Here is a 121,896-nt window from a genome sequence, read left to right as displayed (position 1 = left end):
CATTTTTTTCACTGGAACAGAGAAGGTTAATGGGGGATCTTAGAAAGCATTACATTATAAAAGGTTTTGAGGAGGCAAATAATGAATGATAGGTTGTCACCCAGTGGAAACAATTAGCAAGGGAGTATAGACTCAGTCAGGACCATCATTAGAAGAACAAAAGTGGAAGTTAGAAGAATATTTTTCTACACAGAGGATTGTTAGAATATGGAATGCTTTACCACAAGTAGCCCTTGAGGCAGAAACTATAACATCATTTAAAAGGAAATTGGATAAATACTTGCAAAGGAGGAATATAAAAGGATATGAAGAAATGGGAGGGAAATTGGATTAGACAGCTCCAGATGCGTAGCTTGGATCAGCCTATGCACAACGGGCCGAATAACCCCCTGCTGTGCTATACTTTCTGCATTATGAACACGTTCAAGAACACTAATAGTACCATAACTTATTGAAATATTACAGTGACAAAATTAATGCATTCTGGTCTAAATTTTGGGTCGGTGCTGCCTCTTTAAACACCAGTCAATGTGCAGATAGAATTTAACAGCCAGTTAAAGCCAAAAAGTCATACACTGGGCTGTCCTGGTGGAATGTTGTGCTTGCTCTGGTAATAGGATTGAGAGGAAGTCCAAGACTGTTTTCAAATACTTATAGACTTTGTGATTGGGCCATTTACACATTTAATTTATTTTTGCATTTTAATGACTAGTTTTAAAATCCATTGAGTAATTTTTATTTTGGAATCAATGGAATTCAAATGGAATGAAAAGTGGGTGGGGTGTATAATGGGTGGCTGATCCCCAACCACCAGATTTCCACTCGCGCCCAAGTGAAAACGACTCTCATTAAACCAATCATGGGCTTTTGCAAAAATCCAATGAGAAAGACAGTTCTTTAAAATCTCAGAGAAACAACCGATGGCAGTTTGAAAAGGACGGCTAGTTTGAAATTACTTGAAGAGAAACATTGTGTTTACTTAAAATGTTTCCATAAATGCTTGGTTTGGCTTAGAATTGTATGTCTGTAATTTCTGCGGGGGCCCTCCTGATCCTCCACCATAACTTCAGCGAAAGATTGGGGAAACCCTAGAGAAACAGCAGAAACATTTTCCACATTGTTGGGTAGACGCCATTATCATAGCTATACTGGAACAGCATGGCTAGGGAAGTGACTAGCTCTGCTGCACAGGTGTTTAACACCACAGCAAGATGTAGTCAGGGCCTATAGTCTTTGCTAGGTTGAGTGCACTTAGTGTCACATAGAATGAACTACATTGGCTGCACATTGGCATCTATAAAGGTAGGGATCTTGGAGGCAAAGTAGAATTGTCTTCTCGGCCCTTTTGGCTAAAGAGGTTTGCAAACACTTGTCTCTTGTACTCAAGTTTTGGGCTCTACCATGGTAGAGGGTGAAGGTGTTCATGGAGTTTCTTCCTCCGGTTAGTCGTCCACCATTCTCAGCGAGACTAAAGCGTGCTGCTCTAATTTATTGATTGTTGTACGACTAAAGAAAAAAAAAATCATACATCGCTCCAGTGCAAAGGGCGAGTGCAGGCTGAAGTAAACAAAGATCAGATGAATTGTTACGCACGCAGAAAAAACTATTCTCAAAGTGGCTTTGTTTCATATGATAGAATTGAACATCTCGGTGGCTATACTAAAATCCAGTCACAATATGTCGCTAATAGGAGGAGGAAGCTCCATGAACATCCCCACCCTCTACCATGGTGGAGCCCAACCTCTGAGTGCAAGAGACAAGGCTGACATGTTTGCAAGCATCGTCAGCCAAAAGGCACTAGTGGACGATCCTACTTGGCCTCCGCTCAAGGTCCCTAGTCGTTCTTATACATAAATTTGTGGCAGCCGTTATACAACTGAAAATTGAATCAGCCTGAGAAGTCAAACATCTAACATGCAATTAAAAGTTGTGGTTAGGTTTCTTCAAGATGGAACATTGTGCTTTTAGTGCTGTGTGTGGTCCGTAAAGCAACTGCCATTAAACTTAACAGTGACGGCACAAGACAATGGTTGAAAACACTCCATGATCCATAAAACAATTTAACCTTTAAAAGCTTAAAAAAGTGAATGATGTTAAAATGATACATACAAAATGAAAGCAGGCACGTGGTATAAAGAGTGCACACCACTGGATGCCTGTGGTACAAATACATTTCTCACACATGGGTCCGACCTCCACATGAGGAAGAGATGATTCATGGAAAAGATTTCACATATCACAAGCAGCCCATATGTGTCCTCACATGTGGTTTCTGGATCAGTGGTTGTATTTGCACTTACTTTTAAATCGGATGTGATTTCTATCACGACAATTTAACTTAGATCACTTGAAGTGATAAGTATATACATTTAATACTTTTTTTCTCTTAAGCCATATAAACCAATGGAATAAGCCAGAGAAAGGACTATGAGTGACTTAAGATAATAAACTCAGTATACTGGACATGGTGAGTTATCCACTTCATCATGTAATTTTGCTCGTTTACTTTTTGAGAATTCACTTTTTATTATTTCTATGTGCAACGTACCCCAAATATTTACTGTAGACTATCCCGCTTTTCAACATTTCGCAGTGACTTTTTTGCTGGTTGGAAGACAAAAAAGTTGTTATTTAATGATATGACACTGTAATGACTTTGGCAGCAATTCGTCATGTGTAGCTTTTTCCATAGTTTCATTTTTATAGTAAAAAAATTGTTTATTTTGTGAGCTGTGCAGTCACATGGTGCAATTATTAGAAAATAAGTTACAGTACAGTTATAATATTTACCATACCACCGATCTTCTTGTATAGTGGAGCCAATTTGGCTAATGCTGAAAAATAAAGTCCAAAATTAACCATCTGTCTCCTGTTGGCTTTTTGACTTGAATCCACTAGCCAACTTGGCTAAATAGTCAAGGAAAATATTAGATGCAAAGAATTCTGCAGAAATAGACAAAGTCAATAGCTACTCGATCCTCCTCCAAAATGCAACACATTAGATCAATAATAGATACAAATATCATGAACCTTTTAAATGGGGTCATGACATTCCAAACAAAAAACTACACAAGGGATGAGAGTTAAGAGGGGGAGAAGTGATTGGGAGAAATAAATATAACAGTGACTACTCTCCTGTGGAATCACACAGCAGTTACTCCAAGCATGTCAGGATCAGGAGTGCCAAGGCTTTTTGTCTTCATGGGTTACTTAGGTGTATATCAAGGAGCACACTGGGACAAATATAAACTTTATATCAATGTTCCCATTCATTTACATATATCCCAAGCTCCAGGTGCTAATAGAACTTGTTCTTATTTGAAATTTATCTACCAATGATACATGAGCACAAAGAAGTCCTTACAACATAACATAACGAGATCGATGCTTTTAACAATATTTTTAAATTATACGTACTTACTAATATTCCATTTATTGCCTAAAAAGATCAATTGAATTCAATGCCTCAGTTATTAAATGTACTGCATAACAGAGAAGTAATGATGTGAGACCAGGAAAATCACAGCATCAACCCTTGGTCCCTGCTGAGTTAGTTGATGTTAGGATGTAAGGCTAGTACAGTTGGCCTCAACACCCACCAACTACGAGAAGGGTGGAAGGGGAGCGAGAGTGGGAGGGAAATAATCAGTCAGGGTTCCCTAGTCTTGATCACTATCTAGAAAAATAAATGTGTGTGGGGACATTGAGCGAGGACAGGATCGAACGAGACTGATTTGTCCCTCATCTTCCCACTGCAGAGCAGGCTGCCAAAACTCATCATCTAGGCTCATCTATCAAGAATGGCACCTTGGGCAGGGTACAGCAGACACTTAGTGCCCATGAATGACATCGCAGCACAAGTCAGTGCCTTCAGCTGGGGAGGTCACTAAAGAATAAAATATATCTTAGATTCTGTTGCATCAGATTTTGCTTTTTCAAAGTGGGCAATTTATAACAAGCCCACAGCTTTCCTATTTACCATCTCCTGTTTGACAAGACTGTTCGCACTATTTATGTGAACACAGCCACAAGCCATGCTGAACTCCTCATGCTTTCATTCCAATCAAGAGAGAAATTAGGCCAATATTGAATTTACAATCCAATACATATCACAAGTATCTTAATGTGCATTTAAGTATTTGGATTTCACTGGCTTTCATTCCATATACCACTTCTATTTTTCAATAATTTTACATTTTGATGACACAGTGGAATTGGTCTTCAAAGTAGGTTTAAATTTTAATTAGTTATTTTCCACTTAGTTTAGGTTCATCTTCATTTCCAACTGAGGGCAGGCAATTTGCTCCTCAGCAAGTAGGAAGTGCAAAAGAGCATTCCAGCATAGATGCCTCAAAATGTCCTTCTCTCTGCACCTCGGCTCCACTCCACATCACCTCCCAATGTCACAGTAAAACCATGAAAGCACAGAAGTCAATCACAGGTTGCATACTCTTACGCATGACGTCCAGAGATATTCCTTAGGAAACTAGGTGGTGAAACCTTTCCCTCCTGGAGCCTAGGATCAAATCCAACCAAGATAAAAGCTTTTTCTCTCTAACACAGGAAATAGCTGGCACAGTATATTAGAACATTTTTTTTCACTGGCAAATCCAATTCAGAGGGGAAGACTACATAATGCAGTGTGGTTATATACATTTCATTTGCTCTGAGAACTGGTTTGAATCCAGTTTGGCTTTGATGGGCATGTTAAAAATTTGCTTTTTATTCCTAAGTGATATGATCTTGGACCACCCAACCAAGGCATGTTTCTCTGGATCCAGTTTTTAAAAAAAAATACATATCATACCAAATATGTTCAACATACATTATATTCAGTAAGTGATAACCAGTGCAGATCCTGAATATACATGTACCTTAAATAATCACTGACCACCTATTTAAGTACACCATGATCACCTCTTCTACAAGACTTTCACATCAAACAGATTTCTAGTAACCCAGTAGCTTTGGTTTAGAATTGATAGATGGTTAGCTGAAGCCAACCAGTTTTCGGATTTCATGGTATATGGGGCTTGCCAATTCTTTTGCCTTTTCAGCTCCACGGTTTAAGACTTGCTCAAGGAAACCTTTCTCAGCTCTAAGTCTTTCAATTTCATTCTTAACTGGTGCAAATTTCTCAATGACTGCCTCAGCCACCACGTATTTGTAGCGTGCAGTGTCCAATCCTTTGCTTTGATGCACAACCTCTTCGACGGTCATTCCAGTCACTGCTGTGTGAACTGCCACCAGATTTGATACTCCTGGCCGTGTCTCTGGGTCATACGTCACTTCAGAGGTGAAGTCAGTTACTGCTTTGCGAAACTTCAATAATATCTCCTCCGGCGAATCAATGATATTCACAGTCGCTAACTTTTGAGGGTCTGACTTTGACATCTTTGCGGCAGGGTTCCTCAGTGATTTAATTTTTTTAGCTTCACCTGCAACGAGAGGAGGGAATAATGGAAAAAGGCTTGTTTGTAAAGTAATATTCAAACATTAAGTTAACATTCAATATTGCAATCTATATCTTGTGCAAAGCCAGTCCAACAGAGGCTGGATCTGAACTAGCTCCACCTCAACACTGACCAGACAGAACCAATTCTGTTTACTTCCCATCAGAAACTTCATGCCCCAGGCTCCGATTCCATCTCCTTTCCTAACTGCTTGCTCAGACTGAATCAAGGGTGTGCAATCTCGGTATCCTGTACCATCCTGAGCTAAGCTACAAACTTCAGAATCTGGTTTGCCTTCAAGGCGGCCTACTGCCCCGTTCGAACATTGTCATGCCTACATCCCTACTTCAATTCCGCTGCTCCTGAAATCTTCATTCACTGCTTCACCACTTCAAAGTTTGCTTTCTCCAGTGGTCTCCTTGCTGACCATATCCTATCCTACACCAAGTCCAGCATTACCCGCCACCTCACTCGTGTTCACATCAACGGCTTCCCATCTTCTAGCTCATCGACTCCAAAAGCTTGGTTCGCATTTTGAAATGCCACCTCTTCAAATCTTCTGTGTCCCCCTCCCTCTATTCCACAGTCAGTGCCAGAGCCTCCAGCTGTCACGTGCCGGTACTCAAACTCTCTTCCTGAACCCCACCGCCTTGCAACCTTTCACCTCAGCTTCTAATGCCTTCTCAAAATCTTCCTCTTTGACCACCTCCTGCAGCTGATCTTCCCACTTCCTGCTTGATTTTCTCCAATCTCCTGTGAAACACTTGGGACATGTGTTACATGAAAGGCACTACAAAAGTTTAGTAGTTGTTATTGTACTCACTTAGAATAGCTTTTGGTACAGGAAATGAGCTGCCATATTGGTTGTTGAAGATCCGGGCTATATCCTGCGCCAGCTCCAGGTGTTGTATCTGATCCTCTCCAACGGGTACATGGGTTGACCTTACAGGACATAAGAAAAATCAATTACCTAGAAATCCTGCTGAAAGGTTAAAGTAGGTAGCAGTTTAAAAAGAGAATTGATAGCTAGCCACAATATCAGTCATCAATATATGGATTGTGCTTAAAAAAACATATACAGCACCTTTCACGATCTTAGGTCGCCCAAAGTGCTTTATAGCCATTCAAATGAGGCCTGAACCCCAAGATGGTTTGAACCTCTACACCAACTTTGGGCTTGTGGTGGAGCAGCTCTGCCGATGTTGTGCCTATTTTGGGCAAAAGTCTAAAATCACCCCTGTGATGAGCCAGGGACTGAATGAATACTCACACCACGGTGATGCAAAAGATTGAGAGGCTGCGAAGCACTTTGGTTAAAGTTGCAGTATAAATCCAGATTATGGGTCGGCCCTGACTCTGGTGGAAAGTGGTGTGTTATTGCCTGGAATGGGTAGTCTCACACCACAACAATGTGACACCAACTGCATTGCAATTCCAGCATGGAGGAAAACCTGGTTTACAAAGTGCCCAGGGGATCCCTTGGGCCTCCTTGACTATTTTTAAACCTATCTACAATTCATTTAAATATTTACAGGGTGCAGACACAGCTGCCTGGACTCTCTAAACATTTAAATATCTGTCAGAGAGGGAGATCCTCTCACTAGGCAGATGCACAGAGCTCTTTCCTGGGCAGGATAATTGGAGTTCCAGCTAGGCAGTATAAATGAGGTACTGTCTGGTTGGAACCAACACTGCAACTACTAGTCTGAGATAGGCAGCTGCAGTATAATGCAACATGATGCTTATCCTGGGGAAATTGACAGAGACAATACTATTTAAGTCAGCCAGACAGATAGCCATAGCTAATGACCAGGTACGGATTGATGCTTAAAAGTAAAAGGCAGAACCAAATGGCTCTCCAATGCTGGAAAACAGGCAGTCCCAGTCTAGAACAGTAGGCAAATCAGTTCTGGTAAAAGGTCTACTTACTGTGGGCACCCAAGGGTGGTTGAATATAAAGAAACTCGGCAGCCAATTTGCGCACAGCAAGCTCCCACAACAGCAATGTGATAATGACCAGAATATCTGATTTTAGTGATGTTGATAGTGTCAGCCAGTGGCTCAGTGGGGAGCACCCTCGCCTTGGAGTCAGAAGGTTGTGGGTTCAAGTCCCACTCCAGAGACTTGAGCACAAAAATCTAGGCTGACGTTCCAGTACAGTGACGCTCCAGTGCACTGTCAGAGGTGCAATCTTTCGGATGAGACGTTAAACCGAGACCCCATCTGCCCTCTCAGGTGGGTGTAAAAGATCCCATGGCACAATTTTGAAGAAGAGCAGGGGAGTTCTCCCCGGTGTCCTAGCCAATATTTATCCCTCAATCAACATCACTAAAAAAGATTATCTGGTCATTATCACATTGCTGTTTGTGGGAGCTTGCTGTGCGCAAATTGGCTGCCGCTTTTCCTATATTACGACAGTGACTCCACTTCAAAAAGTTCTTCATTGGCTGTAAAGCGCTTTGCGACGTCCAGTGGTCGTGAAAGGCACTACAGAAACACAAGTCTTTCTTTCTTTCATTGAGGAATAAATATTGGCAAGAACACCGGGGATAACTCCCCTGCTCTTCTTCGAAATAGTGCCATGGGATTTTTTACGTCCACCCGAAAGGGCAGACGGGGCCTCGATTGAACGTCTCATCCGAATGACGGCACCTCCGACGAACTCAGTACTGCCCTGGAGTGTCAGCCTAGAATTTTGTTCCTTGAACCCACAACCTTCTGACTCACAGAATCACAGAAACCCCACAGTGCAGATAGAGGCCATTTCGGCCCATTGAGCCTGCACCGACACATATCCCACCCGATCCCCGTAACCCCTACACCAACACATATCCCACCCTATCCCCGTAACCCCACGTATTTAATCCCCCTAACACTAAGGGTCAATTTATCATAGCCAATCAACCTAACCCGCACATCTTTGGACTGTGGGAGGAAACCGGAGCACCCGGAGGAAACCCACGCAAACACGGGGAGAATGTGCAAACTCCACACAGACAGTCACCCGAGGCCAGATTCGAACCCGGGTCCCTGGCGCTGTGAGGCAACAGTGCTAACCACTATGCCACCGTGCTGCCCAGAGGAGAGAGTGCTATCAACTGAGCCCAAGGCTGACCAGGTCTAAATGCCCACATGCGAATGATACAAGGAAGGGACTGGGTGGAAAGCAGAGTGCCTCAATGAATTACAGTAGGGCAAGACAAGGGGTAGGGAGAATGTCCAAGAATATGCAGATGCTGAACAGATTAATAAAGCTTGTTGAATGTTGATTTCTATACATATTTACTTCATAGATTAAAGAGAAGGCTCGAGGTATACAAATATACACAAAAGCAAAATACTGCAGATGCTGGAAATCTGAAATAAAAATGTGTGTACACAAATATACACACATGTATTCATCAAGAGATTGACTTGCAAATCTACAGATCTGATTAGAACGACTGGTATGCTGCTTAACATCTCTTACTTGTATAAGAGAATGTCTGCGGTCTGTAGGACTGGATAAGTAAACAGACCCAAACTGCCTTCCTCCTTCTGACCAGAGCTTTTCATCTGCAAAAAATATAGTTAAAATATTAATCATTACAAGGATTCAGCAATTTGTTTTTAATTTGAAGCGGTTTGCCACTAGCAGTTATTTTACTATGATTGGACTCCTAAAGCAGACTTCGTTTAGAAAGCAAGCGTCTTGCATACAGGGATGTTCTGAAGCTACTCTTTGCTTTCCCCCTCAAAAAAAGTGTAAGCATTTTACTTGTTTATCAAAAAGCTAAAGGATATATGATGGTTCACCCTTTGGGTGAGAGGAAAGAAAGAAGAACGCGTTTCCATTTATATAGTACCTTTCACATCCTCAGTGTTGAATCCGTGATTCTTAAAGTATGATGTTTTCCAATAACTAGACGGAGGCTGTAACTTAACAATCAACAGGTGTTTACTGGGGGGTAGACTAAAGACTAACAGTAGAGGCATGCTCAAGGCTTATATACAGGTGTGGTCACTGCCGGTACTACAGTATACAGGAGCTGTAAAAGTAGTTCTCTCAAAAAGGTACATACACTACAATTCCTCCCCTTTTAGATTAGCAGTACCCATAACATTCAAATAACAGTTAACACTTTAACATGCACATTAAACTGAAATAGTCCATTTATAGATTCAGTCTTTGGGGCGGCTTCCTGATCCTCTCTGGATAGCGCCTTTCCTGAGGTTCTTGTTCTTGGTGCGGAGGCGATTCTGGCCCCTTTTCGTCGGTTAGTTCATCAGTTTCCGCTGCTACTGTTTGAGGTAGATGCTATCGGTATGTCGGGTTCATCCCCAGGTACGCGAGACATGGGGTTGACTCGTTCCTGTGACGCTAGGATCTGGTCGACGTGGCATCTCACAATGTTCTCCCCGACATCCACTGTGTACATTAATGGCCCCTGCCGTGTACATATCGTTCCGGGTTGCCATTTCTCTGTTCGGTAGTCACGGGCCAAGACTGGTTGTCCTACATTGAAGCTCCTTGTCGGCTTCTCATTGATGTGCTGGAATTGTTTATCGTCAACATTTCTTCGCACATTTGGTCTGAGCAAATCCGGACGAGATCTCAACCTTCGGTTAAAGAACATCATGGCCGGGGTCTGGTTGGTAACTGCATGTGTCGCATTTCTGTAGGCTAACAGGAAATTGTCCACCTTATGCTGTAGTGGAATTTCATCGTCGCACATGGCCTTTATCGCCTTTTTAAAGGTTTGTACGAACCTCTCAGCCAATCCATTTGTGGCTGGATGATACGTGGCGGATGTGTAATGCCTTACCCCATTCCTTCTCATAAATTTCCGAAACTCTTCGGACACAAACTGTGGTCCATTATCAGAGCAAATCTGCTCTGGCAAGCCGTTCCTGGCAAATATGGTCCGTAGGACTGCAATCGTTTTCTCTGTAGTGGTTGAGGACATTTTTATCACCTCAGGCCATTTCGAGTGCGCACATCCACTGCTATTAAGAACATTGAGTCCATGAATGGACCAGCAAAATCAATATGCACCCATTGCCATGGAGAGGAGGGCCACTCCCATGGGTGTAGAGGGGCATGTGGTGGTGCATTTTGGACCTTCTGGCATCCTGAGCAGCTCTTGGTTAGGTCCTCGATTTGTTGATCGATCCCCGGCCACCACACATAAGCCCTAGCAAGGCTTTTCATTTTCACCCCTCCCAGATGACCTTCGTGAAGCTCATTGAGCACTCTCTCCCTTAACTTGGGTGGAATTACCACTCGGGATCCACACATCACTGTCCCCTGGCATACTGACAGCTGTTCTCTTCTGGATGAGAATGCTGGCAACAGGGAGTCGCCATGTGTTGGCCATCCCCTCACCGTCAAATCAGAGACAGTGTCGGATCATTGCGGGTCTCCTTCTCTATATCCGCATTAGTTACTGGCAATCGTTCAATTATCGATGAATAAAATATTTCGATAGGGTCCACTGCTGGTGCTTCCTCCACAGTAGGCAGTGGCAGGCGTGATAGCCCATCAGCGTTTCCATGCTGTTTCGTGCCTTTATACTCTATTTCATATTGGTTCGCCCCTAGAAAAAGGGACCATCTTTGTAGCCGTTGTGCAGTCATCACCGAACGCCCTTCTTTGGATTAAAGATGGAGACAAGTGGTTGGTGGTCAGTCAGCAAGGTGAACTTCTGCCCATGCAGATAGTGGTTGAATTTTTTTACTCCCCATACTAGGCTGAGGGCCTCCCTGTCAATCTGGGCGTAGTTGCGCTCGGCTGAGGTTAGTGACCGAGACGCAAAGGCTACTGGCCTCTCCAACCAGTCTGGGAATTTGTGCGACAGCACCGCTCCAATACCATAGGGTGATGCATCATATGCCAACCGAATTGGTAGTGCTGGGTTGAAATGGGCCAACACCTCTTTTGATGTGATTAATTCTTTGCACTTCTGGAAAGCTCGTTTACATCGTCATTCCACTTCCATGGTACCCCCGTTTGCAGTAGGGTGTTCAGTGGGTGTAATACTGTAGACAAATTTGGTAAGAACTTGTGGTAGTAGTTTACCAGCCCGAGGAACGACCTCAGTTGTGGCACATTTTCCGGTGCTGGAGCCTTGACTACTGCCTCAATCTTGTCAGGGGACTTATGTAACCCCTCTTCATCAATAACGTGGCCACAATACGAGATCTGCTTCTGGAAAAACTCGAATTTGTGGCAATTAGTTCGTAGCCCATATTCTTTTAATCTAGTGAGCACCTTCTCCAGGTTGGCGAGGTGATCACTGTCATTTTCGCCCGTGACCAGGATGTCGTCCAAATAACACTGGGTCCCTGGAATCCCTTGCAGGACTTGATCCATTGCTCTTTGCCAAATAGCCGGAGCCGATGCTACCCCGAACACCAGCCGGTTGTATTGGTAGAGACCTTTATGAGTGTTGATCGTGAGGTATTGTTTCGAGGCTTCTTCAACCTCCATTTGCAAGTACGCCTGGGCCAGATCAATTTTGGTGAAGCGTTTACCGCCAGATAGCGAGGCGAAAATATCCTCAATCCGTGGAAGCGGATATTGTACCGTGTGAAGGACTGGGTTCACTGTCACCTTAAAATCCCCACAGATGCGGACCTTCTTTGGTTCCCCAGGCGTATTACTCAACGACCTCTTCATTACAGGAACGATGGGTGTAGCCCACTCGCTCCAGTCTACTTTGGATAGTACTCCTGAACGTTCCAACCCTTCCAGCTCTGCTTTGACGGCTGGTCGGATCGCATAAGGCACCGGTCTGGCCTTAAAAAACTTTGGGCTTGCATTTTCCTCTATTTTAATCGTTGCTGTTATGCCTTTTAGTGTTCCGAGTCCCTGCTGGAACACTTCTTGTGCGTCAGTTAGCATTTTTGACAGTCATCCAGGTGTGACGTCGTCATCCTTTTTGGCCTCAACCTTCAGTGCCTGTATGGAATGCCAATCTAATTGTATCTTCCGGATCCATTCACGTCCTAGTAGTGGTGGTCCTCCATCTGGCAATACATATAGGTCCATTTTAGGTATTTCCTGGCCTTTGTATATCACTTTCACCCTTATTTTTCCTTTGGGGTAGACTTTTTGCCCCGTGTACGTCTTCAAGTCAATCTCTGTAGCTTTCAAGGGTATATGTGAAAATAGCCGCTTGTAGTCCCTTTGGTTTATGACTGTTAGGGCTGATCCTGTGTCCAATTCCATTTTCACTTGGACGCCGTCTATCTTAAGTGTGACCCAGATAGTCTGGTGATCCTCCATTTTGGTTACCTTATGTAGTTTCAGACAACCCAGCTCCTTGCTTCCGGAGTCTGTATCACTTTTCTGTTCGTCTGAACTACTGTCCATCACCTTATGTACCTTTTTGTACTTCTCCTGTGGAGATTTCTTGCTGCTGGTTTTCTTCCCTGACCTGCAGACTCTTGCTATGTGTCCTGCTTTTCCACACTGTCTGCACACTTGGTCCTTGAACCAACAATCCTTCTGGTTGTGTGTTGTTCTGCCGCAGCGATAACACTTCCTTGCTCCATATGACATTTCATTGGTGCCATATTCTTGCGGTCTCCGTTGTATCTCTGCAGCGCCCCTTGCGGCTGCTTCGTGTGATACTGCCATGCTGAAAGCCTTGTCCAGCGTAAGATCCTTTTCTGATAGAAGCCGTTTCTGGGTTCCTTCACTTTGAAGCCCACACACAAACTTGTCCCTTAACGTATCTGTTAGTCCCATTCCGAACTGGCAGTGTTTCGATAGCTTGCACAGTTCCGTTAAGTACTCAGCATTACTTTCGTCTTTATGCTGGTTCCTTTTGTGGAACTTAAATCTTTCTGCTATCAGCAGCGGTGTGGGGTTTAAGTGGTCCTGTAGGATTTCCACTATGCTTTCGAAATTCTTATCCACTGGCTTCTCTGGGGTTATTAGGTTTCGCAGTAAGCCATAAGTTTTTGCACCCATGGAATTTAACAAAACCAGTGCTTTCCTAGCATCTGGCACTTCATTCGCCCTGCAGTACACCTCAATGCGTTCCACATATGTCGCCCAATCTTCGACTTCATTGTCGAACGCAGTGATACTACCACTCTTCGGCATCCCTGGGTGTGATTTAACTGTCTAAAATGGCGTCTCCCGCGCTCTCCCTTCTTCTCCGCTGGCACAAAATGGCATCTCCCGCGCTTTCCTTTCTTCCCGCGCTCGCTCTTCTTCTCCGCTGCGGCTTCTAAAATGGTGTCTCCCGCACTCTCCCTTCTTCTCCGCGGCTCAATGGCGTCTCCCGCGCTTCCTTTCTTTCCCCTGCGGACGCTGTTCAGCCCATGAGCCCTGGCTGTGCTCTGCGCGTTCTCCTGTGCGTCTCTCCCATTGCCGCCGCTCGGTCCTGAACCCGGCTGCTGCTTTACCCTCTCTCTCTCTCTTTTTTGTTTTTTTTTTCCTCGACGCCGCTCGGTTTTCAACCCCCGGCTGCGCCCTGTGCGCTTCACCCTCTCTCTTACCCCGTCGACGCTGCTCGGCTTTTTCTGTGCCGTCGGTCGGCTCCAGCCGCCGCTGTCCGGGAAGGGTCTGCGCTGTACCTGTTGCCAGTCTGTTGCTGGATCGTCGTGGCTGGGGAACCAAGCCCGGCTCTCAACAGCTTCCCCTGCAATGTTCACTCTCTGCCGGATGACTGGGCGGTTGGTCATGGTCGACGCCCGTGCTTCTGGCCTCGACTTTCTTCCACCACCCTCCCAGAGCAAATCCTTGAAGGGAAATGCAGAGTTGCAGGTAGATTCGAATCGACCTCATCGCCACTGTTGAATCCGTGATTCTTAAAGTATGATGTTTTCCAATAACTAGACGGAGGCTGTAACTTAACAATCAACAGGTGTTTACTGGAGGAGGGTAGACTAAAGACTGACAGTACAGAGGCATGCTCAAGGCTTATATACAGGTGTGGTCACTGCCGGTACTACAGTATACAGGAGCTGTAAAAATAGTTCTCTTTTAAAGGTACATACACTACACTCAGGATATCCGAAAGTGCTTCTCAACCAATAAATTACTTTTGAAGATTAGTTCCTATTGTTGTGTAGGGAAATGCAGCAGCCAAGTTATGCACAGCAGGATTCCACAAACGGCAACAAAATCTGCTTTTGCTGGTTTTGGTTGAGGGAAAATTGTTGGGCAGGACACTGGTCTTTTTTCAAATAGTGCCACGGGATTTTTTACACTCACCTGAACAGGCAGGCAAATGTTTAACATTTTATCCAAAAGGACGCACCTCCAACAACATGGTGCTCTCAGTACTGCACTGAAGCGTCAACTTAGATGCTCAAGTCTTAGAGTAGAGATTGAACCCATGACTTTCTGACTCAGTGGTGAGAGTTCTATCACATAGCCAAGCTGACACATTAAGGGTTAAATGCACACTTCACACTGCCGTGCTCAAGTTTAGTCTTTGTAGAGCTACAATCAGTGAAATGGGTTTCACCAGCTCTGTTTGGTCACTGTGTAAGGTTTTTGTACTACAGCAAGAAAACAATCTTGAAACATGGTCCATGTGCTCTTAAAATGATAATACAAATGCTGTTACATTACTAATCCCCCTCTTTAAACATTCTATGTCTGTTAGGTGCCTGATTACCATTCATTAAGTCTGAAATACCAACATTTAACTTGTTTGAAGAAAACTTTAAATTTAATACACGCGGGCGAGATATTTACAACTGCAATCTGTATTTTCAGATATTCTCACCCATCTCTTAGGCAGTCCCTCTGAACTGAGGATGACTTGCTTCCACGTTAAAAATGAGTTCGCAGGTGACTGATGAGTCCAATGCGGGACCTACAGTCTCTCTCACAGGGAGGGCAGACGGTGGTTGAAGGGGCGGGTGGGTGGGGTGTTTGGGTTGACGTGCGGTCCTTGCGCTGGGTTTCCGCTTGCTCCTGGCGAAGAGACTCGAGGTGTTCGTTGCCTTCCCGGATGCTTCTCCTCCACTTTGTGTGGACTTGGGCCAGGGATTCCCAGGTGTCAGTGGGGATGTTGTACTTTTTCCAAGGAGGCTTTGAGGGTGTCCTTGAAACGTTTCCTCTGTCCACTTGCTCTCTTGCTGTGTTGGAGCTCCGAGTAGAGTGCTTGTTTTGGGAGTCTCATATCAGGCATGCGGACGATGTGACCCGTCCATCGGAGCTGATCGAGCGTGGTCAAAGCTTCGATGCTGGGGATGTTGGCCTGAGCGAGAACACTGATGTTGGTGCGCCTATCCTACCAATGGATTTGCAGGATCTTGCGGAGGCAGCGTTGGTGGTACCTCTCCAGTGTCTTGAGGTGCCTGCTGTACATGGTCCATGTCTCTGAGGCATACAGGAGGGTGGGTATCACTGCTGCTCTGTAGACCATGAGCTTAGTGCCGGGTTTGAGGTCCTGGTCTTCAAACACTCTCTTCCTCAGGCGACCGAAGGCTGCACTGGCACACTGAAGGCGGTGTTGGACTTTGTCACTGACGTCTGCCCTTGTTGACAGTAGGCTCCCGAGATATGGAAAGTGGTCCACATTGTCCAAGGCCTTGTCATGGATTTTGCTCATTCAGAGGTCGAACTCCAAACCATTGTCAACACCTTCACCGAAGCGTACAAGAGCATGGGCCTTACACTAAACATCCTTAAGACAAAGGTCCTCTACCAACCTGCTCCCACCACACAGTACTGCCCCCAGATAATCAAAATCTTCACCTATAATCACCAGACAGGCAGCTGTTGTAGTAATGAGTTCCTACAGACTTTACAATAAATTCAACAAGAAGTTACCTTCCACTGAGGTAAGTGACGTAATCGTGGTATACTCGTCAGACATCCCAGAATCCAAGCTAATTCTGTGTGTTCAGAGATCTTAAAGACAAATCATACATGTAAACAGTGTGGTGGATTAGGAAATGTATAGTAAATTTTTGGAAGCTGCCAGACATTAGAACATCTGAAGCTTCTACTAAGAGCCATCCTTACTATGCAGTGGTAACTGAGACAGTGAAAGTCTGCCTAATAGCATTTCACTTACAATGACAAACACCACTCCACAAACTCCGCCAGGGAAGGCTTTCCATCCTATCAGATACTTTATTTGTCAGAGTTCGTTGGTGGTTTTAGGAAGAAAATGAGATTATCCTGAATTTGACAAATGGCAGTAGAAGCACCTGTTTTCTAGCTATTGCTCTTTGTTTTAACAATTCAGCATCAACAATGTCAAAACCGGTCAAGTTTCTCTTTCCTTATAAAATCCGTTTATATTAACATGACTCAGACCAATATGGTGATATTTTCATTAGACAATATGGTTTGCTATAAGAACATAGAAACAAGAGTAGGCCATTCAGCCCCTCAACTCTATTCCACCATTCAATGAGATCATCGCTGATCTGTATCCCAACTGTATTCACCCATCTTTGCTCCATATCTCTCAGTGCCCATGGCTTGCAAAAAATTTATCGATTTCAGAATAAAAATTCATAATTGAGCTAGCATCTACTGCTTTCTGTGGTAGAGAGTTACACACTTCTATCACCCTTTGCTTGAAGAAGTGTTCCTAACTTCTCTCCTGAATGGCCTGGCTCTGGTTTTAAGGTTATGTCCCCTTGTCCTAAACTCCCCCACCACTGCACTCTTCAAAGGAATTAACTGGGAGGAGTTGTTACAAGAGAAGTAACAATGTTTCGATCAAGACAAGTCATAGTGTCCGAGAGGAAAGCTAATTGAGAAACAAAATGCTAACAAATTAGAAAGATAATTCCTTTAAATCAATTATGCAAAATTAAGTGCTGGCCTGATGTTAAGTGCAATATGGGTATTGCAACTTTGGTTTCACAGCCCTTTCATGCAGTATTCACCTTACTTTGGTAGAAAGGCTATATTTTTGTATGGAGTGATTAATCTGCTCCACTTTTTTTTTAACTTTCTGTGTCTTTCATATAAACTACAGATCAACCAGTGGTCTTTGTAACCTGACATGTAACAGGTGAAAATCACCATTACTTCTAATTACTCTGAATAGTTGCTCAACTTAGATTTATTCATTGAGTAATAACCAAGCTCATGACTTAAGCTTTTTATATAGTTGTCTAACCATTCCATCATGAATAAAGGAGAAACTAAAGTTGGAAAATCTTTCCTCTGCACACTTTCCCCTCAAAGCCTACTTTGAAAATTCCTACCTATCTATCTTCCAGGTACTTGCCACTACCTAAATCATTGAATGAAATCCTGGGGTCCTGCTCACTTTGGCTGATGACACCAAGCTTGGTAACGGGTTGGGTATCTGGCCCTCATGCCAAGCAAGCATGTCGTGAGTGGGAGGCAGGGTTGTTCCAGGTAGACAGCAGGAAGCAGGGTTAACAGAACCTTTTGAGGCATAACATAAAAACAAAACTTGCTGGGGGAAAACCTATATCTTATGACATACATTTCAGAGGATCTTGAAGCCAATATTTTTAGAATAAGGGAACTATGGTCCTTTATTAAAATAACATATGCACTGTGTTAGACTTTTTGGAATAATGACAATGAATAGAAACTCATAACATGAACCACATTGAAAAAAGTACAATGTACCATTACAATAAAGCTCCCAAGCTTTATAATTTAATAAATACTACTTCACTGCTTTGAAACGATCCCATACTAGAAAGTTGAGGCTTCAAGTGCCACAGCATAAGGCCTCAATCAAGACCAGAGTGAGCATGATCAGGAGCCGGAGAAAGCAGATTTAAGTAATAAAATGTTCTGAAGTAGAAAGGGGAAAAAAAGAGAAAAATCAGCCACAAAACTTTGCGGCAATCCCTATAAAAACATCCAATTAATGGCATGAAGTTATTTTCACAATTCAAGACACATTGTAACAACCACCTGTGTGTCCAACTGCAAAAAGCTGGTTCAGTGCTGCGGAGTCTGCTTGGATCTTACAGCCCAGTTAAGTCGAGTATTTTCTTTGGATGAATGTGTTATTTGTACATGTGGAATGCAAAATGTTCAATAATCTTCAGGAGGTCTACAGCTCTGCCAAAAGTAAGGAGGAGCGGGAAATAAAAAGATTTAGAAAGTTAGCTGGAACTGACCTTGGATTGTTGAAACAGGACTGATTGCTCAGGGTTAATACCACATGCCAAGAGACTGGCTGTCATGTCGAGAATGTTTTGCCTGAGCGTGCCAGCGTCCTGAGGAATAGTGATGGAGTGCAGGTCCACAATACTGTACAGAATGGAGCTGTATTCATTCTGCAGCCTTACCCAGCTCTCAATGGCTCCAAGGTAGTTTCCCAGGTGAGGGACTCCAGTTGGCTGGATTCCAGAGAAGACTCGGCCAGCAATCTGTATTTAAAAGTAAATATTGTTTTCCTTATAATGTACAGCTTACTAAAAAATAAAATCAGTTTTAAGAGCATACAGTAGACTAGTCCCGGACCGGATGAATTATATCAGCAAATTCAATGTACCTGGCTGTATAGTCTGATAATCCAGATATAGGTTATTTTTACATTGTACATTTTTTCCTCAATTTACTCTCATCCCCTTTCAAAAGCACTGACTCACACTGGTATATGGTTCCAGAGATACTGACTGCTCCTCAGAGCATCACCCAAGTGACCATTTTCATGATTGAGTCTAGACATGGAGTATTTTCAAGCTAGTTAACTCCAGGGTACATCCATCACAGCCAAGTCCTCTGTGGTCCTCACTCAACATCTATTTTCCAGGTAGAGTCACCGAGTAGCAATAAGGAACTGGAACCCTGGCTCAGGGGCCCAAGTTCAATTATACTATCACTCCGGCGGAGGTCAGCTAATTGAAATCTGGGATCTTCCTGGTCTGTATACCTCAGTACCATACTGGGCAGTGCACACATCAACTGAACCATCTGTGGGCTCTGAATTTTAGTTTTAAACCCAGCACATTTCATTAAAATAGAAATAGTTACATGCACTGCCCTGTTGTAAAAGTTAGATCTGTTGGATAGCAGAGTGTCAATAGTTGCTCATTCTTAAGGTCTGTAGGTGATGATAAAAAGTTGCCTGAAAGTGCAACTTATTTACGGCATTTCATGGTTTAATATTTAAAAAAATTGAATAGGCATCAGGAATCGATTATGAAAAATCCCATTTCAGATCAAACTACGTGCCTTAAATGCGGGAGACGATGGACTGATCCTCACAAGAGCCTTTCGAGGAATCACTGGTACGGTGGAGGGAGAAATTGATGTGAGTGGCTCAGTCCAACAATAGGAAGTATTTGCTGCAGGGAGAAAACCAAGGCTTTAATTTGAAACTTGGCTGCTGGGATTTCTCGGTGCACTGCTTGTTGTGAATATTTGAAAACTGGAGGTGGAGGAGGGGGCAATGGGAAGATGATTTCTATGGTAATTTAACTGTACCATTTAAAATCTTAAGACTTTTCCTCACCTCATCAAAATCAGACTGTTTATAAATATGATTCAGTTCAGCACTGACAAACAAATACTGGAGTGAGTGTGTCCGGCGTTCCAGTTATCCTCAGAGATTGAATTTTACAAAACTTTCAAGCTGGTTTCGTTGGTGAAATCCCAGTGTCAGGCCAATCAAAAGAGTGAAATACTAAATCACATGTTCCAAACAGAACTCGGGCTTCCCTTTCTATATTTTAAACATTAACATTTGGGTCAGCAAGTCACAAGACTGAAGAGGTAGAAAATCAGTTTGCATTCCTTTGGATTGAATACTTCCCGAGAGCATTACTGTATGTGGCAGCACGGGCTAAATGCTGAACGATGGGCTGATGTCTCAGGCAAATGAAATAGGTCCAGAAGCATTAAGATATACTCCTGCTGCAGAGACTAGCTTCTTTTTTGGTTTGGTGCCTTTTTATATTTTAATCAAATTATGCATTCCAGTGTGCCGATGCAATAAAGTTCTTATTAGGCCTGGAATGACGCTGCTTCAGACAGCGTATGCTATCAGAAGCCTTCAGAATGGCCCCACAGGTTCCAGGTTTATGCATGCGCAAAAACTTGGAACTTGCGATCTGCCGAGTTTCACCTGGACAGATCCTTCGCATCCGCTACAAAATGACTTTTGTTGGTGCAGAGTTTGGCAATTTGCCCAACTAATGCCCAGTGAATGCCCACGAAACCCTTACAGCCGGTAAAAGCAGGCGCAAGGGTTCTTTTATCAGCCTTCTTTTACCAGCGCAAGGGTTAAAATAAATGTTAAAATTCATTTTTTTTTAAAAAAATGATTTAAACATACACTTAAAATTAGTTTAGGTAAATTTTGGCCCATTTTAAAATGTTTAAATTTATTTTTCAAAAAAATGTAAATTTTTTATTTGAAATACTTAAAGGGTCTTTTAATTAATTTTGAACATGTGATCATTTATTTTTATTTAAGTGGTGTGAATTCTTATTTATTTGGGGATTTCTAATATGCTTATGGGGAGTCCGTGCGTAAATGGACTCCCCATAAGCATCATAGGAATCCTCCTTAATAACAGAAAATGCTGGAAAAATTCAGGCGGCCAGGTATCATCCGTGGAGAGAGAAACAGAGTCAAAGACCTTTCGTCAGAACTGGAAAAAAGCAGGAAATGGAAAGCAAGTTTAGGGGCTGGGAAAAGGGGGAGGGGATGAAAAAACAAAAGGGAAGGTCAGTGATAGGATAGAAAGCAGGAGAGATTAAGAGACATTGAGAGACATTAAGGAATATTCAAGGCAAGAGGAGGTGGTAATGGGACAGGTTAAGGAACAAAGGATGGCTCTAAATGGGGTGTGAATTGCGCTGGCAGAATGAAGTACAGCTGCCATGTGGGAGGGAAGAAAAAAAGGCCAAACAAAAAGTGTGGATAAAAAAAGAAAATATATATATGTGATAGGGGCCGAGGTTCTGATCTGAAATTGTTGAACTCTATGTTGAGTCCAGAGGGCTGTAGAGTGCCTAATCGAAAGATGAGGTGCTGTTCCTCGAGCTTACGCTGAGCTTCCGTGGAACAATGCAAGAGGCCGAGGACGGTGAGGTCTGAGTGGGAATGGAGCGATGAATTAAAGTGACAGGCCACCGGGAGCTCGGGGTCCCACTTATGGACTGAACAGAGGTGTTCCGCAAAGCGGTTACCCAATCTGCATTTGGTCTCCCCAATGTAGAGGAGACCACATTGTGAGCAGCGAATACAGTATACTAATTTGCAAGAAGTACAAGTAAATCGCTGTTTCACCTGGAAGGGGTGTTTGGGGCCCTGGACAGTGGGAAGGGGGGGGGGGGGGGGGGGGGGGGGGGGGGGAGGTATGAGGGCATGTGTCGCATCTCCTGCACTTGCACGGGAAGGTGCCGGGCGAAGGGGAAGGGGTGCTGGGTGTGGTAGAGGAGTGGACTAGGGTGTCGCGGTGGGAGCGGTCCCTACGGAATGCTGAAAGGGGAGGCGAGGGGACAATGCGTTTGGTGGTGGGATCACGCTGGAGGTGGTGGAAATGGCGGAGGATGATCCGTTGAATGTGGAGGCTGGTGGGGTGAAAGGTGAGGACAAGGGGAACTCTATCGTGGTTCCGGGAGGGAGGGGCAGGGGTGAGGGCAGAAGTGCGGGAGATAGAATGGACACGGTCGAGGGCCGTGTCAACCACAGTAGAGGGGAATCCTCGGTTGAGGAAAAAGGAAGACATGTCGGAAGCACTGGTATGGAAGGTAGCATCGTCAGAGCAGATGCGGCGGAGACAGAGAAACTAGGATAATGGAATAGAGTCCTTACAGGAGGCGGGGTGGGAGGAAGTGTAGTCCAGGTAGCTGTGGGAGTCAGTGGGCTTGTAGTGAATGTTTGTCAATAACCTATCCCCAGAGATGGAGACGGAGAAGTCGAGGAAGGGAAGGGAAGAGTCAGAGATGGACCATGTGAAGGTGAGGGAAGGGCGGAAATTGGAGGCAAAGTGAATGAAATTTTCTAGTTCAGGGCGAGAGCAGGAGACCCCTTTTTGATTGGTTGACTGGGCCCAGGTGATCTCTGGGACGCTTGCGAACCACATCCGCCCCTGGGATCCGTGGGCCTTTACGCAGGCAGGCCCAGGACCTGAAGAGTCCGAAGCTTCGGAGTTTTTCTTCTGGTACGCATCAGAGCGCAAATTCAGGGCCATTGTATTAAATACAGTAACATTGTACAGTCTTTCCATTTCACACAACCAAATAAATACTAATGGGGTACTAATGTGTTTCTGGAATTCCAAAATTTCAGCAGGATAAAAATGGGCTGACACAGCTTTTTCCAGCTTGCATGGAGAAGCAGCAGTGAGGCTTTTTTTTCTCCCAAGTGTACTAGCACAAATAAATAAAGTTAGTTTAAAAAATGAAGTACCAGCAGTTTTACGGCTATATGCCATTTGTAGGCCACTCAAAGCTGGAGAATTTTACTCTGCTGGCTGTGCCACCTAAAAATAGTCAAGAGTTTCAGTGACACTATTTTCAAACACGGCATTAGGATCATCTCCTTAGCAGCACACCTCTGTTTACCATGGTCTGAGATGATGGAAGATGTTTATGCTGAAAGATGTTTATGTTGCAGACTAGGGTTGCAAAATTCCAGGAATTTTTAAAAGAGGAAACTTTCCATGGGAATTTAGGGAATTTGAGAATTTTGAGTTTTTTTGCACACTGATGGTTTTTGTCTCTGACCCTTATATTATCTTTGTCATCCAAATAGACATACTGTTCCATACAAATAAAAACAGGCTTTCAAAACTTTATTTAGGTTATAATTTTGAACTTTATTGAACCCCCACAAAAAAGACCCATCTAAAATAAAATAAAAAGAGCGTCAGCTTATTTAGCCTGTAATTTGTCCTTATTTTGTCCCTTTGAGTCTTCTGCTCATCATTGCTCCTCCTGATTCTCTGGCTCCGACGTGTCCATTTCCTCCTCTGTGTCACTGTCTAGCTGTGTGGTGGACACTTCTGTATCTGGCTCAATAAGTTGTAGGTTCGCCCGGATAGCCACCAGTTTCTCCACTCTCTTGCGCACCTTTGTATACGTATTCCCAAAAAGTGACCAGTTTCGTTCAGAGGCCGCTGATGAAGGTAGGATTTGGAGTATCACCAATGCAATGGGTGACAGGGCCTCAGATGCACAAAGTCCCTTCCACCAGGTATGTGCACTGATATGCTTGCATGATTCCCATATCCCATCCCAAAGACCTTGCTTGGTAGAAAACTTTGCCAGACTTCCCAGAACTTTGCCCACGTCCAGATTGAGGTGGCGTGAGAGGGTAGAAATCACACTAAGCGCTGTTGATCTGTTCTCCAGAAAGTATTGGTCTCCTAACATGCTTTAGGTCCAGCATGTATGCTGCAGCATGAATCGGCTTGACACAAAATTCTTGACGCGTCTGTATGAATTGAACAATTGCCTTCTCCTCTGCTTTGAGCAGCAGGGATGTGGGTAGGGCAATGCTGATTTGTTCTTTTAAATCAGCAAAAAGCCAGAGAAAATCTGACAAGACAGCGTCATCTCCTTCAATCTGAACAATTGCAGATGCTACTGGTGAGAGTAGTTTAAGGCTGCTAACCACTCTCTCCCAAAACACATCATCCAGCAGTATTTTCTTGATGGTGGTTTCCATATCCCCAGACTGGGATATTGCCATTTCTTGCAGCGACTCCTTACCCTCCAGAAAGCTGTTGTACATTATGACAACACCACCCCATCTAGTGTTGCTGGGCAGCTTCAGTGTAGTGTTCTTGTTCTTTGTCGTTTGCTTGGAGTTGTAGGTTGCTGCAACTACCTGTTTTCCCCTGACATATTTAATTTGCTTGGCTCTCTTGTACAGTGTTTCCATGGTTCTCAAACCCATGATGTCCTTGAGGAGCAGGTTGAGCCCATGAGCTGCGCATCCAATAGACGTAATATGAGGGTAGGCCTCCTCCACTTGAGCCCAAGCAGCCTTCATATTTGTAGCATTGTCAGTAACTACTGCAAAGACATTTTGTGATCCAAGATCGTTGATGACCGCTTTCAGCTCGTCAGCAATGTATGTGCCCGTGCTCTTGAAGAACACTGGGAGAGGAGTGGAGACAATGTGGTTTATGATGCCCTCCCCTTGTACATTTGACCACACATCTGAGATAACTGCAACACAGTCTGCCATCTCTATCATTTCTTTGAGCTTTCCTTGGACCCTGTTATACTCAGCCTCCAGCAAATAAGTAGACAAAGCATGTCTGGTGAGAGGACAGTATGCAGGGCGAATAACATTGAAAAATCTCTTCCAGTACACATTGGCTGTGAGCATCAGGAGTGAGCCTGTCGCATATACAGCTCGAGCAAGGCACTCATCTGCATTCTTCTGGCTATGGTTATCCATTGTATCAAAGAACCTTCCAAGTGGGCCAGGAGTTGCTGATAAGGAGCCTGATGCTGAATGTGAACCATCATCTTCTTGAATGGAAGCTGTGGAACTCTGGGCTGACTGCTGTGAGCTTTGAGTGAAGTTGTTGCATTTGGATAAATGCTGCTGCATCTTTGTGGCATTCTTTACATATGGCTTTGTACAGTGTTTGCACATGTACACAGTCTTTCCATCTTTAATGCCTGGGATAAAATGCTTCCACACATCAGACGGTAAACGTGGCATTGTTCTATGCAGAGAAATAAAGGGCATTTGTCTGTGTCGAACTGCGGTCGATCAGCACGATTGCAACAGGGTGAGTAAATTTTTCCTGATGCTCCATGTGATGGAAGCATGACCTGTGCACGCACGACGCTACATCACCAATAGAGGGAGCTAATCGCTCATAAGAACTTAAGAACATAAGTAGGAGCAGGAGTAGGCCATATGGCCCCTTGGGCCTCCTCCGCCATTCAATAGGATCATGGGTGATCCGAACCTAGACTCACGTCCACTTCCCTGCCTGCTCCCCGTAACCCCTAATTCCCTTATCAGCTAGGAAACTGTCTATCTCTGTTTTAAATTTATTTAATATTGCAGCTTCCACAGCTCTCAGAGGTAGCAATTTCCATAGATTTACTACCCTCTGAGTGAAGAAGTTTCTCCTCATCTCAGTTTTGAAAGGGCAGCCCCTTATTCTAAAATTATGCCCCCTAGTTCTAGTCTCACCCATCAGTGGAAACATCCTCCCCGCATCCACCCGATCAAGCCCCCTCACAATCTTATATGTTTCGATAAGATCGCCTCTCATTCTTCTGAATTCCAATGAGTAGAGGCCCAACCTACTCAACCTTTCCTCATAAGTCAACCCCCTCATCTCCGGAATCAACCGAGTGAACCTTCTCTGAACAGCCTCGAGAGCAAGTATATCTTTTCTTAAATATGGAAACCAAAACTGTACGCATTATTCCAGCTGTGGCCTCACCAGTACCCTGTATAACTGAAGCAAGACTTCCCTGCTTTTATACTCCATCCCCCTTGCAATAAAAGCCAAGATTCCATTGGCCTTCCTGATCACCTGCTGTACCTGCATGCTAACCTCCTGTGTTTCATGCACCAGGACCCCCAGATCCCTTTGTACTGTAGCACTTTGCAGTTTCTCTCCATTTAGATAATAACTTGCTCTTTGATTTTTTTCTGCCAAAGTGCATAACCTCACACTTTCCAACATTATATTCCATCTGCCAAATTTCTGCCCACTCACTTATCCTTTTGCAGGTTTTTTATGCCCTCCTCACTCACTTCTTTCCCTCCCATCTTTGTATCGTCGGCAAACTTGGATATGTTGCACTTGGTCCCCTCCTCCAAATCGTTAATATAGATTGTAAAGAGTTGGGGTCCCAGCACTGACCCCTGCGGAACACCACTAGTTACTGATTGCCAACCCGAGAATGAGCCATTTATCCCAACTCTGTTTTCTGTTAGATAGCCAATCTTCCACCCATGCCAGTATATTACCCCCAATCCCGTGATTTTTTATCTTGTGCAGTAATCTTTTGTGTGGCAGCTTGTCAAATGCCTTTTGGAAGTCCAAATACACCACATCCACTGGTTCCCCTTTATCCACCCTGTTTGTTACGTCCTCAAAGAATTCGAGCAAATTTGTCAAACATGACTTCCCCTTCATAAAACCATGCTGACTCTGTCCGATTAAATTATGCTTATCCAAATGTCCTGTTACTGCTTCCTTAATAAAGGATTCCAACATTTTACCAACCACAGATGTTAAGCTAACTGGTCTATAGTTTCCAGTCTTTTGTCTACCTCCCTTTTTAAATAAGGGCTTTTTAAATAGCAGTTTTCCAATCTGCTGGGACCTTTCCTGAATCCAGGGAGTTTTGGAAAATGACCACCAATGCATCCGCAATCCCTACCGCTACTTCTCTCAAGACCCTAGGATGTAAGCCATCAGGTCCAGGGAATTTATCCGCCTTAAGTCCCATTATCTTACCGAGTACCATCTCCTTAGTGATTTTAATCGTGTTTAGCTCCTCCCCCCCATAGCCCCCTGTTTGTCCAATGTTGGGATATTTTTAGTGTCCTCTACTGTAAAGACTGATACAAAATATTTGTTCAGCGTTTTGCCATCTCCATGTTCCCCACTACTAATTTCCCGGTCTCGTCCTCTAAGGGACCAACATTCACTTTAGCTACCCTTTTTCTTTTTATATAACTGTAGAAACTCTTGCTATCTGTTTTTATATTTTTTGCTAGCTTACTTTCATAATCTATCTTCCCTTTCTTAATGAATATTTTAGTTATTCTTTGCTGGCTTTTAAATGCTTCCCAATCTTCTATCCTCCCACTAGATTTGGCTACTTTATATGTCCTTTTTTTCCAGTCGGATACTATCCTTTATTACTTTACTTAGCCACTGATGGCTGTCTTTTCTTTTACGCCCCTTTTCCTCAGTGAAATATATTTTTCTTGAAAGTTGTGAAATATCTCCTTGAATGTACATCACTGCTCATGTACCGTCTTACACAATCTATTTTCCCAGTCCACTTTAGTCAACTCTGCTCTCATACCTTCATAGTCTCCTTTATTTAAGCTTAGTATGCTGGTTTGAGATCCAACTCTCACCCTCCAACTGAATTTGGAATTCAACCATGTTATGGTCAATAGGACATTTTTTATTAATCCGGTCTCATTACACAGGACCAGATCTAAGATTGCCTGCCCCCTGGTTGGTTCAGTAACATACTGCTCAAGGAACCCATCCCTAATGCACTCTATGAACTCTTCCTCAAGGCTGCCATGCCCAATTTGATTTGTCCAGTCAATATGAAAGCTAAAATCTCCCATGATTATAGCTGTTCCCTTATTACAAGCCCCAACTATTTCCTGATTTATACTCCGACCAATAGAGTTGCAACTGTTAGGATGCCTATAGACTACACCCACCAGTGACTTTTTCCCCTTATTATTCCTCATCTCCACCCAAACTGTTTCACTATCCTGATCCTTTGACCCAATATCATTTCTCACTATTGCAGTGATTCCATCCTTTATTAACATAGCCAGCCCACCTCCCTTTCCTTCCTGTCTGTCCTTCCTAATAGTCAAATACCCCTGGATGTTTAGTTCCCAGTCATGGTCACCTTGCAGCCATGTTTCTGTAATGGCCACCAGAACATACCCATGTGTAGTTATTTGTACCGTCAACTCGTCTATTTTGTTACAAATGCTGCGTGCATTCAGATAAAGAACTTTTAAATATGTTTTGTGACAATTTATTCCTGCTTTTACCCCCTTTACTACTTTACCTTTATATATTCGGTCCCTTCCTGACACTCAGCCACCCAATCAGGACACATTTGTTCACAGTCACACACAAAACTTGTAATTATTAAAACAAGCCAAGTAAGAATATAAACATATATTATTAAGAAATTCCTTAATAATTAAGATTCCATCTCTGTTAGTAATTTTGAGAGGACCTGTGAAAAAAAATAAAAGAAATACAAAAAAAACACAATATTATGCTAGCATGTGCTTTTTTGGGCAAAATTCCCAAAATAAACTTCCCGTGGAAAATTTCCAGAAGTTTACCGGAAACTTTCCACCCCTTCGTAATCCTACTGCAGGCACATTCACATCAAATTCCAGAGCAAATATATGTGAACTAGAATTCAGCTCTATGCAACACCTTCAAATTGCAGTAATGTCCTCTACTGTAAGTGTCCAAGTACTAAAGTCATTTACCCATCTCTAAGAGCATGTTTGCAACAGGGGATTATTCAGCTTCTTAGGAAGGGTCTACTGTACAACAGCAGCAGCAAATCATCTACTCAATCGTGCAAGCTACACTTCATTGATGTATTTGCCCAGTTTTTGCTGTGCTAATAAGGGTGAGGTTGTTAGGGCAAAACGGATACATGCGCAGTTAAACACGGAAATCCGAAAGTTGCTATCAGTGATAACCTCCTCCATAGGGTGCGCTGTTGCAGTCTTCACCGATGGAATTTGCAGAGAGATCACTGCAATGGCGTAAACTTAGGGTAATTATTCACTAGTCTTGCACTATAAACAGATGAAAAAGTTGGGGTTGGACAATCAGGAGTAACTGAGTTTTTAAACAGTGTAATAAGTGATAATTACTGCTGAACAACCTCTCTGGCCCTGAAAAATTAATCTTACAAGTGTGGAGTCTCATTCCCTAAGAAAATTAATATTGCAGATTTTAGAAAATGTAGAAATTAAAATAATTTAAGTTTTTGTGTCTTTCTCTTTTATGTCTCTCCCTTTCCATGTGTTTGTACCAATCTTTATTCTGCTTCCTGTACAATGATTGAAATGTAATTTATATCTCCTGTTTTTTTAGTTCCGGTTCTGCAGGCTGCATGTTTCAGTGAAGATTCTTCAATCTGATTGGGTGAACAGCCTCCCTACTGCTTGACCTGCTCAGACGCCACAGAACCCCTGTAGAGGGTGCCTTACTGGATCAGATGCCCGAAAACTAGAAATCTCTGCTGACAAGCCGTGAAAAGTCTCTGGGCAATTGTATGTGAGGCGTTTCTTCGCCGCTCACGGCAAAATCTGGGCCATTAAAATATCAAAATCACCACTTACAAAAGGGCAAGAGTATTTTACTACAACAACAACTTGCAGTTACACGTCTTTATTGCAACAAAATGTACGTACACAAATCTTTGAAGTTGGCAGGACAAGTTGAGAAGGCTGTTAAAAAAGCATATGGGATCCTTGGCTTTATTAATTGAGGCAGAGAGTACAAAAGCAAGGAAGTTATGCTAAACCTTTATAAAACACTGGTTAGGCCCCAACTGGAGTATTGTGTTCAATTCTGGGCACCACACTTTAGGAAGGATGCCAAGGCCATAGATAGAGATTCATAGGAATCCCCCATTTTGATTGGTTGACTGGGCCCAAGTGATCCCTGGGACGCTTGCGAACTGCACGCGCCCCTGGGATCCATGGGCCTTTACGCAGGCAGGCCCAGGACATGAAGTCCGAAACTTCAGAGTTTATTAAGTTTGGATTTTTTTCCCCCGGATATTGTTTTGTATTCTTCTGGTACGCCTCCGACCACACGATGGGCTGAATGGCTCCTGTGCTGTATCATTCTACGAAAATGTCCTAAAGTGGTTCACTGAGGCAAAAATAATCAGACATTGAGCAGTTTGGGAGAAGGGTTAGGGATGGTGAGCAAAAGCAAAATGAAATAGGTAGGTTTTGAGGAGGGGAGTTAGATATCAAGATGGAGTATTTTAGGGAGAGCGTTTCATAGCATGGGGATGAGATGGCTGAAGCTTCTTAGAACATAAGAAATAGGAGCAGGAGAAGGCCATTTGGTCCCTCGAGCCTGCTCCACCATTCAATAAGATCATGGCTGATCTTCTACCTCAACTCCACTATCCCCATATCCCTTGATTCCCTTAATATTCAAAAATCTATCGTTCTCTGCCTTGAATATACTTAAACGAGTGAGCCTCCACAGCCCTCTGGGGTAAGGAATTCCAAAGATTCACCACCCTTTGAGTGAAGAAATTTCTCCTCATCTCAGTCCTAAATGGCCAACCCCTTATTCTGAGACTGTGACCCCTGGTTCTAGACTCCCCAGCCATGCGAAACATCCTCACTGCATCTACCCTGTCAAGCCCTGTAAGAATTTTGCATGTTTCAATGAGATCACCTCTCATTCTTCTAAACTCTAGAGAATATAAGCCTAGTCTACTCAATCTGTCCTCAGGACAATCCCCCCATTCCAAGAATCAGTCTGGTGAACCTTCATTGCACTCCTTCTAAGGCAAGTATATCCTTCCTTAGGTAAGGAGACCAAAACTGTACACAATACTCCAAGTGTGCTCTCACCAGGGTCCTATATAATTGCAACAAGATGTCTTTACTCAAATCCTCTTGTAATAAAGACCAATATACCATTTGCTTTCCTAATTGCTTGCTGTACCTCCTCCATGTTAACTTTCAATGATTCATGTACAAGGACAGCCAGGTCTCTCTGAAGACCAACATTTCCCACTCTCTCGCCATTGAAAAAATACTCCGCTTTTCTATTTTTCCTACCAAAGTGGATAACTTCACATTTCTCCACATTATATTCCATTTGCTATGTTCTTTCCCACTGACTTAGCCTGTCTATATCACCTTAAAGCCTCTTTGCATCCTCCCCACAACTTACATTCCCACCCAGCTTTGTATCGTCAGCAAACTTGGATAAATTACATTTGGTCCCCTCATCCAGCTCATTGATGTAGATTGTGAATAGCTGAGGCCCAAGCACTGATCCTTGCAGTACCCCATTAGTTACAGCCTGCCAACCCAAAAATGACCCGTTTATTCCTACTCTCTGTTTTCTGTCCATTAACCAATCCTCAATCCATGCTAGTACATTACCCCCAATCCCATGAGCCCTAATTTTGTTTAATAACCTCTTGTGTGGCACCTTATGGAATACCTTCTGAAAATCCAAACATACCACATCCACTGGTTCCCTCTTATCTATTCTGCTAATTACAACCTCAAAAAACTCGAACATATTCGTCAAACATGATTTCCCTTTCACATAAATCCTTGCTGACTCTACTCAATCCTATTATTATTTTCTAAGTGCCTTGTTACCACATCCTTAATAATATTAGTAGTAGGCAAAATGCTAGAATATCAGGCTAACTGGTCTGTAGTTCCCCGTTTTCTCCCCCCCCCTCTTTCTTAAACAGTGGGGTGATATTTGCTACCTTCCAATCCGCGGGAACCGTTCTAGAATTTATGGTATTTTGGAAAATGACAACCAATGCATCCACTTTCTCTATAGCCACCTCTTTCAAAACCATAGGATGTAGGTCATCAGGTCCAGTGGATTTATCGGCTTTCAGTCGCATTAATTTCTCCAGTACTGTTTTTTTACTAATACTAATTTCTTTCAGTTCCTCATTCTTGCTGGACCCTTGGTTCTCCACTATTTCCAGGAAGTTTTTTGCATCTTCTTCTGTGAAGACAGACACAAAGTATTTGTTTAATTTCTCTGCCATTTCCTTATTCCCCGTTATAATTTCTCCTGTCTCAGTCTGTAAGGGACTCACATTTACTTTCGCTAATCTTTTCCTTTTTACATACCTATAGAAGCTTTTACAGTCTGTTTTTATGTCTCTTGCTAGTTTACACTCATTCTATTTTCCCTTTCTTTATCAATTTCTTGGTCCTCCTTTGCTGAATTCTAAAGTCCTCCCAATCCTCAGGCTTACTACTTTTTTTTGGCAACATTGTAAGCCTCTTCCTTTGATCTAATACTATCTTTAACTTCTCTTGTTAGCCACGGTTGGACCACTTTTCCTGTGGGGCTTTTGTGCCTTAAAAGGAATGTATATTTGTTGTAAATTATGTATTAATTCATTAAATGCTAGCCATTGCTTGTCTAGCGTCAAACCTTTTAATGTAGTTTCCCAATCTACCTTAGCCAACTCGCCCCTCATACCTACATAATTTGTTTTGTTTAGATTCAAGACCCTAGTTTTGGATTTAACTAAATTGCTTTCAAACTCAATATAAAATTCTATCATATTATGGTCACTCTTCCCTAAAGGCCCCTTTACTACAAGGTTATTAATTAACCCTTTCTCGTTGCACAATACTAGACCTAAAATAGCCTGTTCCTGAGTTGGTTCCTCAACATACTGATCTAGAAAACTATCTTGCATACATTCCATGAATTCGTCCTCCATACTATTACTGCAAATATGTAGATTAAAGTCCCCCATGATTACTGTATTACCCTCGTTACATGCGCCTCTAATTTCCTGATTTATACTCTGCTTTACACATTAAAACTACTGTTTGGGGGCCTATAAACAACTCCCACCAAGGTTTTCTGCCCCGCGCTGTTTCGTAGCTCCACTCAAACTGATTCTACTTCTTGATTTTCAGAGCTAAGATCCTTCCTCTCTACTGTCTGTATCCCATCCTTTATTATCAGGGCTATCCCTCCTCCTTTTCCATTTTGCCTATCGCTTCTAAAAGTTAAGTATCCTGGAATATTTAGTTCCCAACCTTGGTCACATTGCAACCACGTCTCCGTAGTAGCTATTAGATCAAACCTATTAATCGCTAACTGCGCTATTAATTCATCTAGTTTGTTGCGAATGCTTCACGCATTCAGATATAGTGCCTTTAGCTTGGACTTATTTCTATTTTTCCCCGGTCACCTTAGTAACTGATGCCTTATTACCTTTGTTACTCTCTCTGTCCCTTCCTGACCCACTCCTCTGCTTATTTTTTCCCAAAACTCTACTCTGCTCCAGAGCCTTGACATTTCTCTCGCTGCTTTTAAATTTACTCTTTCCTGAATCCTCCCACCCCGCATTAATTAGTTTAAAGCCCTGTCTACTGTCCTAGTTATTAGGTTCGCCAGGACACTGGTCCCAGCCCGGTTTAAGTGGAGCCCGTCCCAATGGAACAGCTCCCTCTTTCCCCAGTACTGATGCCAGTTCCCCATGAACTAAAACCCCTTCTTCCCACACCACTCTTTGAACGACGCATTTAAACCTCGAATCTCTTTGTCCCTATGCCAATTTGCACGTGGCTCAGGTAATAATCCAGAGATTATTACCTTTGAGGTTCTGCTTTTTAATTTGGATCAGAGCTCCTCAAACTCCCTCAGCAGAACCTCAGTCCTAGTTCTACCTATGTCGTTGGTACCTACGTGGACCACGACAATTGGATCCTCCCCCTCCCACTCCAAGTTCTCCTCCAGCCGTGAGGAGATGTCTTTAACCCTGGTAGGCAACACAACCTTTGGAACTCTCGGTCGTGGCTGCAGAGAACAGTATCTGTCCCCCTGACTATACTGTCCCCTACCACAACTACATTCCCTTTCACTTCCCACACTTGAATGGCCTCCTGCGCCATGGTGCTATGGTCAGCTTGCTCATCCATCCTTCAGGCTTTTCCCTCATTCACACAGGCAGCAAGAACCTCATACCTGTTGGACAAGGGCAAAGGCTGAGGCTCCTCCAGCACTGCACCTGGGGTCCCCTTACCTGCCTGAGTTGCAGTCATACCCTCCTGTCCCTGACCACTAACCAGACCTGTACTACTACCTAAGAGGTGTAACTGCCTCCAGGATCAAAGTGTCCAGGTAACTCTCCCCATTCCTGATGCCCGCAATGTCTGCACCTCAGACTCCCGCTCAAAAACTCTTGAGCTGAAGTTCCTCAAGATGCAGGCACTTACTGCAAACGTGGTTGTCTGGGATCACAATGCTCTCCACAAACTCCCACAAGCTGCAGTTGTGGCACACCACTTGCACTGCCATCCCTATATGACCTTGTTTTATTTAATTAAATTTGTAATTAGGTAACTTAGTTTACAGTGTAATTTATTGACTACCTACTTGATCTAGATTAAGTTATGGATACTGAAATTAAATATCTACCTGTAACACAAAGCACTACAAGTAGTGTAGGCAAAAAGCAGCAACTCCTTCCCTCTCTTCTCCGAATTCCCACTCTTTCCAAATTCCCAAATAAAACACTCTGTTTAGGTACACTCTGTTTCAATCCCGCTCTGTAGACCGGTTTACTCTTATACTCTAGGAGCCTCACCCAATTTACAAGTGTTGACTCGGCACCCCTGCTGCTGGTGATTAGCACCTATTCAAGACAAACACTTACAGCTGACTGACAGTTAACTGCCACTATCTGGCAGTTTCTGTTAACTACTGTTTTTAAAGTTTGAGGTTAAAATCAAAATGTTAAACTAAATTTCACTTTTTACATCAACTACTTACCCAATACTTACCAGAAATTCCCACTCTTTCCAAATTCCCAAATAAAACACATGGTTAAGTACACTCCCTTTAAATCCTGCTCTGTGCTCTACCATTGAATGTGAAGCAGAGGGAGGAGGCGTGCAAAAGGGGCTAGAGTTGGAAGAGTGAAGGGCAAATGCTGAAACATGGCTGAAGGAAGTTTAATGGTATATAACTGAAACACAGTTTCTTTTGTTTCAGATACAGTCAAATGTAATTATAACAAACTCTATTACAATCCTCTTCTTACAACAAGCCATTTGCTGGTCCCAGAGGTGGTTTCCTGTAGTCAGTAAAGTTCAAACTTTCAGAATACACCCCCACAAAAGCCACTTTGCCAACTCACTGAATTAATGATGAAATGTGACTGTACACCACAGTTTCAATGCCAGCCTTCAATAAAAAATTTCCAGCATTCCAACTACTTCCCTAATATAACAGAGTGTGTCCGCCACTGGATTTATAAAAACATTTAAACTCACTGTGACAAATGCACCGACTCTCATGTAATATTTGAATGTGCCTTTTTAGCAGTAATTTTGCTTAAGAAAATGTAAACCACATTGCAGTTTAAAAAAAACTCTTGCTGTTATGTCTGGCGCAATAAAATACTGATCATCTAATGCCCTGTACTCTGCAGTAGTGAGACAAATGTTGTGGTCCCAGTTCCCTACATGGGGAGACGCTTGTCTTCAATGAGTTATTGGGGAGATGTCAAGTTGAGACAAGGTGCTTCTTCACACAGGGACGAAAAGGAAAAACAACCACACGGCAAATTAACACAAGTTGCTCTCATGCAGACTGACATCAGTTATAGAATATTAGCAGAGGTTGCTTGCTTATTTTCATAGCAGGAGAGTTTCCCATGGAGTGGTGGGGTGGGGGGGGGGTACAGAAATTTAAAGGAGAGAAATGATTTTTTCATTGATAAAGGTTGAATATCAATTATGCCACTCACTACTCATTGTGTACATTTATTTTTAATATTCACTTTTACAAATGCACTGTATATTGTCATAAAATGCAAGTGGATGATGAAAGTTAAGGCTACATTTCTGCTAAATTACAAAGATATGGAAAGTACAACGCACTAAATTACAAGGTATTTTGAAACAATGCCCAGCTCCTGGGAATAAAGCTTAAGCATTTTTCACCCCAAAAGTCATGACTGCAAACTCATGCAACACAACAACAACAAGCATTCATATAAAACCTTTAATGTAGTAATATACCAAGGCGCTTCACAGGAGTGTTATCAAACTAAATGTGACACTCAGCCCCACAAGGGGATATTAGGGCATATGACCAAAAGCTTGGTTAAAGATGTAGGTTTTAAGGAGCGACTTATAGGAGGAGAGGTAGAGATGCAGAGGGGTTCAGGGAAGGAATTCCAGAGCTTAGGGCCTTGGCAGCGGAAGTCATGGCTGCCAATGGTGGAGTGACTAAAATCAGGGATGTGCAAGAGGCTAGAATTGGAGGAGCGCAGATATCTGGGAGGGATGTAGGGCTGGAGGAAGTTACAAAGATAAAGAGGGAGGGCAAGGAGATGGTGGGATTTGAAAACAAGGATGAAAATTTTAAAATGGAGGCGCTGTCAGACCAGAAGCCAATATAGGTCAGCATGCACAGGGTTGATGGATGAACGGGACTTGGTGTGAGTTAAGATCCAGGCAGCAGAGTTTTGGATGAGCTCAAGTTTACAAAGGGTGCAAGATGGGAGGTCGGCCAGAAGAGCATTGGAATAGTTGAGTCTAGAGGTAAAAAAGGGATGGATGAGGGCTCCAGCAGCAGATGAACTGAGGCGGGGCGGAGACAAACAATGTTACGGAGGTGGAAGTGGGTGGTCTTGGTGATGGAGACGATATGGGGTTTAAAGCATAGCTCAGGGTCAAATAGGATACCAAGGTTGCAAATGGTCTGGTTCAGCCTCAGACAGTGGCCAAGGAGAGAGATGGAGCTGGTGGCTAGAAAACAGAGTTTGTGGCAGGGATATGCTATGGCCTCATCACCTCTGGTCAGGTCGAGCATTGTCAGATGCTTACAATCCCCTAACTTCACAAGAATCTGCTCCATATGAAGCATAGGATATATATTAGCTACCGTCAGGTCATTAGGTCTGATAATCCACTCAAAAATAGGTTTATTATCCTGCTTTGGAATGAGGACTCGATGCAAGGCCGAGAAGCTCGGTGAAAGATAAATAAGCCCTAATCTGCCGCACTCGCTTCTTTATGCACTCTCGTATGCAGAATAGGACTGGATATGCATGTTGGCAGATTGGTACCCATTTCCTGCCTGGGCTGAAAACTAACAACTCCTCAGTCTGCTCTCTCTAGGCAGGTAATAACTGGACAGCTATAGCGATCTTCCCCACTGAGGAATCACCTTTATTCTTGGTTACCAAAATCAATTGTGTCATCAACTTCACCTGCCTCTAGGCAAAAAAGGCTACACAAGCCCAACTTATCGTGATCAAGGTAAGGTTTCAACTTATTCACATGGTACACCTGCTGCTTATATTGTCAGGATGGTAACTTGACTACCTAATTTGCATCACTGCACTTTTCCACTAGGGTGTCTGGAACTCAGTTCACCTCACTGGCAGCAACACTAGCAATCTCGAGCCTACTCATACGGTTAGCTTCTTGCACTGCAGTTGTGCCAGACTTTCTGGTAGTTCTGCTCCAGATTCTTCAAACTGTGTTCTGTGAAAGTCATTAAGTTCTCCATCAACTTGAGCTCATACTCAACTACATAGGGCAATTAGGGATGGGCAATAAATGCTGGCCTTGACAGTGCCGCACACATCCGATAAAAACAAATAAAAAAATATCTACCTCCATGGAGTTGAGCCCTATGGCATGTGGATACCTGGATGCATAGTTCACCATTGTCAAGATGTATTTATTCAATCAGTTAATCGTGATTGGTAGGGTGCCTATCAGACCTGCACCCAACTTTTTAAATGGTTCATTAATTATAGATTCGGATTGCAATGTACCTTGGAGTGATTCCCCTGATTTACCCTCTCTCTGGCACAGGTCACATGTCCTACTACCACCTAGACCGAGATCTGCAAACACAGAGCATTAGGGATCAAACTTGGGACCCTTGTAGGTCTGTATGGCTCAGCTATTCACTGGTTAAACTTGCTAGGGAAAGGATTTTCTCTGTACACTTTATGTAGTTTGCAAATTTAGAACTGTCTCCAACACAAAATCATCATGCAGAGGTGTTGGATCCCTTCATTTATTTCTTAAATTCTTCGAGGCTTACTTATTCAGCAATTCCAAAAAATGTAAAATCTCTACATTGGGAGATCAGAATGAACAAAGTTTTTTTCTTGGTTCTTCTCCCCGCCCCTTTTTTCTTTCATAGAACAGATACCTCCATTCAGGAGGTCTGCAGGCACCATGTTGGAGTCAATCCAAGCTTGACATCGGTGTGGTATGATTAGTTATTAAGGCTGGAAAGTGACTGTTTCAGGAGGGTTACAGTGCTAGACAGCCAGGATGAGAGCCAGAAAACAACCAACACTAGTCAGTCAATCATGGGCACGGTTAAGCCCTTCAGCATGAGTAATTAGTATGCATACTGGGGCTACAGTAGGATATGAAGTTTAATCCATCACTGAGCAAACATTAATAATTCATAGGCAACAAAGTAACAGTGAACATTGATAAAGGATTTATTTAACATATAAATAAAACTTATAAACCTTCAAGGGGACAGCTTTGTTGGATCCTAGACATGTTGTAAGGAGCAAATAATGGTGGAAATTGCGTTCCACTAGGTGCCCCCTCTCAAGAACAATGTCATCATTTAAAAACCAAGATGTGGACTTCCAACCACATCAGACAATTGTGCCCTTTTGGAATTCTAATGGCCAATTAACATAAATATTAAGACATCCAAGAACCAGGGGTTCCTTGGCCGGTAAGTGGCTATGTGAATTATTGTCTCTTCGTTCTAAACTTTGTGAAGGATTCATGTTATGAAAGGAACTTCCCCTCACAGGTATCAATGGGCTGTCAAGGGCCTCTGATGCCCTGGAATGCTGCTCCTTGCTGTGGAGCACTGCCGTCTCCATGCATCCCCATTTGCAGACTATCTGCCAAATCATTGCTACAGGCATTGTCAATGAATGAGGCCAGACACACTGCTTCTGTTGAAGGACACTATGACAAGCTGCACCTCCTAAGGTGTCAAGCAAAAGACTCTGAGGTTTCCTCAACACCAGGATCAGATCTGCATGGTATCAAAGCAGAACAAGTGGGACCACATTTCCCTCGGTCATGAAAACAGAAATTGTTGGAAATACAACAATTGTATTGCCTGCTCATTTGTGCAGCTGACTGCTGCCATTTGGTTGATTCACACCCTCACTGAATTGTTGTGACCACTGTGTTACCTACTTGCCTTAAGGTTTAAAATGTCAGAAATTAACACCGATTGTGGATAGTTTTTCCTCACCCATTCTTTCCCCCGCATGGTTTCCACACCATGCATCATTTCCAGCACCACAGGTTCTGCAAGTGCTGCTTTATAAAAAAGGTAGTGCTAGAGAGACGTTTGAACTTCAACTGAAAGCGGGATTCACTATGTGAGGAATCTGGGTGGAAACTGTAGTCTGAGCACTCTGTTGTGGAGCTTGTTGGATACAGTCCAATGCTAGAACACTACAAACTGGTTCACAGAAAAAGCCCTCGACTTCCCACAAGTTGCATTTATTTAGCACCTCTAATGTTGGAAACATCCCAAAACACTTCATAGAGGCATAAGGGATAAAATAGATGCCAAACCAAAAGGTGGAGAGATTGGAAAGGGTGACCAAAAGCTTGGTCAAAGTGGTTCAATCCTAGCCTTGATTGGCATTCCACTTCAGGGGGACGGAGGAGTTGGGTGTGCGAGTGAGAAGGAAACCCAAGGTGCAATCCAAGGTTATTGCAATCCTGTCACATAATGTCACCAACTTTATTTCCAAATCACCTCCCCTTTCTGTTTCATTTCTACCAATCATCAGTTATCAGTAGAAAACTGGGACAATGGCAAAGCAAGAGCGAGAGCGAGAGGCGGGGGGGGCGAGCGAGAGGGCGAGCAAGAGGGCGAGAGAGAGGAGAGAGAAAGAAAGCGAGAGAGGAGAGAGAAAGAAAGCGAGAGAGAGAAAGAAAGCAAGCAAGCGAGGAGAAAGAGAGCAAGCAAGAGAGAGAGGAGAAAGAAAGGAGAGAGACGTCCCAAAACGCTTTACAGCCAATGACTTCACTGTTGTAATGTAGGAAACGCGGCAGCCAATTTGCACACAGCAAGCTCCCAGAAACAGCAATGCGCTAATGATCAGATAATCCGTTTTTGATTGAGGGATAAATACTGGCTAGGACAGCGGGGATAACTCCCCTGCTCGTCTTCAAAATAGTGCTATGGGATCTTTTACATCCACCCGCGAGGGCAGGTGGGCCCTCTGTTTAACATCTGATCTGAAAGGTGGCACCTCCGACGGAGCGCTGCACTATCAGTACTGTACTGGAATGAATGTCAGCCTAGATTTTGTGCTCAAGTCTCTGGAGTGGGATTTGAACTCAACCTTCTGACTCAGAGGCAAGGGTGCTTCCCACTGAGCCACAGCGAAGCAATGTAGTACATCAGGTGTATTGGTATGCCACTACTACTTAAATCGGGACCAATCCTGTTCCATAAATCACAATATTTGGTTAGTCTGGTCAGTCAATCATGGATCTATCATCAGCACTGGCTGCCATAGAAAAGCCTATAATCTACACCAGGGGTACATAATGAAATTACAGTGGGTCTATCCGACTATAGCAGCAGCATGGCACACAATCAGCCCTCATTTGAGAAGGGGCAGCAGGAATGGGTTAGATGGGCAAACTAAAACAGTAGCTAAGGGAAGCTGATAGTACAGTTGGCTGGTTGTTGAAAGTGACAGCCTTAGGAGAACGGAATCAACAGTTCGTGATGGTACTCATCAGCTCCCATTTTTGTACTAAGAGCTGGTTGTGGACAAACTACTAATTGCAACATGGCTTGGAAAGCAGAGGTCAATGATGAGAGCACTAATGAGAAAGGAGTCCTCCTCTTTACTCTAACTTTAGTGCCGTCACAGGGCAGAATAATGGGTGGGAACCCATTACACTGGACCTTAATCCATTTGTGTGGCGCCTTACATTTCTACCAAGTGATAGAAACCCCAGGAGTGCCCACCCAAGTTAAGCAATAATGACAGTAAAGTCTGACGTCGTTTTTTCCATCATTACCACTGCAGCTGGGCATAAAGAGCACCTGTATTCAACAGGTGTCCAGCATTGCTAAGGGATGACAAACAGCTCCAAAAGGTTATATTGTAGGAATTAACAAATTCTTACGAATAACTGAGATCGACACCAGAGAACAATTAAACAGGTCTTTACTCAACGGAGAGGCCACGAGGACTGCCTGGGCGGTCCCGTGGTTTGCGACGTGACGTCATCGCATTTGCCCGCGTTTTCCCGCGCTCTCTTAAAGGGGCCACGCCCCGTACATGCAAACTCTATATACAAAACACAGTAATGCCTAACACAATAGTACAGGTTAAGGCTGGTGTTAGAACATCGTTAAAGAGAATTATATACAGTTAGCCAGAGTCAGTGGTTCTGCCACAATATACACAAGGAGGCAGGATGACTGATGGATTGTAGCACAATGAAATGGCAAATTTACACTGCATCAGGACAGTTGTTATTTTCTTTTAAATAAGGCTGCCTGACAGACACCTGCAGAGGCAAACACTTCCTGTATCTCTTCTCCCCCTACCCCAATAGTGCAGAAAGAAATCCTGTTGGAAGCTTGCCCAAAATTTGACTGATTCTGGGAAATTTGCTGGGGTCAGCTGTGGGTCAAACAGGCCCCACCAACTTAATGTCAGTGATCACAGCTAAAGGAAAATATAGGCTTCTGTGTCTTGGGATACTCCCAACATTCATTCCACACTTTGGTCCCCTGTAGATAATGACAAAAAACCAATATGTATTAGCAATCTAATTAAGGAGCAGAATAATATGGCATATGGTCAAAAGTGATGCAGGGTTGAAGTTGAGGATTACCAATCAGTGCAATGTTCAAACAATCAGTAGACTCACTTGCCTAGCCTGCTGCACTCCTAAGATAACAGATAATACTGAAATCAGCCCAGGGAGGGCGAAAAAAGAGGAACCCCAGCTCTCGCAAAAAGGACTGATAGTCCAATTCTAGATTAAGGTCTGCCATTTGTGCACTACTCGCCTGCATTGTTCCATCTTCTTAGCTGAAAGGGAAGTGCGATGGCAAGTGATCTAAAAGCAGAAAACAGAAAATTTATAAACAGCAAACCTTCCTTGGCACTGTTCACAAATAAAGTTTTTAAAAAAAAATAAAATGAGTACACCTCAGCAGCTGACACTTGAGCCATTTATGAGATTGCCTCTCAGACAGCTCAAAGTTCAGACATGATCCTATACCCTGAACACAAATTTTATTTTAAAATATCACTGACTTCAGAAGACTTCCACAACTTGCACCTAAACCATTGTTATCATAAAGAAACATTCAAAGGTACTTTACTGCACGAGGGCAGGAGGAATAGGGACGGAACAAAAAGAGGTACTGAGCAGGAGTTGAGAGTGACTAAAGTTACAATTAAAGAGATGGGTGTTGAGGAAGAGAATGGTGCAGTTAAAAAAGGTGGGACACACAATAGGTTAGAATTGTTGGAACAGAGGGCATGAAATGGGAAATCGGACAGGAGGAGGTTGCACTGGTAGGCTGAAGCAAGGCCATGGAGGGATTTAGAAATGATAAGGACTTTGGAATCAATTTGCTGGGAGACAGAGAACCAATGGAGGTTGGCGAAAACAGGTACACATGACCTAGTACGGGAAAATATGCAGGCGTACAAGTGGAACTCAGGAGGCTGGTGATGTGAGCATCGGAAAAGTAGAGCCCGAGGTGAGATGTGTTGATAAGAGCCACAATGGTGACGACAGTGAGGCAAGAGTGGAGGCAGGCGTCGTTATGGAATCAGAAATAGATGGCATGGTGATGGGTGGGATATGGAGTTTAATGCTCAGCATCAAGTAGGACACTGAGATTGGGCATAATTGGGCTCAGGTTCAACAAGCAGCTGAGAACAGGATGGAATTGGGAAGTTTATGGTAGGAACAGAACAGTTGCCATTGGTGTTACCAATGTTCAGTTGGAGTAACTTTACTTTAAAAATATAACTGACATCAACAAGGAAATTTGAGTCTTCAGGGTTAAGTAAGAAATGTAATGTCGTCTGAATTGTTTTTGGTACCAGTCCCATCCAGATCCATTTGTTGGGCCTCATCTCCCATCTGATTGATCTGACAACTCATTGGGTTGACGATTGTCACATCTGAAACCTCATTGGTTGCCAGTGTTGTAAATGAAACTCGTCAGACCAATCAGGAACTGTCACTACAGACACAAAGAATATTTTTTTTTATTCATTGATGGGATGTGGGCGTCACTGGCTAGGCCTGCATTTAGTGCCCATCCCTAATTGCCCTTGAGAAGATGGTGGTGAGCCGCCTTCTTGAACCGCTGCAGTCCATATGGTGTAGGTACACTCACAATGCCGTTAGGAAGGGAGTTCCAGGATTTTGGCCCAGCGACAGTGAAGGAACGGCGATACAGGTCCAAGTCAGGATGGTGTGTGGCTTGGAGGGGAACTTGTAGGTGGTGATGTTCCCATGCGTCTGCTGCCCTTGTCCTTCTAAGTGGTAGAGGTCGCGGGTTTGGAAGGTGCTGTTGAAGAAGCTTTGGCGAGTTGCTGCAGTGCATCTTGTAGATGGTACACACTGCAGCCACAGTGCGCCAGTGGTGGAGAGAGTGAATGTTGAAGGTGGTGGATGGAGTGCCAATCAAGCGGGCTGCTTTATCCTGAATGGTGTCGAGCTTCTTGAGTGTTGTTGGAGCTGCACTCATCCAGGCAAGTGGAGAGTATTCCATCACACTCCTGACTTGTGCCTTGTAGATGGTGGAAAGGCTTTGGGGAGTCAGGAGGTGAGACACTTGCCGCAGAATTCCCAGCCTCTGGCCTGCTCTTGTAGCCACAGTATTTATATGGCTGGTCCAGTTCAGTTTCTGATCAATGGTAACCCCCAGGATGTTGATAGTGGGGGATTCAGCAATGGTAATGCCATTGAATGTCAAGGGGAGATGGTTAGAGTCTCGCTTGTTGGAGATGGTCATTGCCTGGCACTTGTGTGGTGCGAATGTTACTTGCCACTTGTCAGCCCAAGTCTGAATGTTGTCCAGGTCTTGCTGCATATGGACACGGACTGCGTCAGTATCTGACGAGTCTCGAATGGTGCTGAACAGTGTGCAATCATCAGCGAACATCCCCACTTCTGACCTTATGATGGAGTGAAGGTCATTGATGAAACAGCTGAAGATGGTTGGGCCGAAGACACTGCCCTGAGGAACTCCTGCAGTGATGTCATGTGATTGAGATGAATGGCCTCCAACAACCACAGCCAACTTCCTTTGTGCTAGGTATGATTCCAACCAATGGAGAGTTTTCCCCTCGATTCCCATTGACTTCAGTTTTGCTAGGGCTCCTTGATGTCACACTCGATCAAATGCTGCCTTGATGTGAAGGGCAGTCACTCTCACCTCACCTCTTGAGTTTAGCTTTTTTGTCCATGTTTGGACCAAGGCTGTAATGAGGTCAGGAGCTGAGTGGCCCTGGCGGAACCCAAACTGGGCGTCAGTTAGCAGGTTATTGCTGAGTAAGTGCCGCTTGATAGCACTGTCGACGACACCTTCCATCACTTTGCTGATGATTGAGAGTAGACTGATGGGACGGTAATTGGCCGGGTCGGATTTGTCCTGCTTTTTGTAGACAGGATATTCTTGGGCAATTTTCCACATTGCCAGGTAGATGCCAGTGTTGTAGCTGTACTGGAACAGCTTGGCTAGGGGTGCAGCTAGTTCTGGAGCACAAGTCTTCAGTACTATTGCCAGAATGTTGTCAGGGCCCATAGCCTTTGCAGTATCCAGTATCTTCAGCCGTTTCTTGACATCACGTGGAGTGAATTGAATGGGCTGAAGACTGGCATCTGTGATGCTGGGGACCTCAGGAGGAGGCCGAGATGGATCATCCACTCGGCACTTCTGGCTGAAGATAGTTGCAAATGCTTCAGCCTTGTCTTTTGCACTCACGTGCTGGGCTCCACCATCATTGAGGATGGGGATATTTTTGGAGCCTCCTCCTCCTGTTAACTGTTTAATTGTCCACCACCACTCACGACTGGATGTGGCAGGACTGCAGAGCTTTGATTTGATCCGATGGTTGCGAGATCGCTTAGCTCTGTCTATCGCATGTTGCTTACGTTGTTTGGCATGCAAGTAGTCCTGTGTTGTAGCCTCACCAGGTTGACACCTCATTTTTCGGTATGCCTGGTGCTGTTCCCGGCATGCTCTCCTGCACTCTTCATTAAACCAGGGTTGATCTCCTGGCTTGATGGTAATGGTAGAGTGAGGGATATGCCGGGCCATGAGGTTACAGATTGTGGTTGAATACAATTCTGCTGCTGCTGATGGCCCACAGTGCCTCATGGATGCCCAGTTTTGAGTTGCCAGATCTGTTCGAAATTTGTGTATAAAAGATATAGACATACAATTTAGCAACTCCATTTTGTTCTCGGTATAGAGTATTGTTACACTTACCACTTATTATTTTAAGAAATATTTCCACTTGGCTAAAAACCTGGACTATAAATAATACTCGTATTTCACAAGCAGAGCTCTAAAATCATCAGTTTGAATTGCTAAATTTTTAGCTAGCTTCCAGTAAAGGTTTTGTGCAGCAGGGCACGTTGCTCCTGCTAAGAAATTAATCTTTGGACAGATCTTGTATTAATGGGGCCTTTGCATGGTGCTGAAATGGTTAAAAGCCACGAGAGGAGAACTGCTTGAAGAAGGTTTTGCAGCTAGGATAAGTACTATATGAACCTTTGGCAAGGATTTTAATTGCTAAATGATATATACACACATACACACTTTTTAAAGTCTTGCATCTGCATGTACTTGTCAATTTTTCCATTATAAATTCCTATGTCCACATTTACAATGGAAACTGCCTATACCAACTTGTCACGTGCCTCCAAGTGGAGATGCTGTACTGCCAACACTAGCAAATGTGTGACAAGTTTACATAAACCATTTATATCATAAATGTGGACATAGAAATTTATAATCTATTATATATTAAAAACAGCAAGTGGTCTCAAGTTTTCAAAAGGTGCTACACCTGTAGGTGGCACTATGAATGTAACAAAGATCATCCAAGCTACTGTTACCTAGTTAAGAAATCCTGTTAAGGGAAAAAGTGTCATTTGTCAAATTAAACTGCTGGAAAAAAAAAATCTTGCTCGTCAAACAAATCTCAGTCTCCAAAAGAACGACGGAAGAGGAAATCACGGCCTGAAAAATTGTTCCAGAAAGCCGCCGATACTCATGCCACTCGAGTGCTAAGCAAATGAAGTGCAAATAGGAACATTTGGAATGGAAAGCTCAGTCATCAATCATGGCTTTGTGCTTCTCAAAATATAACAGCCACCTGAACAACTGTAAATGTAGTAAAATCTCCCAAGGCGCTTCACAGGAGTGTTATCAAACAGAACTTGACATAGGACAGATGACCAAAAGCTTGGTCAAAGGTGTAGATCTTAAGGAGCGTCTTAAAGGAGGAGGGGGAGGTAGTCAGGCGGAGAGGTTTAGGGAGGGAATTCCAGAGTTTAGGGCCAAGGCAGCTGAAAGCACTGCCACCAATGGTGGAGTGATTAAAATAGGGGATGCACAAGGGATCAGATTTAGAGGAGCGCAGAGATCTCAGACAGTTGTAGGGCTGGAGGAGGTCACAGCGATAAGGAGGGGCAAGGCCATGGATGGATTTGAAAACAGAATTTTAAAATGGAGGCATTGCCAGACTGGGAGCCAATATAGGTCAGTGAGCACAGGGGTGATGGGTAACCAGGACTTGGTGCAAGTTAGGAGATGGGCAGAGTTTTGGATGAGCTTAAGTTTATGGAGGGTGGAAGATGGGAGGCCGGCCAGGAGTGCGTTGGAATAGTCAAGTCTAGAGGCAAAGGGATGGATGAGGGTTTCAGCAGCAGATGAGCTGAGGCAGGGGCGGAGTCGGGCAATGTTACAGAGGTGGAAGTAGGTAGTCTTGGTAACGGCATGGATGTGTGGTCGGAAGCTCATCGAGGTCAAATAAAACACCAAGGTTGCGGATGGTCTGGTTCAGCCTCAGACAGTTGCCGGGAAGAGGGATGAAGTCGGTGGCTAGGGAACGGAGTTTGTGGCGGGGACCTCGGTCTTCCCAATATTTAGTTGGAGGAAACCTCTGCTCATCTAGTACTGGATGTCGGACAAAAGTCTGACAATTTAGGGACAGTGGAGGGGCCAAGAGGTGGTGGTGAGATCGAGATGGGTGTCATCAGCATACGTGTGGAACCTGACGTCGTGTTTTCGGATGATGTCGCCGAGGCACAGCACACTTTCCCTTATCCCCCCATTCCCCATCCCCGGTCCAGTCATCCCTTCCTAACTTTCTTGGTCTGAATACTAGACTTGCTCTTTATTTCACGTGTGAAACACCAGGGAACTATTAAAAGGGCAGGAAGTATGACTTGAAATAGCGACTGAATTAAATCTGCATGCCCTGGTCCAATTATTCCCTACCTTTGAATACCGCTTCATCTGAAGACTACACTTGATCTTCACCCCGTGTGCAACACTACAAGAGATCAACTAGTATATTTTTAATATACAAAAAAAATTCACCGGGGATAAACGATAGCTGCTTCATTCTGGAATATTCTATGTATTGCGGGGTAGCTCACCATGTATTCCATTTATGCCCTTACAACCTACTGACAGCAGAACAATTGGGACATTTGTTAACTTTTCCACCCCTCAGACAGGTACTCACTTGTCTGAAAGCTGAGCAGCCCCCGACAGAGCTGGATGTTGGAAACATGCACATGCTATTGTAACTCACACATGCGCCATTTCTGGGCTTCAGAAAACTCCTCACATTCAATAAATGTTATTCAACAGATTGCAAGGAGGCACTTACATGACTTTTAAAAATGTACTACATGGCAGAACCACATTTTAGTAAATTTATGGGAGGAAAATCCTAGTAAATGAATGATTTTCAAACAGGCTTAGTGAGCAGTGGCATTGTCACGAACCACATTAAGTTACATGCCATAATTATTTTGCCCTTTACAAACAAGCTGTTGGTTTGAGTAATGCACATGTGGCAAAAGAAAGGATCTGTTCATTAAATTTGCAGTTCGTGGTCAAGACAGGTAAGATTGATGCTTTCCTCCAAAGTTCCCACTGTGAGGGGCGGAACAAGCACAGAGACCTCTTGTAAGAGCTGGAGTGTTTGGGGGAGCTACACACCATGGGGTTCTATCACAGCGAGCATTAACACTTACACTGCCTGCTTGGGCTTGACCCAAGGAGCACAGGATGATCTTTTTAGATTTCAACTGATATAAAATTTCCTTCATATAACACCTGTACAGTGTAATGCTCTCTAAATTATGAGGTATACTGAAGAAATGTACAATTCAAGAAATGCACCAATCCAAATGGCAATTATGGATTGACTGAGATAAATTGATTTTGCATAAAAGCTTTTGTGTGGCCCAAGCCTAATCCAAATATATATTTCATCATATATGACAATAAGATCATTTAACTTTTAAATACACATTTTCTCCTAATTTCTCCATATTCAGTAGTGTGAAAATTAAAAAGGTAGAAAAAGCTATTGGGCACAAAAATAACCATTAACTACTTAACAGTTCCATTGAAAATAATGGGAATCAATGTGAACGTTTGACTAAATAACAACAGAAAATGCTGGAAAAACTCAGCAGGCCAGGCAACATCCGTGGAGAGAAAATAGAGTTAACGTTTCAGGTCAAAACCCTTTGTCAAGACTGAAAAAGCACAGGAAATTAAATAGATTAAAAGGCCAGGCTGGGAGCAGGACTCACCAGGGGAAGGCAGCAGCAGCCAACTTCCTGGCACTGGCGGTGCTCCTGCTGCCCAGGAAGGGGGGAAAAAGAGTGGGAGAGCAATAGTGGTAGGGGATTCTATAGTAAGGGGAACAGATAGGCGTTTCTGTGGCCGTAGACGTGAATCCAGGATGGTTTGTTGCCTCCCTGGTGCCAGGGTCAAGGATGTCACTGAGCGGCTGCAGGGCATTCTGGAGGGGGAGGGTGAACAGCCAGTGGTCGTGGTCCACATTGGTACCAACGACATAGGTAAAAAGAGGGATGAGGTCCTGCAGCAAGAATTTAGGGAGCTAGGTGAAGGATTAAAGAGCAGGACCTCAAGGGTTGTAATCTCTGGATTACTCCCGGTGCCACGTGCTAGTAAGTATAGAAATAGGAAGATAGAACAGATGAATGCGTGGCTAAAGGGATGGTGCAGGGGGGAGGGCTTTAGTTTCCTGGATCACTGGGTCTGCTTCTGGGAAAGGTGGGACTTGTACAAGTCGGACGGTTTACACCTGAACCAGAGGGGAACCAATATCCTTGCGGGGAGGTTTGCTAGCACTGCTGGGGGGGGTTTAAACTAACTTGGCAGGGGGATGGGGTACAGAGTGGAGCTATAGTAGGGGGTGATTTACAGCCAAATACAGAGGGAAAAATAAGTCAGCTGGGAAGGCAAAGCAAATATGTGAAGGCAAAAGAGAATATGGCAGGGCTGGAAGGCATTTATTTTAATGCAAGGAGTCTTGCAAATAAGGTGGATGAACTGAAGTTGTTGTTGAACACATGGGAGTACGATATTGTTGCTATCACGGAGACATGGTTGAGGGAGGGTCAGGACTGGCAGCTCAATATTCCGGGGTATAGAATCTTCAGGCGAGACAGAGGGGGGTGTAAAAGGGGAGGGGGTGTTGCAATATTAATTAAGGAGTCAATTACTGCTGTAAGGAGGGATGATATATTAGCGGGTTCCTCTAATGAGGCCATATGGGTAGAACTTAAAAACAAAAAGGGGGCAAGCACTTTGCTGGGAGTGTACTATAGGCCCCCAAACAGTCAGGGGGAGATAGAGGAACAGATATGTAGGCAAATCTCAGAAAAGTGCGAAAATAATAGGGTAATAATAGTGGGGGATTTCAACTTCCCCAATATAAATTGGGATAGTCAGAGTGTGAAAGGCTTAGAGGGTGCAGAATTCTTAAAGTGCATCCAGGAGAGCTTTTTGAGCCAACATGTAGAAAGTCCTACAAGAGAGGGGGCGGTACTGGACCTAATTCTGGGGAATGTAGCCGGGCAAGTGGTGGAAGTGTCAGTAGGAGAGCATTTTGGCGACAGTGACCACAATTCGGTGAGATTTAAGGTGGTCATGGAAAAAGACAAAGACGGCCCGGAAATAAGGGTTCTAAATTGGGGGAAGGCCGATTTTAATATGATAAGGCAGGATCTGGCCAAATTGGACTGGGAGCAGCTACTTATAGGAAAATCCGCATCAAAACAGTGGGAGACTTTCAGAAGGGAAATAGAGAGAGTACAATGCCAACATGTTCCTGTAAAGGTCAAGGGTGGGACCAACAAGCAAAGGGAACCTTGGATGACAAGGGATATACAAAAATGCATTAGAAATAAAAGGGGGGCTTTTGGCAGTTACAAAAGACTAAAGACGGAAGAAGCCCTAGAGGAGTATAAAAAATGCAGGGGCATACTTAAAAAAGAAATTAGGAGGGCGAGGAGGGGCCATGAAATAACACTGGCGAGCAAAATAAAGGAAAATCCTAAGATGTTTTATAAGTATATTAAGGGCAAGAGGATAACCAGGGAAAGGGTAGGGCCCATTAGGGACCAAAGTGGCAATCTGTGTGTAGAGCCAGATGATGTAGGCGGGGTTTTAAATGAATTTTTTGCATCTGTGTTCACTATGGAGAAAGACGATGCAGACATAGAAATCGGGCAAGGGGGCTGTGACATACTTGAACATATTAGCATCGAGAGGGAGGAGGTGCTAGCGGTTTTAGCAGGCCAAAAAGTGGATAAATCCCCAGGCCCAGACGAGATGTATCCCAGGCTGCTGTGGGAGGCAAAGGAGGAGATTGCAGGGGCTCTGACACAAATTTTCAGAACCTCTCTGGCCACAGGGGATGTACCAGAGGACTGGAGAACAGCTAACGTAGTACCATTATTCAAGAAGGGTAGCAGGGATAAACCAGGGAATTACAGGCCAGTGAGCCTAACATCTGTGGTAGGGAAATTATTGGAAAAAATTCTGAGGGACAAAATTAGTCTCCACTTGGAGAGGCAAGGATTAATCGGGGATAGTCAGCATGGCTTTGTCAAGGGTAAATCATGTCTGACAAATCTGATTGAATTTTTCGAGGGGGTGACTAGGGGGGTGGATGAGGGAAATGCTGTGGATGTGGTTTACATGGACTTCAGTAAAGCTTTTGACAAAGTCCCGCATAGGAGACTGGTCAAGAAGGTAAGAGCCCATGGGATCCAGGGTGCCTTGGCGCGTTGGATCCTAAACTGGCTGAGTGGCAGGAGGCAGAGGGTGATGGTCGAAGGTTGCTTTTGTGACTGGAAGCCTGTGTCCAGTGGGGTACCTCAGGGATCGGTGCTGGGTCCCTTGTTGTTTGTGATCTACATAAATGATTTGGATGAGAATGTAAAAGGTATGATCAGTAAGTTCGCAGATGACACGAAAATTGGTGGGGTGGTAAATTGTGAGGAGGAAAGCCTCAGGCTACAGGACGATATAAACGGGTTGGTCAGATGGGCGGAAAAGTGGCAAATGGAATTTAACCCTGAAAAGTGCGAGGTGATGCATTTTGGACGGACAAATAAGGCAAGGGAATACACAATGAGTGGTAGGACCCTAGGAAGTACAGAGGGTCAGAGGGACCTTGGTGTACATGTACATAGATCCCTGAAGGCAGCGGAACAGGTAGATAAGGTGGTTAAAAAGGCATATGGGATACTTGCCTTCATTAGCCGAGGCATAGAATATAAGAGCAGGGAGGTTATGATGGAACTGTACAAAACGCTGGTGAGGCCACAGCTGGAGTACTGTGTGCAGTTCTGGTCGCCTCACTATAGGAAGGATGTGATTGCTTTGGAGAGGGTGCAGAGAAGATTCACCAGGATGTTACCTGGGATGGAGTGCCTCAGCTATGAAGAGAGGCTGGACAGGCTGGGGTTGTTTTCCTTGGAGCAAAGAAGGCTGAGGGGGAACCTGATTGAGGTGTACAAAATGATGAGGGGCATAGATAGGGTAGACAAAGAGGAACTTTTCCCCTTAGTAGGGGGGTCAATAACAAGGGGGCATAGATTCAGGGTAAGGGGCAGGAGATTTAGAGGGGATTTGAGGAGGAACTTTTTCACCCAGAGGGTGGTTGGAATGTGGAACTCAATGCCTGAAAGGGTGGTAGAGGCAGGAACCCTCACAACATTCAAGAAGCATTTGGATGAGCACTTGAAATGCCATTGCATACAAGGCTATGGACCAAATGCTGGAAAATGGGATTAGACTGGACAGGGATGGATGGGCGGCGCAGACACGATGGGCCGAAGGGCCTCTTTCTGTGCTGTAAAACTCTATGACTCTATAAGAACATAAGAAATATGAGCAGGAGTAGGCCAATCAGCTCCTCGAGCCTGCTCCACCATTCAATAAGATCATGGCTGATCTGATCCTAACCTCAAATCTACTATCACTCTACATCCCACCCGAACCCATGTGATCTCCTGGGAGAGGCGAAAAACCAGATAAAAAACCCAATGGCCAATTTGGGAGAAAAAATCTGGGAAATTCCTCTCCGACCCATCTAGGCGATCGAAACTCGTCCAGGAGATCACTCTGTCCCTATATTTTCTACAGTACTTACCTTCTGTAAAAGGTGATCTGCACCCCAGCCAGGAACAGGAATAGAACCATCTCCTGAAATCTAACACATAATTAGAACACAAGAAGTAGGAGCAAAACCAGGCTACACGGCCCCTGGGCCCGCTCCGCTACCCACAGGGCCATGACCGTTCCGAACCTAGACTCATGTCCAATTTCCTGCCCGCTCCCCGTAACCCCTAATTCCCTTTACTTCTAAGAAACTGTCTATTTCTGTTTTAAATTTATTTAATGATGTAGCTGCCACAGCTTTCTGGGGCAGCAAATTCCACAGACCTACTACCCTCTGAGTGAAGAAGTTTCTCCTCATCTCAGTTTTGAAAGAGCAGCCCCTTATTCTAAGATTATGCCCCCTAGTTCTAGTTTCACCCATCATTGGGAACATCCTCACCGCATCCACCCGATCAAGCCCCTTCACAACCTTATATGTTTCAATAAGATCACCTCTCATTCTTCTGAACTCCAATGAGTAGAGTCCCAGTCTACTCAACCTCTCCTCATATGTCCACCCCCTCATACCCAGGATTAACCGAGTGAACCTTCTTTGTACTGACTCGAGAGTAAGTATGTCTTTTCTTAAGTATGGACACCAAAACTGTATGCAGTATTCCAGGTGCGGGTCTCACCAATACCTTGTATAACTGCAGCAATACCTCCCTGTTTTTATATTCTATCCCCCTAGCAATAAAAGCCAACATTCCATTGGCCTTCTTGATCACTTGCTGCACCTGCATACTAACTTTTTGAGTTTCATGCACCAGGACCCCCAGATCCCTTTGTACTAAAAGAGAAGTGAAGAGACATTAAGAGATATTCAAAACGAGATGAGATGGTGATAGGACTAGTGGAGACAGTCCTGGCCTTTTAATCCATTTCATTTCCTGTGCTTTTTCAGTCTTGACAAAGGGTTTTGACCCGAAACGTTGACTTTATTTTCTCTCCACGGATGTTGCCTAGCCTGCTGAGTTTTTCCAGCATTTTCTGTTGTTATTTCGGATTTCCAGCATCTGCAGTATTTTGCTATCGTGAATGTTTTACTATTTATTTTTCTTTAGTGATCCAGGGCGATATCAAATTATGTAAATTATTTCATGAAGATAAAATTATTCAAGAAAAATGGATTTCACAGTGGCATGAGCAAGTTGTCTCATTAAATTATTATTGACCAACTCTCTAGCAGCTCTTACTAACAAAGTTTTAATAAGCTTTAAATTGGCCCATTCTATATTTTTACATGGGAGACACAAAAACAAGCGAACGGAGATGGGAATGGAATATTACATGGTGGGTCTACACAAATTTACTACAGACAAAACTTCAGGATCTCTACAGACACCTTTTCAATGCCAAACCAGATTTATTCATTTTGTAAAATACCTTCAGAGAAATGCTGGATATTTCTATTGATGACAGCATTCTTTTTTGGCAAGATGACCTTCTGGTTAATCTTGTGCCTACACACAACTAGCCAGGAGGTTTGGCCCAATGGAATGTCATAACTCCTATCCAAACCAATGACAACTATTTAAAAAAATATATATTTCTCAATTTTTCCTCTTCAGCTCTTTGCTGCGGTCCTCTTAGATAGCTAGGGTGTTGCGACTGTCTGAGTCGTGTGGATTCTGCAGCTGTCAGTGCCATGATTCCAGGATGAGCTAAATTAAGGATTGTTTTATTAGGATGGGGTTTGCTGAGGCAATTTTCACTGAGATGGAGTACTTCTGTGACAAGGAATACTCTAGCAGTGCAACTGGGCACTACGCAAGCCAGTCCAATGAAAGCAAGTTGGAATGCTAGTTGAGGGCATTATTCCAGATTCGTATCCTCAGGGAATGGAAATCAAATGCTCAGAGCTAGATTACTAGGACACTTCCCTAATGGGGCTTCTATAGTGCTTATATAGCATCGGTCATGCAAAAGTTTCTACAAAGAAAAGTCTACACAGGATAGTTTTGGCTGATTACACACATCAACTTCAGTGAGCACGCAGATTTTGTTTTAATCTTTTACTCTTCTTCCCAAATGACACACCATCCCAAGCCTCTCTAACTGCCCACGGAAAGCCGACAGAACTGGCAAGGGCAACTCTCCCTCTAATTCTCATTCCCTCCCTGCAGGAAATATCCAGTCACCTGAATTCAGCACTCTGGTCATCAGGTGGCTCTTCAAGTTACAGACTTTCAACCAACGATTTTAAGGTTACAATCATCGACAAAGTTGTATTTCAAAGCCAAAAGAAGCCTTTCAGTGGTGCCCACAGTAAGACCACTTGCACAGTGTTAGATAGACTATGTTGGCATTCCACTTTGTGGCTAAGCTTGGAACAAATCCATTGTGGTGTTTTTAAGTACAAGCAACTCAAAGTTTTAAACTCTCACTCGAGAGCATCAAAGCAGTCAACGTTACCCTTTTTTTTTTTTTTTTAAGGTTAACAACCTGCATCAACACAGAAAATTGGAGTCTGAAGTAACTGTGAAAGAGATTTAGACAATTAATTTTGCACTCATTAAGGTGAAGGATGTCAGTGTTACAGAATAGGACATCGTTCCACTTTTGGCACCAATTACATACTTCTAGGTCAGTATAGGATTCATAGAAACATAGAAACATAGAGATAGGAACAGGAGTAGGCCATTCGGCCCTTCGAGCCTGCTCCGCCATTCAATGAGATCATGGCTGATCTTCGTCTGAGATCATAGCTGATCTTACCAGTTCAGTACCCCGTCCCCGCCTTTTCTCCGTAACCCTTAATCCCCTTAGCCTTCAGAAATATATCCAATTCTCTCTTGAAAATATTTATTGAATTAGCCTTCACAGCCCTCTGTGGCAGGGAATTCCACAGGCTCACCACTCTTTGAGTGAAGAAATTCTTCCTCATCTCTGTTTTAAATGATTTGCCCGCTATTTTTAGACTGTGGCCCCTGGTTCTGTGCTCCCCGGCCATTGGAAACATTCTCTCTGAATTCAGCCTGTCCAGGCCTGCCATAATTTTATATGTTTCGATGAGATCCCCTCTCAATCTTCTAAACTCCAGTGAGTACAAGCCCAAACTATTTAATCTCTCTTCGTAGGTCATTCCCGCCATTCCAGGTATCAGCCTGGTGAATCGCCGTTGCACTCTTTCCATGGCAAGAACATCCTTCCGCAGATGGGGCGACCAAAACTGTACACAATACTCCAGATGCGGTCTCACCAGCACCTTGTACAGCTGTAGTAAGGTATCCCTATTCCTATACTCGAACCCCCTTGATATGAAGGCCAACATACCATTTGCCTTCTTAATCGCCTGTTGCACCTGCATGCTCTCCTTCAGTGACTGGTGCACAAGAACACCCAGGTCCCTCTGCACTTCCCCATCTCCCAATCTATTGCCATTTAGATGATAATCTACCCTCCTGTTTTTACCCCCAAAGTGGATAACCTCGCATTTATCCACATTATAGTGCATCTGCCACGTATCCGCCCATTCCCCCAACCTGTCCAAATCGCACTGTAGCCTCCTGACATCCTCATCAGAGCCCACCCCTCCTCCTAGTTTAGTGTCGTCAGCGAATTTGGAAATATTGCATCCAATTCCCTGATCCAGATCATTTATATATATTGTGAACAGCTGGGGTCCCAGGACAGATCCTTGCGGCACCCCGCTGGTCACTGCCTGCCACTCCGAAAACGAGCCGTTTATTCCAACTCTCTGTTTTCTATCCGCCAGCCAGTTCTCTATCCACGTTAATACTTTGCCCCCAATTCCATGAGCCTTAATTTTGCATGATAATCTTTTGTGTGGAACCTTATCGAAGGCTTTCTGGAAGTCAAGGTACACCACATCCACTGGCTCTCCCCCATCTATTTTACCAGTTACTTCCTCAAAAAATTCCAGCAGATTAGTCAAACACGATTTACCCTTTGTAAATCCATGTTGACTCTGTCCGATCCTTTCCCCATTTGTCAAGTGCTCCGCTATTTTATCCTTAATAATGGACTCTAGCATTTTGCCCACAACCGATGTAAGGCTTACTGGTCTATAATTCCCTGCTTTCTCTCTACCCCCCTTTTTAAATATTGGGGTAACATTAGCTACCCTCCAATCCACGGGTACTGTTCCCGAGTCAATGGAGTTCCGGAAGATGATCCTTAGAGCATCTGCTATCTCCAGGGCCACCTCCTTAAGTACCCTAGGATGTAGTTTATCAGGCCCCGGGGATTTGTCGGCCTTCAGTCCCCTCAACTTACCCAACACCATATCCCTAGAGATACTAATTTCTGTCAGCTCCTCCCTCTCATTAGTCCCTATGTTTGCCGATATTCCTGGGAGGTTATTTGTGTCCTCCTTTGTGAATACAGAACCAAAGTATGAGTTTAATTGGTCTGCCATTTCCTTATTCTCCATTATATATTCTCCCGAATCGGACTGCAAGGGACCGACTTGGGATTTTACCAGTCTTTTCCTCCTGATATACCGATAAAAGCTTTTGCAGTCTGTCTTTATGTTTGCTGCAAGTTTACTTTCGTATTCTATTTTCCCCTTCCTGATTAATCCCTTTGTCCTCTTTTGCTGTGTCCTGTACTGCCCCCAATCTTCCGGTCTGGTGCTTTTTTTTGCCAGTTGATATGCCCTTTTTTTTGATTTTATGCTGTCCCTAATTTCCCTCGTTATCCACGGTTGAGTCACCTTTTTAGGTTTATTTTTATGCCAAACCGGTATAAACATGTTCTGGAATTCTTCCATTCTATCTTTGAATGCTTGCCATTGTCTATCCACTGTCAATCCCCCCAGAAACACCACCCAATCAATCTTACCCAATTCCCATCTCATACCCTCGTAATTCCCTTTATTTAAGTTCTGGACCTTAGTCTCTGATTCAATTTCCTCACTCTCCATCTCGACTGAGAGCTCGATCATATTATGATCGCTCTGACCCAAGGGGCCTCGTACAAGAAGATTGCTGATAAGTCCCTTCTCATTGCACAATACCCAGTCTAAAACGGCCTGATCTCGAGTCGGCTCCTCGACATATTGGTCCAGATAACCGTCCCGAAAACATTCCAGGAATTCCTCCTCCTCAGAATTTTTACTAATTTGGGTAGTCCAATCAATATGTAAATTAAAGTCACCCATGATGACAGCTGTGCTCTTATCGCACGCTTCTCCAATTTCCCTTTTTATGCCTTCCCTCACCTCCATATTACTATTTAGAGGCCTATATATCACACCCACTAACGTTTTCCTCCCCTTGCTATTTCTCATTTCTACCCATACAGATTCCGTTTCATCCGAGTTAATATCCTTCCTTTCCATTGCATTAATCCCCTCCTTTACCAGCAATGCTACCCCACCTCCCCTACCTTTTTGCCGATCCTTCCTAAATATTGTATATCCCTGGATGTTAAGTTCCCAGCCTTGCCCACCCTGCAGCCACGTTTCTGTAATCCCAATCAAATCATACTTGTTTACCTCTATTTCCACAACTAATTCATCCACCTTGTTCCTAATGCTTCTAGCATTAAGATACAAAGCCTTCAGGCTTGCTTTTTTCACACTCTCATTATGAATTAGTTTGGCCCTTTGTATTTCTCTCCTTTGCTTATTGCTTCTCACCTTTCTACCATCTATTTCTGACTTCATATGACTTCCCTCTTTTCCACTACCTAGGTTCCCATCCCCCTGCCAAATTAGTTTAAATCCTCCCGAACCGCCCTAGAAAATATTACCCCGAGGACATCGGCTCCCTCACAGTTCAGGTGTAGACCGTCCCCTTGGTACAGGTCACTCCTCCCCAAGAACTGGTTCCAATGCCTCAAGAATTTAAATCCCTCTCCCTTGCACCACTGCTCAAGCCACGTATTTAGCTTATCTATCTTACTCTCTCTAAACTTATTAGCTCGTGGCACTGGTAGCAATCCAGAGATTACTACCTTTGAGGTCCTACTTTTCAATTTAGCTCCTAACTCCCTAAATTCAGCTTGTAGGACCTCCTCCCTCTTTTTACCTACATCGTTGGTACCTACATGTACCACGACAACTGGCTGATCCCCCTCCCCCTTCAGAATGCTCTGCACCCGCTCCGAGACATCCTTGACCCTTGCACCAGGGAGGCGACATACCATCTTGGAGTCTCGGTCACAGAAACTCCTATCTATCCCCCTTACAATTGAATCCCCTATCTCTCTACACTGCCCCAACAAAGGGCCTTAATCTTCGAAGAGCATTCCCTACTGCAGCAATATACTTCCATAGCCCACATCAACTTCTTTTGTCCATACAATTTTATGGCGCCTTGGAAATGTTTCTATGTTAAAGGTGCTACATAAAAAACAACGGTTGTTGTTACGTTTACCTCGGAGTGAAACTACCACTGACTTCTGCTTTTTCCTCCCATGTTCCAGAATTCTGTGATCATCAGGAGTCCAACTGTGAAGAACCGAGATGAGTAGCATTCATACACAAATGATCCTACATTACAACAGTGACTGCTCTTCAAAAGTACTTCATTGGCTGTAAAGTGTTTTGGGATGTCTTGAAGTCATGAAAGGCGCTATAAAAATGCAAGTTCTTTCTCACACGTTTGATGCCAATTGAAAAATATTTCCATGAATCAGTGAAAGTATTTTTTATAATATATGCTGCAGGAATCCTCAGTGGTACACTGGTACAGATGCCCTCCAACAACTCTGGTGTCAACTCCTAGCCCTAAAATCCATCAAGTGACAATTCCAATGTCCACGCTAGCCATTCTATGGCGTAAAGATGAAAATTACTCAATTAGTTAAGATGTGCATTTGTGTCCACTCGGACCTAACCAAATTCACTTAAAATTCATTAAATCTGGAATTAAAAAGCTAGTAGTGTATCAGTAATGGTGACCATAAAACTACCGGATTGTCGTAAAAACCCATCTGGTTCACTAATGTCCTTTAGGAAAGGAAATCTGCTGTCCTTACTTGGTCTGGCCTATGTGACTCCAAACCCACAGAAATGTGGTTGACTCTTAGCTGCCCTCTGAAATGGCCTAGCAAACCACTCACCACCACCTTCTCAAGGGCAATTAGGGATGGCCAATAAATGCTGGCCTTGCCAACGATGCCCACATCCCGTGAATGAATAAATAAAAAATTATATCTACCAAGGCTGGAACTGAATCCAGGTTTCAGAGGGGGAAGGACAGTGAACAATAGCTCCCAATTAATAAAAGACTTTTGCTTCTTCTATTTGTTCCAAATTTAAACCCAGTTCCTAGTGATAAAAAGATGAGCTTCTTTTTCAGTATGTTATCAGCTCATGTTGCTGTAAGGGACATTTATACTGTAAGTGAGGTGGCAGTGCAAAATAGTTCTGCTTTGCATTGATGCTACAGTTACAGTGTAAATGAAACCTAAACTTGGATTCAGGGCATCTTTTAACACTGGAGAGAAGCTCCTTCTTTCAAGGACAGTCATTCCAATTCACTCCGGAGACAGGCTGGCCTTTAACTCTGTACTTAACTTTGTTGCAAAGTGAAAACTGCTTTGCAACTAAACCAACCCGATCATGTAAATGCACCCTTAATACAGTAAATCAAGTCATCTGCTTGAAATTTATTTCTTAAATAAAACTAGAAATCTTTACAAACTTTACCAGTGTAAGAAATTGTGGAATCCTTAAGTGATGCTATTGGCGGAGGTTCTCAATAACCCCACAAGTGCTAATCTTCGCTCCCCTCCCCCCACCACCTGCAAGAAAAGCAAAACTTTTCCAGAACATGTGTTAATTTTTCCTACGGTATGAGCTTTAATTAGACTTTATGAGGTAGAGTTTCCATTTTGGGCGCAATTGGTGATTCTGGGTGCAAATGTGCGTCTTTTTTTACCCCGAGTTTCCGCTCAGGCTCATTTGCATAGCATCAAAGGCAAAGTCTGTCACAAACCAGTGCAATTAGGCAGTGTTTTAAAAGGTCATTAAAAAAATAAAATGCTGCTTTAAAAAGTATTCCTTGATATATTTCAAAGTGGTAACTTGGTAAGTTTGATTAATACCACTGAAAAATGGGTTTATCACAAAAAATAAGCATTTTAAATCAGTGTCAATCGACCACCTGTGAGTAACCCAATTTTAAATGACTGAAAATGACTTTTAAAAAAAAATATACAAAACTATTTTCTAATTATATTGGGGTACAGTCATCAGTTCCTTCGTAAATTTAAAAAAGAATTTAATTCAGAACCTTTGAAAACGTATCTATTAGTGTCCTTGCCCGCAAAAGATCCGGCTTAATTTTTTGGAGCCTCCTCGATGGCCTGCAAACGAGCGCAATTAGCAGAAACTCCCAATGGTGATTAATTCACCCTGGGGGCGCGGCCAGTGTTGTGGGCTTCTAACACGATGTTTTTTAAACTAGCACAAAAGATAGCAGAATAGTTGCACTGAATGCAATTTGTGCTTAAAATTCCACAATCTTTTGCCCCGGTTACACTGATATCGGGGGAATTGCGGCGAAAAAAATCCAGCATAATCGAGCGGAAACTCCAGGTCTATATATTTAACATAGAAAATATCCCAAAGCGCTTAGCAGAAAGGGGGAAAAGGGAATACCCGCTGAGAGAGTTAGAATGGGTTGTGAAAAGGCTTTTAAAAGGTGGCGAGAGAAGAAGCACGACAGGGGGACTTAAAAAGGGAGCTCTATAGAAGACTGTGCTCCCAGTGAAGGGTCAAATGAAGAGGGCAATACACAGAAGGCCAAAGTTGAAGGGTAGAAGGAAGCAGGCGTGGACAAAGTTGCGGAGGTAGGTTGGGACGAGGCCGAGAAGGGATTTGAAGGTGGGGACAAGGAGTTTAAATTCAATGTGTTGGGGGACAACATGGCAGCCAATCTGCATAAGGTCCCAGATAGCAATAAGATGAGCAACCAAGTAATCTCTTTGGTGCACATTTCCAGCATATTATGTTTTATTTTTATTTCAGATTTTCAACATTCAGGGGTTCTCTTTTTATCTCTTTAAAGTCAGGAATACTGTGATTTGCTATGGGGAATTTTAGAACTGAACTTGACTTTTACAGTTCATTGAAACCATTTGACCCGCCCATAAAAAGGAACAACACCTGGTGGTTTGATACTAACCGTACATCTGCACAGAGAAAATAGAACACTGACATCAATAGATGACTATCAACCAAAAAAGCCTGAGTGATCCAAATTGCATCGAAAGAGATTTTACTATGTGTAAAGTTTTCAATTAATTGGCACCCTGACCCAGAAATTGGAAGGAGAGTCACAAATTGGAGGTTGTCATTCTTGTTGATAATGAAGTGCTGCTGTGTGTATGCTTGGCAATAATCCAGGAACCCTGCTGCCAACAAGAACAACTTTCCCAAAAATCTTCACAAGCCAGCTCCTAATGAGGTTTAAGAGTCCCATGGTTAGATTTCTGTAATAAATCCTGAATAACACCACCATTACTTGCAAATTCTCTCATTTCTAATGGAATTTCTGACAATGGCTTTAAACTCTGCATTGTACACTGAAGAAACCCCCAATTACATTACGACAAGCAGATTGATTCACAATTAGCAATGTTGCTTTTTTAAATGAAATCATTCATTTTTATAAATACCTAGGGAACTGTGATTTGAGTTAGCACTCCATAAATTTCTGGAGTCACGTGCCTCATCTGGCAGAGTCACTGGAATGCATTAACCTTGAGAGAAATACAGGACATTTGTAAACCCAGAACAAAAGCAAAACAAGCTTTGAAACTTCCAATTTGTTGTGAGGAAGAATACGAAAAGACAAGGTTGGCGGATCAATAACTTGTACACTACTCAAAAAATGTTGGAATTGTAGATTCATCAGCAGCTGAAAGCAAAAAAAGATGGGCAGTGTGGGGGGAGATCCTTTATCGGATGAAGACTCCCACCCAAAACATTCACCTACCTTTCTGTTTCGGATGCCGACACATTGCTAGCACTTTCTGCCAACTGGGATTTTTCTTATCTCTATTCTTCATATAGGCTTACTTTAGAATGCCCGTTTAGAACAGCACTTCTGTTCATCTGCATTTTCCAAGAGTGGAAAAATGCTACAGGAAAAATGTGTGGGGCCGTCCCACAAGACCACAGACCAAACACTTCAGTGTCACAGCAGCACAGGTTACTGTCATAGAGGGGAGCAAAGGAAAGCAGGAGTATTATGCACACATTACAAACATCAAAGGGTGATAAAGGTACACTGGAATGTTGCATACAATAAATCATAAACCATCTGGAGCTGGCTCATATTTTTTCTACCAAGGCTGCCTTTGAGCCGAGATCAACAGTTTAACTATTTTGTAAATAGTGCCAGGAGTAAACTTCCTGCTTTAGTAGGAATGGTTACTTCCATCTGTTCAAGGTACTCAGAAGATGAACTACTGTTGTCACTCGGTTTATTTAGTGCATTGCTACCAATAAGTTATAGGGGAAAACAAAATCACACGTGACTACATACTTCAATGATGTGCGATATACTTCTTGTGAAATATTCTAAACTCATCATCTTAAATTGGGCCCACCATTAGTAGTAGTCATATTCCCATCTCATCATTTCCTGACACGCAGGTCTTGTGCACCTCCAAATGGAAGCTCACCGGCCTCTGCACACCTGATGGTAGTACGGACCCATGTTTTTGTGGGCCCGATATGCTGCCAGAATGATGACCTCTCCTTGGGCTGCTACATGTGTTGCACTGGTTCAAATAATCAGCATGCTTGCGTTGCAGTCTTAACTTGCATTACTATGTAAGCAACCTAGACATGTTGGGATGGCTCAGCATATGTTCACAAGCATGTTTTTGTTTCAAATAGAAGAATTATCGGCCCGGAATTTGCGGTGTCAGTTTCAATGGGATAATAACAGCGAAAGCGGTTTGTTCACTGTTATTACCCCTTTGAAACTGACTGCAACTTCAGGATTTAGCACATGCGCATCCTAACATGGAAATCCTGAAGTTGCAGTCAGTCATTCACTGCTCTGGCACTGGCTGCGCTGTGGACAACCCCTCCCCACCACCATAGCTGGCAATCAGTGTCATCAGGGAAATCAGTGAAACTGACGAAAATGTCGGCTTTTCCACGGTGACACTGAAAGTTAGACCTTGTTGGATTAGGTGTAACTGGGGTTTTAACAGCGTATTGACTGCTAAACAAACGTTACGGCCTTGAAAAACTCATTTTAAATTTTGTGGGGTGTCAAATTTCTCCATTATAATAAAAATCACAATTTAAGAAACTTAAAAAAAAATTATATGTTTTACAAGTTTGTTCATCTTTATTTCAGGTTTACCTTTTCCTCATGCGAGAGCCCCAATATTTGTTTCGCTCTCTAACATTTTTAAAAAGTTAGAATAAAAGCAACTTGTTTACTTCCTGGTTCGCTGTCCGAGAATTCTGCATTGCGATTGGTTGCTTAGACAGCTTGTTGCCGTCACAGCAGCTCGTGCTATGGAATTCCCACTGCACTGCACTGGTCTCAATTGCAGGTTGAAAAAGCCAAACTTCTCGGCACAGAGATTGCGAGATCTTTGTGGGCAGCTTTCTTCGGGGTCAGCGGCAAACGCCTTTGTTTCGCCGCTGACCGAAAATTATAGGCCCCCATCTATATTATCTGCACATATACAGAAGACCAGTTCTCCACTTTCTGAACCTGCCTCCCAATGGGTCTACATTATTGAATGTATCATCCTTTGTATGCGACGTTAGAAAGAGAAGGATTCCTCTTTCTTTTCTTGTGGCAGTGGAGGGATTTTTCCTGTTTTATTGGCCAACATTCCTCTTTTAGTTAATACCACTTAAAAAAACAGATTAACTGGCGATTCATCAAATGGCAGCTTGTGGGGCATTGCTTGCACACTCAACTTCATAATAACTATCACTGCACTTTGCACGTCAAAAGAAATCATTACAAACACACTTTCAAACATTCCAACATAAAAACCATTATAGAAATTGAAATAGTATTTGAAAGTCTTTATAAAGAAGAAAGACTTGCATTTATATAGCACCTTTCACACCTCAGGATGTCCCAAGGCACTTTGCAGCAAATGAAGTACTTTTAAAGTGTAGTCACTGTTGTAATGTACCAGTATGCTATCAGTGTGGCAGCCATTTGCACACAGCAAGCTCCCACAAACAGCAATGTGATCATTATCAGATAATTTTCTTTTGTAATGTCGGTTGAGGGATAAATATTGCCCAGGACACCGAGGAGACCTCCCCTGCTCATCTTCGAGCTATGGGATCTTTTATGTCCACCTGAGGGGGCAGACATCTCAGCCGAAAGACGGCAACCCTCGAGTGCTTTTACACCGTAACAGGCTTCACTAGTGTACCACTTCAGTGTCTGAACCAGTCTATTTTATTGTTCTTCCATACTGGTACAATATTAAATGAGGATTTTGCACCACTCTAACCCCATATGCGCCAATAATTGAACTATATGCAGAATTTTAAGTACGGCAGAATTAATACCAACCTTGCAGAGGATGTCAAAGTTGACTGGTCTCCTCGAATGGAAGCTGCTGGAATGAGGCTAATTAAGGCAGCAAGTATCCAGGTTGTAATATGGACTGGTTGTAGAAGTACTGAAACTATTTACTGTACAGTCCTGTCACAGCTTGACACCAATCTCGTCTCCTCTGTACTTTGACACAATTTAAATAATAAAATGCCTGAGCATCGAGAAATAAAACAAGTTTATTTTTTCCCCAATTCTGGCTAATGCTACAGGTATTACTGACAAATTATCAATCGCATGCCAAGGGGGGGGGGGGGGGGGGGCGGGGAGGGGAAAAGAAAATCACATGCTAAACAACATCTCACCACCGAGCATGCTGCCAAACGTGCACAAGACCAGGACTGACTCATTTAAAGCATCTTCAGTGCAAATCAGATAAATTTACCACCCAAGGAGCTGAATGTCTGCAGCTGGAGAGCGTGAAAGCCTGTTCAGTTCTGGCACTATCTGCTTTTCAGATAGGCTGCTAAACACGTGAGAGGCTGGAGTTATCAGCAAATGGAATACCATCACTTTAGATCAGATTCACCGGGGCCCAGCGACCAGCTTTTTAATGAGGCTTGAGTTGGTGCACTCTATCAACAGCTCTGGAAATGTCAAACTACTGTTCTAACTTCACAGTGGACATCAAGAGTGGGAATCTTCAGAAAAGTCTGGAATTAATGCAACTGAAAGTCATGCAGACAGGTGGACTTGAAGATGATGGCCGATTTCAGCATTGTCCAATGCTTTAGCAATGAGCCACATGTGGCTAATTCAGAATCCAGATGTGACCAGTTGCATCACTGATTAGTAAATTAAAAAATGAGTAATAGATACCGTTGTTGGGCATGTGATCTCAATACTCATACTTGCATGATGTATGCATGTGTATTTTAACCTTCTTATGCATGTTTTGAAATAATGGTAAGAAGAAAAGTAAAGTAGAGTTTGCAAGTGCTTTTTTGATCATTGAGTGCTTTACCTCCTTGGTTACTTAATGGTGGTAGATGTTTGTTAAGTAAATCCACAGGTGAAGTATAATTACCTGTATTGTGCGAGTGTATGCAAGGTGTTTTTTACTAAATTTAGTGCATGTGGCTAAAATGGTGTTGCCATAGCCACACCTGTGGCTAGTCAGCAATTTATTTGGACAGCACTGGCCTATTTCATACCATGGTGCTCGCTCGCTCTCTCTCTCTCGCTCCAATATTGAAGCGATAAGGCTGGGCTATCACTCCTCCAAAAAGATGATGATGAAAGCAGCCTTTGTTACCAGTGCAAGATCTCCATGCTTATGCCAGGAACACGAGTTGTTCCTGAACATTTCATATCAATCTAAAAATTACACACACAGATTAACAGACTGGAGAACCAATGTCCAGAAGAGTGTACTTGCCTGGAACACCATCCTTTATACGCAGAATTTTAAACTAAGCTCTTTCATTATTTCTAGAATTTTTTTTATATGGGGCCACAATTTGCTGTAGCAGGGCAATGACCGGTGTCCGCAGTTAGTTAGACTTGCCCTCGCCTGTTTAATTGCGATGATATTTTGTGCCGCAAGTTGCTGGAAGTGCGAGCTGATAACGTCGCAGTGAGGGGAACTGGGCATCTGGGACCTCAGTGAACAGGGCAAGCAACTGCGCAATCTCCTTAACCAATCAGATTGAAGGACTGTGAAATTAACAGCACAAGGACTGCGAACGAAGTGTAAATTGGAGTGGGTAAATTCAATGTCAAATCAGTTACAGAAAGAGAATTAAAGAGACGGAAAGAAAGATTGGATTAAAAGAGAGAAAGAAGACAGAATTTTTTTAAATTTAAAATGACATTTTTTAAATCTCCAACAATTAAAACTTGAAGAAATGATTTCTACACTTGGCAGTAATTAACACTTATCACGTTGTTAAAAGGGTACTTAGACTGAAATGGACAAGACTTACTTTCTGTGAGGAGTTTAGTTCATATCTACCATTCAATGTATTTCAATGCTGAGATAGACAGCAAGATGTCACTTTCGCAAAGCTAAAGGCGGAATGCTGCATCTCGGACAGCAACTTCTGGATTCCCGCATATCTACCCTCACCTGAAGTTTCTATCATTATTGTATAAATAAGGGCAAGCGCTGTTGGCCTCGCTGTTATTTTGACAGCAAATTATGGCACATTGTCTCCTCTCCTCAGTGGTCCAAGCTTGTTGTTCAAGGCTTTGTGCGACATTGAATCAACTGCAGATGCCCAAAAATAAGCCTTTCTAAAATGAAGCTATTGCTTTTTGGTGCGTGCTATAAGCTATGTAATCCATCAATCAGTAGCAGTGTCCTGCACACTATGCTTCTTTGAGCAACAGGGCAATATATGACAGAACCTTAAATGTAGAGTCAACCATCGGTTGCTGCTGCAGCATGTATTAAGCTATGGGAAACCTGTTGCTCGTTAGTGCCCCAGTAAACTTACCAATGTCCCCAGCTACCATGCTAAAACTTCAACCTCCTATTTTTCCCAATCCTTTTTGCGGGTGGGGGTGAGGAGAAAAAGAAAAATATAAAATGATGGTAGACACAGAAACTGCTCCCAAAATGGCGATTACTGGTAAGCTTCTTCCAGAATCAGAGATCCTCAATTGAGATCTAGGTTCACTGCTAATGATATGTCCTCCAAGGAACATGGCGCACAGGAACGAGGTTGCTACTGAGCTGTTGGATTGCATAGCTTGTAGCACGCACCAAACAGCAATAGCTTTTGGAAGGGTTTATTTTTGGGTATCTGCAGCTGATTCACTGTGGACTGGGTGGCACAAAGCCTTGAACAAGAAGCTGCAAACACCAAGGATAGAAGACAATATAAAACTTATCTGGAAAACATAAGAGAGAGTTTAGTAATGAAGTGGCCATAAAAAAGGAGCACTTAAAAATTCACAACCAGTCCGTGAGTACTAAAAGGAGAATGGTGTAGAGAAAGAAATTTAATGAGTACTATTGTCTTCTGCTCCTACCCCCCTCCAACAATGTCACAACAGTGATAACCAGACAATACTAACTTGTAATAAAAAACAAGAAATGCTGGAAATGTACAGCGGGTCTGTCTGGAAAAGCAGGTTAACATTTCGGCCCAGAATTTGTGACAAAGGTTCACACCCAGAACGGTTACCCTTTTCTTTCCTGGTGCTGACCGACCTGCTATGTATTTCCAGCAATTCCTGTTTTTTATATTTCAGCACGGACATCTCTCCAGATCAGATTTCTGACCTGCCCAGTTTCTGGATTACTCTTTGGAGCTAATCCTGGATGCATCCATTGTATGACGTACATCAGTGAAGAGAGCTCACTGGTGCAAGATGAGACTTGAAATGGCAGGTCAATTCAGAGGAAGGGTAAATGAATAACAAATGTAGCTTCTGAAAGGCAAGAGATCTTTACCTCATTTTATATATCATATTGATGGAGTGGTGGTGGGAACTACTTTACACTGAACGTCCTCCCCACACAGGACCTTTCTTCTTTGAGGAAACCAAGGTAGATGTACAAGAGGTGTGGCTGAAGTACTTCTGGAGCTGATTAGATACTGGGGTCATATTAGGAGATTTGAAAACTGTAAATGTTGCTCCAGTCTTTAAGAGGTCCCAGTGCGGACTCGATGGGCTGAATGGCCTCCTTCTGTACTGTACCATTCTATTATTCTAAGTGTGACCCTGGGAATGACAGGCCTGCAACCTTCATTTCTATAATAGAAAAAAATACTGGAGTATATTATAAAAGGGAGCAATCTAAATTTAACAAGTGAAGAGGAAAGAAGTTCAACCCAACATGAGTTTACAAAACCAAGGTCATGCCTAAAATATGCCTGCAATCACCTCAGTCTAAACCGAGGCCCCGTCTGCACCCTCAGGTGGATGTAAAGGATCCCAAGGCACTATTTCGAAGAAGGGCAGGGGAGTTATCCCCGGTGTCCAGGCCAATATTTATCCCTCAACTAACATAACAAAAACAGATTATCTGGTCATGATCACATTGCTGTTTGTGGGCGCTTGCTGTGCGCAAATTGGCTGCTGTGTTTCCCACATTACAACAGTGACTACACTCCAAAAGTACTTCATTGGCTGTAAAGTGCTTTGAGACATCCATTGGTCGTGAAAGGCGCTATATAAATGCAAGTCTCTTTCTTTCTTTCTTTCTCGGTACCACAGGGATTAGTCCTATTCACAATATGACAGAGGTAGATGTACATGGACATGTATTTATGAATAAGCCTACCGATTTTATGGTTAATAACAACAGAAAATGCTGGAAATACTCAGCAGGCCAGGCAGCATCCGTGGAGCGAGAAACAAAACTCTTTCTCTCTCCACGGATGCTGCCTGGCCTGCTGAGTATTTCCAGCATTTTCTGTTGTTATTTCAGATTTCCAGCATCCGCAGTATTTTGCTATCGATTTTATGGTTAAACCTGATAATTAAGCTCCCAAAGCTGAATTAGGGCAAAACTGGCAAGACTCGGAAATATCAACATCAGCATAGTGCAGTTCTGGTGTAAAGAGTACAGCCAGTTCCCGGCTTGTTGTAGGAACCACTCCACCTTTCCCTCCATGCACCCGGTAGTGTGGCAGCATTGACGTAGAGCACACCTTCAGTCAGGCGAGTGAAGATGAGGATGTCGCTATTAATACACGTAAACTCCTTTTAGCATTATACTTCATGAACGGTTATAAGCATTTAATGGCCCAGAAATTGCTGGGAAATAACGGCGAGTTTAATGTGCATGCCATTATCACTGTGTAAATCATCCAGCAATTTGTGGCAAGGAAAAGATACCCAGTGAGTTGCGAATTGCCACAAATTGTTGGACGATTTGCGCCGCTCCGCCGTTAGCCGCGTGAAAACGGGTGCTCGCCGTCAACGTTCCCGTGAGTTTCAAGAAATTGCTGCATTTGCGTGTAAATATGCAGAAAGTTAGAGCTGGTACTTAACAGCGTAAGGACTCTTAATGAAGAGATTTATGTTCCTGCAGTGCCAATCAACCACTCAAGGAACAATTGAAACTGTGGAGTCTCATTTCTGCAGGTAGTAAATTGTTCTTATAGATTTTAAAAATTTTGAACGTTTAAATATTTTTAAAAACTTTTCCTTTGACTTTTTTCTTTCTTAATCCAATATTTCTTTCACTCTCTTTCTGTACCTAATTTGACACTAATTCACTGTATTTCCTTCTCCGTTGTTCCTTTGTTTCTTTCTCTATCCTGAAATTTAATTGGTTAAGGAGGTAGACTGTTGGTCCAGTCGTTCACCAAAGTCCCAGATGCCCCGCGCTGTGCCATTATCAACTCGCACTGCCAGCAATTTGTGGCACAAAAAACTGGAGCTGAAGGGTCAGGGGGAGGGGAAAAGTCTAACTAATGGGGCACACCGCAAGGTGCCCCGCTCCAGCGGATTCTGGGCCATTATTTACTTACGGTATTTTATTTTCTCTTTCCAAAATGAATTCGCTAATTAATTTTCCGATCATGAACATCCTGTTTTATGTTTGACTTGATAAAGCACTTACTTGTTTGCAGGTGATTTTACCTGAACTCAAGTAAAAAAAAAAAAATTAGCAAGCTAAATTATAAGTAATCCTTATTTTCATTAATTTTGTGGTTGTTGGTTCAATTGAATTAACAAGGTATTCAATTCATTCCAAAACCAGTTCAGCAACGCTCTGCAAGTGTAGTAAACAGTTTGCTACTGAAGTAACCAGTCCAATGGACCCTAGGCTCCACATAAACGCCTCCATCCACAAGCACTATCACCTCCTCAAACTTGGACAAGGCCTTACTACCTCCCAGCTTTCTGTACCTGACAAAAGCCAATCTTTGACTACTTCACTTCTTTCCACAAAAACTTGGCTCCAAATGCTACACCCATCTTGTTCCGCCCTGGGCCAAAAAAAAACAACCCTCTCCAATTCCCTCTTACATAGGAACAAAAAAAGAATTCAATGGGCATTACTGTAATAGGATTCGAGGCACTTATCAAGGTACGGGCCACTTATTTCGCCTGAAACATACGCCCAACTTCTAAGTACAGCAAGAGACAACCATTCGGCCCACTACAATTGTAGAATGGAACAGAACTTCCTCACTCCAGTGCCAGAGAACAGATTACATTTAATTGACTCAATTAACTCAGTAGTCTGCTAATCCCAAACTCAGGTTCTGAGCAGTCAAAAACATCTTTTAAATTATCTATCAAGAGGTTTATAGTAGGAATCAATAGCTAGTGTTAAAAGCTAACTTAAGCTGCAGCATCAGTTCCATTCTCATTAATGAATGGCCATTCTTCAGCAGCAGTTTCTCATTTATTAGAAATATTTTTTTCTAAATCTTAGACGAGAGCACATTTTTCCCCTTTCAAACTGAATTTCATGTGATTTGTGAAGGATAAAGTGGTGCAATTATTCCACTTACAATCTTAAAGTATGCCTCTAAATAATACCATATTGTTCATTTTATACATATTACAAGACTTTCCTCCCATTATTATGCCAGGACACTTGGGACAGCCCTCCTGGTGTTTCTAATATTACATGGAGCTACAGTTCATGGTTTGATCCTGTGTTGCTTCATGATTCAACCTTCTAGAATTTTCTTCTATGGGAGAAGGGAAATAGGTGCTTTGAAATAAAATGTAGGGTACAGAAAACTGGACGTAACATTCCAGTCAGCAGAGAAAAATATAGGAGGGAAAACAGACGTGTTTGAGGTTATGAATTTCCAAGCACTGGTGGTAATGGGCTAATGTAAGGGATGGGGTTTTGTAAAATCTGTACTATGGCAGTAAAGCATGTCTTTTGCACATGAAGAGTGCTTTAACAATGTTAGTTGTTGTTGTAGTGAAGATTGTGTAGTATGTGCAAGGTCAAAATATTAAAAAGTACTTACCGTGGTGCATCATACCTCTTCAGCTATTACATGTATAATACTTAAGTAACACAGAGTAATTCAATCTCGAGGCTGCAGTGGACCTTCCATTTACAGTCCCCTTCACCATCGTCTCATTGTCTGTATTTGTTCAGATGTACTCAATATGGCACAAGAGCCCAGATATGATGAAACCCTAACATTAACTGAAGTCAGAATTATCTGAAAACATAATTTTGGTACTAAAAGACTTTACGAGATGTCATCCACATCAATTAGACCATCTCACCTCTCTTTTAAGAGCCACTGCTAAATCTTTTTGCGCTTTCCTTACCAAAATCCCCTCCCATCTAGCTTCACTCACACTCTGCACTGTCTTTTTATCCTCGAGACTTCAACTTCAACACAGAGTCACCCTGCTCTGTTAACTGGTCCTCCCTCGACCCTAGCCTCCATATAAACGCCTCCATCCACAAGCACTGGCACCTCCTCAACCTTGAGGCCTCACTACCTCCCAGCTTTCTGCATTGACAAAAGCCAATCTTCACTTCATTCCACAAAAACCTGGCTGCAAATGTTGCAACCATCTTGTTCCGCCCTGGAACAGAAAAATAAATCCTCTCCAATTCCCTCTTACATAGGAACAAAAAAAAATGGACAGGACATTGTGATCTATCTGGCCTGGCTCACCAGCACTATTGCTACTGCCATTGATCTACTTCAGAATAGCCTCGAGTTTCCTTTAATGCCCTTCTTCCCAGCAGGTCCCAGGCAGTTCCCAACCTCTCTGTCCCCATGGTAAACCACCAGGCATGGCTCAACCGTCAGTTTGCTGCTGCTCCCTCTCCTGAAAAATTCCTACAATTTCAAGATCTTTCTGGAAGGCAAAAATGATCTCGAGCTTCTTTTCATTATCACAAGCCATCTCCTAGATCTCCTTTCTCTGCACCTTCAATACACACCTCTGACACCAAATGTGAGCAGTTTATGGACTTTTTTTGCCTCAAAGACATACGTTTGACAGCTTTTACATCCTCCACCCACCCACCACAAATCCATCTTCCCTCTGTCCTTTCCCTATGCAGTTTCTCACATTTCTAACTCTGACTTTGGAAAATGCATCTCTTTCATGTAGCTCACTACGCGTTTCCTCAATCCCATTTTGTCTCACTTATGACTATCCAGTTTCTCTTTCTAGGCTCATGCTCAAAAACTAAATGCTCCCTATCCACTGGTACTGACTGTACCACTTTGAAGACGACTATCATTACCTCTTCCCTCAAAAGCTCACACTCAACTCCTTTACTTTTTCCGACCCAATCTTTCTTGCCAAGGTAACCAACCAACTCTGCACTTAGTTCTTAGTTCATCGATCACTCCCTGCTGAAATCCCTCCAATCCAGTTTCCAACCCACCCATAGCACCGAGATCGCCCTGAAAAACATTACCAATAATGTCTTGGGTGACTGCAGCTGTGGCATACGGTCACTCTTTATCTTGTTTGATCTATCTGCCATTTTGGATATTTGGAAGTATTCAATCATGTCTTCTCCATGGCCTCTCCTCTGTGGTCCATTTAATGGTACTATACTGCCTTGTTTCTATTTCTCTCATTCCCAATATAACCACCTCATCTCCTTGAATGATTTCTCCTCCTGTGGCATTGCTCCATCTTCAGTCCCCCTCCTATTCAACATCTGGGACACAAATTATTTCTGCTAACCCATGTTCGGATTTATCCTGCAGATCCTCACTGTACAATTGCCACACAGAGTTTACGAAGTCTCAGCTTGTTTTTACTACCTTCAAATCTGCTCCATTACTCCACACTAGCCCCAAACTAAGCACAGTGGTTTACTAAAAATAAAAAGTCAAAAAATGAGGAAAAAAATATTTTTAAATGATACCAATTATTTTCTCAAGACTTAAATAGTTTTAGGCTGTCCATTTATTACACTCTGAACTGGGAGAGGGAGCAGCTTTATAGAGATCACTGGTACTAAAGCATTCTCAGAGTTTAGTGCTTTTCATGGACAAAATAATTTAACAGAAGGAAAACAAAATGGTAGATGCAAGTACTTTGAATGTTACATACTTTCACCTCTCTTTGGGGGGGGGGGGGGGGGGGGGGAAATCGCATTAAGAACTTTGCTTCACTCTACATTGCTGTGTGAAATAATGCAGCAGAATTGCAGTGACACGTCTATGTTATACCACTGGCACATGTGCTCAGTCAGTTTACAGACAATCTTTTTTTTTTTAATTGCCTGCTACAAATAAAAGGATAGCCTGCAATCTACCTGAACAAAGTCCACACTCCTGGATGTACAATTTCTGCAATTCATGAGGAAAATCCCCACAGCTTTATGGCTGGTGAGTTGTTAGGGATTCCTTATTTGTGGGATGTTCTATATAGTCAGTGGTTCCCCTATTGTGTCCTCAAAAAAGAATCTGTTCCACATATGGTCTCCAAAAACTAAAAAGTGAAGCAATTATCGCCAGCCTAGCACATTTGCATGTTACAAGTAAACACACATTCTTTCAATCTTAAGTCAAATTTACCCGTAAATTACTACAAGCTCTAGTAAAGCATGGTAATTTTATGGTTATATTTTATTCGGTGTGTGGTTATGGTGTTGGGGAGACCCAACTGCATTTCTTCTTTTATCTTGAGCTCCAGTTGCAATTAAAATGTTCACATAAATATTTCTGGGAAAGCAGGGCAGGAGGGAAGAGAGCTTCTTTGGAATTATGTTGGCAACCAAGAGAGCAGGAAGTCAATAGTGAGAGGAGAAAGAATAAAACACAAAAGGAAAGTGACAGAATAAGAAAATAAAAAGACATTACAGAGTCAAAAGGAACAAAAGGCCCAGAGAGAAGACATACGCAGACTATGACTGGAAATATGAAAGGCACAAAGCTTGTGCTGGTCTGGTGTAATTAGTGTACAGAGTACAGTCCAATACTCAAAGCGTATATATAGTTGAATAAGAAAATGATTGTCAATAGTGGCTAGTTAACAGCAGTGTCCTGCTGTGAATGAAAACCGACATTGTGTACATTTTCCAATACTTAAAAAGTGTAAATGTTTAAAAATAACATGCTATCCAGATTCAAACCCAATTATTAGTATGAACAACTATATGTCCCATTAAGATGTCTAGTCAATTTTTGAAAGCAATAAATATTTGAATATTCTTTTACTATGGAAAGCAATTCATTCCAATCACAGGTTGTAGGAAACAGAAAGCTTTTTTTCCCTCTTAATACAAGACAGATGAGAAGGTTTATTCAATGTGGCTCTAGTATTTATTCAACCTGTTATTGCAGGGTTTTTACCAGTCTTGCGAAGACAAGAGCTGGGACCATATCTGTCTACTTTGTACAGATTTAAATAGTGGAGTTTAACTCTGTTCAAGGACAGCCAATTACATCATTTAGATTTAAGGAAAGATGACTAATTAGAAACATTTCATTAAAAATGTTGGTAATGCGCCTGTAAAGTTTTCCGATCGAAGGTCAAGCTGACTGACTTTGTTCTACACAGAGACAAAATATATAAAATATGGCTTTACATAAAACTTAAATGAGTAGAGCCAGGACAACGTGGCAGGTTCCATGTAGGGCTACAAGAGTGAAGCTCAAGTATTTTGGGTCACAAACAGCGTTTGAGCCGGAGATTAAGGAATATGCCAGTATATGGCCATATGATGGCTTTGCCTCAATTACTTGTGGAAAAGTACAGGCATTGCATTTAGTAATTTTCACAACAATTGTGCATTTCTCAGTGTTGCTTACAGAACAATTTTTTTAAACATGCAAGTTGAGGACATCAATAAAAGGGAAGATGAATGCGCATAAGAATATGGAGAGCTGTGGTTGAGGTGATCACAAGGACATAAGAAATAGGAGCAGGAGTAGGCCTTTTGGCCCCTCGAGCCTGCTCCGCCATTCAATAAGATCATGGCTGGTCTGATCTTGGCCTCCACTTTCCCGCCCACTCCCCATAACCCTCGATTCCCCTGTAGTTCAAAAATCTGTCCATCTCCACCTTGACTATATTCAATGACTCCGCCTCCACAGCTCTCTGGGGTAGAGAATTCCAAAGATTCACGGCCCTCAGAGAAGAAATTCCTCCTCATCTCCATTTCAAATGGGCGAGCCCTTATTCTGAAATTATGCCCCTTAGGAGGGCCTAATCGAACATTAAAAAGGTAAAGACAGAGCTGCTATTGCCTCACACTTACTGCAGTACAAATAGCTTTTTAAAAAAGGTTGGCTAGATTCTCTTCTTTTTTTCCTTAACCCTGTTTCTTTCCCCTGCCACCAACATCCCACCCCACCCCACCCATGCTTTCTTTTGGCTCCATTTTGTAGGTTTTTGTCTTTGGTTTCCTTTTTTCCTCCCTCCTTTCACTTTTTGCTTATTCACCCTTTAAATGTTGGCCTATCTAGAATGCACAGGGCTGGGAAAACATTGTAACAAAGTACCACTGAGGGAAAGAAAAGCAACTGATAGCTCATTCTCACCTGTAAGGATGAAAACATTGGCCCGGAACTATTGTAGGGGGTGGCGGGTACGCCCAGTCAGTTATGCCCCTGACTGTTGGTGAGCAGTTCGAACCGCTCCCACGCCCCTGGGTTCTAGACACCGGACTTAGGTGCAGGCAGCGATACAGAAAACTCGAGTAGACAAGCGGTTCGGTGTAAGAAAACCAAGATTTTATTAAAACACAGTCTTATGAGAAATTTACTGGTAAACAATTACAGGCATAAACAAAATAACTATACTTATACAGGGAATGGGGAACACGCGGCACAGCAAGGGAAAACAAACTACATTAACAATCCCCTTATCCTTATCCCACCCCTATACCTAACTAGATTAAGCGAAGAGGGGCCAGGAATTCATGCTCAATGAATCAAAATCTGCTGGGTTCAAACGGGTGTGGGGTTTGGGGTTCGCTCTTTGTGCTCTCTGGGACCTGCCGTCGTCATGTGGTCTCAGGGCGCTGCAAGGGCGTCATCCAGGTAAAGTACCCCGAGGTTAAAGTCTTTGCTTGGGTACTTTACCTCGCAGGGATGATGGTTCTTCTTCCCCGGGCGGCAGCAGCTGAAGCTTGCATGAAGATAGTCGTCGGTCGGCTGGATTGAAGGCCCGATTATTCGACGCGTTCTTCAATCTTCTCCCAATTCGTCTCGTCTCATCTCGTCCCGCCTCGTCTGGCCTGGTTTGCCAGTGTTCGCCTGGTGCGATGCCGGCCGTCCCTGATGGGTTTGGGAAGACACAGGCAGTGGCCAGGCAGCAAGCGCGGGAGAGCAAGAGCCAAGAGGGCAAGAGAGCGTTGGTTACTGGGCAAGAGAGCGTTGGTTACAGACGGGCCTACAATTACACTCCTTCGGATGGCCCTTATGTGCGCGCCAAATCAGGTCAGTCCATTGTTTCACTTTTGGCGGGCTGTTTTGAATGATTACACCAATCTAAACTAACTCTTTTTAGCTGGCCGTTTATCGCACCTAATGGCCTGATGTCCGAGCTGTATTGTCATTAATGCATTTTAATCGGCCTGTGCAGCCTTGGTCGCTTCCCTAAGCTGTTTCCGATTACGTATGCGTACAAACTAATGGCCTTGCGCTTAGGCCTAACTGGGGTAATCTGTTCCAATCTGACGAAATTCATATTCAGTGTTTGCTTAACTGTCTAGGTTTTCCAAACACAAAAGTCCTTTTTTCACAGAAATGTATTTTAAGTTTCGATGTCCCAAAACAGCTTGTTCTGTGCTGGAGAGTCCAAGCTTTTAAAATCTTACAGGCTTTTGGTCACGAGGTGCGGACGCCATCTTTTGGGTACCCTTTTTAAATTGTCCATAGGGTCCCTTTATTAATAACCTTGGGGGAAATGTGGGAATTTTGCGAATCTTACACTATCAGGCCTGATGACGGTGAACTGGCAGTGTTTGCTGTCATTTTGCCTTTGAAACTGACCACAATGTCGGGATTTAGTGCACGCAGCCCAACGCGGAAATCCTGAAGTTGCGGACTGTCATTCACTGCTCCGCCACAGGCTGCGCTGTGGCCCCCACTGAGCCAACAATCATCAAAATAAATCACTGCTCTGATGAAAACTGCCTTTTCCGAACAAATATCACTGTTGGAAACCCCATAAAAAGTTAGACCCATACAAATGAGGTGTAACTGGGTTTTTAACAGCGATCTGAGTAATAACTACTGATAAACAAACGTTATGGCCCTGGAAAAGTAATTTTGTGGAGTGTCAAATTTATCCATTTTAATAACAATTACAATTAAGAAACTTTACATTTAAAAAAAAAAAAGTTTGTTCATCTTTATTTCATGGTGTGGAGATGCCGGTGTTGGACTGGGGTGGACAAATGCAAGAAGTCACACAACACCAGGTTATAGTCCAACAGTTTTATTTGAAATCACAAGCTTTCGGAGCGCTTGACGAAGGAGCAGCGCTCCGAAAGCTTGTGATTTCAAATAAAACTGTTGGACTATAACCTGGTGTTGTGTGACTTCTTGCATCTTTATTGCAGGTTTACCTTTTCCCCATACAAGAGCCCCAATTTTGTTTTGCTCTCTAACATTTTTTTAAAAAGTTAGAATCAAAGGCGCTTACTCACTTCCTGGTTCTCGGTCTGTGAGAATTCTGCCTTGTGATTGGCTGCTTGACGTCACAGCAGCTCGCGCTATGGGATTCCCCATTAACTTATGCTGATTTCAACTGCACCTCGGAAAAGCCAAGCTCCTCGCCACAGAGATCTCGAGATCTTTGTGGGAAGCTTACTTCGGGGCCAGTGGCGAACGCCTTTGCTTCGCCGCTGACCGCAAATTACGGGCCATTGTGACCTAAAGTTGAGCTCAAGAATAGAGCAGGAGACAAGCCTGACCAGGGGCGGGTGGGGAGAGTTGTTGGACATGTTGGATGACGGAATAGGTTTACAGGCAAGATTTGTGATTATTCCCCCCTCTCCCCAAAATTACAATTTTTACACATTTATGTTATAGGTTTAGTTTTACTGGTATACAGTGTAATATGTGGGGATCCATCATGGCCTCTCAAAGGACTTTCAGGGATACAACTGGTTCCTTATTTTAAATGCAATTATTTTTGTTTGGTTGCTTTAACACTAAAAATAAATTTGAGCCAATCAGCACTCTTCACATTTTATGGATGCCACGGACTTGTGCCAAATGCGAATTTTGAGTTATATTCTCCGTTGACTTGTGCTGGCTGTCCTGCTGACTGGCACAGTCGTCCTTAAAAGTATTTTCGAATGTAACCACCAAAATCTCACTCTTTTGCTTCTCCTTCACTCCCATCACATGTTGGTCTTCTCCACAGAGAAAAAGAGTAAGAAAACAACCAGCATATTTCGGCAATCCAGCCTCAGAAATACAACAAAGCCAATGGTTTCAGTGGAGATGACAGCCAAATATTGCATTACTTTAAGAATTTTCACTTAAAAATCAGTAATTAAGAAAATGTTGGCTTGCAGGGAGTACTAGTATATTTGACAGTAAGGCAATAATGTAGCCTTGCTCAGCAGTATTTCTTTAAATTATAGCTGTATACTCTAATATAAAAGGACAAACTTACATTTATATAGCACCTTTCACACCTTCAGGACATTTCAAAATGCTTCACGGTTAATTAATTACTTTTGAAGTGTAATCATTGCTGTTATGTAGATAAACACAGCTGTCAATATGCACACAAGTTCCACAAACAGTAATTAGATCAATTTAATTAATCTCGTGTCGGTTGAGGGGTAAATGTTGCTTTTCTTTGAAATAATGCCACGGGAGTTTTGATGTCCACCTAAACAGGCATACAGGGCCATGGTTTGGTATCGAATCGGAAGGACTGCACCTCCGACAATGCAGTACTCTCTCAGTACTGCTCTGGTGCCAGTCTTATCTGGTGGTGGGGTAGTGGTTATGCTACTGGACGAGTAATCCAGAGGCCTGGACTAATGATCTGGAGACGCGAGTTCAAATCCTACCACGGCAAATGGTGACCAAACTACCGGATGGTCATAAAAACCCATCCGATCCACTAATGTCCTTTAGAGAAGGGAATCTGCCATCCTTACTTGGTCTGGCCTATGTGACTGCAGACCCACAGCAATGCGGTTGACTCTTAACTGCCCTCTGAAATGAACTAGCAAGCCACTCAGTGATACCAAACCACTACAAAGAAGCATGGACTGCAGCAGTTCAAAAAGGTGATTCGCCACCACCTTCTCAAGGGCAATTAGGGATGGGCAATAAATGCTAGCCTTGCCAGCAATGCCCACATCCTGTGAACGAATAAAAATAAAGCCTAGCTTATGTACTGAAGGCCTTACGATGGGTCTTGAACGCAAGACCTTCTGACTCAGACGCGAGTGTGCTGCCGCTGAGCGAAGCTGGTACATGAGTATAATGTTAAAATTTTCCATGACAGTTAAATTAATATAGTTTTAGCAGCACTATTAATGCTGAAAGGCTATTACCTTATTACTGCAGAATACTGTCAGAAAAATGTAAAGAATAACCAATTCCCTAGTCTGACTAAGACAGTGATCTTAATGAGATGGTTCTGGTAATAGATACAATGGAAACGGAAGCTTAGGTGATTTGCAACTGCCTCAAATGATATTATCTTGTCACCATTTATAGTCTCCATGATCTCCAATTTATTTTTCCTTAAAAAAAATCCATTTTGTGTGAAACACAGACATTTTCACTTGATAACGAGTGACACAAATGCACATATAAAAAAATATTATTGATAGTGTTTACCTTCCGTAAACTTCAGTTCATCTAGAGCTCTGCTGCCCATATCCTGAATAGCACAAGTCGCATTCACCCATAACCCCTGTGCTCGCTGACCTGCATTGGCTCCCGGTTCCAGCAACACCCTGAATTTAAAATTCTGATCCTTGTGTTCAAATCGCTCCATGGCCTTGCCCCTCACCATCTCTGTAACCTCCTCCAGCCCTACAAACCTCCAAGATCTCTGCACCCCTTCCAACGCTGGCCTCTTGCACATCTCTGATTTCCATCGCACCACCATTAGCTGACATGCCTTCAGCTACCAAGGCCCCCCAAGTTCTGGAATTCCCTCCCTAAACCTCTCTACCGCTCTCCCAAGACGCTCCTTAAAACCGAGTATCTCCTTATGTGGCTCGGTGTCAAATTTTGTTTGATATTGCTCCTGTGAGTGCTTTGGGGTGTTTTACTATGTTAAAGGTGCTATATAAATGCAAGTTGTTTTTGTTATGACTCAAAGACTAGACTGTTGAAATTTGCAGTTGTGGCTCCTCCCATCCCTAGAACCCAGGAGGGGAGGGGGAGTGCAAAGCCGAGATTGGTATACAAGCCAAGACACAGAAGGTTCTGGGAGGGAAGGAAGAGGGACTATGCACTGCCTAGGCTAACCATGAGTGCTATGGTATTGATGTCATAATAGGCCAAGCCCTGCATCAAACCAAACAAGAACAAAATAGCTCCATGATGATGTGGCATGGTGTAATTGTGGCCTTAGAAGTATTACCCCCAACTTTGCACTGCAGCAATTAACCAAGGTTACTTAATAACACCTCCTTTCATCCACTGTCAGCAGAACCACCAGCTGCCTCTTCCCTACTTTCTGCAACTCCCTGCCTAAACTTATCCACCTCAATTTATTTCTCCATCTTTAAAAATCTTCTCACAACCTGTCTTTTCACTTAAGCTTTCCATCACCTCTTCTAATGCTCACACCATGGCGCGACATCCAGCCCTATATACCTTTTTTTTTGTTTTTCTCCCTTCTCCACCCCCCCTACATATGGTGCCTTGGCTACAATATAAATGCAAGTTGCTGTTGTGGGATCTACAATTCAAAGCAACTGTTTATATCTGAGCACTTTAAGACATATCTCAGAGAAACAATAAGATGCTACATAAATGGCAATTCTTTCTTTTCCTCCGTGATTGACAAGAATATCAGCCAGACATAATTGGCTGAGAGGGCTTGCCAAGCTAGAAAGTTGAATTAACCAATACAGTTCAAATGACAGTCAGAGTAAAGCACCCTGAATTAACAACTGATATTAATTCAGCGGTCACACTGGTTGTAATACTTCCTCTCAAAAAAAGTGTTCAGAAACTGCTTATACAGAATATTTTACAGAATAGCAGAAAAGGCACAAGAGTTAATGATAGCTCATTTAAAAAAGGTACTGTTGGGCTGGCACTTTCTAAAAGCACTTTATCATATTACCATTATCATTTAATAAGGACGAAACTCAAATGTTTTTTATTTATACACATCCAACAGGTCATCAGTTTAATAGTGCAGGCCTCTTACATTGTATCAGTTACATCTAGTAATATCGGATGCAGATGCAATGACCTTAAAATTATGCACTCACAACGCCAAATCACACCACATTGATTCAGGAGACCACAAAGGAAAAAGATGCATCTTCCTCCATGCACGGAGTATCTGCATCCACTAAACTACTACTGGGTGATAGATTACAGACCAGACGAGATGTATTTATTCCCTTTTTTTAACACTTATCTTGGGTCCGAGGTTGCAGCTAGACACTGGCTACCACAAAGAAACTATCTGCAGAATACAGACTTTGCACACTTAACACAGGCAGGATAATCGTGCCCCAGCAAAAAGATCTAACCAACCGCGACTTTTACATAAAAATAATCAGTTGGTGAATCCAAAGCAGCGCATCAACTACCGAAACAACCCATTAAACTCTGCTCGCGGTGAACACAGGCCGCGCCTCTGGTTTCTGGCCGCAGCCCCTCCGGGCGGGCAGTGACCCGAGGCTCCGCCGGGGAACCGCGGCCGGCCCGGGGACAGGGCAGGCGCGCTTGGTATTTGACAACGGGCGGCTTACGGTGGAAATACCTTTGGTTTCAGGCTCGTTTCGCCGCTGAAGGATTTAATCCCGAGTTTAAACCTTGGAAATCTTAAAATCCGCCTTAGAACGGGCGCTGCCATCTTGGAGTTAAAGGTGAAAAGTCGCGGCGCGGGCACGTGACGTCATTACGGCGGCTCTGCTGTGTTCCAAACTGTTTTGAACACAATTTTCCAAAGTTTACAAATGCCCCAAAATATGTTCGCTGGATCAAGTTACAATTGAAGCAGGGCCAGTGGTAAACTAAAACCAGTGGGCCAGTGTCCAGATAAAACCCACAGGCTGGATGATTCCCAGATACTGTTACTGATAATTAGCACTGGGTTAAATTTCATTCTCTGCTGCACTCACTTCACTGGACATTCATTTTAAATTCTGTCCAACCCAAAGCCATAGAGATAAACGGGCAAGGAAAGCCAATCTAACTGTGGTGTATGTAACTTGTTCCACCTTAAGAGAACTTAAACCTGTTCCACCTTAAGAGATGTACTACTTTCTCTGGCTGCTGTATACGGTAATACCGGTGGTGACCACACCGGTATATAAATGCTGTGTAGTAATTTGCTGGGTAGTGCAGCCCTGACCTTCGACTAGTAAAGACCTGTTAAAGTTATTCTTGTGGTCTGTGTGCAGTGATTCATATTAACCATAACTGGAACACACAGACTTAACACTAACCAAAAGGAATTCTGATTAAAGGTCATCGACCTGAAACGTTAACTCTGTTTCTCCCTCCACAGATGCTGCCTGACCTGCTGAGTATTTCCAGCATTTCCTGTTTTTATGTCAGATTTCCAGCATGCGCTGTATTTTGCTTTCGTCCTTCAGCACCCATTTGGCTAGTCTTTACTTCTTTATATGGATGCACGTGCCAAGTATTGATTATTCTATGTGAAAGAATTCTTCCTGACCTTAGAACTAAATTTATCTTTCATCAGTTTGAACCTATTGCCCCATGCCTTTTCTAAAATAACCTATTGTAGGAATTGCTAAATTCCTAACGAAAATACTGAGAGCGAGTCAATCAGATAACCAAACGATGTTTAATGCAAACTGGTGGAAGTAACGTTCAAAAACGCAGGAGAACTAATCAACAGGTGTTTGCTTAAGGCTGGCTCCACGAGGACTGAGAGGGGAGGCTCCTCAGTCCGACGTCATGACGTCATCACGTTTCCCACCGTTGGGCACGTCACGTGACCCACGTGGTGACGTCATCGCGTTTGGTCTTAACCCTTTAGAGACCGCGCTATTTACATGCAGCAAACGAATACAGATACCGATTCACTCTGTTAAAGGCAATTATGTACATCCATATAAGAGTCCCTTGGTGGCTCTGCCACATGCGCCCCCCCAGAATTGTCTTTAACAACGAAAGTCAATCGAAGAGGAGGTCGGACAAACCTGTTCAAACGACTCCTATATTCTCGGAGAGGAATTTGCTGGGCAGTTGATGAACTGGCAGGTGGAACGATCTGGTCAGGCGTGGTAGCAGCGGGCGGTCGACCACGACACGGTGGCTGTGCAGTTTCGACTGGCTGTTCGAGGTCCAGGTGCGCGGGCTTGAGGCGGTCAAATGAAATGTGGTTGGGTTTGCCACCGATGTCGACCAAAAAACTCTTGGCGCCTGCCTGCAATACTCGGGAAGGGCCCATATAAGGAGGCTTGAACGGACTGCGATGGGCATCGTGACAAACAAAAACGAACTTGGCCCGCATTAGCTCCATTGGAATGTGGGAGGCCGGAAAACCGTGATGTGACATTGGAATTGGCTGAAAAGCTTGGGCTGCTTCCCGGTGGGCATCTAGTTGGTCGGCTGCGGACCACGGCTTCGTTGGTGATGGCAGGAACTCACCTGGCACCCGGAGTGGCTGACCGTACACCAGTTCCGCGGCAGATGACTGCAGGTCTTCTTTTGGTGCCATACGCAAACCAAGCATAACCCAAGGCAGCCTGTCTACCCATGCGGTGCCCTGGAGGCTGGCTCTTAGCGACGCCTTCAATGACCGATGAAAGCGCTCACATAACCCGTTGGCCTGCGGGTGGTAGGCCGTGGTGCGATGGAGCTTGGTGCCCAAACCTAAGGCTACAGCGTTCCAAAGTTTGGATGAAAATTGTGGGCTGCGGTCGGACGAAATATCCGATGGGACGCCGAACCATGCCACCCATGAGGAAATAAAAGCCCTGGCGACATCCGCGGAGGTAGTGGACATCAGAAGAACCGCCTCTGGCCATCTTGTAGTGCGGTCGACCATGGTCAGGAGGTGAATGAAACCTTGTGACGGCGGAAGTGGCCCAACAAGGTCGACGTTGACGTGGTCGAAACGGCGTTCCGGCACTTCGAAGGTGGCCAAGGGGGCTTTAACATGACGTTGCACTTTGGCTCTTTGGCAAACGACGCAGGTGTTAGCCCAGTCGCGGACATCCTTGCGCATCCCTCTCCAGACGAATTTGGATGCTAGTAACTTTTGAGACGCCTTCACGCCAGGATGTGAAAGTCCGTGTATGGCGTCAAAGACTTTCCAACGCCAGGAAACCGGAACGATCGGGCGGGGATCCCCCAAGGAGACGTCGCAAAGCAAGGAGGTGCCCGCCGAGTGGAAATGCACATCCGTTAGCTGGAGGCAGGAGGAGTCGGTACGAAATGCCTGAGTTTCCGGGTCGGCTGCTTGGTCGGCAGCCATGTGTGAATAATCTATTCCCAGCTGGACGGCTTGGACGGTCGCACGCGAGTGACAATCGGCCATCACGTTGTCCTTGCCGGCCACGTGCCGGATGTCGGTGGTGAACTCTGAAATAAAGGTGAGTTGTCGCTGCTGTCGAGCCGACCACGGTTTGGTAGTCTTGGCCATAACAAACGTCAGCGGTTTGTGGTCCACAAACGCGGTGAAGTGGTGCCCTTCCAATAGAAAATGAAAATGGCGGATAGCCAGAAACAGCGCCAACAACTCCCTGTCGAACGTGCTGTACTTGCGCTCATTACGGCGCAGTTGGCGACTAAAAAATGCCAGTGGCTGCCATGCGCCGTTGACCCACTGCCCTTGCATGGCTCCTATGGCGTAATCAGAAACGTCGGTCGTAAGAGCGATGGTGGCTCCAGGCAGTGGGTGTGCCAACATCGTTGCATTTGCGAGAGCGGCCTTTGTGTCTCCGAAAGCGCAATCCATCTCAGGCGTCCAAACCACGGGTTCCTTTCCCGGCTTTCCTCTGAGGGCCTCGTAGAGTGGTTGCATAAGTTGCGTGACCCTGGGAACAAAACGATGGTAAAAATTTACCATACCCAGGAACTCCTGGAGGGCCTTGATGGACTGCGGCCGCGGAAATGCTGCAATCGTCTCCACCTTTGACTGAAGTGGCAGTGCCCCCTCCGAAGTGATGCGGTGGCCCAAAAAGTCCATCTGCTGTAGCCCGAACTGGCATTTGGCCGGGTGGATTATCAGGCCATGCTGATGGAGGCGGCGAAAGAGGATACGCAGATGACTGATGTGTTCCTCTTTAGTGGCGCTGGCGATCAGGATATCATCGAGATACACAAATAAAAACTTAAGGTCCCGCAGCACCGAATCCATAAGGCGCTGAAACGCCTGTGCCACATTTTTGAGCCCAAATGGCATTCAGAGGAACTCAAATAGGCCGAAGGGTGTAATAACCGCCATCTTTGGGATGTCCTGGGGGTGCACAGGCACTTGATGGTACCTACGGACGAGGTCGACCTTGGAAAAGATCGAATTCCCCGCCAAGTGCGCGGAGAAATCCTGAATGTGTGGTATGGGGTACCGATCAGGAGTTGTGACTTCATTAAGTCGTCGGTAGTCACCGCAGGGCCGCCATCCGCCGCTGGGTTTAGGGACGATATGGAGAGGCGAGGACCAGGGACTATTCGACCGGCGAATAATCCCCAACCGCTCCATTGCAGCGAACTCCGCCTTTGCGGCCGCGAGTTTGCTGGGTTCTAGTCGCCGAGCCCGTGCGTAGACTGGGGAGCCGGTCGTTGTAATGTGGTGCTCCACCCCATGCTTGGCGGTCGTTGCAGAGACGGTGGGCCTGGTTAACTCTGGGAATTCCCCAAGAAGGCGGGTGAATTCATTGGGCGCTGGCAAAGCGCAGGAGACCGTGTGCAACGCGACTGAACCTCTAAAGCATGGGATGGAGTTGAACGTGGCGGCGTTGATCAGTCAACGATTTCTTAAATCTACCAACAAGCTGTTGGTGCATAAAAAATCGGCGCCGAGGATCGCTTGCGAGATTTTGGCGGTGATAAACTCCCATTGGAAGCGTTGACCGCCGAAACACACCTGGGCCCGCCATTTCCCAAATGTACGAATAGCACCGCCGTTGGCAGCTTGGAGAGGAAAAACGCGCCTCCCATTCTGGATGTCGAGGACCAATGCGGGAAGGATGCTACACTGCGCTCCTGTGTCGCATAAAAACCGTTGGCCCGAGATGGAATCGGTGATATAGAGTAGCTTCCCGGAATCGCCAATCGCCATCGCGGCCATGGGGCATCCCTCAGGTTCGGTCTTCCCGTCGCGCAGTTGGTGCTGGTGTTTTTTCGTTGCTTTAGGCTTGAAACCGCAGGGAGGACGGCAGCATCTGGCCTTCGAGCCGAAATGGGCGTGATAATAACACCAGCCAGATGGTGGAGGCGTCAGGGCGGGGCCCTTCTGGAAGGGACACCTCGAGGCGGCGCAGTCTTGTTGCATGACGGCGTAAATTGTGTCAGCCTCGGCAGCAAGCGCCACACAATCCGCAGCTTCCGACCTTGCGAGGGCTGCCTGCACCTGCTCGGGCAATTGGCTCAGGAACAACTCCCGAAAGAGGAAACATTGCGGTTCTGAACCAAGGAGTGTGAGCATCTGGCTCATTAACTCCGAAGGCTTGGAGTCGCCTAACCCGGGCAGCGTGAGTAACCGCCGTGCGCGCTCTGACTTCGTGAGGCCGAATACCTGGATAAGCCGCGCCTTAAGGGTGTCGTACTTGCTGTCGGCCAGGGGGTTTTCCAGCAGGCTGATGATCCTCAAAGCCGTGGAGCTGTCGAGTGCGGAGACCACGTAGAGATAACGGGTCTGGTCCTGCACGATGTTCCGAAGCTCGAACTGAGCCTCCGCTTGCACAAACCAGGAGGCCGCCTGTTGTTCCCAAAACTGAGGGAGCTTCAAAGCCACTGCGTTCGCTTCCATCGTGTCTCTGCGTCTCGCTTCCTCCGCGAAGATCGTCCGCGAAGATTCGGGGTCACCAATGTAGGAATTGAATTCCTAACGAAAATACTGAGAACGAGTCAATCAGATAACCAAACGATGTTTAATGCAAACTGGTGGAAGTAACATTCAAAAACGCAGGAGAACTAATCAACAGGTGTTTGCTTAAGGCTGGCTCCACGAGGACTGAGAGGGGAGGCTCCTCAGTCCGACGTCATGACGTCATCACGTTTCCTGCCGTTGGGCACGTCACGTGACCCACGTGGTGACGTCATTGCGTTTGGTCTTAACCCTTTAGAGACCGCGCTATTTACATGCAGCAAACGAATACAGATACCGATTCACTCTGTTAAAGGCAATTATGTACATCCATATAAGAGTCCCTTGGTGGCTCTGCCACACTATAAGGATACACTGCTTGCCCCAGTGACATCAACTGAAAACAACTAATTCTGCCCCACTTTTTAAAGGGGCACAACTTAACCATAAAGGGAAACTTATCAAACTAAATAATATTACACCAAGGGTCCACTACACACTCCAGTCCTTGCAGTGCCCACCGGTCGTTGAAGGCCTCAAGCATGCTCCCTCTCCAGGGCCAGCTGGGCATGGAAAAACTGCAGAAGAGAAGCAGGCAGCCAGGGTGTCCAACTTGGACCTGTAGATGGCTACTTTGGCCAAACCCAGGAGCAGACCCATGAGGTGGTCCTCCGACTTGCTCGTCCTCCTTCACCAAAGATCAGGAGCATGAGACTGAAGTGCAGCCAGAAGTTGAGGGACAGCCCCTTCAAATAATGGAAGTTGGGCACAACCTCTCCCAGTGAACAAAAATGTGGGATATGGACTCATCCAGGTGGCAAAACTTACAGGCAGCTTGGGAGTCCATGAAGTGACTTAAAAACCTATTGGCTGGTATAAGTCTACTGCGCTGTGTATTCCCAGGTGGTCTCCCATCCAAGTACTGACCAATTGCTAAATTTTCTTAGCTTCCAAGACCAAACCGAATCAAGCATTTTAGAGAACCATGGAAGTCGACTCTATGGCCCCATGTGGCACAGGGTTGATCAAGCTCTTTGATTTTGTAGTAGAGATCCAGATGGTTATCACAGAATCACAGAAACCTCACAGTACAGATAGAGGCCATTTTGGCCCATCGAGCCTGCACCGACACATATCCCACCCGATCCCCGTAACCCCTACACCAACACATACCCCACCCTATCCCCGTAACCCCACGTATTTAATCCCCCTAACACTAAGGGTCAATTTTTATCATAGCCAATCAACCTAACCCGCACATCTTTGGATATTATGTTGTGTTGCTTGCCTTCTTTCCTCTACCGTTTCACTCTACCTACCTACCGATGCCTGTATGCCCACCCCATCTACTCATACCACTCCTCATCTAAAAGGTTGATGGCAACCACTATAAGTTGCAAAATCTATGGTTCCTATGTTTGCCACCAACTTGGTTCATTTAGTGCCAGCTCTGAGTTGTTAGAAATAGGCCACAGATCTACAGGGCTCTTAAGTACATGGCAACTGCACAAACTTGCTTTAATTGGATTTCCTCCCCAATTAATTAGATTAGGATTTTTGAATGCGATTCTTTAATTTCTTTCTAACATTGGAAACTGCAATTACAAAATAGTCACCCTAATTCTTAGTGAATGACTGTGTTGAACTGCACAGCAATAACACTTTTGGGTGTCTTTAGACTGTCAGCAAAATTCCAGACATCTGGAAACTTGCCTACAGAATGGGACTGACAAAGGCCTGTGAATAGGTCACCTACCCACCCTATGTGGCAGGGAATGATATATGGTGCCGGGGAATCTAAAGAGGAAGTGAATAAATAAAATTTCTCCTCTGCTGAATGTAATTTATGTTATGGTCTTCTATACTACCTGGCTCTTTTTAAAATGCGGACTTTCTTAAATCATTAACAACTATTAATTCATATTTACAAACTCACGACGCCTGCTCACATTATACAAGTTCAGCTATTTCCACATTCACAAGGACTTGTCTGTTAACTGTGGGGATATGGAACTAGCTAATTTTCCATTGAAAAAAGGAAAACAAAGTTTTATATATACCTTGGTAACAACTCTTGGGAGTTAATTTTAACCCAACACAATCGATCGATTCAACTTGCCAGCGCATTCCTGCTGCAATCGCGCTGGCCGCCATTTTTACTGCTCACTTCATTTAGGTAGCTGAGGTGCACACTGGAAGCAGGCAGTTGCCTCTTGAGCCTAAGTCGGTATCATGGAGAAAACCTGGCCAACAGTGACCACAATATTATAAGGTTTCAATTGGCCGGTAGAACCAAAAGTACTAAAAATCTACAACTCGTAACAGATTTCAGAAGCGCGAACTTTACTAAAATGGCAGAAGGTTTAGAATAGGTTAATTAGTTAAACCTACCGGGTGGTGATGAGACCAATGTAGAATATAAATGGAAAGTTTTTAAGAGCAAAATTAAACATATGGAAGACATCTACGTGCCCAAAGTCAAAAGAAGGGAGTGTGGTAAGGAAAAGGCAGCGATGTTGTGCAGTATGAACCTTTACAACAGACACACAATTATTTGTTCATACAATTAAATTAGTTGTGCAATTCTGCAGACATTTGAGAAGATCCATGTTTACTTTGCCAATAGTACGGAGTGCCGGGGCAGTGGTATCTTGAAAAACAACACATTGTATTGTAGTTTATAGGAAACCGGTTCAGGGCTTCTATCCTCCACATGGTTGAGTTTCTAAATAGGGAGAGATGGAATATAGAAAGGTGAGTCACTACAGTTCACTCTCACAGATTTTTTATAAACCAATTACAGAAATCTGGGAGCAGCTTACCTAACCAGGTTTTCAGAATTGCCGTACTAACTAAGCCATATAGAATCAAGATTATCCAGGTTAAATGGATTGTGCTGAGTCAGTTGATTTTAGTCATCATGAAATTTGGAGTGCTGTACTAAACTAGGCTGCAATGTCCCTGGTCTAAAGAGGGGTAAAGTCTGGCAAGGTTCCTGATCACTATCAGGTGATCCCTGCTGGAAAGTGTATGTGTGTGGAAATTTGATGAGGGCAGGATCGGATTCAACACTGATGACATCACAGTTAACTAGTCTACAGTGTTTATTATCTACACCCATACTTGACGAATGACTACTTGAATGAGGTTCTCGAGATGCTAGCACCCCTGGATCTCCACTCATTACGAATCGCTGTCTTCAGGAGAAGAAAGGAGAAACTTGGAAAAAAAGCAACAAAAAAAATTGCAAAGATATTATTGTGTACAACAAAATTACAGCATAAATACAGGTTAGTGCTTGCCTTGTGTATCTTTACAAATATTCTCCAACTGAATCCATTGTCATTGTTCCTCAACGGAAACACAACTTGTATTTATAGAGCACCCTTAACGTAGTAAAACATCCCAAGGTGCTTCACAGGAGTATCATAAAATTTAATTTGACACCGAGCCATATAAGGAGATATTAGGGCAGATGACCAAAAGCTTGATCAAAGAAGTAGGTTTTAAGGAGCGTCTTAAAGGAGGAAAGAGAGGTAGTGAGGCGGAAAGGTTTAGGGAGGGAATTCCAGAGATTAGGGCCTTGGCAGCTGAAGGCACGGCCACCAATGGTTGAGCAATTAAAATTGGGGATGCTCAAGAGGCCAAAATTAGAGGCGCGCAGATATCTTGGGGGGTTGTGGGGCTGGAGGCGGTTACAAGAGATAGGGAGAGGTGAGGTCATGGAGGGATTTGAAAACAAGGATGAGAATTTTTTGATTGAGGCGTTGCTTAACCAGGAGCCAATGTAGGTCAGTGAGCACAGGGGTGATGGGTGAATGGGACTTGGTGTGAGTTAGGACACTTGCAGCAGAGTTTTGGATGGCCTCAAGTTTACGTAGGGTAGAAAGTGGGAAGCTGGCCAGGAGTGCGTTTGAATAGTCAAGTCTAGAGGTAGCAAAGGCATGGTTGAGGGTTTCAGCAGCTGATGAGCTGAGACAGGGGCAGATGTTACAGAGGTGGAATTAGGTGGTCTTAGTGATGGTGCATATATGTGGTCGGAAGCTCACCTCAGGGTCAAATATGACGGCAAGGTTGGTTCAGCCTCAGACAGTTGCCAGGGAAAGGGATGGAGTCGGTGGCTAGGGAATGGAGTTTGTGATGGGGACAGAAGACAATGGCTTCGGTTTTCCCAATTTTTAGTTGGAGGAAATTTCTGCTTGTGCCGTATTGGATGTTGGACAAGCAGCCTGACAATTTCGAGATAGCGGAGGGGTCGAGAGAGGTGCTGGTGAGGTAGACCTGGGTGTCGTCAGCGTACATGTGGAAACTGACGCTGTGTTTTCGGATGATGTCGCTGAAGGGCAACATGTAGATGAGAAATAGGAGGAGGCCAAGGATAGATCCTTAGAGAGCACCAGAGGTAACGATGTGGGAGCGGGAAGAGAAACCATTGCAGGTGATTCTCTGGCTACGATTAGGTAGATAAGAATGGAACCAGGCGAGTGCAGTCCCACCCAGCTGCATGACGGTGGAGAGGCATTGGAGGAGGATGGAGTGGTCAACCATGTCAAAGGCAGCAGACAGGTCGAGAAGGACATGGATGGATAGTTTACCTTTGTCACAGTCACATAGGATGTCATTTGTGACTTTGATAAGAGCCGTTTTGGTACTGTGACGGGGCGGAAACCTGATTGGAGGGATTCAAACGTAGAGTTCCAGGAAAGATGGGCATGGATTTGGGAGGTGACAACATGCTCAAGGGCTTTGAAGGGAAAGGGAGGTTGGAGATGTCTCTTACAATGTCTGAAGGGGAGGCATATAAAGGAGAGAAAGAAAAAACAGAATGTTTCCCTTTATTTGTACCTTTATGTATATCTCTTCGTTGGGAGGTGCACTGCCCTCCATCTGTGTCTCTGCTTGAGGCTGACATAAAAGCTATTACTAAGACAGATGATCTTGTATGGCACTGTACAATGCACATCTTGTTTGAATCAGCTAGTAATAAGACAAAAGATGTAATACCCACCTTGTTTGAATCAGCTGTGCAGACCTCAAACATACAAAGCCCACAAAATACAAAACTGATCATTTTATTCTACTCCCCCCCCCACCCCAATTCTATTCAATTTTATTTGTCATATATGCAGCAGACGTGTGTACTGCACAATGAAATGTTGATTTTTACGAGTCCTCCCAACATTGGAATAAATACGGCATAACAATGATAAAATACTAATAGAAATACAGTAATAATAAATAAAACAACAGTAATAAATTCTGGTGGGTTACAGCAAATATATATATATTTTACAATCTCATGAACATGCGTTTGTTCAATTTTATTGGTAAAAATTCCTAATTCCATTTTTTTATATGTTATTTGGTAAAGGTTTTGACAGATAGTTTTGTGAAAGTTATTATGTTCTCAAAGGGTTAATTCTGGAGAAGAGGATTAGTATCTAAACAAACATGTCACTCACCAATCTGACCTTCTTTGGTGCACAGTTTTTGAACTTTGCTTTCTTCGCCATCTGAATTATTCAGAATCTGGTGGGGAACGACCACCTGCACAAACATAACCATTTGACAGAGTCAGACGCTCCAATAGAGGCATCTGATACCCTTGTGCATGTGCTTAATGCACAACAGACCTGACACCATCTTGTGCCAGACAATGTCAAAAGCTTGAGCTTCACTGTTGGGTTGACAGGGTGGGCCTGATTGACAGACATCTGGCTGGGACTGGGAGGCTGAAGCCACCCTGGGAGATCACCAGTGGTTTGAAATACTCTGTGAGACTTTGTTATAGATCTGATACAGTAGAAACCCAGTTAAACCCTCGAGGCAGTTCTGCGTAAGGCTCAATGTTCAATAAACCTAAAATATACTGAAAGAAAAGCGTTGGCATACTCATACCATACATTTAATGTTGTTATAAATAATAATATTACTGGCATTTATATAACACCTTATTCTATTGAAACATCTTAAAGTGTTTTATACAATGAATTATTTTTGGAATTTAGTGACTGTTGTTATTCAGCCACATTGATGCATGCAAGAAAGTACGAGTACCAGGAAAAGGTAAATGCACGGGATTCTAGGTTAGTCAGGCACTTAGATTTTCAAACTGACACAAACATTTGTACCTAACATCACTAAGTTCCAATTTAATCCACTCCATAATGTCTTCCCTACCCCTGCTCACCATTATATCAATATCTGTCTCTAATATCCCATCTGTGGTGTCAGCAGTTGTTCTTCACATCACATTCTGAGTAGGTCGTATAGAAGAAAGACTGGCATTTATATAGCGCCCTTCACGACCTCAGGATGTCCCAAAGTGCTTTACAGCCAATGAAGTACTTTTGATGTGTAGTCACTGTTGTAGTGTAAGAAATGCAGCAGCCAATTTGCGCACAGTAAGGTCCCACAGACAGCAATTATATTCTGTTTTAGTGATGTTGGTTGAGGGAAAATTATTAGCCAGGACAACGGGGAGAACGCCCCTGCTTTTCTTCGAAATAGTGTCATGGGATCTTTAACATCTGTTTGAGAGGGCAGACGGGTCCTCAGTTTAATGGCTCATCTGAAGGATGCCACCTTCGACAGTGCAGCACTCCCTCAGTACTGCAGCTGAAGTGTCAGCCTAGATTTTGCGCTCAAGTCTCTGGAGTTGGGCTTGAACCAAACCCATTCGTTTTTCTCAATGCCAGGATTTTCAGTCACACAAACTCACCTACCGCCGCTTTGGAGTAAGTTTTACTAATTCTTGGCCTAACCATTGAGCAGGAGGAGTAAAGACATTTTTAAAAACTGGTTTCATCGACTCAACCTTTACAACATTGCATTACATTGCCTAATTGTGGAGTGGTATCAATAAGGGAACACAAAGGAAAGAAAACCCTTGTGTGTATTTTACTACTAGTGCATCTCATGTTGTATTGCTCACGGGGAAGTAAAAGCTATTGGGTAGATTTTTGTCTTTATTGCCTGGATGTTAAGCATTGGTAGAAATTCAACTTCTACGAGGCGCAAAGTGAGCCTGAAAGGCGCTATAGAAAAACAAGTTGTTAATTTGAATGATTGGAAAATGATACACAGCGTGAACCAACATTTCCAATATGTTCTGCCAGCGGGCACTGCTTCCCGTCAGAAGTGCCAAGTCAGAAAGTTATTAGTTCTGAAATTACTCAAATCATGTAAATCACTGAGGTGCACTGGAGCTGAAGAAATTAAATTAAATTAAATAAAAGCAATAAACACTGAATCAAGAGGAATATATAGAACAAGTTTAAACTAGTGGAAAAACATACAGTAGAATCTCATTACAAATAGCAACAGGCCAGGAGTGTGATGCAATACTTGAACATGATAAGTGGCTTTCAATTGTGTCACAGACAGCCACAGCAAAGATTAAGTAGTTAATAGAAAGAAAGACTTGCATTTATACAGTGCCTTTCATGACCTCAGGACATCCCAAAGCGCTTCACAGCCAATGAAGTACTTTTGACGTGTAGTTACTGTTGTAATGTAGGAAACATTATAATATTCTAACAGGACAAGACAGACTAGATGCAGGAAGGATGTTCCCGATGGCGGGGGAGTCGAGAACCAGGGGTTACAGTCTAAAGATAAGGGGGTAAGCCATCAGAGATGAGGAGGAATTTCTTCACCCAGAGTGTGGTGAACCTGTGGAATTCTCTACCACAGAAGGCAGTTGAGGCCAATTCATTAAATATATTCAAGAAGGAGTTAGATATATTTCTTAAGGCTAAAGGGACCAAGGGATATGGGGAGAAGGCAGGGACAGGATACTGAGTTTGGATGATCAGCCATGATCTCATTGAATGGCGGAGCAGGCTCGAGGGGCCGAATGGCCTACTCCTGCTCCTATCTTCTATGTTTCTATATTTCTATGGCAGCCAATTTGAGCACAGCAAGGTCCCACAAACAGCAATGCGATAATGACCAGATAATCTGCTTTAGTGATGTTGGTCGAGGGATAAATATTGGCCAGGACACTGGGGAAATTTTCCAATTCTTCTTCGAATGGTGTCATGGGATCTTTTACATCCACATGAAAGGGCAGGCGGGGCCTTGGTTTAACGTCTCATCTGAAAGACGGCACCTCCGACATTGCAGCACTCTCTCAGTACTACACTGGAGTGTCAGCCTAGCTTTATGTGCTCATGTCTCTGGAGTGGGACTTCAACACGCAACTTTCTGACTCACAATCACAAGTGCTACCACTGAGCCACAACTGACACCTCAATGTGTTAAATCAATATATAAAACTTTGAAAACTATGGGCTAGAAATTCAGTGGGCTTTGCGCCCAGTTACCGCCCAAATAGGGTTTCTGCGCCAGTGTAAGAGGGTGCGCTGATATTCAGCGCTGCGGTAATGGCGGCGGTAGCCGGTAGTGCTGCGCCGACACCGATGACGTCATCGGTGTGCGCAGTGCCCCGGTTCCGCCCCGCTTCCGGCCCAAACCCCATATTTAGTTGCGGCCGCCTCTTCTGCAGCGGCCGCAAACAGCGATTGAAAAACGGGGCCGTACTGCTGCGCTACTGGGGCGCTTTAAGGTGGAGGTGCGGCCGGCCACTTTTTCGGCGGCTGCCTGCCCGCACCTCCTTCCCCGGCCTCCTCCACCGCCCCCCCCCCGCGGCATTGCCGGCTGCTTTCCGCGAGCCCGGCACTTCTCCGTGGTGCCGGGCTCATTTGCCGGCACAATCCAGCGGCGATCTCGCTGTTGCAGGCACCTCCCCCTTAAGAGAAGGAGGAGGCCTGCAGTACCGCAGCCTGCCGCTCCGCAGCGGGTGGCGCAGCGGGGCCTACAGCGCAGAAATTCAGTTTCAGCGCCTCAAGCGGGGGCGGGCACACCCTGGAATAGCGCCCGGTTCCGACTTGGGGCGCAAAAGCCGAATATCTGACGGGCGCACCTGGCTCCGCGCACAGCGCTAACTTTTGGGCGTTAGCCTGCTGGCGGGCCTTAACTGAATTTCTAGGCCTATATTTCATGGCCAGGCATGGATTAAAAAGAAAATTGTAGCTTTTATTTAGTTTTAATACAGGTGTCATTAAAAAAAGAATTCTTGTATTTGAGCCAGCAAACTAATTGCTATATGCCTGTAAATATATATTTACCTAATAAAGCAACTATATAAAATTAGTACTGTATTGCACAATATCTTTGCTATAGTAGGGTGATTATAAAAGTTAAATAATGGTTGTCATAGTTTCTGTAAGAGTTTCAGATTAAATCTCAGAAAGTATGTAATTTTCTCCATTGCTGTGGTTTTCCATAATAGATTCAGCCATGGTGACATTTCCAGAGGTTCTCTGCAGCAGCAATTTTGTACAAAATATAACAATATATCAAGGTTGCAGTTTTTTAAAAAATTCAAAGAATATAGTGAATTGAGAAGTGGATCCACATGGTTCTCAAGTGTCCCATAATAATATAGAGCATACAGCAGTGTTTGTATAAAGGGCCGCAATACCAAGCAGTGTCTTGCTCAAGGGTCTATCTCAGGAATGTTTCAACACACTACATGACAAAGTGATGGAGCGTGGGTCAGTGCCCATGATTTCCCACAGAGTGAGCTCCTGAATTTAAATGTACCACCCCAAGCAATTGCTGGGTGGAGGCCAGTCACTTCCCCATAGGAAGTGGGAGAAAACCTATAGGACTGACACTTTTATTAAAACAACCTCTTGTATAGAATTAATAGTCTCTTTGCTTGTTTTATGCATGCAAAAGTAGTCTGCCTCCTGTGAATATTCACTTATTTCCTGTCACTGGCCAGCAAGGGGAGAAGACTCCCACTCATCTCCATGGTGTGTTTCTGTTCTCATCATTGCTGACTGTTAATTTTATTTTGTGTCTTCAATGCACTTTATACGGTAAATGTTATGAATTTGCACTCTTTGTGTCGCAAGTCAGCTTCATGTGTCGCAAGTGAGTTTTGGGAATTCAGTTGTGGAGTTCAGACCATCCACAGGATTTTCCATCCATTCATTTAAATGGAGGGAAAAGCCTGCACAATGCTGTGTCTCAATTCACAATGTAAATGTCATGTTAGGAGTGTGAGTTCATCAAATCTAAGGGCCTGATGTTTCAGTGGCACAACAGCACTGTGTGAAGTGAGGCAGTGTGGGGCATCTGCCCACCATGTGGCTGCAGCATTTACCCCACTCTACGTAGTGGGGTCAGCTAATTTAAAAATAGAAAGACGTGCAAGCTGTTAAAATTCAGATTAAATCCAGTCAGGAACGGTAGCATAGTGATGTTGGGAATGCTAGCACAGTGGTCATATTACTGGACTAATAATGGGGAATTTAAATTCAGTTAATTAAATAAATCTGGAATAAAAAGCTAGTATCAGTAATGGTAACCATGAAAGTATCGGATTGTCGTAAAAACCCATCTGGTTCACTAATGTCTGCCGTCTGCCGTCCTTACCTGGTCTGGCCTATATGTGACTCCAGATGCACAGCATTGTGGTTGACTCTTAACTGCCCTCTGAAATGGCCTAGCAAGCCACTCAGTTGTAAAAAAAAGTTACAAAAAACAATAAGAATGAAACCGGACGGACCACCCGGCATCGACCTCAGCATTGGCTACGGATATGATAACGGCACACCCAGCCCAGTCGACCCTGCAAAGTCCTCCTCACAAACATCTTGTGCCAAAATTGGGAGAGCTGTCCCAAAGACTAGTCGAGCAACAGCCTGACATAGTCATACTCACAGAATCATACCTTTCAGCCAATGGCCCAGAAATTTGGGTCGAGGGCTTCCTGCGGGTGTAAGCCCCCGACCTGCACTTACCTTGCGCGCCGGCCATTGTGCTGTGGGCCCCCGTGGAATTGCGATCCTGGGCCTCCTCCAACTGCCGGCGCGCAGTGCTTGCGTATCTCAGGGGCACAGTTAGTTCGATGCGTCCTCTGAGATCACGTGGGCCATGGGGAGCCAATCGGAGCAGGGAATGCTTCATTCATAAGTTTGACAGAATAAGCCCCAAAACATCACTAAATCTTCAAATAAATTTTTTTTAAATCACGTTTTTAAAATAAACTATAAATTACATGAAATAACTATTTTAAACAATAATTTAAATTTTTGAAAAAAATAATTTTATTTTCTAATGGGGCTAAAAATAAACTTACCTTTCTTTAAAGTATTTAAAAATAATAAACCTGTGGAAAAAATGTTTTAATTTTAATTAATTCACCACTTACCTTGTAAAAAGCAGGCCTTGCGACTGCTTTTTAAATGTCTAACTTCTGGAGACTTACCCTCCCAGGAAAACCTGCAGAAAAAACATAAGTTCAATGCGCACGCGCAGCCTCTCCCGCGCACGCGTTCGACCTTTGAACCCCTTCTTTCAGGGGAACGGAAGTGCCGGTTTCCCGTGCATGCGCAGTGCATGCAGGAAACCGGCATTTCCATTGGGCCTACAGGTGAGTACCCCGTGCGTACTCACCCGTGGAGACCCGAATTTCTGGGCTTAATAAACTCCTCCATCACCATCCCTGGGTATGTCCTGTCCCACCGGCAGGACAGGCCCACCAGGGGTGGCGGCACAGTGGTATACAGTCAGGAAGGAGTGGCCCTGGGAGTCCTTAACATTGACTCCGGACCCCATGAAGTCTCGTGGCTTCAGGTCAAGCATGGGCAAGGAAACCTCCTGCTGATTACCACCTACCGCCCTCCCTCAGCTGATGAATCAGTACTCCTCCATGTTGAACACCACTTGGAAGAAGCACTGAGAGTAGCAAGCGCACAGAATGTACACTGGGTGGGGGACTTCAATGTCCATCACCAAGAGTGGCTCGGTAGTACCATTACCGACCGAGCTGGCCAAGTACTGAAGGACATAGCTGCCAGTCTGGGCCTGCGACAGGCGGTGAGAGAACCAAAAAGAGGGAAAAACCGACTTGACCTTGTCCTCACCAATCTATCTGTCGCAGATGCATCTGTCCATGACAGCATTGCTAGGAGTGACCACCGCACAGACCTTGTGGAGACAAAGTCCCGTCTTTACACTGAGAGCACCCTCCATCGAGTTACATAAGAACATAAGAAATAGGAGCAGGAGTAGGCCAATCGGCCCCTCGAGCCTGCTCCGCCATTCAATAAGATCATGGCTGATCTGATCCTAACCGCCAATCCACTATCACAGAACCATCTCCTGAATCTAACAGAATTAGACACACGAAATAGGAGCAGGATCAGGCTACACGGCCCCTGGGCCTGCTCCGCTACCCACAGGGCCATGACCGATCCGAACCTAGACTCATGTCCAAATTCCTGCCTGCTCCCCGTAACCCTTAATTCCCTTTACTTCTAGGAAACTGTCTATTTCTGTTTTAAATTTATGTAATGATGTAGCTTCTACAGCTTTTTGGGGCAGCATATTCCATGGACCTACCACCCTCTGAGTGAAGTAGTTCCTCCTCATCTCAGTTTTGAAAGAGCAGCCCCTTATTCTAAGACTATGCCCCCTAGTTCTAGTTTCACCCATCATCGGGAACATCTTCCCCGCATCCACCCGATCCAACCCCTTCACAATCTTATATGTTTCAATAAGATCGCCTCTCATTCTTCTGAACTCCAATGAGTAGAGTCCCAATCTACTCAATCTCTCCTCATATGTCCATCCCCTCATCCCCGGGATTAACCGAGTGAACCTTCTTTGTACTGACTCGAGAGCAAGTATGTCCTTTCTTAAGTATGGACACCAAAACTGTACGCAGTATTCTAGGTGCGGTCTCACCAATACCTTGTACAACTGAAGCAATACCTCCCTATTTTTATATTCTATCCCCCTAGCAATGAAAGCCAACATTCCATTGGCCTTCTTAATCACTTGCTGCACCTGCATACTAACCTTTTGAGTTTTGTGCACCAGGACCCCCAGATCCCTTTGTACTTCAGTACTTTCCAGTTTCTTGCCATTAAGATAATAACTTGCTCTACAATTTTTCCTGCCAAAGTGCATAACCTCACACTTTCCAGTATTGTATTCCATCTGCCAAATCTCTGCCCACTTACTTAGCCTGTCGATGTCCCCTTGCAGGTTTTTTATGTCCTCCTCACTCACTACTTTCCCTCCCATCTTAGTGTCATCTGCAAACATTGATATGTTACACTCAGTCCCCTCCTCCAAATCGTTAATATAGATTGTAAAGAGTTGGGGACCCAGCACTAACCCCTGCGGAGCACCACTAGTTACTGATTGCCAGTCTGAGAATGAACCATTTATCCCAACTCTCTGCCTTCTGTTAGCCAATCCTCTATCCATGCCAGAATATTACCCCCAATCCCGTGATTTTTTATCTTAAGCAATAATCTTTTGTGTGGCACCTTGTCAAATGCCTTTTGGAAGTCTAAATACACTACGTCCACTGGTTGCCCTTTATCCACCCTATATGTTACTTCCTCAAAGAACTCCAGCAAATTTGTCAAACATGACTTCCCCTTCATAAAACCATGTTGACTTTGTCCTATTAAATTATGATTATCCAAATGTCCTGTTACTGTCTCCTTAATAATGGACTCCAAAATTTTACCTACCACAGATGTTAGGCTAACCGGTCTATAGTTTCCAGCCTTCTGTCTACTGCCCTTTTTAAATAAGGGTGTTACATTAGCAGTTTTCCAGTCTGCCGGGACCTTTGCCGAGTGCAGGGAGTTTTGGAAAATTATTACCAATGCATCCACAATTCCTACCGCCACTTCCCTCAAGACCCTAGGATGTAAGCCATCAGGTCCAGGTGATTTATCCGCCTTGAGTCCCATTATTTTACCGAGTACCACTTCCTTAGTGATTTTGATCGTGTTTAGCTCCTCCCCCCCCCTATAGCCCCCTGTTTGTCCAGTGTTGGGATATTCTTAGTGTCTTCTACTGTAAAGACTGATGTAAAATATTCATTCAGTGTTTTTGCCATCTCCATATTTCCCACCATTAATTTCCCGGTCTCATCCTCTAAGGGACCAACATTTACTTTAGCCACCCTTTTTCTTTTTATATAACTATAAAAACTCTTACTATCTGTTTTTATATTTTTTGCTAATTTACTTTCATAATCTATCTTCCCTTTCTTAATCAATCTTTTTGTTATTTTTTGCTGTCTTTTAAAGTTTTCCCAATCCTCTATCCTCCCACTAGATTTGGCTACCTTATATGTCCTTGTTTTTAGTCGAATACTATCCTTAATTTCTTTACTTAGCCACGGATGGCTGTCTTTTCTTTTACACCCTTTTCTTCTCAGTGGAATATATTTGTTTTGGAAGTTGTAAAATAACTCCTTAAATGTACACCACTGATCATGTATCGTCTTACCCTTTAATCTATTTTCCCAATCCACTCTACTCAATTCCGCTCTCATACCTTCATAGTCTCTTTTATTCAAGCTTAGCACGCTTGTTTGAGATCCAACCTTCTCACCCTCTAATTGAATATGGAATTCAACCATGTTATGGTCACTCATTCCAAGGGGATCCTTTACTGGGACATTTTTAATTAATCCTGTCTCGTTACACAGGACCAGATCTAAGGTTGCTTGCCCCCTGGTTGGTTCAGTTACATACTGCTCAAGAAACCCATCCCTAATACACTCAATGAACTCATCCTCAAGGCAGCCCTGCCCAATTTGATTTGTCCAATTAATATGATAGTTAAAATCCCCCATAATTATAGATGTTCCCTTATTACAAGCCTCAACTATTTCCTGATTGATACTCCGTCCAACAGAGTTGCAACTGTTCGGAGGCCTATAGACTACGCCCACTAGTGTTTTTTTCCCCTTATTATTCCTTACCTCCACCCAAACTGTTTCATTATCCTGATCTTTTGACCCAATATCATTTCTCTGTATTACAGTGATTCCTTCCTTTATTAACATAGCCACCCCACCTCCCCTTCCTTCCTGCCTGTCCTTCCTGATCGTTAAATAACCTGGTATGTTTAATTCCCAGGCATTGTCACCCTGCAGCCATGTTTCTGTAATGGCCACAAGATCATACCCATATGTACTTATTTGTGCCATTAACTCTTCTATTTTGTTACGAATGCTACGTGCATTCAGATAGAGAACTTTCAAATATGTTTTGTGACACTTAGTTCCTGCTTTTGCCCTTTTTATTACTTTGCCTTTTACTCCATACCTTCTGCCCCTTCCTGACACGCTCTGGTTTTTAATTTCCCCACTGCTACCTAAGTCTATGACCTTCTCTGTTGTCATTTTTATTATTTGCTCTCTAGGAACCTCCCCCCCACTAGTTAGTTTAAAGCCCTCTCTACAGCCCTAGTTATATGATCTGCCAGGACTCTAGTCCCAGCACTGGCCAAGTGAAGCCCGTCCCAACGGAACAGCTCCCTCCTGCCCCAGTACTGGTGCCAGTGTCCCAGGAAGCAAAACCCACTTCTCCCACACCAGTCTTTGAGCCACGCATTTAACTCTCTAATTTTATTTGTCCTAGCCAAATTCGCTCGTGGCTCAGGTAATAATCCAGAGATTATTCCCCTTATGATTCTGCTTTTTAATTTGGCCCCTAGCTGCTCAAACTCCCTCAGCAGAACCTCATTCCTTGTCCTATCTATGTCGTTTGTACCAACATGGACCACGACAACTGGATCCTCCCCCTCCCACTCCAAATTTCTCTCCAGTCCAGAGGAGATGTCCTTAACCCTGGCACTGGGCAGGCAACACAGCCTTCGGGACTCTCGCTCTCAGCTGCAAAGAACTCTATCTATCCCCCTAACGATACTATCCCCTACCACTACAACATTTCTTTTAACTCCCCCCCACTTGAATGGCCCCCTGCTCCACGGTGCTGTGGTCAGGTTGCTCATCCTCCCCGCAGTCCCTGTTCCCATCCTCACAGGGAGTAAGAGCCTCGAACCTGTTGGACAAGTGCAAGGGCTGCGGCTCCTCCAACACTACCTCCTGGATCCCCGTACCTGCCTCACTTCTAGTCACACCATCCTGACCCTGGCCACGGTCTACATCTGAATTAATTAATCTAATTGGTGTGAATACCTCGTGATACACAGAGTCCAGGTAACTCTCCCCCTCCCTGATGTGTCTCAGTGTTTGAAGCTCGGACTCCAGCTCTTCAACACGGAGCCGGAGTTCCTCGAGCAGCCAACACTACCACCGTGCTGAATGGAATAGATTCAGAACAGATCTAGCAGCTCAAAACTGGGCATCCATGAGGCGCTGTGGGCTATCAGCAGCAGCAGAATTGTATTCCAGCACAATCTGTAACCTCATGGCCGGGCATAATGTCATAGAGTCATAACGGCACAGAAAGAGGCCATTCGGCCCATCGAGTCTGCAATCCAGTCAGTCCCACTCCCCCCTCTATCCCCGTAGCCCTGCAAGTTTATTTCCCTCAAGTGCCTATCCAGTCACCCCTTGAAAACATTGATTGTCTCCACTTCCACCACTTCCGTCGGCAGCAAGTTCCAGGTCATCACCACTCACTGCATAAAAAAGTTTTTCCTCACATTGCCCCTGTATCTCTTGCCCAAAAGCTTAAAAGTGTGCCCCTAGTCCTTGTACCATCAACTAGTGGGAACAACCTTTCTCTGTCTACCCTATCCAAACCCGTCATAATCTTGTACACCTCTATCAAATCAACCCTCAACCTCCTTTGCTCTAATGAAAACAAATCCAGCTTCTCCAACCTGTCATGGCGCTAAGATCCCCCATCCCTAGAACCATTCTGGTAAATGTCCTCTGCACCCTCTCAAGGGCCTTCACATCCTTCCTAAAGTGTGGTGACCAGAACTGGACGCAATACTCCAGTTGTGGCTTAACCAGCGCTCTATAAAGGTTCAGCATAACTGCTCTACTTTTGTACTCAATACCTCCATTTATGAAGCCCAAGATCCCATATGCTTTGCTAACCACTCTCTCAATATGTCCCGCCACCTTCAGGGACCGATGCACATTAACTCCCAGCTCCCTCTGTCCCTGCACACTTTTTAAAACTGTGCCATTATGTGTACATTGCCTCTCTCTGTTCCTTCTGCCAGAAAGCATCACCTCACACTTCTCCGTAATAAATTCCATCTGCCACTTGTCTGCCCATTCTGCTTGCCTTTCTATGTCCTGTTGCAGTCGATCGATATCACCATCTTCACTGTTTGCCATGGCCCCAAGTTTGGTGTCATTGGAAAATTTAGAAATTCTACTCTGTATTCTAATATCCAAGTCATTTATATATATCAAAAAAAGCAGTGGCCCCAGCACTGACCCTTGGGGAACACCACCGTCTACCATCCTCCACACTGAGAAACAGCCATTTACCACAACTCACTGTTTTCTGTCCTTAAGCCAATTCCTTATCCAAGCTGTCACTGACCCACCTATTCCATGAGCCTCAATTTTGTTAAACAGCCTTCTATGTGGTACTTTGTCAAACACCTTCCTAAAATCCATGTAGATGTTAGATCCGTGTATCTTAATGTTTGTCCTTCAATAATCAGACAAAAGACTGCAGGGAACGATTCAACAGGTGTTTACTGAATGAGGGTTACTCCAGAACTAACTGTACAGATCACTACTCAGGGTTTATATACAGGTGTGGTCACTGCCGGTACTACAGTATACAGGAGCTGTAAAAAGTAGTTCTCTCCTTAAAGGTACATACATTACAATTCCTCCCCTTTTAGATTAACAGTACCATAACGCTCATTTAACAATTAAATATCAAACTAATTACAATTAACACTTTTAACATGCAACATTAGCTGAAAATAGTCTATTTATAAATTCAGTCTTTGGGGAGGCTTCCTGATCCTTTCTGGATAGCGCCTTTCCCGAGTGTCTTGCTCTTGGTGCGGAGGCGATTCTGGCCCCCTGTCGTCGGTTGGTTCATCAGCTTCCGATGCTACTGTTTCTGGGGTAGATGCTACCTGTACGTCGGGTTCATCACCAGGTACGTATGGGCGAGGCATGGGGTTGACTTGTTCCTGTGACTCTAGGATCTGGTCAGCATGGCGTCTCACGATGCTCTCCCCAACGTCCACTGTGTACATTAGTGGGCCCTACCGTGTGCATATCGTTCCTGGCTGCCATTTTTCTGTTCGGTAGTCGCGGGCCAAGACTGGTTGCCCTACATTGAAGCTCCTTGTTGGCTTCTCATGGATGTGCTGGAATTGCTTACTCTCAACATCTCTTCATACGTTTGGTCTGAGCAAATCCAGACGAGATCTTTACCTTCGGTTAAAGAACATCATGGCTGGGGCCTGGTTGGTGACTGCATGTGTCGCATTCCGGTAGGCGAACAGGAAATTGTCCACCTTGTGCTGCAGCGGAATGTTGTCATTGTACATAGCCTTTATTGCCTTCTTAAAGGTTTGTACGAACCTCTCAGCCAATCCATTTGTGGCTGGATGATACGGGGCGGATGTGTAATGCCTTACCCCATTCCTTTTCATAAATCTTCGAAACTCTTCGGACACAAACTGTGGTCCGTTATCAGAGCAAATCTGCTCTGGCAAGCCGTTCCTGGCAAAAATGGTCCGTAGGACTGCAATAGTTTTCTCCGTGGTGGTGGAGGACATTTTGATCACCTCAGGCCATTTCGAGTGCGCATCCACGGCTATTAAAAACATTGAGTCCATGAATGGACCAGCAAAATCAATATGCACCCGTTGCCATGGAGATGAGGGCCACTCCCATGGGTGTAGAGGGGCATTTGGTGGTGCATTTTGGACCTTCTGGCATCCTGAGCAGCTCTTTGTCAGGTCCTCGATTTGCTGATCGATCCCTGGCCACCACACATAAGCCCTGGCAAGGCTTTTCATTTTCACCCCTCCCAGATGACCTTCGTGAAGCTCATTGAGCACTCTCTCCCTTAACTTGGGTGGAATTACCACTCGGGATCGACACATCAAGGTCCCCTGGCATACTGACAGCTGTTCTCTTCTGGATGAGAATGCTGGCAACAGTGAGTCGCCATGTGCTGGCCATCCTTTCACCGTCAAATCATACACCCGAGACGGTGTCGGGTCATTTCGGGTCTCCTTCTCTATACCAGCGTTAGTTACTGGCAAGCATTCAATTATAGTCGAATGAAATATTTTGACAGGATCCACTGCTGGTGCTTCCTCCGCAGTAGGCAGTGGCAGGCGTGATAGCCCATCAGCGTTTCCATGCTGTTTCGTGCCCTTATACTCGATTTCATATTGGTGCGCCCCTAGAAAAAGGGACCATCTTTGAAGCCGTTGCGCAGTCATCACCGGAACGCCCTTCTTTGGATTAAAGATGGAGACAAGTGGTTGGTGGTCAGTCAGCAAGGTGAACTTCTGCCCGTGCAGATAGTGATTGAACTTTTTCACTCCCCACACTAGGCTGAGGGCCTCCCTGTCAATCTGGGCGTAGTTACGCTCGGCTGAGGTTAGTGATCGTGACGCAAAGGCTATTGGCCTCTCTGAGCTGTCTGAGAATTTGTGCGACAGCACCGCTCCAATGCTGTAGGGTGACGCATCACATGCCAACCGAATTGGTAATGCCGGGTTGTAATGGGCCAATACCTCTTTCGATGTGATTAGTGTTTTGCTCTTCTGGAAAGCTCGTCTACATTCGCCACTCCACTTCCATGGCACCCCAGTTTGCAGTAGGGTGTTCAGTGGGTGTAGTATTGTAGACAAATTTGGCAAGAACTTATGGTAGTAGTTTACCAGCCCGAGGAACTACCTCAGTTGTGACACATTTTCCGGTGCTGGAGCCTTGACTACTGCCTCAATCTTCTCTGGGGACTTATGTAACCCCTCTTTATCGATAACGTGACCACAATACGAGATCTGTTTTCTAAAAAACTCGCATTTGGGGCGGTTAGCTCGGAGCCCATATTCCTGCAATCTAGTGAGCACCTGCTCCAGGTTGGCAAGGTGATCACTGTCATTTTCGCCCATGACCAGGATGTCGTCCAAATAACACTGGGTCCCTGGGATCCCTTGCAGGACTTGTTCCATTGCCCTCTGCCAAATAGCCGGAGCTGATGCTACCCTGAATACCAGCCGGTTGTATTGGTAGAGACCTTTATGGGTGTTGATTGTGAGGTATTTTTTTGATGCTTCTTCTACCTCCATTTGCAGATACGCCTGGGCCAGATCAATCTTAGTGAAGCGTTTCCCTCCAGATAGCGAGGCGAAAATATCTTCAATCCGCGGAAGTGGATATTGTACGGTGTGAAGGACCGGGTTCACTGTTACCTTAAAGTCCCCACAGATGCGAACCTTCCTTGGTTCCCCAGGCATGCTGCTCAACGACTTTTTCATCACAGGGATGATGGGTGTAGCCCACTCGCTCCAGTCTATCTTGGACAGTACACCTGAACGTTCCAGACTCTCCAGCTCTGCTTTGATGGCTGGGCGGATTGCATAAGGTGCCGGTGTGGCCTTAAAAAATTTTGGGCTTGCGTTTTCTTCAATTTTAATCATCGCTGTCATGCCTTTTAGTGTTCCGAGTCCTTGCTGGAACACTTCTTTCGCGTCAGTTAGGATCTTTGACAGTTGCCCAGGTGTGACGTCGACATCCTTTTTGTCAGCCACAGTCAGTGCCTGTATGGAATGCCAATCTAGCTGTATCTTCCGGATCCATTCACGTCCTAGTAGTGGTGGTCCTCCATCTGGCAATAAATATAGGTCCATTTTTGGTGTTTCCTTGCCGTTATATATAACGTTCACCCTTATTTTTCCTTTGGGGTAGACTTTTTGCCCCATGTACGTCTTCAAGACAATCTTTATATCTCTCAAGGGTATATGTGAGAATAGCCGCTTGTAGTCCCTTCGGTTTATGACTGTTAGGGCCGATCCTGTGCCCAATTCCATTTTCACTTGGACTCCTGCTATCTTGAGCGTGACCCAGATAGTTTGGTGATCCTCCATTTTGATCACATTATGTAGTTTCAGACAACCCAGCTCCTTGCTTCCGGAGTCTGCATCACTCTTCTGTTCGTCTGAACTACTCTCCGTCACCTTATGTACCTTCTTGTACTTCTCCTGTGGAGATTTCTTGCTGCTGGTTTTCTTTCCCGACCTGCAGACTCTTGCTATGTGTCCTACTTTTCCACACTGTCTGCACACTTTGTCCTTGAACCAGCAATCATTATGGTCATGTGTTGTTCTGCCGCAGCGATAGCACTTCACTGTTCCGTATGACATTTCATTTGTGCCATTTTCTTGCGGTCTCCATTGTATCTTTGCAGCGCCCCGTGCTGCTGCCTTGTGTGATACTGCAACGCTGAAAGCCTTGTCCAGCGTAAGATCCTTTTCTGATAGAAGCCGTTTCTGGGTTCACACACAAACTTGTCCCTTAAAGTATCTGCTAGTCCCGTTCCAAACTGGCAGTGTTTCGATAGCTTGCGCAGTTCCGTTAAATACTCAGCATTACTTTCATCTTTATGCTGGTTCCTTTTGTGAAACTTAAATCTTTCTGCTATCAGCAGCGGTGTGGGGTTTAAGTGGTCCTGTAGGATTGACACTATGTTTTCAAAATCCTTTTCTACTGGCTTCTCTGGGGTTACTAGGTTTCGTAGTAAGCTGTACGTTTTTGCACCCATTGAATTCAACAATACCAGCGGTTTCTTGTCATCTGGCACTTCATTCGCCTTGCAGTATACTTCTATGCGTTCGACATATGTTGTCCAATCTTCGACTTCATTGTCGAATGCTGTGATACTGCCACTCTTTGGCATTTTTGGGTGTGGTTAGACTGGCTTAAAATGGCGTCTCCCGCACTTTCCTTTCTTCCCCGCTGCGGCTTAAAATGGCGTCTCCCGCGCTGCTGCCAACGCCGCTCTCGGCGGTCCTCGTGGCAAATGGCGATGCCCTGTGGGTTTCGTGCGCTGCTCCTGCACTGCTGCCAACGCCGCTCTCTGCGGTCCTTGTGGCAATGGCAGCGCTTCGCGTTTTCCTGCGCGCCTCTCTCCCCCGTCGACGCTGCTCGGCCCTTGAACACCGGCTGCGCTCTGCACGTTTTCCTGCGCGCCTCTCTCCCCCGTTGACGCTGCTTGGCCCTTGAACACCGGCTGCGCTCTGCTCTCTCTCGACTCTCTCCCCCGTTGACGCCGCTCGGTCCTGAACACCGGCTGCACCCTGTGCGCTCTGCCCTCTCTCTCTCCCCCGTCGATGCTGCTCGGCCTTTTTCTGTGCCGCTCGGTCGGGCTCCAGCCCGTCGCTGTCCGGGAAGGGTCTGCACAGTACCTGTTGCCAGCCCGTGCCGCTGGACCACCATGACTGGAAAGCCAAGCCTGGCTCTCGACAGCCTCCCCTACGATGCTCAAATCTCCGCTGGATGACTATGCGGTTGCCCGTGGTCGATGCCCGTGCTTCTGGACTCGGCCTTCTCCCACTGTTCTCCAGGAGCGAATCCCTGGGAGGTGATGCAGAGTTGCAGGTAGGTTCGAATCTGCTCGTCGCCAATGTTAGATCCGTGTATCTTAATGTTTGTCCTTCAATAATCAGACAAAAGACTGCAGGGAACGATTCAACAGGTGTTTACTGAATGAGGGTTACTCTAGAACTAATTGTACAGATCACTACTCAGGGTTTATATACAGGTGTGGTCACTGCCGGTACTACAGTATGCAGGAGCTGTAAAAAGTAGTTTTCCCCTTAAAGGTACATATCACAGAAATCACAGAAACCCCACAGTGCAGATAGAGGCCATTTCAGCCCATCGAGCCTGCACCGACACATATCCCACCCGATCCCCGTAACCCCACGTATTTAATCCCCCTAACACTAAGGGTCAATTTATCATAGCCAATCAACCTAACCCGCACATTACAGTAGACAACATCCATTGCATTCCCTTCATCAAACCTCCCTGTTACTTCATCAAAAAATTCAATTAGATTAGTCAAACATGATCTGCCTTTTACCAGTCTGCGTTGGCTCTCCTTAATTAGCTTAAACCTCTCCAAATGCCCATTAGTAGTTACTAGGATTGTCCTTACACCCTTTCTTGAACAACGGTGTCACATTTGCCACTTTCCAATCCTCAGGCATCTCTCCCGCATCTAGGGAAGATTGGAAAATTATGGCAAGCCCTTCCGCTTTCTCCTCCCTCCTTCCCTTAGCAACCTGGGATGCAAGCCATCTGGACCAGGTGACTTGTCCACCCTAAGCATATCCAGCCTTTCTAGTACATCCTGTCTATCAATTTTCACCCCTTCCATTGCTTCTTCCTTTTCCGCTTCTACCTCTATTTTATCAGCATCCACCTCCTTAGTAAACACTGATACAAAGTTCTCATTGAGTATTTCTAGCCTTGCCCTGCGCCTCTAAGCATATATCATTGTCTTTGTCCCTAATAGTTCCCACCCCGCCTCTTACTACCTGCTTACTGTTTACATGCCGGTAGAAGATTTTTGGGTTCCCTTTTATGTTAACCGCCATTCTACTCTGATATTCTCTCTTTGCCAATCTTATTTTCATCTTCACTTCCCCTCTCAACTTATTGTATTTGGTTTGGTTCTCCCTTGATCATACACCTTCTTTTTCATCATCTTTTCTATCTCCCTCGTCATCCAAGGAGCCCTTGCTTTAGTTCCCTTAGCCTTACCTCTTGTTGGAATGTACCTAGCCTGTACTTCAAACATCTCCTCCTTAAAGATCACCCATTGTTCCATCACAGTTTTTCCTGTCAGTCTTTGGATCCATTTTAGCCTGGCTAGATCCTTTCGCATTCCATTGAAGTTAGCCCTATTCCAGTTTAGAAGTTCCACTCTAGATTGTTCCTTGCTCCTCTCCATTTCTAATCTAAATCTTATGATACAATGATCACTGGTACCCAAGTGTTCTCCCACAGACACTTGGTCGACCTGGCCCACCTCATTCCCCAGCACCAGATCCAGCAGTGCCTCCTTCCTGGTTGGGCCAAGAACAAACTGGTCAAGGAAATTCTCCTGAACACATTTCAGAAATTCCTCCCCTTCATTTCCCTTTACTGGAGCATTATCCCAATCAATATTTGGGCATATCCCTCACTCTACCATTACCATCAAGCCAGGGGATCAACCCAGGTTCAATAAAGAGTGTAGAAGAGCATGCCAAGTGCAGCACCAGTTGTACCTAAAAATGCGGTGCCAACCTGGGGAAGCTGCAACACAGGACTACATGCATGCTAAAAAGTAGAAGCAGCATGCTATAGACAGGGCTATGCGATCCCACAATCAACGGATCAAATCAAAGCTCTGCAGTCTTGCCACATCCAGTCGTGAATGGTGGTGGACCATTAAACAACTAACGGGAGGAGGAAGCTCCATGAATATCCACATCCTCAATGATGGTGGAGCCCAGCACACGAGTGCAAAAGACAAAGTTGAAGCTTTTGCAACCATCTTCAGCCAGAAGTGCCGAGTGGATGATCCATATTGGCCTCCTCCTGAGGTCCCAACCATCACTGAAGCCAGTCTTCAGCCAATTCGATTCACTCCATGTGACATCAAGAAACGGCTGAGCACACTGGATACAGCAAAGGCTGTGGGCCGTGACAACATCCCGGCTGTTGTGCTGAAGACTTGTGTTCCAGAACTAGCCGTGCCTCTAGCCAAGCTGTTCCAGTACAGCTACAACACTGGCATCTATCCAACAATGTGGAAAACAGCCCAGGTATTTCCTGTCCACAAAAAGCAGGACAAATCCAATCCGGTCAATTACTGCCCCATCAGTCTACTCTCAATCATCAGCAAAGTGATGGAAGGTGTCGTCGACAGTGCTATCAAGCAGCATTTAATCACCAATAACCTGCTCACTGATGCCCAGTTTTGGTTCTGCCAGGGCCACTTGGCTCCAGACCTCATTACAGCCTTGGTCCAAACATGGACAAAAGAGCTGAATTCCAGAGGTGAGGTGAGAGTGACTGCTCTTGACATCAAGGCAGCATTTGACCGAGTGTGGCATCAAGGAGCCCTGGTAAAACTGAAGTCAATGGGAATCGGGGTGAAAACGCTCCACTGGCTGGAGTCATACCAAGCACAAAGTAAGATGGTTGTGGTGGTTGAAGGTCAATCATCACAGCCCCAGGACATCGCTGCAGGAGTTCTTCAGGGCAGTGTCCTGGCCCAACCATCTTCAGCTGCTTCATCAATGACCTTCCCTCCAACAAAATGTCAGAAATGGGGATGTTCGCTGATGACTGCAGTGTTCAGTTCCATTCGCAACTCCTCAGATAATGAAGCAGTCCATCCATGCCGGCATGCAGCAAGACCTGGATGACATTCAGGCTTGGGCTGATAAGTGGCAGGTAATATTCGCGCCACACAAGTGCCAGGCAATGACTATCTCCAACAAGCGAGAGTCTAACCACCGCCCCTTGACATTCAACGGCATTACCATCGCCAAATTCCCCACCATCAATATCCTGGAGGTCACCATTGACCAGAAATTTAACTGGACCAGCCACATAAATACTGTGGCAACAAGAGCAGGTCAGAGGTTGGGTATTCTGCAGCAAGTGTCTCACCTCCTGACTCCCCAAAGCCTTTCCAGCATCTAAAAGGCACAAGTCAGGAGTGTGATGGAATACTCTCCACTTGCCTGGATGAGTGCAGCTCCAACAACACTCAAGAAGCTCGACACCTTCCAGGACAAAGCAGACCGTTTGATTGGCACCCCATCCACCACCTTAAACATTCACTCCCTCCACCATCGGCGTACCGTGGCTGCAGTGTGTACCATCTACAAGATGCACTGCAGCCACTCACCAAGGCTTCTTCAGCAGCACCTCCCAAACCTACAACCTCTACCACCTAGAAGGACAAGAGCAACAGGTGCATGGGAACACCACCTCCAAGTTCCCCTCCAAGTCACAGACCATCCTGACCTGGAAGTATATCGCCGTTCCTTCATCATCGCTGGGTCAAAGTCCTGGAACTCCCTAACAGCACTTTGGGACTACTTTCACCACACGGGCTGCAGCGGTTCAAGAAGGCGGCTCACCACCACCTTCTCAAGGGCAACTAGGGATGGGCAATAAATGCTGGCTTTGCCAGCGACGTCCACATCCCATGAACGAATAAAAAAAAATGATATTATGAGGAGGAGGGTGTTGGTGGAAAACCAGGGAAGAAGTGGGAGTTAGGCCCCAAATAGACCTGAATGTTTATTAGATAGGAGGTGGCGGGGGGGGGGGGGTGCGGGGTGGGGGGCTGTTGTGGGGTGGTGCGGTGGGGAGGATAATAGCTGAAGGAGAGGCGGAAACCTGGTGGAGCAACAGGATGCGAGACCTACTGCTGCTTAAATAAGTTATGGCGGCACTGGAGGAAGCAGGTAACCTCGGCAATGAGATGGCAGCATGGTCCTAAAGAAGAGCTGTCAATGCCAGGGACTCTGGATGTTCTTCTAAAAGCACTACAGTACAGGAGGGATAGGCTGATTGGGGTTGGGGCGGGGAGGCAGAGACCCTCAGTGAGTATGATATGCATTACATGGAGGGAGGTAGCTGTGTTACAGATTGCTACCTCCTTGAACCTCAGGACTCCTTTACAGTGCAGGAAGACACTTTGCAACCTCATCAGAGCAGCCAAGATAAGCTACAGCTGCCCTGCCCCTTCCTTGCAGTCTCTCCATGTGGGTGGCACTCCTTCATTCATTACCCTCATGGCGCCAGAGGAGTCAAAGGAGTAAGTGGGTTCTGACCTTGGGGAGCAAAACCTCCACAGGAGTCATTTCCTGACACCCGTGCCTTTTGAGCTCAGGTCTCTGGGTTCTTTCTCTAATAGATGAACGCCAAATGAGCACCACACATATATAGAGGTGGTGAGGACCACCTCGAACGACCTCAGACATTTCATAGGCATCATATAGAGTCCAATTCTACACTCAGTGCCAATATCCTAGAGCCGGTGGTCACACCATGAACACCTGAATCTGTCCTTCCTGCCAAAGAGGCCTCTATACTCATCAGTGCACCCAAAGTGTATACTTTGACCACTGGCCTTTGGGACTTGGGGACCGTTTGAGGGAACAATGCTAACTGGCCCGAGAGCTTTACGGCTCCATTTAAAAAAAAATTAGTTCATGGGATGTGGGCGTCGCTGGCAAGGCTGACATTTATTGCCCATCCCTAATTGCCCTTGAGAAGGTGGTGGTGAGCCGCTTTATTGAACCACTGCAGCCTGCATGGTGAAGGTACTCCCACAGTGCTGTTAGGGAGGGAGTTCCAGGATTTTGACCCAGCGACGATGAAGGATCGGCGATATATTTCCAAGTCAGGATGGTGTGTGACTTGGAGGGGAACTTGGAGGTGGTGGTGGTGTTCCCATGTGCCTGCTGTCCTTGTCCTTCTAGGTGGTAGAGGTCGCGGGTTTGGGAGGTGCTGCTGAAGAAGCCTTGGCGAGTTGCTGCAGTGCATCTTGTAGATGGTACATACTGCAGCCATGGGCTGCAGGGTGCAACTAATACCATCAGGTGTACCCTCTGCTGATCAGTGAGCACTCAGATACAAAACACAACACAAGTTGTGTGGCTAGAATCTGCCTTCATGATGCTGTCCACCCTCCTGGTTACAGCTCATGTGATATTTCTAGTCAGCTCCCCCAGATACCTGCTCATGCAAGTAGCAGGATACAGGAACAGGCTACCCACACAGCTGAAGTGGTAATGCAACCAGTTCAAAAGTCTTCTCTGCATTGAGAGCCACCTTGGTCCCAAGAGGCTCTTGGGACCACAGCTCAGCCAAGTATCACTGGTATTCCTGGCTCTCCAGTAGCACCCTGGCACAGCACCAGGATAGGTTTAAGAACAGCACAGACTTTCTTCTAGACCACCTTAATGAACTGTTGCTTCCTTAAGCAGACTTCGTCTAAGACATTATCAAGGGAGCGGTGTGGTTTGTAGAAACTGGTGAAAGGGTAACTTCTAGCTGGTCTTCTTCTCCTTTGGTGTAGCTTTATCCTATATGCCTCTCCGATTTCCTCTTCCTTCTGCTCTTGTTCTGCCTCCATCAAAAATACATAAATGGCCATAGTGAACCGCATGGTAAGGGCTCAGTGACAGAAGGTGGGAAGAGAAAGAGTTCCCTTCCTGAAGCTGCTGAAGGGCAGTTTGCAGAATCCTTTCTTAGCAGCACAAGTGGTTTTTCTAATCAGTTCAGTCAAAGCTGATGTTTCAGATCAAGACTGCAAACAGTCAAAGCCTGTCAACTCAACCACTCCTGGTTTGAAGTCATGCAGGCAACTTACTCCTCTTTTCTACAGGCTTTAGTTATAGTGGGTGTAATTCTGGTGTAAACAGCAGAATTTCTGGGACAGCAGCTTGCACCCTAATTATCCTAGAAGATAATACATTTGTCTTTGTGGGTATTGCTGTCTGTCTGTCTTTGTATTAGAAGAATGCACAGGCACGGAAGATGTGGAAACTCTGGTTCAATCACATATGAAAAATTGCTGTAAAATAACAGAGAATATTAAGACGTGCATTGGATTTGGGATGAGTATATGATTAAAGAAATAGGTCTGTCAAAGATCATGCACGTACAAAGAATGGAGCCCCAGGCCATGCATGCACAATTGGAACTGACTGTAGGGTAAAGAAACAAATAACAAAATCCAGGTGAAGAAATCAAGCTGCAGGCAAGGTTAAAAAGTGAGTGTCAGGCCCTCTAGACACATGTTGGCCTCTAGAAATAACCAATAGTGTAGGAATAACCTGCTCGTCAATGTTCAGTTCAGGTTCTGCCAGAACCACTCGGCTCCAGACCTTGTCACAGCCTTGATTTGGAATGGACACAAGAGCTGAATGCTGGAGGTGGGGTAAGATGAGTTGCCCTCAACATCAAGGTAGCATTTGACAGAATATAGCATCAAGGAGCTCCAGCAAAACTTAGGTCAATGCAGATCAAAGGGAAAGTCCTCCTGTGGCTGGAATATTACCTGACAGAAAGGATAATGTTTATAGTTGTTGGAGGCGAATCATCTCAGCCCCAGGACATCCCTGTCAGAGTTCCTCAGGGCAGTAACCTCGGCCCAACGAGCTTCAGCTGCTTCATCAATCAGTTTCTCTCTATCATAAGGTAAGAAATGGGGCTGCTCATTAATGACTCGACCGTGTTCAGCTCCATTCATAATTTCTCTAATAATGGACAATAACAACAACTGCATTTATATAGCGCTTTAAACATAGCCAAACGTCCCAAGGCGCTTCACATGATACTGAGCCACATAAGGAGATATTAGGTCAGGTGGAGGTAGGATTTTTTTATTTGTTCCTGGAATGTGGGCGTCGCCGGCAAGGCCAGCATTTATTGCCCGTCTCTAATTGCCCTTGAGAAGGTGGTGGTGAGCCGCCTTCTTGAACCGCTGCAGTCCGTGTGGTGAAGGTACTCCCTGTTAGTGTGTACCATCTGCAGCCACGGTGTGCCGGTGGTACAGGGAGTGAATGTTTAAGGAATGTTTACAGGAGCAACACAGCTAAAAATCAACTTCTAATTGGCTGAAAACCTTCACTGGGAAATTCATCATTATTAGTATAATAATAATTACTAAGTACACTCAGAAGGGCATTTTAATGTTGCATTGTTGCTAACTTTTTGAAGTTTTATTATATATTTCATTTAACTCTCTTTTTGCTGCAGCTCTTGTGCTGATGATAGCTGTCAGATTTATCAAAGCACTTTATTCTGATACTAATATTTGGGTCTATTTGGTATGGCATTTTATTTCAATTTTTGACTTTTTTAAAAAGGGGTTCCAGTTTTCTTTAAGTTGTATTGGTTCAGGATTTGTAGAATAACACAGTAAAGGGCCCTGATGAGACCACACCTGGAGTATTGTGTACAGTTTTGGTCTCCTTACCTAAGGAAGGATATACTTGCCATAGAGGGAGTGTAACGAAGGTTCACCAGACTGATTCCTGGGATGGAGTGATTGTCCTATGAGGAGAGATTGAGTAGACTAGGCCTATATTCTTTGGAGTTTAGAAGAATGAGAGCTGATCTAATTGAAACATACAAAATTCTTACAGGGCTTGACAGAGTAGATGCAGGGAGGATGTTTCCCCTGGCTGGGGAGTCTAGAACCAGGGGTCACAGCCTCAGAATAAGGGGTCCGCCATTTAGGGCTGAGATGAGGAGAAATTTCTTCACTCAGAGGGTGGTGAATCTTTGGAATTCTCTACCCCAGAGGGCTGTGGAGGCTCAGTCGTTGAGTATGTTCAAGACAGAGATCGATAGATTTTTGAAAATTAAGGGAATCAAGGGATATGGGGATAGTGCAGGAAAGTGGAGTTGAGGTAGAAGATCAGCCATAATTATATTGAATGTCGGAGCAGGCTCGAGGGGCCAAATGGCCTACTCCTGCCCTTATTTCTTAAATTCTTATGTTTTTAAAATGTTAGCGATACAATAATGAAAATAGCAGCCAACACATTCTGGATGTATCTTGTTTCTCTTCATATTTATTTTGGGATGGGATGTTGTAAACTTGTGGCCCATAATTTGTTCAAATGTAACATGTTTTCCTGCATGTGTAATATTTCTAAAAGGAGATGTGTGATTGCATACAGAAGTGAATTCTATTTTTGCTGTCCAGACATAAGATGATTCTTTTAATTAAACAATGTTAGTAATCCACTTAAGGGAATGAATTAGCTATTGCTAGCAACCACTGTTAGGTTCAGTCAGCATCTAGCTAGTCAATGGACTGTCAACATTTCAGTGAAATAAGGCCATGAAGTTCCCTGAAGGCACTCCCATTCCTTTGCCATAACTTTACTGGAAGTCCATTTGAAAACCCATTTATGCGTGTAAATGGGGTTTCTTCCACACTTCTGGGAAAGTTACAGCAGCAGAGCAGGGGCAGCTCCAGGGAAATTTTCAACCTTTAGAGAGGTTTAAAACTGTGTAAACGGAACAGCTGTCAGAATAATGAAACAGGAGTGTGCCAAATTCATGTTCTGCCATTAGATGTCACTAGCACAATTAATAAAGGAGAACTTAAAATTTTATAGCACGTTTCACATCCTCAGAATGTCCCAAAGTACTTCCAGACAATAAATTACTTTTGAACTGCAGTCAGTGTTGTTTTGTAGGCACGGGCAGCAATGAAATGAATGATCAAAGAATTTTGTTTTTCTCATGCTGTTGAAGAATGAATGTTTGCGCAGCATTCCATAGCATAAGATACAAGGGCCTAGAAATTGGGTATAGCCCCGTTTGGGGCGTTAGAATTGGCGGAGTGCAAATTTTATAGCCAGACGCAACTTATCGACACCTCGTGCGATATTGGGTTGCAGCGCCCCAAAGATGATTGAGGCGCGAGTTCAGGCGTTACACGGGGCACCTAAGGCGCTAACATGCCGGCGCAACCCAATATCGGGGCATCCAGCCGCAGCACAGGTGCTCTCAATTACTCATGACCACGAGACTTCCAGGCGCCGGCCAGCTATTAAAGGGGTGGGTCAGGCAGCTCCAGCATCCACACTCTGCGCCTTGTAGGCCTGCAAATCGGCGCAGGCCCTTCTCTGGCGCAAAAAACTTGAAGCATATGGAGAGGGTGAGGCAGAGAGCAGAGCACTTCACCAATGAGTCTCTGGAGGAATTGGTGGCCGCAGTGGAGCGCCGGCGAGATGTCCTCTACCCCGACAATGGCAGGAGGCCTAATCATAAGGACTACCGACGAGCTTGGAGGGATGTTTCTCAGAGGGTCAACTCCAGCAGCATGGCGACCAGGAGCCCTGTGCAGTGCAGGAAGAAATTCAACGACCTCACTCGGGTCGTGAGGGTGAGTGGAGTTAATGCCAACTTATGCATCCCTCCATTAGCACCTGACTTTATGGTTACAGGGTGCGCTATGCCCCACTGGCCATCTGTCAGCAAGCACCCATGGCCCTTTCTGGTCACACACATGCACATTTGACTCAGGGCATCATGTAAGGGCTGTTCCACCATGGGGGGCATGAGATGATAACCCAGGGCATCATGTAAGGGCTGTTCCACCATGGGGGGCATGAGATGATAACCCAGGGCATCATGTAAGGGCTGTTCCACCATGGGGGGTGATGTGCCTCAATGAATCCGAGACTCGACGTTAATGGAGCAAAGCAAGGCTTTTATTAACTAAGAAAGTAATACACAGTGGAGAAGTGTCTCCCATCCAAAGATCTGCTGCACTGTCTGTGAGACAGTGCAGCCTGCTTAAGTAGTGGCCAGGTATGGGCGGAGCCCTACACACAATACAGTACCGGAGGGGAAATGAAACTGAAACTAAACTAAACACAGAGAATACAGTGCCTGAGAACACAGAGAATACAGTGCCTGATGAACGGCATATTTCATCACGTTCACCCCTTCTATAGATTTAGTCTGTTCGGGGGTTTGATAGTCCTCTGTGACCGACGTGGTGCCGCGGGTGTCGGCTGGGTGTCCCCGGTGGCCTCCTGGGTCTCTGCCGGGGGCGCCGCCAGGGTTGTTGAAGGGGTAGTTGGTGGGGGCACCGTTGGTCGATGTTCTTCCGGGGGTGATGAAAGAGTAGTGGGTGGGTAAGAGTTGCTGTGATCGCTGTTGCTGTTGTTGTCGTGGTTGTTGTCGTTACCGGCTGGGGCGACGTCTTTTATGGACACGGTGTCCTCCCTTCCGTCGGCGTGCCGGACATACGCGTATTGGGGGTTGGCGTGGAGTAGGTGCACTGACTCCACGAGAGGGTCCGTCTTGTGGCCCCTCACATGCCTTCGTACAAATACCGGACCTGGGGTGGAGAGCCATGACGGCATGGATACGCCTGAGGTGGATTTCCGGGGAAAGACAAACATTCGTTCATGAGGCGTGGCACTAGTGGCAGTACACAATAGCGACCGTATCGAATGGAGCACATCTGGGAGGACTTCCTGCCAGCGGGAGATAGGGAGGCCCTTGGTTCTTAGAGCTAGAGTGACTGCTTTCCATACTGTCCCGTTCTCTCGCTCCACCTGGCCGTTACCCTGGGGGTTGTAGCTGGTGGTACGGCTCGTGGCGATCCCCCTGGACAGCATGTACTGGCGTAGCTCTTCACTCATGAAGGACGCCCCCCTAGCCGTGTGGATGTAGCTTGGCATACCGAACAGGCAGAACAGGCTGTTGAGGCATTTAATGACCGTGGCGTTGGTCATGTCTGGGCAGGGGAAGGCAAATGGGAAACGGGAGTATTCGTCCACAATGTTCAGGAAGTAAACATTGCGGTCGACTGACGGGAGGGGGCCCTTGAAATCTAAGCTGAGCCGCTCAAAGGGCCGTGTAGCTTTGATTAAGTGGGCTCTATCTGTGCGGTAGAACCGAGGCTTGCACTCAGCGCAAGTGCGGCAGTTCCTGGTCAGAGACCGAGCTTCCTCAATCGAGTAGGGTAAGTTGCGAGACTTTATGAAGTGGAACAGCCGCGTGACCCCTGGGTGGCAGAGGTCGTTGTGGAGGGTCTGTAGCCGATCCCCGGTGGCGCTGGCACACATCCCTCGTGAGAGGGTGTCGGGGGATTCGTTAAGGGCCCCTGGCCGGTAAATGATGTCATACTCGAAGGTGGAGAGCTCGATCCGCCACCTGAGAATCTTATCATTTTTAATCTTCCCCTTCTGTTTATTATTAAACATAAACGCTACCGACCGCTGGTCGGTAAGTAGGGTGAAGCGTTTGCCGGCTAGGTAGTGGCGCCAGTGGCGCACTGCCTCCACGATGGCTTGGGCCTCCTTTTCCACGGAGGAGTGTCTGATCTCGGGCCCTTGGAGGGTCCTCGAGAAGA

General features: G+C 44.5%; 1 protein-coding gene across 2 annotated transcripts; it reads right to left on the bottom strand.

Moving 5' to 3' along the window:
- Positions 1 to 2,046: 2,046 nt before the first annotated feature.
- wars2 (tryptophanyl tRNA synthetase 2, mitochondrial) lies at positions 2,047 to 83,267 on the bottom strand. 2 transcript variants are annotated; one of them, XM_086006803.1, is made up of 7 exons: positions 82,937 to 82,988; positions 41,919 to 41,968; positions 18,531 to 18,782; positions 16,234 to 16,314; positions 8,923 to 9,008; positions 6,277 to 6,395; positions 2,047 to 5,438 (listed from the first exon to the last, which is right to left on the bottom strand). In XM_086006803.1, the coding sequence occupies exons 2-7, from the start codon at positions 41,922 to 41,924 to the stop codon at positions 4,990 to 4,992; spliced, it is 993 nt and encodes a 330-aa protein (XP_085862929.1). In that variant the 5' UTR covers positions 41,925 to 41,968; positions 82,937 to 82,988; the 3' UTR covers positions 2,047 to 4,989. The 2 variants fall into 2 exon arrangements, with proteins under 2 accessions (XP_085862929.1, XP_085862928.1); XM_086006802.1 differs by lacking the exon at positions 41,919 to 41,968 and having other exon boundaries at positions 82,937 to 83,267.
- Between the last annotated feature and the right edge of the window lie 38,629 nt (positions 83,268 to 121,896).

Source organism: Somniosus microcephalus, chromosome 14, assembly GCF_052327205.1.
Source record: "Somniosus microcephalus isolate GS21.2 chromosome 14, FLI_Smic_1.0, whole genome shotgun sequence".
In the NCBI taxonomy this organism is placed as follows: domain Eukaryota; kingdom Metazoa; phylum Chordata; class Chondrichthyes; order Squaliformes; family Somniosidae; genus Somniosus; species Somniosus microcephalus.
This window is presented reverse-complemented; position numbering and strand designations above follow the sequence as displayed.

Excerpts from the sequence above, each read along its gene's own strand:
- wars2 (XM_086006802.1), bottom strand. The coding sequence starts at position 83,029 with ATGGCAGCGCCCGTTCTAAGGCGGATTTTAAGATTTCCAAGGTTTAAA. Across the intron at positions 18,783-82,936 it reads AAACGAGCCTGAAACCAAAG|ATTGCTGGCCGAGTCTTCTC; the intron begins GTATTTCCACCG and ends TTTTAAATACAG. Across the intron at positions 6,396-8,922 it reads GCAGACATTCTCTTATACAA|GTCAACCCATGTACCCGTTG; the intron begins GTAAGAGATGTT and ends ATGTCCTGTAAG.